The sequence below is a fragment of the Mustela lutreola genome, chromosome 3, assembly GCF_030435805.1.
Source record: "Mustela lutreola isolate mMusLut2 chromosome 3, mMusLut2.pri, whole genome shotgun sequence".
Taxonomy (NCBI): Eukaryota; Metazoa; Chordata; class Mammalia; order Carnivora; family Mustelidae; genus Mustela; species Mustela lutreola.
The window spans coordinates 79,591,768-79,735,946 of NC_081292.1; the positions used below are offsets into that span (position 1 = coordinate 79,591,768).

Below are 144,179 nucleotides of genomic sequence, written 5' to 3' on the forward strand. Positions count from 1 at the left end.
AGTGCCTGGGGTTTGGCTCTTGTGAGGGCTGGAAGTCTCGCCAGCTGGCAGAAGCACGGCCTTTTTTCAGTCTCCACACATGCGCCATGCCATCCTATCAGAGCCTGAGTTGCGCCCCACACCCTCCCCTGAGAGAGGTACACGCAGGCGCCAGCCCAGCGCTCTCGGATCCGGAAAGTCTAGGCACTCCCAGCCCAGGCCAGTGGGAAAATCTCAGTGTGCAATCGCTGCTTGGGACCTCTCTGATGGTCTGGAGCTACTCAGACAGCTGCTGCTGTAGCGGTTTTGCGTACAAGCAGGAGTTCCTGTGTCCCCAGGGACTGTGACTCAGAACATGCTCTGCAGCCACTGAGGGGGAACTTATGTGCTCTGGAGAGCCCAGAGGGGAACAGACTGAGGCTTCTCTCTGAGAGGGAGGTCTGGGTGCAGTTTGCTTTCCTCTAAACCTCCACAAACCATCAAAAACTGTCAAGGGAAGAGAAAACAAACAAACAAACATAAAAACCTCCAGAGAACAAAAGCCTGAAAAACCAGTTTCCTCAGAGCCCACCCCATTGAGGGGGACAGGAGAACTTAACTCAGGGAACACTGCCTGAAAACCCATGTGTCAGTCCCCTCCCCCAGAAAGCCAACCTGAAAAAAAAAGAAAAAGAAAAAAGATTAATATTCATATAGAGTTAAACTTCAAAGTAATCCCCTTTCCCCATTCAATGCTACCCCTATAGGTAAACCAATTTTTAATCCATCTTTATCTTAGGAAAGTTGAGTCCTTTAACAAAGATATCAAGATACATCCAGGAAGAATCAAAATAACCTTCCTCATTCACACTGAGAATTTATAACCACTCTCCCATCTTTTTCTTTTGCCAGTGATTCTGTGTATTTATGTTTGTCCTGATAGCATATAAATCTTATACTTGGGGTTCTTTTTGACGAGGCTCTTTTGTTTTGTTTTGTTTTGCTTTTATATATATATATATTTTTTTCTCATCATATACTTTTTTATCAGTCTTTTTGTTTGTCTGTTTTTGTTCGTATACCTCATAAATCTTACAATGGGTTCCATTTGGGCTGAGCCTTCTCTTTTATCTTTCTTTTTTTTTTTTTCCCCCTGTCTCTCTCTCTTTTTTCTTTTAAATCTCTCTCTCTTTTTTCTTTCTTTTGGGTGGGGACTCTTGATTGCTCAGAAGCGTTCCAGGGTGCACCTTGCCTGCACCATGGTCAATACATCCAGCTACATCTGTTCAGCCATCTCTCACCAAAATGACTAGGAAGAGGAATGACCAGCAGAAGAAAATTTCAGAGGATGGGCCTTCTGCAACAGAGCTAATGGATATTGTCCTAGACAGTACGTCAGAAAGGGAATTCAGGCTAACAATTATCCAGGCAATAGCTAGGTTGGAGAAAGCCATAGATGACAAAATGGAATTGATTAGGGCAGGACTGAAAGCCACCAGGAATGATGTTCACAATGTTAGCGCAGAACTGAAAGCCACCAGCAATGATGTTCACAATGCTTTCAATGAGTTCCAATCTAATCTAAATTCTCTAAAAGCTAGGGTAACTGAGAAGTGATCTGGAGGACAAACAGATAGAAAGGATCAGGAGGAAGCCTGGAACAAACAGCTTAGAAGCCACGAAAACAGAATTAAGGAAATAAATGATGCCATGAAATGGTCCAACATCAGAATTATTGGAATCCCTGAAGGGGAGGAGAAAGAAAAAAGTCTGGAAGATATAGTGGAACAAGTTCTCCATGAAAACTTTCCCAATCTCATGAATGGAACCAGCGTTCATGTACTAGAAGCAGAATGGTCTCCCCCCAAGATTATAGATTCTCAAAAGTCCTTGAGACACCTGATAGTAAGAATGAGCAATTATAATTGTAGACAGGCCCTCTTGAAGGCAGCTAGGACAAAGAAGCTCCTTACATACAGAGGAAAGCCCATCAGAATAATGTCACCCTGTCCACAGAAACCTGGCAAGCCAGAAAGGGCTGGTAAGATATATTCAGGGCACTAAATGAGAAGAACATGCAGCCAAGAATACTTTATCCAGCAAGACTGACATTTAATATGGATGGAGAGATAAAGAGTTTCCAAGACCGGCAAGGCTTAAATGAGTATGCAACCACCAAGCCGACACTGCAGGAAATATTAAGGGGGGTTCTATAAAAGAGGAAAAATCCTAAGAATATCATTGAACATAAATATAGAGAAAATCTACAGAAAGAAAGACTTCAAAGGTAACATGCTGTCAATAAAAACGTATCTATCAATAATCACTCTCACTGTGAATGGCCTAAATGCGCCCATCAAATGACACAGGGTTACAGATTGGTTAGAACGACAGGACCCATCCATATGTTGTATACAAGAGACCCATTTTGAATCTAAGGATACACTCAGACTGAAAGTGAAGGGATGGAGAAGCATCTTTCATTCCAATGGGCCTAAAAAGAAGGCCAGGGTAATGACTCTCATATCAGAATAATTAGATTTTGAACTAAAGACTGTAGTCAGAGATACAGAAGGACACGACATCATTCTTTTATTTTATTTTATTATTTTATTTTTTTTAAGATTTTATTTATTTGACAGAGAGAGATCACAAGTAGGCAGAGAGGCAGGCAGAGAGAGAGGAAGGGAAGCAGGCTCCCCGCTGAGCAGAGAGCCCAATGCGGGACTCTATCCCAGCACTCTGAGATCATGACCTGAGCCGAAGGCAGCGGCTTGACCCACTGAGCCACCCAGGCGCCCCACGACATCATTCTTTTTTTTTTTTTATTTATTTTTTTTTTTTTTATTTTTTATAAACATATATTTTTTATATACATATATTTTTATCCCCAGGTCTGTGAATCACCACGACATCATTCTTAAAGGGACTATCCACCAAGATGATCTAACAATTGTAAATATCTATGCCCCCAAAATGGGAGCAGCCAACTACATAAGAAACTATTAATCAAGATAAAGAGTCAGACTGATATGAATACACTAATAGTAGGAGATCTTAACACGCCTCTCTCAGAAATAGACAGATCATCGAAGCAGAAAATCAGTAAATAAACAAGAACATTGAATGACCAGATTGACCTCATAGATATATACAGAACTTTCCACCCTAAAACAACAGAATACTCATTCTTCTCAAGTGCACATGGAACCTTCTCAAGAATAGACCACATACTGGGTCACAAATCAGGACTCAACCAATACTAAAAGATTGTGATGATTCCCTGCATATTCTCAGATGACAATGCCTTGAAACTGGAGCTCAATCACAAGGAAAAGTTCCAAAGGAACTCAGATCCCTGAAAGCTAAAGAGCACCTTGCTTAAGAATGCTTGGATCAACCAGGAGATCAAAGGAGAACTTAATTCATGGAAACCAATGAAAAAGACACTTCAGTCCAAAACATATGGGATACAGCAAAGGCGGTCCTAAGGGGGAAGTACATAGTCATCCAAGCCTCCGTCAAAGAATTTCAAAGATCCAGAATACACCAGCTCTCTTCACATCTTAAGGAACTGTAGAATCAACAACAAATCAAACCAACTCCACACATAAGAAAGGAAATAATCAAGATTAGAGCTGAGATCAATGAGGTAGAAACTAGAGATACAGTAGAAATTATCAATGTAACTAGAAGCTGGTTTTTTGAAAGAATCAATAAGATTGATAAACCATTGGCCACACTAATCCAAAAGAAAATAGAGAAAGCTCAAATTAATAAAATTATGAATGAAAAGGGAGAGATCACAACGAACACTAAGGAAGTAGAAACAATCATCAGAAGTTATTATCAACAGTTATATGCCAATAAGCTAAGCAACTAGATGAAATGGATACATTCCTGGAAAACTATAAACTCCCAAACTTGAATGAGGAAGAAATTGACAACTTGAGTAGACCAATATCTAGTAACGAGATTGAAGCAGTTATCAAAAACCTCCCAAAAAACAAGAGCCCACGACCTGACAGATTCCCTGGGGAATTCTACCAAACTTTCAAAGAAGAAATAACACCTATTCTCCTGAAGCTGTTTCAAAAAATTGAAGCAGAAGGAAAACTTCCAGACTCTTTTTATGAAGCCAGCATTATCCTGATCCCCAAACCAGGAAAAGACCACACCAAAAAGAATTTCAGACCAATATCACTGATGAATATGAATGCTAAGATTCTCAGCAAGATCCTAGTAAACAGGATCCAACAGCATATTAAAAAGATTATCCACCATAACCAGGTGGGATTCATCCCTGGGCTACAAGGATGGTTCAACATTCGCAAATCAATCAATGTGATAGAACAAATCAATAAGAGAAGAGAGAAGAACCACATGGTCCTCTCAATTGATGCAGAAAAAGCATTGAACAAAATCCAGCATCCGTTCCTGATTAAAACGCTTCAAAGTATAGGGATAGAGGGAACATTCCTGAACTTCATAAAATCTATCTAGGAAAGACCCATAGCAAATATCATCCTCAATGGGAAAAAGCTCACAGCCTTCCCGTTGAGATCAGGAACACGACAAGGATGCCCACTCACCACTCTTATTCAAGATAGTATTAGAAGTCTTAGCAACAGCAGTCAGACAACAAAGAGAAATAAAAGGTATCCAAGTTGTCAATGAAGAAGTCAAACTCTCTCTCTTTACAGATGACATGATTCTTTATATGGAAAACCCAAAAGACTCCACCCCCAAACTACTAGAACTCATACAGCAATTCAGCAACGTGGCAGGATACAAAGTCAATGTACAGAAATCAGTGGCTTTCTTATACACTAACAATGAAAATAAAGAAAGGCAAGTTAGAGAATTGATTCCATTTACTATAGCACCAAGAACCATAAGATACCTGGGAATAAACCTAACACGAGGTAAAGGATCTGTACTCGAGGAACTACAGAACTCTCATGAAAGAAATTGAAGACGATAGAAAAAGATGGAAGACCATTCCATGCTCTTGGATCAGAAGAATAAACATTGTTAAAATGTCTATACTGCCTAGAGCAGTATATTTAATGCCATTCTGATCAAAATTCCACTGATATTCTTCAAAGAGCTGGAGCAAATAATCCAAAAATTTGTATGGAATCAGAAGAGACCCCAAATCACTAAGGAAATGTTGAAAAACAAAAATAAAACTGGGGGCATCACGTTACCTGATTTCAAACTTTACTACAAAGCTGTGATCACTACATGGTACCGGCATAAAAACAGACACATAGACCAGTGGAACAGAGTAGAGAGCCCAGATATGGACCCTCAACTCTAGGGGCAAATAATCTTTGACAAAACAAAAAAATATATATACAGTGGAAAAAAGTCTCTTCAATAAATGGTGCTGGGAAAACTGGACAGCTATATGTAGAAGAATGAAACTCGACCATTCTCTTACACTGTACACAAAGATAAACTCGAAATAGATAAAAGACCTCAATGTAAGACAGGAATCCTTCAGAATCCTAGAGGAGAACATAGGCAGTAACCTCTTCGATATCAGCCACAAGAACTTCTTTCAATATATGTCCCCAAAGGCAAAGGAAACAAAAGCGAAAATGAACTTTTGGGACTTCATCAAGATCAAAGGCTTCTGCACTGCAAAGGAAACAGTCAACAAAACAAAGAGGCAACCCATGGAATGGGAGAAGTTATTTGCAAATAAGAGTATAGACAAAAGCTTGATATCCAGGATCTATAAAGAATTTCTCAAACTCAACACACACAAAACAGATACTTACATCAAAAATGGGCAGAAGATATGAACAGACACTTCTCCAATGAAGACATACAAATGACTACCAGACACATGAAAAAATGTTCATCATCACTAGCGATCAGGGAGATTCAGATTTAAACCACATTGATATACCACCTTACACCAGTTAGAATGGCCAAAATTAGTAAAACAGGAAACAACATGTGTTGGAGAGGATGTGGATAAAGGGGAACCCTCTTACCCTGTTGGTGGGAATGCAATTTGGTGCAGCCACTTTCAAGAACAGTGTGGAAATTCCTTAAGAAATTAAAAATAGAGCTTCCCTATGACCCTGAAATTGTACTACTGGGTATTTACCCCAAAGATACAGATGTAGTGAAAAGAAGGGCCATCTGTACCCCAATGTTTATAGCAGCAATGGCCATGGTAACCAAACTGTGGAAAGAACCAATATACCCTTCAACGGACAAATGGTAAAGGAAGATGTGGTCCATATACACTATGGAGTATTATGCCTCCATCAGAAAGATGAATACCCAACTTTTGTATCAACATGGACGGGACTGGAAAAGATTGTGCTAAGTGAAATAAGTCAAGCAGAGATAGTCAATTATCTTATGGTTTCACTTATTTGTGGAGCATAACAAATAGCATGGAGGACAAGGGGAGTTAGGATAAGGGAGTTGAAGGAAATTGGACGGGGAGGTGAACCATGAGAACCTATGGACTCTGAAAAACAACCTGAGGGTTTTGAAGGTGCAGGGTGTGGGAGGTTGGGGGAGCCAGGTGGTGGGTATTAAGGAGGGCATGGATTGTATGGAGCACAGGGTGTGGTGCAAAAACCATGAATTCTGTTATGCTGAAAAGAAATAAAAAACTAATTTTACTTCACTTCTGATTTAGATGCATTTTATTTTAATTTTATTATTTTTATTTACAATTTATTTATTTTATTTTATTATTTTTGCCTAATTGCTTTGAGTAGATCTCCGATAAGTTGTTGACACTTGTTTGACACTTATAGGACAAGCTTTCAATTTTTCATTTTGAGTATGATATTATCTGTGGCTTTTTATATGTAAACTTTCATCTATAGATCCATTTTGTATATAGTTTGTTCTATTATTTTACCATGAAAGATGTTGAATTTTGTCAAATGCTTTTTCTGCACCGATTGGGATGATTATGTTACTCATTCTGTTAATGTGGTGTATTACATTTATAGGTTTTCATACATTGTACTATCCTTGTATCCAAAATAAATTCCACTTGCTTGTGGTATCCTATCTTTTTGATATGCTGTTGAATTCAGTTTGCTGGTATTTTGTTCAGAATTTTTGCATCAGTATCCATCAGGGGTATCAGTCTACAATATTCCTTGCAGTATCTTTGTCTGGCTTTAGTATCAGAGTAATGCTGGCCTCATAAAATGATCTCCTCTAATAAAATGATCCCTTCCCCTCTAATATTTTGAAGACTTTGAAAAAGATTGGCATTGATTCTTTAAATATTTGGCAGAATTCTCCAGTGACATCATCTAGCTCTGGTCTTTTCTGTTGTTGTTGTTGTTAATATTATTATTATTAATTCAATCTTTTTACTTGCTATAGGGCTGTTCAAATTTTCTGTTCATCGTGATTCATCCTTAGTTGATTGTATATTTCTAGAAATTTATGAATTTCTTCCAATGTTTTAATTTGTTGCCATGAAATTGTTCATAGTACTCATAATTCTTTCCTATTTCTATGGTATAAATTGTAATGTCACCTTTCATTTATTATCGCCCTCGACGCGCAAGGACGACAAGAAGCCCCAGTTCAGATGCATCTTCTCTCTCTTTATTTCCACAAGTCTACACACTTATATACGCTTACATGACCAATCAGCGAGCAGGGTACAGGAGGGAGCGAATCAGGCTGCGCACCTAAACAACAACTTTTGCTAGCAACCAATGCTGTTTACCTCCTCTTTGGGCGTTCCGCTTAGTCTCATGAGGCAACTTTTCTTGGCAACTCACCAGGTGTCATCTTTTAATGGCAGAGGCCGCCCTGGCCAGAGGCCTGCCTCCGACAATTTATTTTTGCTATTTGAGTTATCTTTTTTTTTTTTTCCCCTTAGTCTAGTAAGTGTTTATAAATTTTGCTGATCTTTTCAAAAAACATTCTTAGATTTGTCAACATTTTCTGTTGTTTTCTGATTCTCTTTCATTTAGTTTTTGCTCTAATTTTTATTATTTCTTTTCTTCTACCAATTTGGATTTGTTTTGTCTTTCTTTTTATAGTCTTTGAGGCATAGAGTGAAGCTGCTTATTTGAGATCTTTCTTCTGTTTAAAAATAAATATTTACTGCCATAAACTTTCCCCTTAGTACTGTTTTTGCTGTATCCCCAAAGTTTTCATATGTTGTGTTTCCATTTTCATTTGTCTCAAGATATTTTCCTTTTGGTTGTTCAAGTATCTTTAATTTTCAAATATTTGTGAATTTTCCAATATTCATACTCTATTAATTTCTTATTTCATTTCCTTGTGTTGTTGTTGTGTTGTTGTGGTTGGAAAAGATACTTGATATGTTTTCAATATTCTTAAATTTGTCAAGACATGTTTTGTGCCCTAACATGTCATCTTTCATGGAGAATTTTCTATTTGTGTTTAAAAATAAAATATATCCTACTGCTGTTAGATGATGTGTTCTGTATACATCTGTTAAATTTAACTGGTCTGTAGTGTTGTTCAAGTCTTCTGTTTCCTTATTGATCTTCTATCTGGTTATTCTGTCCATTACTGAAAATGAGGTATTGAAATCTATCTTGAGTTATCTCTCTCTATTTTTTCTTAGTCTAGTAAGACTCTTTTTTTTTCCTCTCTTGAATTCTGTTTGTTTGATGCATTTTGATCCTCTGATATTAGGTGTACACATGTTTATAATTGTTTTATCCTTTTGGTGAATGAGCCTTATATAATGTCCTTCATCTCCTATGACAGTTTCCCGTAAATCTATTTTTTTCTGAAATAAAAATGCCCACCCACTTTATTTTGTTTACCATTTGCATGGAATGTCTTTTTTTATTTATTCATTTGAAACTATATGTAACTTTACATCTAAGATGAGTCTTCTGTAGACAAACTATAACTGCATCTTGTCTTTTTAATCCTTTCAGATATCCCATGTCTTTCCATTAAGGGTTTAATTCATTTACATTCAAAATAATTTTTGATAGGGAAGGACTGGATATTGTCAGGCTAACTGCTTTCTGTCTCTCTTATAGCACTTTTGTCCCTCTTTTCCTCTCTTGTTGCCTTCTTTTGTGTTTATTTTGTATTGGTATGCTTTGCTTTCTTTCTCATTTTCTTTGTATATTCTATAGCCATTTCCTTTTCATAACCATGAGACTTAAATAAACCATATTATTGTTATAACAGTCTATTTTAAGCTGAAAACCACTTATCTTCCATTATATGAAAAGTTTTCATTATTTTACATTCCTTATGCCCACTTTGTGTTGATGTCACAAATCGCATCTTTATATATTGCATGTCCATTAATATACAGTTGTTATTTTTATGCTTTATCTTTTAAGTTCTATTCCAAAATTAAAAGTGTTTTGCACACCACTATTACAGTACTACAGCATTCTGTGTTAACCTATACATTTACCTTTACCAACAAGATTTAAATTTTCATATACTTTCATGTTGCTGTCTAGTATACTTTCATTTCAACTTCCAGGATTCCCTTTGCATTTTTCATAAGGTAGGTACAAATGTTCATGAAATCTCTCAGTTTTTGCTTATCTGGGAAAGTCTTTATTTCTCCTTATTTTTGAAGAACAGTTTTGTAGATACAGTATTCGTAGTTGGCAGTTTTTTTCTTTCAGTATTTTAAATATATTCTTCTTCTCATCTGTGTGGTTTCTTCTGAGAAATCCACTGATATGCCTAAAGGAACTCCCCTGTATGTGATGAGTCACGTTTCCCTATATTTTTTTGAAGATTCTGTCTTTATTTTTGTTTTTTTTATAGTTTATTTATTTATTTATTTATTAGAAATTCTTTTTTTTTAATTTTTTATTTTTTATAAACATATATTTTTATCCCCAGGGGTACAGGTCTGTGAATCACCAGGTTTACACACTTCACAGCACTCACCAAAGTTTATAGTTTATTTTTAATGTGTCTTAGTGTGGACCTCTTGGGCTTTTCCTCACTGGAGTTGCTTTGGCTCCTGAAATTTGGCTGTCCATTATCTTCTTCAGATTTGGAAAAATTGGGGTCATATTTCCCTCAGTAAGCACTTTGTTTCTTTCTCTCTCTGTCTCCCTTCCGGAATTCCTGTAATACATATATTGGTCCACTTGTTGGTTGCCTCATAAGTGCCTTAGGTTTTTCACATTTCTTTATTGTCTTTTTCCTTTTTGCTCCTCTGACTCATTTTCCTGATTTTGTTTAATTGTTTATTTATGTCCTCTTATAAATCGTTGAACTTCTTCAAGATAATTATTACCCAGCCTCTGGTAAACACCATTTTACTCTTCGGTTTTATGAGTCAGCTTTTTTAGATTCCACCTGTCAGGGATTTCATATGGTATTTGTCCTTGTATGTCTGACCTATCTCACTTAGCAAAATGTCCTCAAGGTCCATTTTGTCAAGGACAAAATATTGTTACAAGTGGCAGGATTTTCTTCTTTCTTATAGTTGAATAATAATCCACAACTTCTTTATTCATTCATCAAACATAGGTTGTTTTCACACCTTGGCTATTTTTAATAATGAGGCAATATATATAGGGCAATGAATACATCTCTTTGAAATCCTGTTTTCATATGTTTTGGATATATACACAGAGGTGGAAATGTTGGATGACATAGTAGTTTTATTTTTAACTTTTTGAGGAACCTCAATGGTGTTTTTCATAGTATCTGAACCAATATTCATTTCCACCCATACTGCACAAGGGTTTCTTTTCTTCACATTTGTTATTATGATAGCCATAATAACAAGTGTGAGGTGATATCTCCTTGTGCTTATGATTTGCATGTCCCTCATAATTAGTGATGCTGAGCATTTTTTCATGTATGATGTGTTGGTTATTTAAATGTCTTCTTTGAAAACATGTTTTCAGTTCCTTTGCCCCTTTTCTTAAGTCAGGTTGCTTGTTTCTATTGTTAGTGAGTTTTTATGAGTTCCTTATATATTTTGGATATTAACTCCTTATCAGATGTATCGTTTGCAAATATTTTCTTCCATTCTGTAGTGGACTTTTCATTTTTTTCTACCTTTTTATTTCCTTCTACAGAAGCATTTTAGTTTGATCTAATCTTATTTGCTTATTTTTGGTTTTGTTGCTTGTGCTTTCAGTATCATACTAAAAATAAATCATTACTAAGACCAATGCCAAAGAACTATTCTCTATTTTCTCTAGGAGTTTTATAGTAATGGGTCTTATGTTTAAGTATTTAATCTATGTCAAGTTAATTTTTGTAAGTGGTGTAATATAGGAATCCAATTTTGTTTTTCTACATGTGGTTATCAAGTTCTCCCAATATCATTTGTTGAAGAGACCAAGAATGGAGTTTTTATACTGTAGTAAATTATGGGTTCTTGGGATGGTCTCTAGTTGTGTGGTATCTGGCCCTATGGTGTTTTAGAGCAATCACCTTAAATAATCTTGATAAAAGAAGTGGTCTGGATTTGTTTGTTTCTATACCAAAGAACTTTTACAGGATAGTCATTTGTTATCTCTAGGAATTGGCTAATCCTGGGAGGGGCATTCCCTCCAGAGTCAACAAGATCCCAAATGCCAGAGAAGCATGAGGAATATAGAAAATAAGAAAATATAGTCAATACATGTAGTTACTGGAAAATGACACATAGGTTTTGTGGCAGTGGAGAGAGAGCAGCCATCCAGCACCTGAGGAGGGAATACTTTAGATGCAGAAGGTAAAAGAGATAATGCATTAATACTATATATTTATGAACTGCTTCTGTATCCTTTTCCATTAGAAAGTGCCATGGTGGGGCACCTGGGTGGCTCAGTGGGTTAAAGCCTCTGCCTTAGGCTCAGGTCATGATCCCAGGGTCCCGGGATTGAGCCCAGCATCAGGCTCTCTGCTCAGCAGGTTCCCTGCCTGCTCTCTCTGCCTGCCTCTCTGCCTACTTGTGATCTCTTTCAAATAAATAAATAAAATCTTTAAAAAAAAAAAAAGTAAAAGAAAGTGCCATGGTGGTGCTTTACCAAACTGTTATGAGCACTTTGATTTTAACTACACATTAGTCTGTCACCTCCCCATAGACAGGTCTGGCCACAAGGCAGCACAGAATGGCCTCAGTTCTTATATGAGCTGTGAAAAATATATGTGGATAGATGTAGCGGGTGAATTGAACCTAAGCAGTCCCTCTAAAAACAAAGCTCAAGTGTTCAGCCTGAACTAAGTACCCCAAGGATAAGGGTGGAAGCCCACTCAAGGCCCTTGACAACTGTGCATTCTATCTGTTGTATTTTTAGCAGGGGTGCAAGAGATAGTGACAACTGTAACTATAAACACTTTATTTCCACAGGTTATACATTCTACCTTCTTGTCTGAAAAGCAGGCATTAATGTCTCTCTTAGAAAAGCAGTGATATGAGCTAAGGGGGGTTACAGTTACAAGAAATTTTCAAGTATTTAAGGAAGCACCCCCAGTAAATTAAAAAGCCCTCAATTACATTATATGAGCATTTTACTTATAAGTAGAGTCATTCAATTAGGAAAAGTGGTTTGAAATTTGTCCTTGACTCCAGTTGAAGTAATCAATGACACTTCTAGGCCCTGCAAATCAAATCAACCTCAATCCATTGGCCAGATTGTTATGACAGAATTGACTGAAATTTCCTCCACTGTGAGCCAAGGAAAATCTGTGTGGAGTATGAACACATTCTGCTGAACCTGGATTATGCCTCAGGCTAGGTGGAAATTTCCATTTAGGAACTTAAGTAGAAAGCCACCTTACTTTCTAGTAAAGAACATAATAGGATTTATTTGGCTGATTAGATCCAGAATACTGAGGTGGGGGTAGGGAGTGGTTAAAAAAAAAAAAAGAGAGAGAGAGAGAGAGATTGGCCTAGATTAATACTATAGCTTGTTCTCATCCTGGTATTCTCAGTTCTACTAATAGTCTTAGTTAAAAATTGCATGATATGTTTCAGGCAAATATAGGTCCAGCCTCTGTCAGATTATTCAGAATAGCTGGTGGGATGGTATATAGACTGAAAAACTTGCCAGAAGTCATTTCCTGTGGAATCAAGCAGTAGAACTGTCAGGAAACAATGCTTCATGAATTATGTTCATACTTCTGCACAGTATAGGCTTCCGAGCAAGAGAAGTTGACACACTATAAAAATAATGTCTCCTCTTCCTCAGAGCCACTATCTGCTCCCAATTAAGGTATAATAAAACTTAGAACCTAGGCTGTAAAAACCTGGGGACAGTCCATTCCTTTCTCCAAATAAGATTTACTTATCTCCCTGTATAAAATATGAAATATCAATCTAATTATTTATCTATTTCTCTAATCTGTCTCCAGAAGAAGGGGCAACTATGCCTGTTGTACCTTGTACGTGACTGTATAAAAGTCTTGGGTGTCACAATTCCAGAGCTCCCCTCCTGTGGCATAGAACCTTTGCATAAATGGTGATACACAAGTGATATCTTATTACATAGCCTAGTGGGGAACTGGGGTGTGAGGTACAGATGCAAGAGATTCTGAGTAACTAAAAATCTCTCTCACTTGTAGGTCTTATGCAGCTAAATGGGTAATATTTCAGACCTTCAGTTTCAAAATTAACAGAAACATGAGAGAGGAGTCAAGATAGTGGAGGAGTAGCAGTCTGAAATGATATCAGGTAGTAGGGGATCAGCTAGATCCCCGGATCATTTCTAGATCAATTCTAGAAACAGAAAATCGACCACTTTCTGAAAGGTAGGACCTGCAGAGAAGTGAATCTGAAGCAATGGGAAGATAGACTGTGGGGGAGGGGCCAGCTCCCAGCAAGTGGTGGATCAATGGAGCACAAAATCTGAATTTTTAAAAGTCTGCTCCACTGAGTGACATCGCTCCAGAAGCTAAGCAGGGGTGGAGACGTCATGGGGACAGCGTGGTCTCAGGTCCCATGGGGTCACTGAAGGATCAGGGATGTCTGAGTATCTCAGAGCTTGCAGGTATTGGAGCAGGTAAGCCAGCTACAGAGACGGAGCTGAGGAGTGAGCTCTCAGCTCGTAGTTACTTTAAACTGTGATCCATGGAGCCATCAGACCACTGCTCTTTGAGCAGAGACCTTACAACTGGAGAGATCTCCCTGGAAGAGTGGCAGGGATCTGCTCAATTTGGAGACTCCAGGCAGAGCTGTGTGCCAAAGACAGAGATGCTCGGTCACAGGCCGGGTGAACTGAGGGCACAGCTGGAGGCCAGGGAGATGGGAGTGATTAAGTGCTTTTCTCTGAGGGTGCACTGAGGCGTGGGGCCCTGAGCTCCCTGCTCCTCCAGGCCAGATATTGGGAGGTTGCCATTTTCTTTCCCATCCTCCAGAGCTCTATGGAAACTGATCAGGGGACAAAAACTCCCAAGAGCAAACTGGAGTAGATTAATTAGCCCGTCCCCTGGCAAGGGTGGTGCAATTCCCTGGGCAAAGACACTTGAGAATCACTACAAGAAGCCCCTCCCCCAGAATATCAGCAAGAAATCCAGCCAAGACCAAGCTCACTTATCAAGAAGAACAGCAGAATTCCAAAGGAGGAGAAAGCAAAGCATGGAATTCATGGCTTTCTCCAGATGATTCTTTAGTCTTACAAAGCTAGTTAATTTTTTTAAATTTTATTTTTATTTTTTCCTTATTCTAAGTTTTTTAACTTTTATTCTTTCCTATTTTAATGTTTTTTAATTAGTTTAACAATACCTTTCATTAAAAAGTTTTTGAACCTTCATTATTATAGTCATATTTTATCCTTCATTGTATCTAACTTTACTTTTTACACACATAGGGTTTTTTCTTCTAAAAATTTTTGGGATAAAACTTCTTCTAATAGATCAAAATATACCCTAAATCTAGCATCAGGCTTTGTTCTCATCTCCAGCCTGAGCAAATTCTCTCCACTTTTTTTCCTTTCTTTTCTCAACCAAATTACCTATCAACTCCTTTTTAAGAGTTTTTTTTTTTTTAATTTCATCTTTACAGTTATATTCCATCCCTTCATCATGTTACCCTTATTATCCCAGGAATATGAGGATGGTTAAAGTATATATATATATACTAAGAATTATAAGTTGTTATAAAAGGACTTAACAAGATTGTTGAATACAAAAATAAAATGTTTTTGCTTATCAGTAAATATAGGAGATATGACAGGAGATATATTATCAGTAATAATAGGAGATATGACAGTAATAATAGGAGATATGACAGGAAATAATAGGAGATATCAACATGAAAGCAAATTAAACTGCAAAATGCACAGAAACAAGTCTAACAAAGATGTATGAGGACTTTAGAAAATAATATTGACATAGTGACATACCTAAAAGACCTAAATAATTGTTGAAATAAATCACAAATCTACCTATTATAAAAAAGTTAGTTTCCCCCAAATTTATCTGTAAATCTCATTCAATGCCAATCCAAATTGCAGCAGAATTTCTTGTAGAATGTGACAACTGGTGACAAAAACAATACAGAAAATCAAAGGGTAAAGAAAAGACAAAAAAGTATTGAAAAACAACTATAAGAACAAAGATATGCCTAACCAGATAGCAAGATCATACCAATGTTGTGAAGCTGTAAAGGTGCCAGGATAGTGTAGTGTCGGGGCAGATATCCTATGTCACAAATATCCTATGTCACAAACCACAGAAAGGGAAAGAGACCTGTGCATAGTAAGAACATTGAGACATGATGGAGGAGAAATTACAAGTCAATACAACACACTTAAAGAAAATAATCCTAGATGGATTAAAGTTCTAAATGTGGGGGCACCTGGTGGTTCAGTTGGTTAAGCGTCTGCCTTTGGCTCAGGTTGAGATCCCAGTGTTCTGGGATGGAGCCTCCTGTGGAGTGTCCTGCTTAGTAGGGAGCCTGCTTCTATGTCATTCTCTGCCCCTCCCCCCATGCTTGTAATCTCTCTCTCTTTCAAATAAATAAATAAAATCTTAAAAATAAAACTTCTAAATGTGAAAAGCAAAACCTCAAACTTTTAGAAGGAACTACAGAAGAATATCTTTATGAAGTTAAAGTAGGGAAGGCTTTCTTAAGCAAGACATGAAAAACTAAAAGGAAAAGATTCATTAATTTGATTTTTAATTTTTAATTTTTGATTTTAAATTTTTAATTTCTCTACAAAAGCCCTTTATAATAAAAATGAAAAGACAAGCTCCTATTGAGAATATATTGTCACAGACATAATGATCATACATAAGTCTGAAGAAATTCTGCAAATCGGTATAAAAATAATGTAACAAATGAACAGAAGAACCATCTCAAATAGTCAGTAAACCTGTGGGAGAAGTCTTCAACCTAACTAGTAACTAGGGAAATACAAATTTAAACCTCAATAAAATAACAATTGACATGCATCATATTGACAAAAAACTTAAAAGCCCAATAATATCAAATATTACAGAGTATGTAAAGGAGTGGGAACTCTCAAAACTTAGGAGAAATACTGGGCATGTTCCAGGGGTGCATATATGTCCTGAGACCCAGCTATTCCATGTGTGGGCACGTATTCAGGAGAAGCTCGGGCATGTGTATGAAAGTGTGCATGGCAGTATTATTTTTAATATTTCAAAACAACTTAAATATCCATATCAGAAGAATAAATAAATAATATATAGAATATTCACTCACTGAAATATTTTTTTAAAGATTTTATTTATTTATTTGACAGAGATCACAAGTAGGCAGAGAGGCAGGCAGAGAGAGAGGAGGAAGCAGGCTCCCCACTGAGTAGAGAGCCTGATGCAGGGCTCCATCCCAGGACACTGGGATCATGACCTGAGCCTAAGGCAGAGGCTTTAACCCACTGAGCCACCCAGGTACCCCCACTCACTGAAATATTAATCAGAAACTAAACTGGAAAAACACATGGGAACCTGGATGGTTTAGTCAGTTAAACATCTGCCTTCAGCTCAGGCCATGATCCCAGGATGCTGGGATTGGGACTTCCACATCAGGCTCTCTGCTCAGTGGAAAGCCTGCTTTTCCTACTCTTGCTCCCCCTGCTTGAGCACACACTCTCTCTGTCAGATAAATAAGTAAAATCTTAAAAAAAAAATAAATACAAAATAAAATGAACAAACATAAACTACAAACATCAGCATGGATAACTCTCCAAAATATGTTGACTAAAAAATGCAGATTGCAGGAGCCTAGGTACAAATGATACCATTTCCAGTGTTTACCTCTGGGATAGAAATGCAGGGCACACATTCCAGGACATTAATCATTTATGTAAAATAAGCTTAAATTTTACTGCTGCTTTAAAATAGACTATTCACCTCTTGAACATACTTACTCAATTAAGGAATGCTTCTAAAGTTTTATTGGATTAATTGCCTCAATTTCTTTGATACTAAAAAGCTGTGTTGCTACATTGAGCACTATTTAGGAAAAACAGAACAGCTTTGGTGATTAGATTAAAACTCTGAAAGCAAAATTCTTGACTTGCATTTTTCCATTTAAATTTAGTCTCAAAAGGGCACTACACAGCACAGGAAGGAAGAAGTGATGCTTCAGAAAATCCCAATTTCTTAATTGGCACAAAAATTGAGCTATCAGATAGATGGTTAAATAGTCTGCAATTTCTAATTTGATGTTTTCAGAAATAAATATTTTTAAATTGACAGTCACACTGTCCTAGACAGTAGCATACACGTACAATATTTGCTTGGAAATATTTTAAGATACTTCAAGAAAAATAATTCCTAATTTATAAGGGAGAAAACCTAATGATAAAAATAATTTTTTGGAATATTAGTAGTAATATTTTTCCTCTACAGCAAGGTGCTGTATATATCCAGGGTTCCATAGCATGTAAGGAGAAATAGGTAGAAATACTCTAGAGGCCTTTTTTATATGATGGTTTGTTGAGATGACTACATTTTTTTTGCTATATTTTTGCCCAAATTCTCAGCTCTTAAATTCAATTTGATCAGTTTGAAAATGTTTGAGGGACTTATATGTACAGCCTTGACACAGGCTCTGGTGGAGTCAGTGCTCAGCTGCAGGTTTTACTATTACTATATGGCATCTGAATTGAAGTGAAAGATTGCTGTATAAATAAGAGTGACTAGTATTAATGCACAGTGGTTAGATATGTATGCTCTTACCCATAATCCAAGATAGTTCCCTTTCCCTGAATAGTTGGGGAGATTAATTTATTATTTGAAAGTTGTTAGATGAACAAGAACATAGAGCAAAAATAATGGTGTTATCTTAAAGATTTGTCCATTCAGGGCATGAAAATTCTGGTGAATTATATTTATTTCATCACAGAATAATCTGTGACCAGAACACTCATGCTTCCCAAAAGTGGATACTTTGCACAGATAGTTATTTATTAAGTGGGTGATTTACAAGCATATTTGCCTTACTCCTCATAATGACCATGTGTGGTGACTATGTTCAAATGCCAACATTACAGATGAATAAAATGAGATTCTGGCCCAAGGACACATTCTTAGCAGGTGGTACAAGGAACCAAACCCTGTTGTTTTGATAACATCAGTAGTTCTCACATATTTTTGTCTCAAGATTCCTTTACACTATTAAAAATGATCAAGGATCCCAAAGAAATTCTGTTTATATGGATGATATCTATTGTTATTTATCACATTAGAAAAAGAAACAGATTGTTAAAAATATTTGTTAATTTGTTTTAAAATAACAATAATAGCGGCTCCTGGGTGGCTCAGTCAGGTAAGTGTCTGCCTATGACTCAGGTCATGATCCCAGGGTCCTGGGATTGAACCCTACGTCTGGCTCCCTGCTCAGTGGGAGTCTGCTTCTCCCTCTCCCTCTGACTGCTTCTTCCCTTGCTTGTGCTTGCTCTCTCTCTCTCTCAAATAAATAAATAAAATCTTAAAAAAATAAATCCATTATATGATAATATAAATGGTATATTTTTAGGAAAAATAGGTCTTTTCCAAAACAAACAAACAAAAATTAGTGACAACCATGGCACTCTTTTACATTTGTGCAAATATCTCTAATGCCTAGTACAACTGAAGACAGCTGTGATCTCCTATTTGTTTCTGCATTCTATCTGTTGTTGCAATATGTAGTTTTAGTTGAAATATATGAAGCAAATAATTGTAGAAAACACTGAGACATTAAGACTTTATTAGTTTTTAAACTTGCTTTCCTCTGGGATAGATTCAACTGCCAATGTCCCAGCATCTCTATGCAAAAAAAGCATGGAAATTGGAGGAAATATGTCTCAATGAAGACTGAATCTCCTGACAAATTCAGATTTTTTAGTTTTTCCCTGAGATTGCCCCCACCTCAAATGCTGTCAACATCATCATCTATTATTTATTTCTTTTTATTATCCCAGGTCTTAAGCCCCCTTATACTACAGCTAACTCTACCATAATTCATATCAATTTCTAGTGAAATTATTGTTTGCTTATTGTTATCCTAACCAAGTCCCATTAGACTATAAAGTGGACAAGAGTAGGAACTGCATTACTCAACTCCTAGCTCAGTGCCAACCACTGAAAACATATCACCAAATATTTGTCTGAACAAAGCACTGCAGGAGTAATTGTGCACCATTTCTAGGTTAAGATGGCAGAGTAGCAGGGGAACTGCAGGCTTGCTTCACCTTCAAACAGAACTAGATCAGCATTCAACCATTTTGAACAACTAGGAAGACAGTCTGTGGATTAAGAAAACAGTCTGCACAGTTGGAGGGAGAGAATGTGGCAGATGCGAGGTTCCAAGCCATGAAATGAGGGAAAGGAAAGCTGCTAGGCCACAAAGGTGAGACAACGTTTTTCAAAGAGCAAAGTCAGGGAGAGGGAGAAAGTGGAAGATAGCCCAGTGGATAAGGACTGCACAGTAAGTCACAGTGAGGAGAGCCCTTGGGTCACACAGGTTAAGATCTCTACCCTTCCAGGTGTAAATTTGGAAGAGGGTGTTTTGTCTCTCCAAGATGCAAGGCCAGCTGAGAGCCACTGAATCTTAGTAACAGGATCAGAGGTGCACACGGGGAGGGGGGGGCAGAAAACTTAATAACTTTTTGCTATGAGCCATGATAGACTTAAACCTCTGTATGCACTCTGAGTAGCTGTTTTTCTGTGGCTGAACTGAGCAGAAAGCAGAGATTGGAGCAGATTGCAGATAACCTAGCTGCTGCTTTTTGCTGTCTGCCATGATAGAATCAAGCCTCTGTGTAGGCCTTTCTGGGACAGAAGGGAGAAGGGGATGGAATTGCATACAGATGGTCAGTAACCTGGTTCCAGCTTTTTACTGAGGTCATAATGAACTCTAGCCTCTGCAGGCATACTGTGAGCTGTGAGATATCTCTTCAGGGGTGGTGCTGGCCACACCCTGAACCTCCCCCTCCCTGGTTGGGAGTGGGCCTTCACCTTACCAGTATCTTGAAAACACAGAGTTTTGAACGCTGCCACTAGCCAGAGATAAAAAATAGGGGATCTGAGACTCCATACATGCCAACAGTCTGGGCACAGACAAGTTAGAGCAGGGGACTGAGCACAGGACATAGGAGATTGTTTGCTTTTCTGAGAGGGCCTCCTAAAGAGCAGTGGTCCTCTCCCTCAGAAGACCAACACAAGACCTTGACCTACCAGGTGCACTGATTAAAGAAAGTTCCAAACATCAGCTTCAGGTGGAAATAAGACCAGGTTTGATTCTTGGTTTTTTTCTCCTCTTTTCTTAATTTTTTAAAAATTATTACTTTTTTTCCATTTCTTATTTTTTTTATTCTTTGTCCTTAATTTTATGTATATGTTTTTCTTTCTCTCTCTCTCTCTCTCTCTCTCTTTTTTTTTTTTTTTGTTTTGTTTCAGAAAATTGTGTATCAGAATAATTTTTTGTTCATTGTTGGTTGGCTTGTTTCCTTCTTTTGTTTTTCAGATCAGGCTTTTCTTTTTTTCTCTTTTTTTCTGTTCTTCCACTTCTCTTTCTTTCTTTATTTCCTTTGGAATTGGGCTAATAGTTCTTCATTTGTCTGCTTGTTTGCATTTTTGTTCCTTTCCCTTTTCTCTTGTCTTGGATCAAGCTTTTGTTTTTTATTTTGTTTTGTTGGTTTCTTTTGTTTTCCTTTTTTCTTCTTTTCTTTTCTTTTTTCTTTTCCAGGCATATCTTGACAAATAAAGCACACCTAGCTAAATGTCCAAACACTCCTGACTACAAGCAAGGAGGAACTCAATAGAGGACAGACCGGTGGGAAAAGGCAGCCAAAACACAAAAGCAGAGTGTAAACAGCATACACCAGTATCATTTCCTGAAGTTGTTGTTGTTGTCCTTGTTGTTGTATTTTTTCTTTTTGTTTCTTCCTGTCTTTTCTGGACAAAAATTACAAGAGAAATTCACCCTAAAAGAAAGAACAGAAGGTGTAGTACTCACTGCCAGGGATTTAATCAATATGCATATAAGTGAGATGTCTGAACTAGAATTTAAAACAATGATTATAAAGATACTATCTGGATTTGAAAGAAGCATAGAAGAGACCAGAAAATCCCTTACTATATAAATAAAGAACTAGAATGTAGTCAGGCTAAAATTTAAAATGCTATTACTGAGATGCAGATCCAAATGGAGGCTATAAAAACATGGACGAATGAAGCAGAAGAGCAAGTCAGTGATATAGAAGATAACATGATGGAAAATAATGAAGCTGAAAAGAAGAAACAAAGAAAACTATTAGATCACACTGGGAGATTTAACTCAGCAATTCCATCAAGTGAAATAATATAGGGATAATAGGGACCCCAGAAGATGAGGAGAAGGAAAGAGGGGCAGAAGGTTTATTTGAACAAATTATAGATAAGAACTTCCCAAACCTGGGGAAAAAACAGGCATTCAAGTCGAGGACACATAGAGAACCCCCACTCTGAAATCAATAAAAGTAGGTCAACGTCTTGTCATGGAATGTGAAAGCTTGAAATTTTCTTTTTTCTATTTTTTAAAGATTTTATTTATTTATATAAGAGAAAGAGTGGGGGAAAGCACAAACAGGGGGAGGGGCATAGAAGAGAGAGAAGCAGGCTCCCCACTGAACAAGGAGCCAATGTGGTGCTTGATCTCAGAGCCTTGGGATGGGGACCTGAGCCAAAGGTAAATGCTTAACTAACTGAACCACTTAAGCAACCCCCTAAGCTTGCAAATTTCAAAGATAAAGAGAAAATCCTGAAAGTCTCTGCAGAGAAGTAGTCCTTAACCTTCAAGGTAGACACATAAAGCTGGCAGAAAACCTGTCCACAGAGACCTGGCAGGCAAGAGAGTATTGACATGATATAGTCAATGCGTAAAATGGGAAAATTATGCAGCCAAGAATACTTTATCTAGCAAGGCTGTCATTCAGAATAGAAGGAGAAGTAGTTTCCAGGACAAAGCAAAACAAAACAAAACAAAATGAAACAAAACAAAAACTGAAGGAATCTATGAATATTAAAGCAACTCTGAAAGAAATATTAATGGGGACCCTCCGAGTGGAATGAGAGCTGAAAATAACAAAGACTGGAAAGTACAGAGACAATCTGTAAGAATAGTGACTTGACAGGTAATATAATGCACTAAATTTCCATCTTTCAAGAATTATTCTGAATGTAAATGGACTAAATGCACCAATCAAAAGACATAGGGTATCAAAATGAATTAAAAAAATACAAGACCCATTTATACAATGCTTATAAGAGACTCATTTTAGACCCAAAGATATCTCTGCATTGAAAGTGAGGGAATGAAGAATGATCTATCATGCTAATGGACATGAAAAGAAAGCTGGAGCACAATCCTTATATCAAACAAACTAGATTTTAAGCAAAGGTGGTAATAAAAGAGGAAGCACACTATATCATATAAAATGGTCTTTCCAAATATTTATGCCCCTAACTTGGGAATAGTCAAATGTATAAACCAATTAATAACAAAATTAAATAAAATTATTAAAAATAATACAATAATAGTTGGAGACATTAACACACCACTCAGAGCAATGGACAGATCCTCTAAGCACAAGATCAGCAAGGAAAGCAGGACATTGAATGACACACTAGACCAGATGGCCTTAACGGATCTATTCAGAACATTTCATCATAAAGCAGCAAAAATATACATACTTCTCAAGTGCACATGGAATAGTCTCCAGAATAGATCACATATTGCATCACAAATCAGGTTTCAACTGGTATAAAAAGACTGAGATCATGCCATGCATATTTTCAGATCACAGTGCTTTATTTATTTTATTTTTAAGATTTTATTTATTTATTTGACAGACAGAGATCACAAGTAGGCAGAGAGGCAGGCAGAGAGAGAGGAAGGGAAGCAGGCTCCCTGCAGAGAGCATGATGTGGGGCTCGATCCCAGCATCCTGGGATCATGACCTGAGCTGAAGGCAGAGGCTTTAACCCACTGAGCCACCCAGAAGCCCCAGACCACAATGCTTTAAAACTTGAAGTCAACCACAAGAAAAAATTTGGAAGACCACAGACACATGAAGGCTAAAGAGCATCATACTAAAGAATGAAGGGGTCAACCAGGAAATTAAAGAAGAAATTAAAAAATAGATGAAAGCAAATGAAAATGGAAACACAACAGTTCAGGAATGGAATGCATTCAGGTATGCAGCAAGGGCAGTCCTAAGAGGAAAGTATATAATAATACAGGTCTTTTTCAAGAAACAAGAAAATGCTCAAAGTATACAACTTAAACTTACACCAAAAGGAAATAGAAAGAAAACAGCAAAATAAAACTTAAATCCAGCAAGAGAAGAGAAATAACAAAGATTAGAGCAGAAATCAATGCTAGAGAAATAAGAAAAAAAAAAAAAAGGAGACCAAATCAATGAAATGAGGAGCTGGTTCTTTGAAAAAATTAATAAGATTGATAAACCCCTAGCCATACTTATCCAAAAGAAAAGAGAAAGGACCCAAATTAATAAGATCATGAAGAAAAGACAAGAGATCACAACCAATACCAAAGAAATACAAAGAATTATAAGAACAAATTATGAGCAGGTATATGCCAACCAATTAGGGAATCTGAAAGAAATGGATACATTCCTAGAAGCATATAAACTACCAAAACTTAACCAGGAAGAAGTAGAAAACCTGAACAGACCCATAACCAGCAAAAAAAAAAATAAAAATAAAAAAAAAAATAAAATAGTAATAAAAAAATTTCCCCAAAACAAGAACCCACAGCCAGATGGCTTCCCAGCTGAATTCTACCAAACATTTAAAGAAGTAATATTTACTCTTCTGAAATTGTTTCAAAAAATACAAATGAAAGGAAAAGTTCCAAATTCATTCTATGAGGTTAGAATTACCTTGATCCTAAAACCACATAAACACCCCACCAAAAAGAATTATAGACTAATATCCCTATGAACAGGGATGCAAAAATTCTCAGAGATACTAGCCAGTAGGATCCAATAGTACCTGAAAAGGCCTACCCACCACGACCAAATGAGATTTATTCCTGGGCTGTAAGTGTGACTCAACATCTGCAAATCAATCAATTTTCATAATACCACATTAATAAAAGACAAGAACCACATGATGCTCTTAACAGATGCAGAAAAAGCATTTGACAAAGTACAGCATCCTTTCTTGATAAAGACTCTGCCATGTAAGGACAGAGGGGACATACCTCAATACCATAAAAGCCATCTATAAAAATCCCACAGCAAATATCATTCTCAATGGGGTAAAACTGAGAGCTTTTCCCTTAAGGTCAGACAGAGCAGGGATGTCCACTATCACCAGTGCTACTCAACATAGTACTAGAAGCCCTAGCCTCAGCAGGCAGACAACAAAAAGAAACAAAGGGCATCTGAATAGGCAAAAAAGTCAAACTCTCACTCTTTGCAGATGATGTAATACTCCATGTGTAAAACCCAAAACCTTGCTAGAACTCATACAAGACTTCAGTGACGTGTCAGGATATAAAATCAATGCAAAGAAATCAGTTACACTTCTATACACCAACAATAAGACAGAAGCATTTCTATACACTAACAATAAGACAGAGAAATTAAGTAGTTTAAGCAATTTACAATTGCTCCCCAAACCATAAGATACCTAGGAATAAATCTAACCAAAGAGGCAAAGATTCTGTACTCAGAAAACTATAGAATACTCATGAAAGAAATTAAGGAAGACACAAAAAAATGGGGAAAAGTTTCATGCTCATGGATTGGAAGAACAAACACTGTGAAAATGTCTATGCTACCTAGACCAATCTACACATTTAATACAATCCCTATCAAAATACCATCAACTTTTTTCAAAGAAATGGAACAAATCATCCTAAAATTTGTATGGAACCAGAAAAGACCCTGAATAGCCAGAGGAATGTTGGAAAAGAAAACCAAAGCAGATGACATCACAATTCTGGACTTCAAGTTGTATTACAATGCTATGATCATTACAACAGTATGGTACTAGCACAAAAACAGACACATAGCTCAATAGAACAGAATAGAGAGCCCAGAAATGGACCCTCAACTCTGGCCAACTAATCTTTGACAAATCAGGAAAGAACGTCCAATGGGAAAAAGACAGTCTCTTCAACAAATGGTGTTGGGAAAATTGGACAGCCACATACAGAAGAATGAAATTTCCTTATACCACACATGAAATTAGACTCAAAATGGATGGAAAACCTCAATGTGAGACAGGAATCCATCAAAATTCTTGAGGAGAACACAGGCAGCAACCTCTTCGACCTCAGCCACAGCAACTTCTTCCTAGGAACATCGCCAAAGGCAAGGGAAGCAAGGACAAAAATGAACTATCGGGACTTCATCAAGATCCTTTTGCACAGCAAAAGAAACAGTCAAAAAAGCCAAAAGACAACTAACAGAATGGGAGAAGATATTTGCAAATGACATATCAGATAAAGTACGAGTATCCAGAATGTATAAAGAACTTTTAATACTCAACACCTAAAGTAATCCAGTCAAGAAATGGACAGAAGACAGAAACAGACATTTCTGCAAAGAAGACATCCAAATGGCCAATAGACACATGATAAAGTGCTCCACATCACTCGGCATCAAGGAAATACATATCAAAACCACAGTGAGATACAACCTCACACCAGTCAGAATGGCTAAAATTAACCAGTCAGGAAACAACAAATGTTGGCGAGGATGCAGAGAAAGGGGAACCCTCCCACAGTGTTGGTGGGAATGCAAGCTGTTGCAGCCACTCTGGAAAACAGTATGGAGTTTCCTCAAAAAGTTGAAAATAGAGCTACCCTACAACCCAGGATTTGCTCTATTGGGTATTTACCCTGAAGATACAAATGTAGGGATTTAAAGGGGCATGTGCACCTGAATGTTTATAGCAGCAATGTCCACAATAGCTAAACCATGGAAAGAGCCTAGTGTCCAACATATGAATGGATAAAGAAAGATGAAACCAGAGAGGAGACAAACCATAAGAGACTCTTAATCTCAGGAATCAAACTGAGGGTTACTGGAGTGAAGGGGTGGTGGGAAGGATGGAGTGGCTGGGTGATAGACATTCGGGAGGGTATTGCTAAGGTGAGCGCTGTGAATTGTGTAAGACTGATGAATCACAGACCTGCATCCCTGAAGCAAATAATACATTATATGTAATAAATAAATAAATAATAAAATAAAATAAAATAGGATTGCCTTAAAATAATTCTATTTGATGTTGGATATTCAATGAGTCAGGGGCCTGTTTCATCTCTAGGGTAACTCGGGCCATCGAGTCTGGAGAGCTATTCACTGACATTCCCATCAGCCCCACTTCTACCTAAATTCTTTCCAGGACACCTTCAAATGTCCTGGATGCTAGCAGAAGACAGTCAGCTTTTCCAAGATTCTTTGTATGTGAATCATAGATACACAAAATATAAATACGTTCACAATGAGTTTTTAAAAGAGCTACTCTAAAAAAATCAAAATTACTTATGCAGATAAAATTATAATATAAAATAAAACAAAAGCACTTTCATTGAAACTACTTGATACTTTAAAGATACTTTAAAGAAAACTTGGGTTTCTTCTTTTGTTTTTGTCTTTTTCTGTGAATATCTGCCCTCTAGTTCTGCAATCAGTGTCTAGTCACTAAGATAAATAAAAAGTGGAAGAGAGAATTGACAATGTGCTAGGAGTCCTGTGTGAAATACACGCCCATTTGAAGAAGTCCAACCAGTTATAGCTTTGCTTAGAATTTTTCATCCTGATTATTCATCCTCTTAAGAGAGGAGTGGTAGAAATAATTGAAGGTATTTCTATCTAGTAGTGAGAGTTCAAGATAATTTTTACTCACTTCTGAGAACAAGGAATATATAAACCTTGTAAGATTAAAAGGGTGAATATTCATTTCTTCACTCAATCCCATCAGTCAAAGTTGGTTTTGAAGTTTGTCTTCATTCAATTGTCTGGAATCCTGCTGTGGGAACTCAGACTCCGGCCTTGGCCTCCTCCAGCTTTGGAAGGGTGTTTTTCTCCTTATGTCAGCCAGATAAAGACTTCAATTTTCTGCCTCCACTTTCCAGTAGAAAGCTGGTCCTCTCTCATTAAGACAGCAGCCTGCAGTCTGCTTTATGAAGGCTCTGAACGAATCTTGACTGCAGAGTGTACGGCATAGCTATTACACAGATTTAGCAGATTTCAGTGTGCCAGATCAAAGGGCAGAAGAGGCTGGTTCCTCCGCTCAGTTTGTTAACGTGATTTGGACTCCGAAAGCTAGAGAGGGAAGTAGCATTTTGTGAAATGATCATAAGTAATATAAATAATAACAAAAATAACTTTTGGAAACCAACAAACCACGTTAACCTCAGGATTATTATTGTGCAAAACAGAAACATCAGAAATGAGATTACTGTAAAGTACTTTAGTGTTCTTTGTTAAATGAGGTTACTAAGTAAAAAAAAAAAAAAATCATTGATTTTTTTTTTTTTGGCTACTACTTCTATATTGCTGAGTAAATTACATGGTAGGGCTCTGGAAGGCTGTGTCTTTTTACTCATTATTCAGGTGAACTATAGTGATGTTGTGTGAGGAAAAAAAAAACAGATAGTTAAGAAGGAGGTTTTTCTTCACAGGGCTCTGTATAAAGTAGTGTAATCAGAGTGATGCTGCAGAGAGCACACTCTGGGAACTCCTGCAAGGTCTCACATAGGGTTCAAGAATGGTGCCTTTTGGACAAGAAAAAGTGAAAGTCACCATTCAGGGCAAGAATTCATCAAGCCATGACAACATGTGTTCAAAGAAAGCTGGTTATTTTGTTCACACACTATGCCAAGATAAGAGCATCTTAAGTCACTCAGTGAATAACCAATGAGTAGTAAGATCAGATGAAGTACTTTGCCATTGGCTGAGTTCCATTTTTCTCCTGCTGCTAATTATCCTTTAGGTTTCAACTAAATATCCTTTCTTCAGTGAGTTCCTTTCTGATGCCTGATAATCTTTCCCCAAATTCTTTCTCTTATAAAACATATTTATTTTTCATTATATACTAAATACTGGATTTAATTACCTACTGTCTCTCTCCTCTGATCATCTGCAAACTACATGAGAGCATGGGAATCAATACATATTTATTGGTTGTAAGAAATGATGAATTAATAAGTAGTGAGTAAATGCTTTACTTATGATTTGAAAAAAGTATCCACTCTCATACACTGTAGAGATTCTCCTTCCCTCAGTATTCAATGTGAGTGAACATAAGAGTGTACTGGGAATTCCCAGAAAAGTAACTCCCCCCCAAAACTGTCACATGTTTTATAATGAACACTGGACTATGCAGAAACATGACTCTAATTCCCACTCTGCCAATAATGATTACCTCCTTGAGCTTGAACAGCCTCTCTGGGTCTTTGTGATCTTATCTATGACTCTGTGGTCAATAATTTTCCCAAAAGAGGCTTAACTAAATAACTTACATCAATAACTTGTACAGTTTTCTCGTACTAACTTACTCTCCTTTCTGTGTCCCTATTACTGTGAATGGATGGGTTTCTTGTCAAGATTCAGCTATTTGTTTCCTAAAAGCTGCCTGTATATTTAATTCTTTTAATTTGAATTATATCTCCTGCACAATATTACTTTATGATTCAGAGAAACTGTACACAATTATATTGATCTTTAATTGGCAGGAATTGCTGATGCTCAAGTTTTAGATTTTAGGGGCCAATATCCCCTGACATTGCATGTCAAGCAATTCATAATCAACTACAGATTAAAAAGGAAAGAAATAAGAAATAAAAAGAAAAGAGAAGCTTAAGAGAAGTTGCATTTAAAGGAATCCTGCATTGAGATGTGAAATTTTTACAGTGTAAATTTTGTAATAGGCATAATGCTTAATCACTGTTTTGAAAGCTTTGGGCTTTTTAGAATTTTAGAAAACCTATCCCACATATAGTATTTATTATATATTATCTCTATTACCTACATATTATACTCCATGGATATATGTTTTTCTTCTTGTGCTTGCTTTCTCATTTGATTGCAAATTCTGTACCTCCTATAAATACTAAGAGCATGTTAAGTAATCAATAATTAACAATAATTTTATAGATATTTATGAAATTATGGTTTAAAAGTTTTCAGTTAATGCTATTTTCTATACATAGCCAATACACTCTAAAATTCATTGGTTTGAAGAGGATAACACATGGTTACCCAAAATTTTCTGGTTTTTCCATGTCTCTTTTTTTCTTATATTCCTGTTTTTATTGCTCACTTATTTTATTTTAACATTAAAGAAAATTCCATGTAACTGAAAAATCCTCTGATATTCAAAAAATAATTCTTACAGTTACTTTAAAATTTAATTAGTTTGGGTAGCATCCATAAAATAATGGAATAAAAGCCTCTGAAAATTATGTTTTCCATGAAAGCAATTAGAAAGCTGCTAAAAATGATCAGAATCAACTTTTTCAGAACTCTAGAAATTAAGCAAATGCTTCCAGCAATCTGGGGAGAAATTATTCAAGAAAGTGGATGAATCTGGGTAAGAATGTGAATTTTGTGGCATTTAAATTTACCCAATTCAAATCCTTCTTTCTCCACATCCACAGTAATCTTGAAGACCAATAGTCATAACACAATGAAAATGGCAGTAATCAGAGAACACAACACAAGATTTAAAACTTTTCAAATCCTCATTCTCCCCCAAATGGTCAATGGTCATATTTTGACCTGTCTGATGGTTCCCTAGAGAATTCTACTTGCAAGGTTATCTTTAATCTAACTCAGAATTTGCCCAGTGTAGCCTTTTTCCCTGGAAACATTTGTTGGGGGACAGGAGGGTGGAGCATGGAGCAAGAGGAAATTGTTAAATGAATCAATGCTGCAGGAATGACAAATGAGGCAGACAACAGACTAATCACAAAGCTTAAAAAGAAAACAGACAGGATGTCCATAGTGGCTTTGAAGAACTCTGACATATTCCTAGGAATCTAAAAGGCCATTCACATGTATAGGACTGTGCACATACTCAGGACTGTGAATATGGAAGTAAAGGCTAAGGCAGAGAGGTCAATTGTCTGGCTGAGTACTGAAGCTGTGTCTCAAAAAACACACAAAGGTACTGAGAAAAGTCTATGAGACTGGGTGGTCTTGGCAGCTAAAAGAAATCTCTGCCCAGTCATTTACCAAATGTTAGATTATTAAGAGACTTCAGTCAATGATAGCATATGACCGGTGATCCCACTTCTGGGTATATATCCAAAGGAAACTAAAGCGGTATATCTAAAAGATATCTGCATTCCCATTTTTATCACAGCATTACTCCCACAATAGCTAAGATATGCAAACAATCTAGCAGACACATGAAAAAATGTTCATCATCATGACTAATGATGAACAATGATTGATGAATAATGATTTGATTTTGATTCATCTCAAAACCATATTGAGATACCACCTTACACCAGTTAGAGTGGTCAAAATTAACAAGACAGTAAACAACATGTGTTGGAGTGGATGTGGAGGAGGGGGAACCCTCTTACACTGTTGGTGGGAATGCAAGTTGGTGCAGCCTCTTTGGAGAACAGTCTGGAGAATCCTTAAGAAATTAAAAATAGAGTTTCCCTATGACCCTGCAGTTGCACTACTGGGTATTTACCCCGAATATACTGATATAGTGAAAAGAAAGGCCATCTGTACCCCAATGTTCACAGCAGCAATGGCCACAGTCACCAAACTGTGGAAAGAGCCAAGATGCCCTTCACCAGACGAATGGATAAAGAAGATATGGTCCCTATATACAATGGAGTATTATGCCTCCATTAAAAAGGATGAATACCCAACTTCTGTAGCAACATGGATGGGACTGGAGGAGATTATACTGTGTGAAATAAGTCAAGCAGAGACAGTCAAGTCTCATACGGTTTCACTGACTTATGGAGCACAAGGAAGAACATGGAGGACATTGGGAGATGGAGCGGAGAAGTGAGTTGGGGGAAATTGGAGGGGAAGACAAACCATGAGAGACTGTGGACTCTGAGAAACAAACTGAGGGTTTTGGAAGGAAGGGTGTGGGGAGTTGGGTGAGCCTGGTGGTGGGTATTATGGAAGGCACGTATTGCATAGAACACTGGGTGTGGTGCATTAAATAATGAATGCTGGGCCACTGAAAAGAAATAAAATAAAATGGAAAAAAAAAAGAAAACAATCTAAATGTCATCAACAGATGAGTAAATTAAAAAAATGTGATACTTGTACACAATGAAATATTATTCAGCCATGAATAAGAAGAAAATCTTGTCATTTGTGACTACATGGATGGATTTTGAGGGTATTATGCTAAATGAAGTAAGTTAGGTAAAGACAAACACTATATGATATCACATACATGTGGAATCAGAAGAACCTGAACTCATAGAAATACTAGAATGGTCATCACCAGGAGCTAGGGGATTGGAGAATTGAGGAAGTGTTTATTAAAAGGTACAAACTTCCAGCTGTAAGATGGATAACCCCTGGGGATCCAATGCACAACATTGTGATTATAGTTAACGGCACTATATTGTACTATATACTATATAGTATATATATTTGAAAATTGCTAAAAAAGTTCTTAAATATTCTCACCACAAGAAAGAGGTAATTATGTCATGTAATGAAAGTGTTAGCTAATACTAAGGTGGTAATCATATCGCAATATATAAGTACAGTCGACCTTTGAACAACATAAAGTTTAAGGACACTAATCCCCTGCACAGTTGTAAATCCTTGTATAAGTTTTGACTCCCAAAAAACTTGACTACTAATGGTAGGCACAAAATTAGGCATGGGTGACAGGAGGATGGACTTTAGATGTGTTGAGGGAGAGCCCCAAGTCAAGACCACCCAGGAACCACCCCATTCCACCCATCTAACAGTCAGTTTGTGGTTACAACATCCCTGCAGAACAAGTCTAGGTTTTGTGCTTGTTGCACTTGTACAGAAAGCAGGCACTTGTCAACTGTACTTATATATTGCAATATGATTACCACCTTAGTATTAGCTAACACCTTTATCTGACCTATGTCTCTATAATAGAAATAATGTGATTTCCTACCCCTTGCAGGTATTTTATTTTAGTTTAGTTTAGTTATGTTATCTTATCTTTTATCTCAAATTTTTAAAAGATTTATTCATTTGAGAGAGGGGGAGTATGTGTGAGTGTGAGGAAGGGCAGAGGGAGAGATTCCTCGCTGAGCACAGAGCCTGACATGACTTGATCCAACAACCCGTAAGATCATGACCTGAGCCAAAACCAAAAGTCAGATGCTCACTGACTGAGCCACCCAGGTGCCTGCCCTCACCCATGCAGATATTTTAAATATATCTTGGGAAAGGACATGCGTGGTTGGCTAAATATTATATAATCTAGAAGGTCACTAAAATGTTGTGACTGTAGGTTCCACCCCCCACTCCCCGCAAAAAATTGATATAAGCCCACACCTGGAGTTTCCTGGGCCTTTATCTATCTTTACTGGCCTGCTCCTCCTTTGGAGTGTACTTTAATAAAACTTGACTCCGCTTCACTTTCATTTCAATGTAAATATATCTTTTGTAATATATCTTGTAAATATATCTTTTTAAGATTTCATGTATTCATTTGAGAGAGAATGACAAGAGAGAGGACAAGCATGGAGAGAGGTAGAGGCAGAGGGAGAAGTAGACTCCCACTAGGCAGGGAGCCTGACACCAGGACTTGATTTCAGGACCTGGAATCATGACCAGAACCAAGGGCAGATGCTTAACTATCTGAGCTACCCAGGTGCCCCTGTTCTGTAATTTTTTTACTCTGGCATAAAAAAAGAACCAAGACTTCATTCCTTTTCCATCTCACTCTAGGTAACACTGATAGCCTACTGCTGACTGGAATCTTTACCAGTAACATTGTCAACACATATTTTGTAGGTTATATGTATTGTATATGCTATTTTATAATAAACTAGAAAAAATAAATGTTATAAAGAAAATCATAAGAAAGAAAAAATACAGTACTGTACTATACTGAAAAAAATCCACTTAAGACTGGATCCCTGCCGACCAAACCTGTGTTGTTCAAGGGTCAGCTATGTGTCAGTCAATACACTGTTCACAAACTTCTACAATGCTATATGTCAATTTTATCTCAATTTAAAAATTATGCTAAATGAAAGAAACCAAACACAAAAGGCCATATATTGTGTGGTTCCACTTGTATGAAATCTCCACAGGAATCAAATTTATAGACAAAAAGGAGATTAGTGGTTAACAGGGGCTGGAAGAAGATAAGAATTGGTGTGACTGGTAATTGAAGTGATGACATGTTTTGGAATTAGATACTGGTGATGGCTACACAACCCCGTAGATATATTAAAAACTACTGAATTGTACCTATGAAAGGTGAACTTCAGGTACTGGAATCATATCAGAATTTTAAAAAGGAAAATATCAAAATACAAATGCTGAAGGGGAAAATCCTTAAAATATATATTATATAAATACTCAAAATGATTAAATAATACTCTAGGATAAAAAAGAAATGTGCTTAAAATCAATAGAATATAAAAATCATTGTATAAAAAGGAGTATAAAATTTAAAGAGAAAGTAAAAAAATAAACACAACTGTTAATAAACATATGAAAAATTATCAAACTCATTAGTGATTCAAAAATATAAATGTGAAGATAATAAAGTATTCTGGTGATATATGTATCAAAAATTCTTTAAAAGTGCCAATTTTGTGTTGACAAACCGTGAAGCAGAACTTCTGAGGTTCCTAATGGAACTTTATTGATTATAATTGGGCAATCCCTATCAAAATTTTTTATTGAGATAAAATTTACATAGAACGTAAAATGAAAAAATTAGCATGTATTAATTTTTAAAAAGCATACAACACAATGATTCAATGTTTGTGTATATTACAAAATAATCACCACAATAAATCTAGTTAGCATCTTTCACTATACATATAATTTTTCTCATGATGAGGACGTTTAAGATCTCTCTTAGCAATTTTTGAATATGCAATACAATATTATTAACTATAGTCACCATGCTGTACATTACATCTCCAGGACTTACTTATTTTATAACTGGAAGTTTGTATTTTGGGGCCCCCTTTACTCACTCCCAATGCCCCACCTCTGGCAACTGCCTATCTATTCTTTATATCTATGGGCTCAGGGTTTTGTTTTTGATTTTTCAAATTCCACCTGTAAGTCAGATCACACAGTATTTATCTTTCTGTCTCTGACCTATTTCACTTAACATAGTGCTCTTAGGGTACATCCATGTCTATGCAATGACAAGATTTCATTCTTTTTCTATATTCCATATACATACATATTTCATTTACACACATATAGACCATAATTTCTTTATCCATTTCTTCATTGGTGAACACTCATGTTGCTTCCATGTCTTGGCTATTATAAACAATGCTGCAGTGAACATGAGGATGCATACATCTTTCAAGTTAGAGTTTTCATTTCCTTCATATATATAGCCAGAAGTGGGATTGCTGGATTATGTGGTAGTTTTGTTTTTAATTTTTTGAGGAAATTCCACAGTTTTCCATTATGGCTGCACCAATTTATCTCTTATGTTTTTGATAATAGCTATCTGACAGGTATCAGGAGATTTCTCTGCATGTTTTTAATTTGTATTTCCCTGAGGATGTGTGATGTTGAGCACCTTTCCATCTGTATATCCTTCAGAAAAAAAAGTCTATCAAGTTTAAAAATAATGATCAGGTCCAATAGTTCCCTTTCTAGAAATTAACTGAAGAAATAATTAGCTGTGTTCACCTTCATAACAGAAGAATATGTATCCCAGTATTAGTTGACAGCCTCATATTGGAAATGATGTAAATTTCCAAGTATAGAAAATACTAAATTATGATACATGTGTACAATGGCTCATTTTAAATAATGTATGTGAGGAATACTTACTGGCATGGGAAAGTGCTCAAAATATATTATTCAATTATAAAGTAGAATACAGGGGACTTGGGTGGCTCAGTTGGTTGAGTGTCTGCCTTCCACTCAGGTCATGATCCTAGAGAACATGGGATGGAGCCCCACATCTGGCTCCCTGCTCAGCAGAAAGTCTGCTTCTCCTTCTGCTCTTCAGCCCACTTTCATGTTCTCTCAATCTCTCTCTCTCTCTCAAATAAAATCTTTAAAAATTATTTAGTTAATTAAAAAATAAAAAATAGGACACAAAGAATAAACTCAATGTGAAGGGTATACAGATGCTTTAAAAATGACTGGAAGAAAATAGATGTTCATGATAGTTAACTATAAGGTGGGATTATGGGTCACATTTTCCTATACAATTCTACAGATGTCCTTCAACACAGACATACGAATTTATTCAGAAATCTGCTACTAAAATACCAAAATTACTTTTCTTCCTATGCTGAATGCCAGTAAATTCTCGAGTAGCCCCTACATACTGTGAAAGCTTTCTCTGAACTAGAGAAAGCTTTCTCCTAAACAACAATTGGATGAGTTTTGGTCCATCTCTTAGACTTTTTCTTTTATTGACCAAGCTGTCCTCTAAGGTAGCCTTATTCAGGTTTGTTTTAGGCATATCTAAGGCTGGCATATGTGCTACACATACGATAGGCTTCAGCCTAACTCACCTTATATCACTAGCACCTCCCATTCTTATGCTACGGTCCTGCTGCATGAGGTACTCGTTAGAAGTTAGAACTGCGATAGGTTTTCTTGAATCTCTTACCCTTGAAGAAGAAATGAAGAAGTTGTTTGAAAGAGTTATTTTACTATAATCATTGGCTTTTCTGCCCATATGTTCACATGTTATATTCCCACATTTTAAAAATGTATGGATGCAAATAATTAAGTATTTCAATGGATTGAATCAAACTATATATGAGTTCTAGGGCAGAGAGGAAGGCTTATGCTAACATCAACTGTAATGCTTAGAAGTTTTAAGGAGGTTGCCTTTCATAATGTTGCAATGAACTATGAAGTGGCAATTAAATGGAATAAATTGAACTCATATTCCTAATCTAATATTGGGTACATTATTTTCTTGCTGGTATGAAAAGCCTTTCCTGCTGTGGTTATTGTTTGCTTTTCTCAAGTCAGTAAATATCAGTGATCTTCCACACAATGCCTCAGGGCTTTGTTTTTCCCTTGAGTGGGTGTCAGCCTTCAGTTTTAGTATATACCTGCATGGTTGTTTAAAAAACAAATTTGAGTGATAATCCTATAAATTAAAAGAGGCAGATAATACAGCAAACCTGCCTTACTTGCTAAATTCATCATCTATATAAATTCTACTATTTTCTAGTAAAAGGGAGTAGAGAGTTCTGTATAATTTGGCTACTGCCTCCTCTCAAGCCTTCCTCCCCACATCTCAATTCCCTAATGTCCTCCATTAGCCTTTGGAAGTTGTTACAGGAGCCCCCGCTCCAGAAGCTCATCCTGATTTCAACCATGTACTGGATTGAGTCCCTCTGTCACATTTCCAATCACTTGGTACCATGGGTCGATCAGGTTTTATGGGGCCTGAAGTTTATGAATCATGGGGGACTTATTTTAAAAGAATAATTGAATTAATACAAAATAGGGTACAAGAACAAATACTTATTTAGAATGAGAAAATAAACCTCATGTATCACAAACATAACCAAATAGAGAAAAAGAGCATAACAATTTCACAAATTAACTGCCTGATACTCCACCAAAATACTTTAGCTTACATTTTTTTTTTTTTACTGCAGTCTCTTTACTTGCCTTTTTAATACATAGAATGATTATCATAATGTTCTCTAAGGAAAAAAAAAAAGATAATGCAATCCTTCCACTAGGTTTTTTGATCCACTAGTTTTTTTTTTATCAAAAACTGGCTTTTATGTTGGTAGCTGGGATGCATAAAATATGAAACTTCCCTTAGGTTAATGCGTAAAACAGGAAACTTCACGAGCAGTGACTGTATTGCTATTGATTTATACTCTCAAGCACAAATATTCTGATTAATTTGATTACATATAATTCAGAAAAGAAAAAAATGAATGTATTTTTGGATCATTTGTTTTCTAATTGTAATTTTGCAATCTGATTATGGGAAGAATTTTCCAGAGAATAGCTACTGGCTTCTTAAATTTCAAACTTTTAGTGTTGGATACTGTAAGACACCTTCTTACTTATCTGTAGCCTTAACCTCCTTTCTAACACTCAATGTGTCATTTATTAGACAGTAGGAATATTCCTGGAATATTCTGTCCTGTATTAGTTTCCAATGGCTGCTATAACAAATGATCACAAATGATCGGTTGCTTAAAACATAAACATTCTTACATTTCTGGAGGTAAGAAAATTGAAATCAGTATTAATGAACCCAAATCAAGGTGTCAGCAGGGTCGCACTCCCTCTAGGAGAGAATCCGTGCCTTGCCTTGCATTCCATCTTTGCATCTCCTGGTGCGTGGACTCTCCCTTCATTTTCAAGTCCAGTAGTGTAGTATTTTGTTTAGAGGTCAACATTGCCATCTTCTTCCTTCTCAGATCTCCTTGGGATTGCATTTAGGGCCCCCCTAGATAATCCAGATTAATCTCCCCATCTCCCCATCTCAAGATTCTTATTTACTCTGTTTTGCTATGTCAGGTCACATTCACAGGTACCAGGAATTAGGATCTGATTATTCATCCTTTCACACACTCCCTCCTTTAAAATCTCATAAATGACTTTACGTAGAAATAACTACAAATTACATAAATAGATTTCACTAAATCCAAGCTAACATAGTCCCACCCTAAACTTTTCTTTGCTGGACCCCCAAAATGCCTGCAATTATTTCAACATTAGCTGGCAAAGGGGGAAATGTGACAAAAGTCAGAAGATAAGAGACAGCTCTCTTCATCAATTGGAATTAATATATCTAATTTTTGCAAGTTGAACAACAAAAACAAAGCAATCACATAAACATCTTACTAGAACCCTTCCAACACTTTGTAAATCTCAATTTTTTAAATCATTTTCAAGATGAAATGCACCTCTGTTTGATCTATACCTCTACCTCAATCATTACATTTAATGCTTTATGTTATAATTGTCTCATTTTTGGTCTATCTCCACCAAAAACTCTAAGTTCCTACAGATTGGGACATCATTCATGAACACCTGGTACATACTAAAAAACAGTAAAACAAAACAAAACAAACAAACCAAACAAACAAACAAAAAAACACTTAGTAAGCAAGTAAACCAAATTAGTGGAGACGGCAGCATTTTGGATTTGAACCTGAATGGGAAACTCAGATCTACTATAGGACTTTGAAAAAGTTACTTCCACTTCCAAGCTTCATTTTTCAACTGATAAAAACACCTGCTAGATACGATTGCTACAGGATTAAAATGAGATCATACCAAAAAGAAAGTTTCTTACACACACACACACACACACACACACACACGTACTCACATCAAGTACCACAGTTCTGTGGAGGTATTTCTTTTTAGGAGATGATTTGAATTGTCTCAAATATACAGGAGTTTGGAGCATCAAAGAACTTTTGAAATATCTTAAGTCTCAGTTTACTTTGCTTATAAAATGGGAATGATAGTTCATACCTGCCTAAACATTTTCTGTGAAGATAAATTTGTAAAATCTCATAAAACTCTTAGGAGAGTATTTAGCACACATTTGATATACACACAAACCTGGTATGTGTTGTATACAAATACAGCTGTATTTGTATACAACTAGTTGTATGGTAAAGTGAAGATTAGAATTAGGGTGTTCTGGTCCAGAGTTCCATGCTGCCTGTACAGCCATGTTAGGTTGTACGCATAAAAAGGAGCTATTCAGGGTAAGTGAAGAGAGAATATTCTCCCTGCTTTTACATGAAAGATCAGTAAAAGCCAGGGAATATTAATATCAGTTGAAAATAACATGGAGGTGGAAGGATCTCACATGGAAACAGAAGTATGATGTGGTTATTGTCTACCTCCAATGTCACCTTCTTGGAGATACCTGTGCTGCCTGACCTCCTCCTTACCCCTCAATTCCCAGGTCTCACCCACACAGGAGTCTTCTTACTGTGGTCTCTATTTTCACTTAGCATTTATCACTTTCTTACATGCTAGATACTTTAAAAAATTTTTTTTAAATAAAAATGGTATTTATTCAGCTTTTTGGAAATATAAATAACACAATAGATGACAAAGAGCAAAATGAAACAAAACAAACCCCTGACATGTTTTATGGTTGATCATTTCCAGGCACAACAGTGTTTATTAATGAATATTATAAAATAAATTTGATTTTAATCTGCTTTCCTCCCAGCTTTACCTACATGGGTGCTTTTGGAAGCTTGCGTTTCTAAGTAAATTCCACAGCTATATACCAGCTATACCAACGTGACTGAATGAGGTTATGGTCCCACTCCCATAGGGAAATAAATGCCTATCATTGGGAATACTGAACCTCTAGACCTCCAGGAACTTAAAAAATAGGTGTTTTTGTTAGGATCCTTCTAACACGGGAAAATACAGCCATTATCTATTAAAACACAATCCGATATGGGTACAGGTTTTCCAAGTTCTCCGCAGGACCACCAAGTGGGCCACCGAGCTTTTCTGGCAGCCTCGCCATCAGCCTGCAGCCTCTCAAGATGCACCAAAACTGGGAGTCACAAACCAAAGATAAGGCATTTCTGACCTTTCCTCCTAGAAGCTAGAGAGTTCTCTGAGTAGGGAGGTTGTTGAGGTTTTGCATCAAGCCGCCTTCACACTCAGTAGCGGGGAAGGGCTACTAAGTCTACCCAGTGCACACCTGTGTTGAGTGTATGGAGTGTGCTTACCCATCACACACAAGGCAGTTGAGAGTAAATGAACAAGTCACTTTGGATCAGGCCCCTTCAAAACAGAGGCAAATTTAGTGAATCAAGGCCACTGCCTGTGGTAATAACCCCAGTTCACCTTAGTCCTTTCCTGAAGAACCATATTAATCTCCTGATTCAAGAGGCATCTCTGGGCAGGACAGAGCATGCAAGGAGAACGTGACTTCTGGGTAGGGCAATGCCACACGGACTTTAGAGGTTGTGGTTTAGTCAACAGCACAAGAAGATGGTGGCATCACTAGTTTTTAGAGCTGGAAAGAGCCATGGCTAGACCATACTCCTGGAGCATCTTTACTAATGGAGCTTAACGGCTGTTTCCCAGATGTTGTTGTTGGGCAATAGGGGAAGGACCCATCCTTGGGGAGTGAAGTTGCTTTTGGATGATCAGATGGCAACCAACCATGCCTTATCTGGATCAGGGTTGGCAGGGGTGCTGGGTTTGGAGGTAATACTGGCAGAAGGGCAGTAAAAGGTGAGCGAGTGTGAACTCATCTGGATCCCCAAAACACTTGTACTCCATTTCACGCTTCTGAAGTAAAATCTTTTCGTTTTCTTTCCTGTTTCTTTTCTAATTCTCTTTTCCTCTTTTCCTCTTGTTCTCCTTCCAGCATGACTCTGAAGACTCTCTCTTCAGCTTCATACAATTCAGAGTGTTTTTTAATTTGTTTTCTTAGTCACTGAAAATGATGCCCGAAAGTCTCAACTGCTGAGGTCGGAGGACAGACGCCCTTCCTCGCTGCTGCCTCTTCCCAAGTTTCCTCAATTTCTGAGTTATCTCAATTTCTCCAAGGCCCGAAGAATGTCCACCATTCTGCTTGCTTTTTCCTCACAAGCAGACACCATCTACTTGCTTTTTCCTCACTTCAGATAAGACACCATCAGCCGCAGCTCTAAGTTCCTGCTCCCACTTCTTCTCCTCCATCTCCTGCATGCGCTTGACCCTTCAAAGGTCAATCTCCAGTGGGCACTCTGCTGCTCAGGTGGCGGCCTTAGCCTCCCACTCTGCTTCGCAATCCTGGGCCTTCTCGTGAAGCCCCAAACTGCGACAACAGACTCTCTCCAACCTCCGCCACGCTTCACGCACATAGGCGGCCTAGGCCAGCAGCTATAGTCTCTCGGGGAGTTGGGAGCAAAGCAGAATGGCCTGGGCATGAAGAAGCACCCAGGTGCAGCCTGGGGCCTCAGCCTCGCACAGGGCCTGGTCCAGGTTGTGCAGCCAGTGCACCAGATGCAGAGCCGTGCGCAACCACGCACACACTTCGCCCAGGTTGAGCCAAGTGGTTGCGCATTGAGGCACCAGCGGCCATTCCCCCAGAGTGTTCCGAACTGCCAGGGATTCTGAACACCACCACCTCTCTCCACTGAGGGTGGCACAGGGATTGCAGGGCAACTTCATGATCACTTCCGTCCGCAGGGGCACCTCAGGCCAGTGCGGGCTCCAGGATTTTTTAAAATTTTATTTTTTCTAAGATTCATTGTTTATGCACCACACCAGTGCTCCATGAAATACATGCCTTCCTTAATACCCACCACCAGGCTCACCCAACTCCACATGCCCCTCCCCTCCAAAACCCTCAGTTTGTTTCTCAGAGTCCACAGTCTCTCTTGGTTCATCTCCCCCTCCAGTTTCCCCCAATTCACTTCTACTCTCCTTCACCCAATGTCCTCTGTGTTATTCTTTATGCTCCAGAAGTAAGTGAAACCATATGATAATTTACTTTTTCTGCTTTACTTATTTAACTCAGCAAACCTCCTCCAGTCCCGTCCATGTTGATACAAAAGTTGGGTATTCATCCTTTCTAATGGAAGCATAATACTCCATTGTATATATATGGACTGTATCTTCTTTATCCATTTGTCTGGTGAAGAGCATCTTGGCTCTTACCACAGTTTGGTGACTGTAGTCATTGCTGCTATGAACATTGGGGTACAGATGGCCCTTCTTTTCATGACATCTATATCTTTGGGGTAAATACCTAGGAGTGCAACTGCAGGGTCATAGGGAATCTCTATTTTTAATTTCTTAAGGAATCTCCACACTGATTTCCAAAGCGGCTGCACCAACCTGCATTTCCAACAACAATGTAAGAGGGTTCCCCTTTCTCCACATCCTAACACTTGTTTGAATTTTGGCTATTCTAACTGGTGTAAGGTGGTATCTCAATGTGGTTTTGATTTGAATCTCCCTATGACTAATGATGATGAACATTTTTTCAAGTGTCTGTTAGCCATTTGTATGTCTTCTTTGGAGAAGTGTCTGTTCATGTTTTCTGCCCATTTTTAGACATGATTATCTGTTTTGTGTGTGTTGATTTTGAGGAGTTCCTTATCAACCTTGGATATCAGACCTTTGTCTGTAGTGTCATTTGTGAATATCTTCTCCCATTCCATGGGTTGCCTCTTTATTTTGTTGACTGTTTCATTTGCTGTACAGAAGCTTTTGATCCTGATGAAGTCCCAAAGTTTATTTTCACTTTTGTTTCCTTTGCCTTTGGAGACATGTCTTGAAAGAAGTTACTGCCTATGTTCTTCTCTAGGATTTTGATTGATTCCTGTTTCACGTTGAGGTCTTTTATCCACTTCAAGTTTATCTTTGTATATAGTTTAAAGAATGGTCAAGTTTCATTCTTCTGTACATAGCTGTCCAATTTTCCCAGCACCATTTATTGAAGAGACTGTCTTTTTTCCACTGTATATTTTTCCCTGCTTTGTCAAAGATAAGTTGACCAAAGAGTTGACCATATCTGGGCTCTCTACTCTGTTCCACTGGTCTGTGTGTCTGTTTTTGTGCCAGTACCATCTGTCTTGGTGATCACAGCTTTGTAATAAAGCTTGAAATTAGGCAACATGATGTCCCTAATTTTGTTTTTCTTTTTCAACATTTCCTTAGCAATTTGGGTCTCTTCTGGTTCCATCCAAATTTTTGGATTGTTTGTTCCAGCTCTTTGAGAAATTCTGGTGAAATTTTGTTCATGCCCTAGAGGCAGAAAGAACACCCACAAAGATCAATGAAATGAGAAAGTCTTCAAGGCACTTAATTATGAAACTCATGAATCATAATTTTAGACAAGAGCTTCTGAAGGCAGCTAGGAGGAAGAGATTCCTTAGGTACAGAGAAACGTCCATCAGAATAATGTCAGACCTGTCCACAGAAACCTGGCAAGCCAGAAAAGCCTGGCAAGACATATTCAGGGCACTAAATGAAAAGAACATGCAGCCAAGAATATTTTATCCGACAAGGCTGACATTCAAAATGGATGGAGATATAAAGAGCTTCCAAGACCAGAAAGGTTTAAAAGAATATGTGACCACCAAGCCAGCAGTACAAGAAATATTAAGGGGGGGGGGGGTCTATAAAAGAAGAAAGAACCCAAAATTTACAGGGACAATCCATAGAAACAAAGACTTCATAGGCAACATGATGTCAATAAAACCTGTCTTTCACTAATCACTCTCAATGTGAACTGCCTAAATGCTTGCATAAAATGGCACAGGATTTCAGATTGGATAAAATGACCAAACCCCTCCATATGCTGTCTATAAGAGACACATTTTGAACCTAAAGATACATCCAAACTGAAAGTAAAGGGATGGAGAACAATCTTTTATACCAATGGACCTCAAATGAAGATGGAATGGTGGTTCTCATATCAGATAAATTAGATTTTAAGCCAAATACAATAGTCAGAGATACAGAAGGACACTACATCATTCTTAAAGGGTCTATCCACCAAGAAGATCTAACAATTGTAAATATTTATGCCCCCAGTATGGGAGCAGCCAACTACACAAGCCACATAACATAAGTTAATCAAGATAAAGAGTCATATTGGTAAGAATACTTTAATAGTAGGGAATCTTAACATGCCATGCTCAGTAATAGACAGATTTTCCAAGCAGAAAATCCGTAAAGAAACATGAGCTTTGAATGACTCATTGGGCCAGATGGACCTCATAGATATATACAGAACATTCCACCTTAAAACAACAGAATACTCCTTCTTCTCAAGTACACATGGAACTTTCTCCAGAATAAACCACATGTTGGTGTGGCTCAATTGATACCAAAACATAGAGATTATTTCCTGTGTATTCTCAGACCACAGTGCTTTGAAACTGGAGCTCAACCACAAGAAAAGGTTTGGAAGGAATTCAAACACTTGGAAGCTAAAGACCACTCTGCTTAAGAATGTTTGGATCAACCAGGAAATCAAAGAAGAACTTAAACAATTCATAGAAACCAATCAGAATGAAGATACATTGATCGAAAACCTATGGGATATAGCAAAGGCAGTCCTAAGGGGGAAATATATAACCATCCAAACTTCACTCAAAAGAATTGAAAAATCCCGAGGGTTGCCGGGGGGAGGGGGTTGGGGAGAAGGGGGTGGGATTATGGACATTGGGGAGGGTATGTGATTTGGTGAGTGCTGTGAAGTGTGTAAACCTGGTGATTCACAGACCTGGGGATAAAAATATATGTTTATAAAAAATATATGTTTATAAAAAATAAAAAATTAAAAAAAAAAAAAAGAATTGAAAAATCCAAAATACACCAGATCTCTTGACATCTTGAAGAACTGGAGAATCCACAACAAATTAAGCCTAACCCATACCTAAGAAGGGAAATAAAATTAAAGCAGAGGTCAGTGATATAGAAGCTAGAGATACAAAATAATACATCAACAAAACTAGAAGCTGTTTTTTTTTTTTTTTGAAGAAGAATCGGTAAGGTTAATAATCCAAAGAAAATCCAAAAGAAAAGAGAGAGGACCCAAATTAACAAAATTATGAATGAAAGGTGAGAAATCACAAACAATGCCAAGGATATAGAAACAACCATCAGAAATTATTACCAACAATTATATGCCATTAAGTTAAGCAAACTAGAAGAAATGGATGCATTCCTGGAAACTATAAACTTCCAAGACTGGATCAGGAAGAAATTGCCAACCTATATAGACCAATATCTAATAATGAAATTGAAGCAGTGCTCAAAAACCTCCCAAAAAACAAGAGCCCAGGACCTGATGGATTCCTTGGGGAATTCTACCAAACATTCAAAGAAGAGATACTTTATTTATGATGTTAATTTTCTTTATTTATCTACTAGATTCTCCCCAACGGGTATTATTTATTGTTTTTATTTAAATTTTTGTTTCATCATACATTTTCAGTTTCTATAAAAATGCCTGGCACATTGTAGATATGTGATAAATATTTGTTTAATGAATGAATAAATGTTGCTTTCTCAAAGATACGTGTTCTTTTCTGGTATGTAGCCATTTTTGGGGGGGGGAAAGTATAAGAAGTTTATAAGCTTCCAGTTATGAAAAAAAATTACACTGAGGTTTGCCTCATTTTAATAAATTGCTCAATTAATCAGTAAGCCTTGACTGAATCCACTTTGGAATAATCACTGTGTCAAGCTTTCTATACGGGGCACAGAAGAATTTATAAATAAGCTACTTATAGTCTAGAGGAGGACACAAAAGGAGCAAATTTGGGATGATTAGTGCACATTGCCAACTCTTATGTAATTGGCTCCAATAAAGTGTATTGATTGAACTCAGAGAAGAGGACAATAATTAAGGACAAGAGTAACACATTTAACAACTGGGTGTAAAACTGTCCTCTAGATAACAATATTGTCATCTATACGATTTATTTCAGTGTTGAAATGGAGACATCTCCATTACATCAACATTAATGTTCTTCTACCTGAATAATTTCATGCCTTTCTTTCTTTTTTTTAAAAGATTGTATTTATTTATTTGACACATAGAGAGAGATCACAAGTAGGTAGAGAGTCAGGCGGGGGGGGGCGGGGAAAGCAGGCTCCCTGCTGAGCAGAGAGCCCAATGTGGGACTCAATCCCAGGACCCTGAGATCATGACCTGAGCTGAAGGCAGAGGCTTTAACCCACTGAGCCACCCAGGCACCCCTCATGCCTTTCATTTCATATTCATTCCCACCCCCATTGCTGCCTTAGCTTGTAATTCTTTCTTAATAAAATATAATTGAGATATAATGTTATATGAGTTTCAGGTATATAGTATATTGACTGAATAATTCTATACATTCCTCAAGTGCTCACCATAATAAGTGTAGTTACCATACAAAGTTAATAAACAGCATTGACTCTATTGACTATGCTGTGCTTTTCATCTCTGTGAACGAGGACTTTGAACTACCTTCAGAGTAAATTGTCACCACGTTCTAACCATCCTCATTTTCACCGTCATCATCAACACCAATCTGGAAACGCTTGGTTGCAGGGATGCCACCTAGTTAACAATGCAGTGTGCTGTGTTCACAAAAAGAGTATAAAGGAATTAAAGATTGCAACATTTTTGGAGACATGGTAACAAAATAATTGTTCTCACTATATTTAGGAACATCCAGATAGAAGTAAACAGGAAAATTAGTAGGTGTTGCTAGGCTGCCTTTGAGGAGACTGGACAATGAAATCACTTCAAATGTAGTTGGGGCTGTCCAAGCCACGTGTCCCTCAGAAACCTTTTCTATTGTAGAGAGCAATCTGGGAGCTCACCCACCCTGTTGAGCTTCTCCAGGTCCCTAGCTTATGAAACTTCTCTATCCCCAGGAGATTCACATTTTTCCAGAAGGAAACTTTAAAATGTAAGCAAAGGAAAATGAATATAATGGATATAATATTATAAGTGGAAATACACAGAGTGTTTGCAGAGCACGAGCTAGAGCCAAGCTAAGCTGGAGCAGCAATGCTCATGGGGGAAGAGTTCCTAGTTTCTTTTCTTGTCTGAATTTCTTAAAGTTTTTATTTATTTATTTGACAGAGAGAGAGTGAGTGTGCATGCACGGCGGGGAAAGCAGGGAGGGAGAGGGAGCAGAAGAGTCCCTGAGAGGGTCCCTGAGAGAGCTCCACATAGTTCTTGATCCCATGACCCTTGGTATCATGATGTGAGGTAAAGGCAGACTCATAACTGGTTGAGCCACCCAGGTGTCCCTTGTCTGGATTTTTTGTGCAAGATTCACTACCTTAAGCATTTCAGGTATGAACTCCATCACAGACTTTATATAATAAAGGAAATAATAAATAATAAATGAAATCATTTCAAATAGAAATGATTTCTTTTTCTTGTGTTAGTTGGTTCACTGTGTGATTAGATTTTACTGCAGTTATTTTTCTAATAACAAGACATAAGCTGTCTAATCATGGAGGCATAAACACACAATTGCAGCTGTATCCGTTTATTTTACTAGCCTCGTATAAAACAAAAACAAAAACCTCTATGAATCTACAGCCTTTTGATTAACTGCCAATTATTCAAATCAATCAAATCAAATCAATCAAAGTAAAATTGAGTTAAGTTTAAAGTACTGTAGTCATTACATCTAATCAGTGAAGAGCATTTGGAACAAAGTTAAGAACTAGAGTTTGGAAGTAAAGCAGGATCAGTCATTTTGGGAATATGTTGCTGGATAGAAAATTCATCTTTCTGGTTGTAGTTACAGTAGTACAATAGCTTGGAGGTGCAGCTCCCTTGAGTAGAAGTCTAAATCCAACTCTGGTTTAATGATACCTTTTTTTTTTTTTTCCAGCGGGGGTGGGGAGCAAAGTTAGCTAGCTATTATACAATTTGAGTCTCAATACAATTCTCTGTGGTTGGGAACTGTTACAGTTCTTTTTTTTTTTTTTTTTTTTTTTTTAGTATTTATTTATTTAAGAGCATGAGTGTAGCAGGGGAGGGGCACAGGCAGAGGGAGAGGGAAAGGGAGAAGCAGACTGCCCAATGAATGCAGAGCAATAAGAGGGGGCATAAAAGACCCCAGGCAGGGAGAGGCCTTCAAGGGTGTACAGTAGGCAGGTCATAGAAGCTGCAGGTGGAGGTGAGATTTCCAACATAAAGATAATTTTTCTTGGAATCTGGAAAGAGAGTAGTCGTAGTGGTAAAAATGAGATGGCCAGCTTAATTAAAGAAGCTGATTTATACAAATCAAAACCACAATGAGATATCACCTCACACCAGTCAGAATGGCTAAAATCAACAAGTCAGGAAATGACAGATGCTGGCGAGGATGCGGAGAAAGGGGAACCCTCCTACACAGTTGGTGGGAATGCAAGCTGGTGCAGCCACTCTGGAAAACAGCATGGAGGTTCCTCAAAATGTTGAAAATAGAACTGCCCTAGGACCCAGCAATTGCACTATTGGGTATTTACCCTAAAGATACAAACGTAGTGATCCGAAGGGGCACGTGCACCCGAATGTTTATAGCAGCAATGTCCACAATAGCCAAACTATGGAAAGAACCTAGATGTCCATCAACAGATGAATGGATCAAGAAGATGTGGTATATATACACAATGGAATACTATGCAGCCATCAAAAGAAATGAAATCTTGCCATTTGCGACAACATGGATGGAGCTAGAGCATATCATGCTTAGCGAAATAAGTCAAGCGGAGAAAGACAACTATCATATGATCTCCCTGATATGAGGAAGTGGTGATGCAACATAGGGGCTTAAGTGGGTAGGAGAAGAATCAATGAAACAAGATGGAATTGGGAGGGAGACAAACCATAAGTGACTCTTAATCTCACAAAACAAACTGAGGGTTGCTGGGGGGAGGGCGGTTGGGAGAAGGGGGTGGGATTATGGACATTGGGGAGGGTATGTGCTTTGGTGAGTGCTGTGAAGTGTGTAAACCTGGTGATTCACAGACCTGTACTCCTGGGGATAAAAATATATGTTTATAAAAAATAAAAAATTTAAAAAAATAAAATAAAATAAAAAGAAGCTGATTTAGATTTCAATACAAAATTTTAGGATCCTAAACTAATCCCAGCCTTAAATTCCTGGACAATTTAAGCAAATTGTTTTGTTCTATGCTATGTAAACAGTGTCACTACCTAATGATAAGGTTTAATAAGCCTTTCTCTTGATAATAAGTAACAATTGACTTAAAACTAAATGTTGCCAGCATTATTTCTTTTGCATGGAATGCATAGTAGAAAAAAAAAACAGGATATTTGTCAACAGGGCATTATAATAATATACACTGAAATGTCATAACTTATTTCTAATATACATAAATTACCTATTTTTTAAAAATTCAGAAGTGAATTTTGTGCTTTAAAATATCTTCTGTATGTTGCCACAGTACTTCTTCAAGACATCATGGCAAATGGTTGATTTATATCAAACTTTAATAATTGTTTTAAATAACTGAAAACCTCCCATGATTAACTTTGAGGATCCCAAGGACTTCAAGGTTGGTCCCCACTCATCTAAATGGAATGATTGTGTTACTTTTTTTTTATGTTCTATACTTACTTGCATAATTGCACTCTTGAAACCTGCATTGATTTTTATATGACTCCATGACACATGCAGAAGAACCAAACATGGAAACTTCAGATGGGAAACTGATCACATCTTGTTGATAGGAGTTTGAAATTTTTATGCAAAGTTCACAAATGTTTCTCTTACTGAAAATCTAGTTTTTAATTTTTTTTCTTTCATATTGGAAAAAGCCCATTTGGAGACCATTAAGAAGGACTTATTCTGGGCACTTGGGTGGCTCAGTTGGTTAATCATCTGCCTTTGAGCTCAGGTCATGATCCCAGGGTCCTAGGATCCAGTCCTGAATTGGGCTCCCTGCTCAGCCGTGAGTCTGCTTCTGCCTCTCCATCTGCCTTTCCCCCAACTCATGCTCTTTCTTGCTCTCTCAAATAAATAAATAAAACCTTAAGAAAATAAATAAAATAGACTTATTTTACTTTTGAATGTTGCTTTCTCACAAAAGGGAATCTATAGAAATGGGAATTATTTAGCTGGAAATTAATAGCAGATCCCCAGGATGAGGACTGTCCCTAGAGGTGTGGGTGGGCTTGAGGAAAGCAACTAAAAACCTGAAGCAGTCAGAGTGGGGTTCAGTGGGATGCCTTTATCTGAGGGATGGGGCATACAGTGGATGAGGAGAGGCTGTAGCTGTATCAGTGGCCCCTCTGACAGGAAGGAACTCAGGCCTTCTGGAGAGGAGGAAGCCACTGTCAAACCCCAGGGCTACCAGAAGGAGCCAGGGAGCAACCACCTTGACATTTTCCTACTTCTGACCTCTACAGTGCTAATGCCTCTCACTCTCTGTCTCTGTCTCTGTCTCTGTCTCTCTCTCTCTCTCTCTCTCACACACACACACACACACACACACACACACACACCACAGGCACATTCATGCCTGTGTGAACAGTAAAAGCATTTGTTGAATTACAAGATAAATGTCATTTGTTGCCTTCTGTGATGGCAAATGGGCTTTTGGAGATCATTACCTTTGGCCTCCAACATGGCTTTTCTGAAAATTATGTGGAGCTTCTGTCTGTCTAAAAATGAAACTTGCTTTTCCCCAAAATTGTACTTTGGAATAATCAGAGTCTAAAATGTGATGTCTCAGACTAGTGATTTGAAATGCACATGGGAAAATGTTTATTTTAGGCGGCACTCATTCCTTTGACAGCTTGTCTCATGGGGATGCAGCAGCAGCAACATATTTTAAAATTCTGGGGCCATTTATACTTGTTTCAGAAGCTTTTAATTGAATAATAAATAATTGTGAGCTATTGGGCTTGGGCTACAGAGGTGATTGACTTTCTACAAAATGATTTAAAGAAAATTTAAAAAATCTATTCTGGGTTAACATAATTACAACACAAAAGAATGATTTCAGAAGATGGTTTAAAGGGTATAATGAAACAGTGGCAAATGAGCTGAAGTTTTGGAGAGATTGCCAAAATTAGGAAAAAATATAAACCTTTACATTTTAAGTCAATACTTTGAGCACTATTCATAGAAAGCAAATGTAAATGAAGTGGTTGTGAAGTTGCTGAGCAAAACATTCTCTTTTATTTTATTTTTCTTCAGAGCTCAGAGGTTCTAAGGTTCTAATCCAATAATGTCGTTAGGAGTTTATAAACATATTCAAATAAACAGCTACCAGAAAACTATAAATCGTGCCTATTGTGATATTGCTTAGAATATCGAGGTAACTAAAGGGCATTCAGGACATTACAAAATACGCAGAAATGTATAATATTGTAGAAAGCTTTGTTCTATGCGAGTCTAAACAAGGAGTGCCTCCCTCTGGGGGATACTGAGAACTGCACACAAGCAATCCTCCAAACCTCCAGGCTGAGACCAGGCCAGCTTCTAATTATCTTAAGGCTGCATTCTTGGGACCACCAGCCCACATTTGAGTACCTGTGTGGAAAAGCTTAGGGTTGTCAAAGAATTAATTGTTTGCTCTTTCCAACTCCTGAGCATGGCCCTTGACTTCCCTTTGGTAGAGCACTTAGGGCTGACAATCATGAACCCTTCCTCTGTTTCTTTGAGATAGATATGCATTTCCTCGAACTCAGTGGTATCTTTCTCACAGACCTGAAAACCATGTCTTTGAGATGCAGTCATCAGGAAGGATAGGGCCTCTAACTTTCATAACTAACTGCCAACTAGCCAACTGATAGACCTAATTGCATCTACGCCAACCACACCTTTGTAACTTCTCACCTCCCTGACTCTACTGAGGTCCTGCTTGCCAACCCGCCTCCTCATCCCTATTCATTTTCTCTCTAAAATGCCAAGTCACCCCAATGATCATTAGAATGAGGTTTAGCTCTTTCTCCCATTGTCAATAGTCACTGAATAAAATGTTTTCACCACTTTACCTGAAGTCCAGCTTTGTTTCTCTTGATGAAACTACCTCTGGGCTCCCGTGGAGAGGTCCCTCTGTAGCCAGAAGTCACAAAGCCTCCCTCTTCAAGAGTTTTATCAAGAAGTTTTCTTGTGCTGGCTACTTCCAGTTTATCAAACTTCAGAAATTAAATATAAAATAAGTCTAAAAGCAACCCTGAAAGAGATGCAAGTTTGGTTTGTAATCTTTTGCACAGAAGGATTCTGCTGTCAGTTTTCAAAGCAAATGGCATTTGTAAACAATCATCTAGTTGATTTAGAGGGTGAAAGAGAGAACCTGTAAAGGACCTTTGAACAGACAAAAACAAACTGATTAGAAAAAGCTTGGGAATGAAATCCTCATAACATCTTGACCTTAACACTTTCAAGGAAATAGTGTTCTAGTGTTCCCAAAAGATTTTAAGCCAAGTTTTCAGTCCCAAGAAAATGTAGAAAGTCATCTCTCTTATTAGGAATGAAGTAAGGTATTACAAAAATAGAAAAGGGGTGATTAAAAAAATCTAGATTTAAATTAGCATTTAAAGTTTCTAAGAAGTTTGTAAAATACGACCAAACATTTTGAAACTTCTTTCATTCCCACCTGCTAAATGTGTAAGAGATCTACAATATGGGACTAATAAATTACTGTTCCCAATAGTACATTTTCACTTCTCCACAAAAACTTCAAAGTCAACACAAGCAAGTATTTATTGGCAGTGGTATATATTGATAAAAGATATTCAGAATGCCAACTCACATTCACTTGGAAAAGAAAAACTATGTTATATAATTACAGTGTAATACAGATGTAGTAAAAAAAAATCTAGTTATTGAGACATGTGATTAAAATATTTAATTCCTAATTTCCCAGCCATCATGGAAAAATGGGAGTTTAATGTATTTACTTTTCTATACCTGCCTTACAGAACAGTCATTGTAGAGTGGAAAATGGCTATATTAGTCAACCAATAAACCAAGAAATCAATAACTATTATTATTAAAAACACATCAAGAGGATTAACACATTAATCTGGGAGGAGCTGTAGTGATATAGAAAAGTAGCAGAGATATTATAGGAAATAAAAAAAAAATAATATCATACCAGCAATAGGAATAAGCCGTAAGAGAAGAAAAATACTTTTCCCTCTACACTTCTGAGTTTCTCTGAGATCCCTCCAGTAAAAGATTAACAAGAGTATAACAAACAGAAGTTCGTTAACATGTATGTCTCATGAATATATAGGAGATAACCCAAGGAAAAATGAGTAATTGTCCAAGGTGGCTTAGAATTCCAGCTTCTATAAATCTTCAACAAAGAACTATAAATCTGTGAAGAAAGACTGCAATAAGGAGAACAGGTTTGGGCTTCCAAGGCCAGAGTCCACCGTCTCTCATGGTTTGTTTCCTCCTCCAATTTCCTCCAATTCACTTTTCCTTTCTTTCTCCTAATGTCCTCCATGTTATCCCTTATGCTCCACAAGTAAGTGAAACCATATGATAATTGCCTCTCTCTGACTTATTTCATTCAGCATAATCTCCTCCAGTCCAGTCCAGAGATAAAGGCTGCTTAGTAAATTGGTCATGCAGATTCTTCTGTTGCTTTCTCCAGGCTGATAGGGTCTAAAGTTGTCTCCAGGGATTAACCTGTGTCCTTCCTGGTAGAGAGGGGAAAAGGGACACCTTTATAAATCTATGGCCTGCTCTTCAGACAAATAAGAGGAGGTAAGGGAGCTTTTCGAGTATCTGCTTCTTCTCAATTGCCTTCAGCTCAAAGTAATTATGCCAAAGTAGCACATTTTAGGATGGCCTACTGTGCTACCCTTCAAAAGTGAGTATGATGAGTGCTGTGAAGTGTGTAAACCTGGCGATTCACAGACCTGTACCGCTGGGGATAAAAATACATGTTTATAAAAAAAATAAAAAATTTAAAACATAAAAAAAAAAGTGAGTATGAAATATTAGGCGATTATGTCATCAAAATAGCAACACAGAGGTGCACCTGGGTGGCTCAGTAGGTTAAGCCTCTGCCTTCAGCTCAGGTCATGATCTCAGGGTCCTGGGATCGAGCCCCACATCCGGCCCTCTACTCTGTGCAGAGCCTGCTTCCCTCTCTCCCTCTGCCTGCCTCTCTGCCTACTTGTGATCTCTGTATGTCAAATAAATAAGTAAAATCTTAAAAAAAAATGCAACACAGAATTTCTAGTCCTTGCCTCCCTCCTCAGAAACATCAATTTGAAAAATTAATCTGCATGCAAAAATACCTGCACAAGAGCCAAAGATTCCAGGTGATGGATTACAGCACCTGAAAGACATAAGAAAAGACAGAATAAGATGTGTAGGAGAAGATTCACACTACCCCATAACCCCTCTCCAAAACCAGGCAGTCCAACAAGGAAAGAGACACCTCATCGAAGGAAAATGAGCACCCAACTTCACCCTGGACCCTAGTAATGACCTGCCACAGCACCACTCTACTGCTGTGGCTGCTCAAGGTTGCTCCTTGAGGACTGCTGTGAAGTCAGACCCCTGGTTACCTTTGCACCTGCCAGCTCAGGCGACCCCAAGTGGATCTTACAGCCACAGGAGTTTCCTGCAACAAAAAGTGGCTCTTGCAGACCCAGGTGAGTTCCCCAGCACCAGTCTCCCAGCTGGCTCCTATGAAACCACAATCTCCCTGGCACTGGCTGGCTCTAGCAGCCCTGGGTGGTTCTCATAACTCCAAGAAATTTCCTTGGCTCCAGACGGACATAAGGCTCCCACAAAACCAGAGCCCCAGGCCATCTGGTCTCTAGCTGGCTCCAGCAGTAGCAGTTGGTCCTATAGCTCCAGGTAGCTCCTATGGCATGAGGCTACCAACGGGCCCTCATGAACCCAAGCTCCCAGACCAACTCAGCGCCAACTGATTTCCATGGTGCAAGGCTCCAGATGAGCCCCTACAAACCCAGGATTCTGGATGGGTCCTGGCCTGGCCAAGTACCACAGAGGTAGACTTCCAACTAACACAGCACCAGGCCTCTGGTCCAACCCAGAACCAGCCCGGCCCCCATAGACCTAATGGTAGTAATCAAAATGTATGAATTGGTATGGATATGGTATTGGCATAAAAACAGACACAAAGACCAGTGAAATAGAACCAAGATCTTACTTTACACCACTCACAAAAGTTTAACTCAAAATGGATTAAAGACTTAAATGCTAAGACCCAAAGCTATAAAACTCCTAGAAGAAGACACATTAAAAAAATCTCCTTGACATTGGTCTTGGTAACAGTTTTTTGGATATGATACCAAAAGCACAACAACAAAAACAAAAAAAGATAAATAAGTGGGACTATATCAAACTAAAAACCTTCTGCACAGCAAAAGAAATGTTCAACAAAATGAAAAGGCAACCATCTGTATAAGGGGTTAATAACCAAAATACATACAACTCAATAGCAAAAAAAAAAAAAAAAAAAAAAAAAAAGTCTGATTAACAAATGGGCAAAGATAAAACCAATAGGTACCTATTTTTTTTAAATGTTCATCACTAATAATCAAGGAATTTCAAATCAAAACCATAATGAAATATCACCTTGTACCTGTTAGAGTGGCTAACTATCAAACAGACAAGAGATAACAAATGCTGTCAATGGTATGGAGAAGAGGGAACTCTTCCTCACTATTGGCAGGAATCTAAATTGGCATGGACATTATGGAAAACAGTCTGGTGTTCTTTTTTTAAATTAAAGATGAATTGCTATATAGTCTGGCAATACTATTTCTGAATAGATATCCAAAAGAAACGAAATCACTATCTTCCAAAAATACCTTCATCATCATGTCCAATGCAGCATTGCTTTTACAAGCCAAAACATAGAAATAACCGAAGTGTCCACTGACAGATAAATTGATAAAAATGTTCATTATGTATATTGTATGCATGTGTTATATGTCTATATTACCTGCAGGTAATGAAACTATCACAGACAAGAAGAACTTATCCACATAATGATTAATTGTGATGTGGTATCTTGAATAGGATTCTGGAACAGAAAAGGGGTATTAGGTACAAACAGAAGAAATCTGAATAAATTATGAACTTTAATTAATATTGACTTATTGATTCATTAATTGTAACAAAGGTGTCATACTAATATAATAATTTGGTGTGGGGCAATGGGACTTTCTATAATATTCTCAATTTTCTATAAGAAACCCACTTCAGATACACGGAGGCTAAAAGACTATAATTGCCATATTTTTGTTCTCTAGGTTTTGCTAATTTGATTGAATAATTTGATGTATCTTTATAGAAATAAATGAGAAATACAAGTAATCTAGTTAAAATTGAATTCCAGATAAATAATTTTTTCAGTAAAGGTATGCTCCATGCAATATTTGGGACATTTTTATATTAAAGATTGTTTGCTTTTAATTTTATTATATTTTAAAGATTTTACTTATTTATTTGAGAGGGGGAGAGAGCACAAGTGAGTAGAGGGACAGAGAAAGAGGGAAAAACAGACTCCCCACTGAGCCAGGAGCCCGATTCTGGGCTTGATTCCAGGACCTCAGGATCATGACCCGAGCCGACGGCAGACTCTTAAAAGAGTGAGCCCCCCAGATGTCCCTGCTTTTTATCCAAAATTTAAATTTAATTGGTATACCATATTTTGGCATAAATCCTAGACTTTGAGCCTAGGTTCCCACCCTGATTCTGCTGTTCCATTCTTGGTACACATCTTTCATTCTCAAAGTCACATTTAAGTCAAAAGACACTGCTGCCACTCAAACATCCATGATTGAGGTGAGCAAGAGGATGGAATGAAAGGGTAAAAGGCCCAAAAGAGCCACTGGATCCCTCTCTAAAGAGTTTTCTGGGAAGATTTCCATGGTGATTTCAGTTTATGATAGAGTCTGGGGAATGAATACTTTTTAGCTGGGCACATTGCCCACCTCAATAAATAAAGTTGAATGAACCTGGGGATCTATAAAGAAGAAAATAAGAACTCATATTGGATAAATGACGAGAAGTTTTTGTCATGCTCCATAAAATATTTACACCTGCCTTTGTATAAAAAAAAATGCCTTCCATCATTTATAATTGATGTGCTAAAAGATGCACCACATTTACCTTCTAATTTCCAGTTTGAGAAGCACAGGCTAATGTACACTTATAATTAGGCTCTGAAATCAAACAGTCTGTCATGTCTTACTGTGATTATTTAAAAACTTAACAAGGGCTCTCACCCTTTAATCTAAGCTTTATCCTTCCCAACCCTTATCCTGGGCTTTTTGTCCCAAATAATGGAGAGCCCAGAAAAGGTCTGAGAAAAGGCAGATTTTTTTTTACTGAAGTGGAAAATAAAAATGAGTGGGGAAAAAACAAGAAACAAAGAAAGAAAACAAGTAGGCTTCAGAAAAATTCAGACAATTTCTTAAATGTTACTTATTTTATTTTTATTTAATTGTTTTAGAAGCTTCACAAAAATTAACAAGAATGGGGTGAGGGAGGAAAGATATTTGGAGAACTGTTGCCATAAACTCTAAGTTAGAAACTCTGTCATGTCATATCATTAAAATTTCCCAAAGGATGGAATTCCTCTCAGCTCGTTTGAGTGCTGTCCTCTGCATGTGCAAGTTAACAAAGCAAGTGCTGTGTGGTCATAATATGAAAATAAAGAAACTGAGGCTTGCAAGATTTTTGGAAACATGGTGTGACAAAATCCTTTTTTCTTCGGTGTATTTGAAAACGCCTATGGAGGTATCAGTGCTAAAACAGATACTTAGGGCTTTCATAAGAAGATTAGACTCTGCAATTGTGCAGGCCCAACACAACCCAGGCCACGAGTCTCTTGGCAATTCTTTCTCTCAGCTTTAGAGAGTAGAGCTGAAGTGAAAACAAACAAAAACAAAAACAAACAAACAAAAAACACTTTTGCCCCTTCGGAAGGCCACTTCTAATTAGCTCTTCCAGGTTCCGAGTTCTGAAACTTCTCTAGCCCACCAGTTCTCAGGAGATGAGCATTTTCCAGGAGGAATCCTTGTAATACAAGCAAAAGAGAATGAGTAAAATTCCGTGCGTGCAAATGCGTGGGCATGTCTGTGGAGCACAGACAGTTGGAATGCAGAGCAAGCAGGACAGGAAGCCCCTGGTGCCCTATCTCTTCCTCAATACTTTGTAGCTGCTGGACTGAGCCATCATCTTGAGGTTTAAATTGATCTGGGCTATGGGGTACCTGTGTATCTCCATTGGTTGACTGTCCAACTCTTGATTGATTTCAGCTCAGGTCATGATCTCAGGGTCCTGGAATCAAACACTGCATCAGGCTTAGCGCACTCCACCAACAAATAAATAAATAGATCTTTAAACTGAGTTGGGCTTTGAGTCTGTGTTGATAGCAACTTAAACCAAGTGGGAGCCTTGAGCTTTCCTGAATCTGCTGATCTGTAGTTGTGGATAGACTAGTTAAGTCATTGAGTACCTAGCCTCTTGAAGGTTCTCTCCTGGAACCTACTCCTTCTCTTCAGTTAAGCTCCTGCCATTCCAAGTAATAATAGTAATGCAAAAATAATACCACCAATATTTGTGCTAACTTTGTGCCAGGTATCATCCATTTTGAGATGAAGAAAGAAGGAGTTAACTTGCTTCAGGTCCAAATTTACGCAGCAGTAGAATGAGAGTCAACCTTGATCTCTCTGACAACAAAGTGTATGCATTTACCTGACTATAACAATCCAAATTCCTTGGCTTTAAGACTCCTGTGGTCTGAATTTTCAATCCCTTCCCCTCCTAGCAGTCTCCCTTTCACCCCACCACTTGCCCTGCACTGCTGAGTTAGCAGGTGTGAAGCCTGTGTCTAACTATGGAGGTGCTCAGCTATGTCCCTGGTGCCAGCTAGCCACCTTGCCCTTGCTGCTTGAGGAATGAGCAGTGTTAAAAACAAACCCAGAAGGATTGCCACTTGGAGCTCTTCAAGTATACTCTGGCCAACCTAACAAAGAGCCTTCTTCCTATTTCTAAATCACCCCTATTTGCTGGAATGTTCCCAGCTCTTGCTCATTTTCAGTGTGGAATAACCAGACATGTCTTTCCCTGGCTTCCCACTGATAGCTCATCTCACTCTCATCCTTTCCTTCCTCCATAGGCACTAATAGCATCTTTTAATGTTATTCTTACCACACATAAAATTTTAAATACATCTTGGTAACATGGTATGCATCCTCAAGCCCCTCAAATTTTCCTCTTCTTTTGTGAAATGAAAGTTATTTCAACCACAATATGCAATATTTTTTTAAAGATTTTGTTTATTTATTTGACAGAGAGAGATCACAAGTAGGCAGAGAAGCAGGAGAGGGAAGCAAGCTCCCCGCAGAGCAGAGAGCCCGACGTGGGGCTTGATCCCAGAATCCTGAGATCCTGACCAGAGCCGAAGGCAGAGGCTTAACACACTGAGCCACCCAGGCACCCTCAACAATATGCAATATTTAAGCCACGTTTGATAGATACCAGGCATTGCATGCTAAGTGTCAGAGATATAATAATGAACAAGAAATAAACCTACCCTCGAGGAATTGATAGTCCAATGCTGAGGTAGGACTCCAAATGATTTGATTTGACTTAAGACAGAATGAGAGAAATGCTATAATAAAAATGAAATGTCATTTTTATTTTATTTATTTATATTTTTTATTTAAATTTACTTATCTTCATATATAAAAATAAAGGTCATTTTGCACCCAGAAATGGATAACTTATTTCTATTAAATGCAATGCTGAACAAAAAGACAGTAAATTTCAGGTCAATTATTTTGAAAACTAGTTGAGCTCATGTAGCTGGCGACATCCAGCACAAAGGAAATGCACTGACTAGTGTAGATGGTGGGTACATTTAACAGAGTGACTGGTCATGCGTGGGCCAACATTATGACCAAAGACCATCAAAAGCCACTGAAAATTGGGATTCAAGAAAAGGCAGTTCTATTGATCCATGTAACAGCATTGCTTTAAAATATTCTAGAAAATGTGGGCCAGAGTTCTGAAATGTCAATCTTCAAATAAATAGCTAAGAGAAAAACTATGATTACTGTCTCAGACTTGTCAAATCACCTCTTGAGAGGTAAATGTTGTGTTCTCAAAAAAGAATGAGTTCATTTTGCAAACAGTATTCATAGGAAAGTGGAAAGCTGCCTACTGGGACGTAATTTTAGCAGTCCCCCAGAGTTCTATCTGCCTAATATGATATCTCCTGGCCTGGCATACCCCTTCCACCTTTTGAAATCCCACTGAAATTAAAGGTAGGGTTATAATGGAATTTTTAAAAAAGCATGTTGGTGGAGAGGATTCAAGATGGCGGAGAAGTAGCAGGCTGAGACTACTTCAGCTAGCCGGAGATCAGCTAGGTAGCTTATCTAAAGATAGCAAACACCTGCAAATGCATAGGCAGATCGAAGAGAAGAAGAACAGCAATTCGGAAAACAGAAAAACAACCACTTTCTGAAAGGTAGGACCGGTGGAGACGTGAATCCAAAGCGACGGGAAGATGGACCCTGGTGGGGGGAGGGGCCGGCTCCCGGCAAGCGGCGGAGCAACGGAGCACAAAATCAGGACTTTTAAAAGTCTGTTCCGCTGAGGGACATCGCTCCAGAGGCTAAACCATGGCGAAGCCCACGCAGGGTCAGCGTGGCCTCAGGTCCCGCAGGGTCACAGAAGGATCGGGGTGTCTGAGTGTCACAGAGCTTGCGGGTATTGGAACGGGAAAGCCGGCTACAGAGACAGACCCGACAGTAAGCTCACAGCTCGGTGTTACCTTGAACCAGCCACAGGCTCGGTGAGCTCGGAGCGTGGCCGGAGGTCAGGCAGACGGGAGTAACTGGGCGCTGTTCTCTGAGGGCGCACTGAGGAATGGGGCACTGGGCTCTCGGCTCCTCTGGGCCGGAGACCAGGAAGCTGCCATTTTCATTCCCATCCTCCAGAATTCTACGGAAAGCGCTCAGGGAACAAAAGTTCCTGAAAGCAAACCCCAGCGGATTACTCAGCCCGCCACTGGAAAGGGTGGTGCAATTCCGCCTGGGGCAAAGACACTTGAGAATCACTACACCAGGCCCTCCCCTAGAAGATCAACGAGAAATCCAGCCTAGACCAAGTTCACCTACCAATGAGTGCGGTTTCAATACCAAGGAAAGCAGCAGAATTCCAGAGGAGGAGAAAGCAAAGCACAGAACTCATGGCTTTTTCCCTGTGATTTTTTTTTTTAGTCTTGCAATTAATTTAATTTCTTTCTTTTTCATTTTTTGTTTTTTTTCTCGCCTTCTGGTAAATATTTTTTTAACTTTTACCTCTTTCTTTTTTAACGTTTTTTAACTAGTTTATCTAATATATATGAGAATTCGAGAGATAAGTGACACCATAAGACGAAACAACATTAGAATAATTGGGATTCCAGAAGAAGAAGAAAGAGAGAGGGGAGCAGAAGGTATACTGGAGAGAATTATTGGGGAGAATTTCCCCAATATGGCAAAGGGAACAAGCATCAAAATTCAGGAGGTTCAGAGAACGCCCCTCAAAATCAATAAGAATAGGCCCACACCCCATCACCTAATAGTAAAATTTACAAGTCTCAGTGACAAAGAGAAAATCCTGAAAGCAGCCTGGGAAAAGAAGTCTGTAACATACAATGGTAAAAATATTAGATTGGCAGCTAACTTATCCACAGAGAGCTGGCAGGCCAGAAAGAGCTGGCATGATATTTTCAGAGCACTAAACGAGAAAAACATGCAGCCAAGAATACTATACCCAGCTAGGCTACCATTTAAAATAGAAGGAGAGAATAAAAGCTTCCAGGACAAACAAAAACTGAAAGAATTTGCAAACACCAAACCAGCTCTACAGGAAATCTTGAAAGGGGTCCTCTAAGCAAAGAGAGAGCCTACAAGTGGTAGATCACAAAGGAACAGAGACCATATACAGTAACAGTCACCTTATAGGCAATACAATGGCACTAAATTCATATCTCTCAATAGTTACCCTGAATGTTAATGGGCTAAATGCCCCTGTCAAAAGACACAGGGTATCAGAATGGATAAAAAAACAAAACTCATGTATATGTTGCCTCCAAGAAACTCATTTTAAGCCCGAAGACACCTCCAGATTTAAAGTGAGGGGGTGGAAAAGAATTTACCATGCTAATGGACATCAGAAGAAAGCAGGAGTGGCAATCCTTATATCAGATCAATTAGATTTTAAGCCAAAGACTATAATAAGAGATGAGGAAGAACACTATATCATACTCAAAGGGTCTGTCCAAAAAGAAGATTTAACAATTTTAAATATCTATGCCCCCAACGTGGGAGCAGCCAACTATATAAACCAATTAATAACAAAATCAAAGAAACACATCAACAATAATACAATAATAGTAGGGGACTTTAACACTCCCCTCACTGAAATGGACAGATCATCCAAGCAAAAGATCAACAGGGAAATAAAGGCCTTAAACGACACACTGGACCAGATGGACATCACAGATATATTCAGAACATTTCATCCCAAAGCAACAGAATACACATTCTTCTCTAGTGCACATGGAACATTCTCCAGAATAGATCACATCCTCCGTCCTAAATCAGGACTCAACCGGTATCAAAAGATTGGGATCATTCCCTGCATATTTTCAGACCACAATGCTCTAAAGCTAGAACTCAACCACAAGAGGAAGTTTGGAAAGAACCCAAATACATGGAGACTAAACAGCATCCTTCTAAAGAATGAATGGGTCAACTGGGAAATTAAAGAAAAATTGAAAAAAATCATGGAAACAAATGATAATGAAAATACAACGGTTCAAAATCTGTGGGACACAACAAAGGCAGTCCTGAGAGGAAAATATATAGCGGTACAAGCCTTTCTCAAGAAACAAGAAAGGTCTCAGGTACACAACCTAACCCTACACCTAAAGGAGCTGGAGAAAGAAAAAGAAAGAAACCCTAAGCCCAGCAGGAGAAGAGAAATCATAAAGATCAGAGCAGAAATCAATGAAATAGATACCAAAAAGACAATAGAGCAAATCAATGAAACTAGGAGCTGGTTCTTTGAAAGAATTAATAAAATTGATAAACCCCTGGCCCAACTTATCAAAAAGAAAAGAGAAAGGACCCAAATAAATAAAATCATGAATGAAAGAGGAGAGATCACAACTAACACCAAAGAAATACAAACTATCATAAGAACATAGTATGAGCAACTCTATGCCAACAAATTTGACAATCTGGAAGAAATGGATACATTCCTAGAAACATATAAACTACCACAACTGAACCAGGAAGAAATAGAAAGCCTGAACAGACCCATAACCAGTAAGGAGATTGAAACAGTCATTAAAAATCTCCAAACAAACAAAAGCCCAGGGCCAGACGGCTTCCCGGGTGAATTCTACCAAACATTTAAAGAAGAACTAATTCCTATTCTCCTGAAACTGTTCCAAAAAATAGAAATGGAAGGAAAACTTCCAAACTCATTTTATGAGGCCAGCATCACCTTGATCCCAAAACCAGATCCCATCAAAAAAGAGAGCTATAGACTCATATCCTTGATGAACACAGATGCGAATATACTCAACAAAATACTATCCACTAGGATTCAACAGTACATTAAAAGGATTATTCACCACGACCAAGTGGGATTTATTCCAGGGCTGCAAGGTTGGTTCAACATCCACAAATCAGTCAATATGATACAACACATCAATAAAAGAAAGAACAAGAACCATATAATACTCTCCATAGATGCTGAAAAAGCATTTGACAAAGTACAGCATCCCTTCCTGATCAAAACTCTTCAAAGTGTAGGGATAGAGGGCACATACCTCAATATCATCAAAGCCATCTATGAAAAACCCACCACAAATATCATTCTCAATGGAGAAAAACTGAAAGCTTTTCCGCTAAGGTCAGGAACATGGCAAGGATGTCCATTATCACCACTGCTATTCAACATAGTACTAGAGGTTCTCGCCTCAGCAATCAGACAACAAAAGGAAATTAAAGGCATCCAAATCGGCAAAGAAGAAGTCAAATTATCACTCTTCACAGATGATATGATACTATATGTGGAAAACCCAAAAGACTCCACTCCAAAACTGCTAGAACTTGTACAGAAATTCAGTAAAGTGTCAGGATATAAAATCAATGCACAGAAATCAGTTGCATTTCTCTACACCAACAGCAAGACTGAAGAAAGAGAAATTAAGGAGTCAATCCCATTTACAATTGCACCCAAAACCACAATATACCTAGGAATAAACCTAAACAAAGAGGCACAGAATCTATACTCAGAAAACTATAAAGTACTCATGAAAGAAATTGAGGAAGACACAAAGAAATGGAAAAATGTTCCATGCTTCTGGATTGGAAGAATGAATATTGTGAAAATGTCTATGCTACCTAAAGCAATCTACACATTTAATGCAATTCCTCTCAAAGTACCATCCATCTTTTTCAAAGAAATGGAACAAGTAATTCTAAAATTTATATGGAACCTGAAAAGACCTCGAGTAGCCAAAGGGATATTGAAAAAGAAAGCCAACGTTGGTGGCATCACAATTCCGGACTTCAAGCTCTATTACAAAGCTGTCATCATCAAGACAGCATGGTACTGGCACAAAAACAGACACATAGATCAATGGAACAGAATAGAGAGCCCAGAGATAGACCCTCAACTCTACGGTCAACTAATCTTCGACAAAGCAGGAAAGAATGTCCAATGGAAAAAAGACAGCCTCTTCAATAAATGGTGCTGGGAAAACTGGACAGCCACATGCTGAAAAATGAAATTGGACCATTTCTTTACACCACACACAAAAATAGACTCAAAATGGATGAAGGACCTCAATGTGTGAAAGGAATCCATCAAAATCCTTGAGGAGAACACAGGCAGCAACCTCTTCGACCTCAGCCGCAGCAACATCTTCCTAGGAACATCACCAAAGGCAAGAGAAGCAAGGGCAAAAATGAACTATTGGGATTTCATCAAGATCAAAAGCTTTTGCACAGCAAAGGAAACAGTTAACAAAATCAAAAGACAACTAACAGAATGGGAGAAGATATTTGCAAACGCCATATCAGATAAAGGACTAGTGTCCAGAATCTATAAAGAACTTAGCAAACTCAACACCCAAAGAACAAATAATCAATCAAGAAATGGGCAGAGGACATGAACAGACATTTCTGCAAAGAAGACATCCAGATGGCCAACAGACACATGAAAAAGTCCTCCATATCACTCGGCATCAGGGAAATACAAAACCACAATGAGATATCACCTCCCACCAGTCAGAATGGCTAAAATCAACAAGTCAGGAAATGACAGATGCTGGCGAGGATGCGGAGAAAGGGGAACCCTCCTACACTGTTGGTGGGAATGCAAGCTGGTGCAGCCACTCTGGAAAACAGCCTGGAGGTTCCTCAAAATGTTGAAAATAGAACTGCCCTATGACCCAGCAATTGCACTACTGGGTATCTACCCTAAAGATACAAACGTAGTGATCCGAAGGGGCACGTGCACCCGAATTTTTATAGCAGCAATGTCCACAATAGCCAAACTATGGAAAGAACCTAGATGTCCATCAACAGATGAATAGATCAAGAAGATGTGGTATATATACACAATGGAATACTATGCAGCCATCAAAAGAAATGAAATCTTACCATTTGCGACAACATGGATGGAACTAGAGCATATCATGCTTAGCGAAATAAGTCAAGCAGTGAAAGACAACTATCATATGATCTCCCTGATATGAGGAAGTGGTGATGCAACATGGGGGCTTAAGTGGGTAGGAGAAGAATCAATGAAACAAGATGGAATTGGGAGGGAGACAAACCATAAGTGACTCTTAATCTCACAAAACAAACTAAGGGTTGCTGGGGCCAGGGGGTTTCGGAGAAGGGGGTGGGATTATGGACATTGGGGAAGGTATGTGCTTTGGTGAGTGCTGTGAAGTGTGTAAACCTGGTGATTCACAGACCTTTACCCCTGGGGATAAAAATATATGTTTATAAAAAATAAAAAATTTAAAAAAAAAAAGCATGTTTATGCCTGAGGAGGCAGGTCAGTTAGAGGGACACTTGTTAAGAGAAAAACTTTTTGGAGCATTATTAAAAATCTCAACTTCCCTCCAAAGTCTGCCCCCTCTATCAGAGTGCCAAAACTCCTTCCAATGAATGTATATTTGACTACAAGAGTGGTTGCAACACTGTGCAGAAATGCCAAGAGATTCTGTAAATACTACACAACATTATTAGAGCAGATCTATTTTTAAGGTCTTTTGATTGGATAAATACACTTCACCAGGCTGGGAAAATTTCCTACCATTTCTAATTTTCTGAGTACTGGTTTAAATTTCAAATGCATTTTTGCTGCATTTTTTAAAACAAAATCTACTTATTGAGTGAATTATATTCATTGAATTTTTAATGTTAAACCAAACTTTTATTCCTAGGATAAACCCTACACAGCCATGATTATTCTTTTTGTATATTGTGGAATTCAATTTGCTGGTATTTCTTAAGGATTTTTGCAGTTTCTGTTAACAAGAGATATTGGTCTATAATTTTCTTCATTTCCAATGTCTTTGCTGGATTTTGGTTTCAGAAACCTGGAAAGAAACTTGGAAAACATTCACTCATTTTAAGTTTTCTGAGAAGTATGCATATAATCAGTGTTATTTCTCCCTTCCATATTTAGAAGAATTCATCATGGGAATCATTATGGTCTGGAGTTTTTTGCAGAAAGATTTGAAACTATTAATTCATTTCTTTTCAATAGATGGAAAGGTATTTGAATCTATTTACTTTAGTGAGCATTATTTTATCTTTTAAGAATTTTTTCCATTTTTTAAGTTATTAAATTTATTGGCATAAAATTTTTTTATAATATTCTTATGGAGAAGTCATCTTTTTCAGCCCTGGTGTCAGGAATTTTTCTTTTCTCTTTTTTTTTCTTGATTAGTCTAGCTAAATGTATTACATTTTTTAATAGTTTCAAAAAATTCACATTTTCTTTAATTAATTCCCTGTTACTTGTTCATATTCTATTTTGTGGTTTTCCACTTTTATCTTTACCATTTATTTTCTTCTGCTTGTTTTAAATGTAATTCGCTCTATTTTTCTTGTTTAATGAAAGCTGATACTTTGATTTAAAACCTTTCATTGTTTTTAACATGAGCATTTATGCTATAAATTTTTTTCTGAGCATTGCTTCAGCTGTAGCCCACAGAATATGATATTTTGTAAAGTTCTCACTTTCATTATATTTAAAATGTTTTCTAATTCCCCTTGAGATTGCTTTTTTGACCCATTGTTCATTTAGTTTTGTGATGTTTAGTTTTTAGATGTTTGGGGGTTTTAATTTATTAAGACTTGCTTTTGGCCCATAGTATATGGTCTAATTTAGTGTAGGTTCCTCGTGCATTTGAAAAGATGAGTATAGCATATGAGCTGTAGTGAAGGGAGTGACACATAAAGATAAAATAGGTCAGGATGGTGGACAGTGCTGTTCAATGTTCTGCCTTTACTGATTTTCTTTCTACTTGTTTGATGACTTATTGAGGAAGGAGAACTTAAGTCCCCTATTTTAACTGTGTATTTGTCTATTTCTTCTTTAGGGTCTGTGAATCTTCACTGCATGTATTGTAAGACTCCAGGCTTGAGTCATACACATTAGGATAATTATATCTTCTTGATTAATTAGCCCCTTTATCATGATGAAATATCCATCTACATCCTTGTTTTGAAATCTACTTCGTCTTGTATGCCTTCAAAAATATACATTTTGAATTTATGTGTACTATAAGCACTTTGCAGCATTTTGCTTCCATTTTCCCCTCCTGGCTTTAATGTTATTTGTTTTGCTTGTTTGTTTTAAGATTTCATTTACTTGACACAGAGAGAGACAGTGAGAGAAGGAAAACAAGCAGGGGGAGTGGGAGGAGGAGGAGCAAGCTTCCCGCTGAGCAGGGAGCCTGATGTGGGGCTCAATCCCAGGACCCCAATCATGACCTGATGGAAGGCAGAGGCTTCATGACTGAGCGATCCAGGTGCCCCAGTGTTATTTTTTCATACATGATGTTTCATATAGGAATCAAAACCCAGACAGTACAGTGTTATTAATTTGTTCAAAATAGTTGATTATACTTTAAAGATACTTAAAAGGAGGGGATTTTTTTTTATATTTATCCATATATTTACCATTCTGGTACTCTTCATTCCCTCATGTAAATACAAATTTTCATCCTGTGTTATTCTCCTATTGCCTCAGCAACTTCTTAACATTTCTTGTATTTTTAGGTCTGCTAATAATGATGTCTTTCAGCTTTTATTTGTCTGAAATATCTTTATTTCACTTCATTTTGAAAGTAGATAAGTTAACTTGACAACTTTTGTTTGTCAGTACATTAAAAATTTTGTTCCATTGTATTCTGGCTTGAATTGCTTCTGATAAGAAATGCGTTGTTATTCTTCTCCTTCTTCTGCTATGCATAATGTGTCCTTTTTTCCTTGTGACCACTGCTAATATTTTTTCTCCAACACATTTTCAGCAGTTTGATTATGAGGTACCTTGGTGATTTTATTTGTGTTTATTCTGCTTGGTGTTAACTGAGCTTCTTGAATCTGTGGATCTATTTTATATATTCTACTTGGAAAATTTTTAGTAATTACTTTCCCCTTCAAATTCTAGCTACCTCAGCTTCCTTGAACTCTGGTTTCTTTCTTCTTATCTTTGCTCAGCTACCTGGGTTTCCAGTCCATGCCCGGAGGCCTGGAAGATGCCTCAGGCAGTAATTTGGGGTCATTATAGGGCTAACCGTGCAGATTCCCTTTTCTCAGTCCTGCACTGCCTCTTGTCTGAATAAAAGTACTTCTTTCATAATTGTTAATGGTTTTCTATTTGTTTGTGGAAGAAGGCAAGTTCCATAGTAACTCATTTTTTTGTGGGTAAACTGAATTTTAAAATTTTCTCCATAAAAGTTGGGAGCATTTTTAGTTAATTAATGATTTTTGTTGTTAGCATCAATAGCACCCTACATGTTATTGTACGGAATAGTTACTTACTAATATATGGATTTCAATCTTTCATGGTTTTCAATCTTTACCAAGAATCAAGAGCTTAACTTGTGACAGTCTGTGAGGTTGACTCTGGAATAGAGGAAAGACAAATAATGGAATTAAAACAGTGAAACCTTTCAATAATTTTCTAAATATTGAGAAATTAAAAAAAAAATTGTTAATGTTCAAAGTCTAAAGGGATCAAGTTTGCCAGAACAGTTGTTATAAAATGGAATGCTTATCTATGATTATGTAGAAAAATACTGGGATAAAAAAATCTAGAGTTTGTTGTTCATAACCCTCAGAATTTTGTCTATTAGTAATGATTTTACTGATTAAACAATATTAAAGTTAAATATATAACACTATTTTTATGAAAAGTATGAACTAACTTTTAAAAATCTTAGTTTATACGATGTGTAGATTGATTCTATTATAAGAACTTCCTGAATCCTCAGTAAGGACTTCCTGAATCCTCAGCTACATAATCTTAAACTCCACCATTGAATGGAAGCCTGTCTCTCATGTAGAACTACGAATAACTCCATTACTTGCCAGTTGGCTCAACAGACCAGTCAGCTGCAGAAAGAAACCAATCGTCTTTCCCCTGGTGATAGAATATTCCACTGGCCTTGCTCAAAGCAGGAGCAGATGGTCACCCAAATGCCATTTACCTTTTTTTAGAAGTTCCTATAACATCCTGCCATCAGATTCACAATAAAGCTTATTTTAAAACAACTGTACATTTCAGATGGTACCTTGTAGGAATATTGTCAAAACTTTCTTAACTTAATCATAGATTAAACACATGTTTAGCCTGGCCAGTTGTATAGTAGGAGATGTCCTTTCAGTTTCTAGTAGTTCAAGGGTTTACCAACTAAGTCCTGATAAATGAGAGCATGACTTAAGTATGCACTGGAAAGGAACTGATTAGTGCACACACTTGGTTACTTAAAACTGGTACCTGTTTTTGCCTTATTTTTTTTAAAAAGATTTTATTTATTTATTAGAGAGAGAGAGAGAGAACTCAAGCAGGGAGAGTGCCACGGGGAGAGGGAGAAGGCTCCCCTCTGACCAGGGAACCCAACGCGGGGCCCCATCCCAGGACCCTAAGATCACAACCTGGGCCAAAGGCAGACCCTTAGCCAATGGAGTTACCCAGGTACTCCCTGTTTCCCCTGTTTTTGTTTTAAAATAAATCCGTAGGACCACTCTCAGTCTATATGGACAAGTATTCTAGTCCACTAGAATATTTGTCAATAAAGTTAAAAATACAGACTTCAGTAGTTATGCTGCTTTTTAAAAATGCTTTTGTCTTTCGTCTTACATTATTTTCTGCAGCTATCAGATGGTGATGAATTTGCACGACATGATTATTTTTCATTGATACATAAGATCTTAAAGGGTAACGTTCATAATTTTTATTCCCTACCACCATCTTGTAGTTTTATTTATTACAAAAACAAAGATTTTGTTAATTATGAAATATATAAAATATGCTGAACACTCATAAAATAGTATTTCTGAGACCTATGATAGTAGTGTTGTGCTACATTCATGAACTCTTTCTCTGTTTCAGCAACAAAATATTAAACAAATCTAATGACCCCACCCATCCCCGAACCCATCTCTTCCTTTTCTCTTTAACTCCCTTACAATTATTACTAGACTTAGGTTGGCCCTTATGGTTTCCATACATGATTTTGTAATTTTATTACATATGCATATATCTATAAACATATCTCTTTTATGAACTTGGCTTCAGAGTGAATGTTTCAGTAGGATAAAAGGAATATGCAAGATGCTGGTGACAAATGATAACTACTTCTCTCTCTTCTCCCAAACATAGCGATCTTTGGTTTCCACGGAAATCACAGGCAAACTTACCTTAAGTGGTCATAGCCAAATCCGTATCAGTACTGTGGCCTCTACCCTCTGGTTATGAAGTACAATCTGAACTACCATGCTCCCTAGCAGGCATCTTCTGGGCAAAAAGCGAGCTTCTTTTGTAGAGAGATGCAGCTGGTTTTTTGACATGGCAAATTATTCATCAAAAATTAGGTACATTTGTGGGAATTTCATTAAGAAATTTGTGCAATAAGAAGTAGAAAAACAAATTAAATAGTATAAATTGGCCCTGCTACGCATCTAAGGGTTGAACACAGTTCATGCTGGCTTATAATCAGAGCAACTCAGAGATCAGTTAAAACAATATTTAGGAAGAGAAACCTCCGAAAGAAAATACACCTGAAGTTGTTCCTGGTAAGTTGCATGTGTATGTGAGTGGCATTAAATAACAAAAATTCAATAAGTAAATTTTAAAGATCTAGTTAGCTTTCCTCATTGATTCATGAATCAGACAGTGTGCTGTCCAACAAGTAGAGGGGAGCTCCAAAAGGGTACAGAAAATGTTAAGTTTTTTTAAAGGTAGAGAGGGAGCAGAAAAAAGGAAATTATTATCAAAGAATCTATTTTTTTAGGCAAGGTTACCCTCCTAAATGGAATGGAAGGGATTGATCGGTAATTTCTTAGTGCTGACCAGGAAATTCCCACATTGACTGGCTAAAATTTACCTTTTGGGGAGGTTATAACTGCAGTTAGGTTATGCATTAAAGTCTTGGTTTACTGACCTGGACCTTAGCCTAAGTGATGCCATTTTCGCTATGTTTTTTTTTTTTTTTAAGTGTCCGCACACATTCTGACTCTCCATCTCATCTTTCACTACACCACTCCCTTGTCCCCTACATTGTTCCTCAACACACTGTGTTCTACTCCCCCATCCACCCCTCACCCCAACCACTTCACATTCCAGCCTCACTTAGCAAAATCTCAGAGAACCAGAGGAAGGGAAGCCACCTGCCCTCACTCAGCATTACTGGAGAATCACTCAATGTCACATGACTCAGTATTTACATAGGTGGAGTGTTCCATTTGGGCTACTGCAATCTCCATTTCTACTTGTTTAAAGAGAAGTTTCTGCTTCATATTTACCATCAGTGAGTTCCTTCCCCTGTGCTCTGAAAGCATTTGTCATATCTGGGCATGGTTTTTGGTTCATAATTGTCTACTCTCCAAGGCTATGAATTCTTCAGAGGCAGTGTCTCTTGTCCCTAAGAGTATTGTATCTAATGATAGAAAAGGGGAAGCACAAACAGTTTGCATCCCTGACAAACGATTAGTATCTTCATCCAGGGTTGTGCATACTTCTAGCACGCTCATGTGCATACAGTTTCCCCAAGGAAATAAGCTGCTCCTTTAGCACTTCCATATTTTTTTTAAAAACTTTTTTAAAAATTTTTATTTATTTATGTGAGATAGAGAGAGTGAGAGCACACAGGAGCAGGGGGGAAGGGTAGAAGAAGAAGAAGACTCCCCACTGAGCAGGTAGCCCATTATGGGACTTGATCCTGGGGTTCCAGGACCATGACCTGAGCTGAAGGCAGATGGTTAAAAGACTGACCCACCCATGTGCCCAAGACTTCCACATTTAAAAACAAAACAAAACAAAACAAAACAAAATCTCCACAATTATATTAAACCTTAATATTTTTACCACTTATAAATATTCAAGGAATATTTTTATTTACCTATTATATATGAGATATTGCTTGGACTCTAGAGATGCCACAGCGAACAATTTAAAGTTGTCAGCTGGTTTCTATTCTAGCACTGTTTCATTTTCCTTGGTATTATGTGCCTTGATTGTTGATCTGAAATGATTTCATTCACTACAATTATAATTGTTAGAGATTCCTTTTCTGTGAAAATATTAAGAACTGTTTTTTAATAATTTATATCAGAAACAGCACTTATAATGAAGAAAGTATCAGTTTCATCTAGTCTTTATATTTTGTAGCCCTAATTGACTTTATTGTACATTTAGCAAAGTGGAGAAGCACATATCAAAAACTTATTTGGACATTCTTAATTTATATACAACTTTTCATGGTCTAGCAAAGAACGTAAGCAGGAATAGTAAATAGATATAACACAGAGGGGCATTTGAGTGGCTCTGTCGGTTAAGCATCTGTCTTCGATCCTGGTCATGATCCCAGGATTCTGGGATGGAGCCCTGAATCAGGCTCCCTGCTTAGCAGGGAGTCTGCTTCATTCTCTGCCCCTCCCCCACCATTGATCATGCACTCTCTCTCTCTCTCAAATAAATAAATTAAATCTTAAAAAAGACGTAGCACTTTCCTTTGGTAGCCATTGATTGTGAATTGTAGATTTTGCCCCACTCTTACATACAGGCTTTCAGATATGGAATGAATAAGTCACTGGGATGAAAGATAAAGCACAGGGAATATTGTCAATGGTACCACACTAGCATTATATGGTGGTAGATGGCAGCTACCCTTGTGGTGAGCACAGCATAAGAAGAGAAGTTGAATCGTTCTGTTATACACCTGAAACTCATGTAACATTGTGTGTTAGCTATAGTTAGATGAAAAAATTAAAAATAGATAAAATATTTTGTTTTTACTATTATAAAAAGCAACTTGCCCACTCCCACTTCAGAGAAATGTTGCAAGACTCAGCAAGTGATGATTGGAAACATTTTAAGTATCTATTCAAAATGAGTGAATGGAAAAATAATAACAGTAATCTGAGGTCACACATGCTAATATCTCCTGGTCTGCCTGCTGCCACCTCCTCACACCTCAGCTCACAAATCCATATGAATTACACTACCCTTTGGAGGGAGAGCTTATTTGCTTATAGCTATAATACTAGTATATTTTTTCTCAGGTAATGAGAACTAAGACAGCTTTTTTGCTTCCAAATCAGCCAACTTAAATTGTGTCAATTACCTATTTTATAATACTAAAATATTTTAATTTTAGCTTTATACCTGGTACAACTTAGTGATGGATCATTGCAATGAAACTAGCACCTACAGTAGGTATTTATAAAATTTATTGTACAGTATAGATTGTACTTATTCAATTAGGAAAAAAAAACTCATCTGATACAGAAGTTTAATAGCTTTCTAATATCTAAATTAAAATCTTTACCTGAAGTTGAATAAACATTTATAAATTGACAATGTTTGATATTCAGGTTGTCAAGCAGATTTCTGAACTCCTCCTGAAGGAAATAGCATAAAGAAAGATACTCAGAGGCAAGCTCTTTACAAGGCATCCAAAGGACAGTCTGAGCAATAATCTAAACAATGCAAACAAAAAATAAATGACTTTGTTTTATTTTGTTTTGCTTTGGTTTCAGGTCTTTCCATAGAGTGAGAAGAATAAGTAAGTTAAAATGACTCAAGGAAGGATGCCTAGGTGGCTCAGTCATCTAAGTCATTCAAGTGTCTGAATTTGGCTCAGATCATGATCTCAGGGTTCTGGGATCCAATCCCCCATTGGGCTCCCTGCTCAGAGGGGAGTCTGCATCTCCCTCTGCCCCTCCCCCTCTCCCTGCTGGTGCTGGAGTGCTCTCACTCTCTCTCACACACACACAAAAAATAAATAAATAATCTGCAGAAAGGGGGGGAAAAAAAAAACACAACTTTAACTTTAAAAAAATTTCTCCTGGGCGCCTGGGTGGCTCAGTGGGTTAGGCCGCTGCCTTCGGCTCAGGTCATGATCTCAGGTTCCTGGGATCGAGTCCCGCATGGGGCTCTCTGCTCAGCAGGGAGTCTGCTTCCTCCTCTCTCTCTCTCTCTGCCTGCCTCTCTGCCTACTTGTGATCTCTCTCTGTCAAATAAATAAATAAAATCTTTAAAAAAAAATTTCTCCCACTAGAAAATATCCTACAGTTGGGACTCTATACTTTTTCTTTTTGCCTGGAGATCAGCACGATGGAGGGTGTGAGGAAAGAAAGATCGTGCAGAGAGAGAAGTGAGGTGCGGTGTGAAGCAGTTGGAACAGAGCACTCAGGCACCTTTGGGGAGTGGGGGAGGGGCAAGGCTCTTACACCAGGTCTTAACACTTCACTGAGAATATCTGTCCTCTTTTCTGATTGGCTTAGTTCTGGCTGATCCTCATTTCCTCTTCTGTAAAACGGACTGGACAGGATTAGAAGTTCTCAAATGATTTACCCTTTGGAATCATCTGAGGATGCTTATTAAGGACCAGACCTCTTGAGTGACAAGTAGAGATTCTGACATGATGAATCTGAAGAGGAGGGGGTGGCAAAGGAAGGGGCAAGGGCCAGGAACAGTTATTTTTAACAAATACCTTGGGTAAATCTGATACATTCTCCAAGCTAATATCCTAACCTTCTCTGACTCCTGACACACATAAAGCATCTCAGACATATAAGAAAATAGAGACAAGCATGTAAGAAACTAGGAACTATTAATCAAATACCACTGGGTGGGTTGTATTTGAAGTTTCAACTTCCACTTGCTCAACATATCACACAGGCATGGGTGAGAAATAAAAAAATCACCTTTCTCCAATGAAGACATACAAATGGCTATCAGACACATGAAAAAATGTTCATCATCACTAGCCATCAGAGAGATTCAAATTAAAACCACATTGAGATATCACCTTACACCAGTTAGAATGGCCAAAATTAGCAAGACAGGAAACAACATGTGTTGGAGGGGATGTGGAGAAAGGGGAACCCTCTTGCACTGTTGGTGGGAATGCAAGGTGGTGCAGCCTCTTTGGAGAACAGTGTGGAGATTCCTCAAGAAATTAAAAATAGAACTTCCCTATGACCCTGCCATTGCACTGCTGGGTATTTACCCCAAAGATACAGATGGAGTGAAAAGAAGGGCCATCTGTACCCCAATGTTTATAGTAGCAATGGCCACGGTTGCCAAACTGTGGAAAGAACCAAGATGCCCTTCAACGGACGAATGGATAAGGAAGATGTGGTCCATATACACTATGAAGTATTATGCCTCCATCAGAAAGGATGAATACCCAACTTTTGTAGCAACATGGATGGAACTGGAAGAGATTATGCTGAGTGAAATCAGTCAAGCAGAGAGAGTCAATTATCATATGGTTTCACTTATTTGTGGAGCATAACAAATAGCATGGAGGACATGGGGAGTCAGAGAGAAGAGAGTTGGGGGAAATTGGAATGGGAGGTGAACCATGAGAGACTATGGACTTTGAAAAACAATCTGAGGGGTTTGAATTGGCGGGTGGGTAGGAGGTTGGGGTACCAGGTGGTGGGTATTATAGAGGGCACAGATTGCATGGAGCACTGGGTGCGGTGAAAAAATAATGAATACTGTTATGCCGAAAATAAGTAAAAAATAAATTTAAAAAAAAAGAGTAGTGGTTAAAAAAAATCACCTTTCTGTTATACACAATACACAAACATAGATGGCGCCTATGACAGCCATTTAGAAGTAATAAAATGAGCTTTTATTTCTGTGAAAGTTAAATGATAATTCTAACATCTAAGTATTTTCACACCCACTGAGAAACAATCAATAATTTCTGTCTAATTTGGGAACCCAAGCAATTCTTGTTATATTTCATCTATTTCATATCCCAATGGAAAGTTGTCAGAATCACAGCACTTTATTTCTGAACTTGCAAAATAATTCAAACAAAAAGAGTAGCACGTTTCTATAGTCTCAGTTGCTGTGATTTTCAATTACCTACCAGTTTCTGGAGATGATTTGTCAAGAAAATGAAAAAATATTAGGCTTTTTTCATTTTATGAAGGGTAATAGATGAAACCATTTCCCATTCAAAACAATCACTTTCATCAGCTGAACTTCTGAAAAGTAATTCTGAAAATAGTTACATTTTAAGTTGAGCTACATTATAAAGACAGGCTAAAAAATAAGAAAAAATAACCTTAATATTGACCCATTTGGAGAATGCTCTAAGAGTTTGCCATATGTACAAACTAACTTAACTGGGGTATGTGATTCTTTAAGTGGGCAAGCCGATCGACCCAGGAAAACAACTGAGGCTTCTTCTTTCTTGTCAACTTTTGTTCCTCCTTGCTAAGGAAGAAGTTTGTAGCTGCTAAGATTTGTTACTAGATCCTATTAATCATTTCCTACCAAAGTTTTCATCCACAAAGACTCTTATTCTCTGCCCCCAGCTGCATGGTCCTAGACTGCTGTCTTCTGTGTTGACTTAGGGACCATATCTTCTTGATACCATTCAGTGGGTACTCAGCTGCTATCTATGCCTGGAAGACTGGCCAAAGTATGCCCAGGAGGGATGGCCTGAGGCTGCTTGGAAAGTTTTGCCTCCCACAGAGATAGTGTTAGAGATTATCTGGACCTGCTTCCTTCTCACATGGAATCCAGAGACTTTTCTCATTAATTCCTATCAACACTGAAGCTGAACTTTCTCTTGCCGTGTTCTTCCTCTCTCAGGTTTGACACTTCTGTGTTGATCATGTCCACATACAGCCCTGGCCCTGCCAAGGCTCTGCTTTTATTTCTTAAACTAGTTGGAGTGGTGATACATTGGGCCAGTCCAGTGTTATATCTTGCTGATTGGCTTCTGGTTTCTAGTTGCTCAATTTTCAAATTAGCTGAAAAATTTTTTCCTTATCTACAAGCTTATTTTCTCATTCTAAATTATTCATTAGGAAGAGCCACTATTGGCAGGGGGTGGGAGGTTGGGGTACCAGGTGGTGGGTATTATAGAGGGCACTGATTGCATAGAGCACTGGGTGTGGTGAAAAAATAATGAATACTGTTTTTCTGAAAATAAATCAATTTAATTTAAAAAAAAAAAGCTGTGTTTAAAAACCAAAAAAAAAAAAAAAGAAAAAGAAAAAAAAGAAAAGAAAAGAAAAAGGAAGAGCCACTATTAAGTTAGGGTTATGATGGAGACAATGGCAAGCAGCTTCGTCAGAGCAGGGTGAATTTACCATCCCTCCACAATCACTGAGTTTGGCATCCTTACTGCAGCTTCCAGTATTTGACCCCCACAGGCCAGTTCTGGTTCCTTTTTCTTCTCCTGCCCTGGAGTGAACAGATCTGAGCCTCTAGGCTACCACTGCTCTACTGCCTGATGTTATTACTCATACCAATTTCATGATTCAATATCCTTCCCTAGCACTTCATAGATTTTGAGTGAGAAGCAGACTATAGTAAATTTAAGGAGTCAGGATCATCTTCTAGCCATTAATATGAACTTTAAGTGGTAAAGTTTACATAAACACAGTGACTTCTTATTCATTCTCCTTAGGGTTTTAAGGCTATGCTCAACATAAGAAGAATGGAAGGGAACTCCCTCAACCTGTTAAAGGGCAACCATGAAAAACCCAGAGTTATCATCATACTTAATGATGAAAGAATATATTCTTTTCCCTGAATATCAAGAATAAGACAGAGATGTTTGCTCTAGCTACTTCTTCTTTTTTTAAAATTTTATTTATTTATTTATTTATTTTTAAATTTTTATTTTCAGCATAACAGTGTTCCTTGTTTTTGTACCACACCCAGTGCTGCATGCAATCCATGCCCTCTCTAATACCCACCACCTACTTCCCCCAACCTCCCACCCCCCACCACTTCAAACCCCTCAAATTGTTTTTCAGAGTCCATAGTCTCTCATAGTTCACCTCCCATTCCAATTTCCCACAACTCTCTTCTCCTCTCTGACTCCCCATGTCCTCCATGCTATTTGTTATGTGCCACAAAAAAGTGAAACCATATGATAATTGACTCTCTCTGCTTGACTGATTTCACTCAGCATAATATCTTCCAGTCTCATCCATGTTGCTACAAAAGTTGGGTATTCAACCTTTCTGATGGAGGCATAATACTCCATAGTGTATATGGACCACATCTTCCTTATCCATTCGTCCGTTGAAGGGCATCTTGGTTCTTTCCACAGTTTGGCACCCATGGCAATTGCTGCTATAAACATTGGGGTACAGATGGCCCTTCTTTTCACTCCATCTGTATTTTTGGGGTATATACCCAGTAGTGCAATTACAGCATGGTACTGGCATAAAAACAGACACAAAGACCAGTGGAACAGAGTAGAGAGCCCAGATATGGACCCTCAACTCTATGGTCAAATAATCTTCGACAAAACAGGAAAAAATATACAGTGGAAAAAAGACAGTCTCTTCAATAAATGATGCTGGGAAAAATGGACAGCTATATGTAGAAGAATGAAACTCAACCATTCTCTTACACTGTACACAAAGATAAACTCAAAATGGATAAAAGACCTCAACGTGAAACAGGAATCCATCAGAATCCTAGAGGAGAACATAGGCAGTAACCTCTTCGATATCAGCCATAGAAACTTCTTTCAAGATATGTCTCCAAAGGCAAATGAAACAAAAGTGAAAATAATCTTTTGGGACTTCATCAAAATGAAAAGCTTCTGCTCTGGCCACTTCTATTCTACATTGTACTAGTTCTAGCCAGGACAATTGGAAAAAAAGAAAAAGAAAGAAAAAAAAGAAAGAAAAATAAAAACAAGAAAGAGAAGGCATCCAGGTTAGAAAAAAGGAAATTTAAAAATCTCTACTTGCAGATGAATAATTTTGCATGTAGAAAATCCTAACATATACACTAAAAAACTATTCGAACTAATAAAGAAGTTCAGCAGAGTTGTAGGATACATGATGAATATATAAAAACTCAGTTGTATTTCCATGAAGTAGCAAAGTACAAACCAAAAATAAACCAAGAGAAAAATTTTCATTTAAAATAGCATCATTATGTTGAACACCTAAAACAAACCTAGCACCATAAGTTAAGGAAAAAAAATCTACAGCAAAATAATTGAGAACAAAAATTTTAGGGACACCTGGTGATTGAGTGTCCAACTCTTGATTTCAGTTCTGATCATGATCTCAAGGTTGTAAGATGGAGCCCTGCCTCAGGTTCTGCACTCAGCAGGGAGTCTGCCTGAGATTTTCTTCCTCTGCCCCTCCCCCGCTTGAGTGTGTGCATGCACTCATGGGTTCTCTCTCTTATAAGTAAATTTTTTTTTAAGATTTTATTTATTTATTTGAGAGAGAGCATGAGAGGGAAGAGGGGAGAAGGTCAGAGGGAGAAGTAGACTCCCTGTGGAGTTTGGAGCCCAATGTGGAACTTGATCCCAGGACTGAGGGATCATGACCCGAGGCAGTTGCTTAACCAACTAAGCCACCCAGGTACCCTCAAATAAACAAAGCTTTAAAAATAAAAAAATAACAAAAGGTTAAAAAGTAGGGCAAAACTTAACTCTGAATACTACAAAATATTATTGAAAGAAACATAAGCTTCATTCTTCTGCATGTGGCTGTCCAATTTTCCCAACATCATTTGTTAAAGAGACTGTCTTTTTTCGACTGGACATTCTTTCCAGATTTATTGAAAGTTAGTTGGCCAGAGAGTTGAGGGTCCATTTCTGGGCTCTCTATTCTGTTCCATTGATATGTCATATGATCTCTCTGATATAAGAAATTTGAGAGGCAGGGAGAGGTATCATGGGAGGAAGGAAGAAAAAATGAAACAACATAGGATAGGGGAGGGAAACAAACCTTAAGAAACTCTTAATCTTGGAAACAAACTGAGGGTTGCAGGAGGGATGGGGTGGATGAGTGATGGACATTGGGGATGGCATGTGCTATGGTGAGTGCTGTGAATTGTGTAAGACTAATGATTCACAGGCCTCTACTCCTGAAACAAAGAATACATTATATGTTAGTTAAAAAGAAAAGAAAAGAGATAGAGGAGTCAAGATGGCGGAGAAGTAGCAGGCTGAGACTACTTAGGCTAGCCGGAGATCAGCTAGATAGCTTATCTAAAGATTGCAAACACCTGAAAATCCATTGGCAGATCGAAGAGAAGAAGAACAGCAATTCTAGAAACAGAAAAACAACCACTTTCTGAAAGGTAGAACCAGCGGAGACGTGAATCCAAAGCGACGGGAAGATAGACCCCGGGAGGAGGGGCCGCTCCTGGCAAGCGGCGGAGCAACGGCGCACAAAATCAGGACTTTTAAAAGTTTGTTCTGCTAAGGGACATCGCTCCAGAGGCTCAACCGGGGCGAAGCCCACGTGGGGTCAGCGTGGCCTCAGGTCCCGCAGGGTCACAGAAGGACCAGGGGTGTCTGAGTGTTGCAGAGCTTGCAGGTATTGAAACGGGAAAGCCAGCTACAGAGACAGAGCCGACAGTAAGCTCACAGCTCGGGGTTACCTTGAACCAGTCGCAGGCTCGGTGAGCTCAGAGCGTAGCCAGAGGTCAGGCAGACGGGAGTAACTGGGCGCTGTTTTTTTAAGGCGCACTAAGGAGTGGGGCCCTGGGCTCTCGGCAACTCCGGGCCAGGGACCAGGAGGCCACCATATGTATTCCCGTCCTCCGGAACTCTACGGAAAGCGCTCAGGGAACAAAAGCTCCTGAAAGCAAACCCGAGCGGATTACTCACCCTGGCCCCTGATAAGGACGGTGCAATTCTGCCTGGGGCAAAGACACTTGAGAATCACTACAACAGGCCCCTCCCCCAGAAGATCAACAAGAAATCCAGCCGAGACCAAGTTCACCTACCAAGGAGTGTGGTTTCAATACCAAGGAGAGCAGCAGAATTCCAGAGGAGGAGAAAGCAAAGCACTGAACTCATGGCTTTTTCCCTGAATTTTTTTTTTAGTCTTGCAGTTAATTTAATTTTTTTCTTTTTCATTTTTTGTTTTTTTCTCGCCTTCTGGTTAAATTTTTTTTAACTTTTACATTTTTTTAACGTTTTTTAACTAGTTTATCTAATATATATATTTTTGCTTTTTTATATTTTTCTTATTTGTTTTCTTTTATTTATTCTTTTCTTTTCTTTCTTTTTTCTTTTTTCTTTCTTCCTTTTTGAACCTCTTTTTATCCCCTTTCTCCCCCTCACGATTTGGGATCTCTTCTAATTTGGTTAAAGCTTATTTTCCTGGGGTTGTTGCCACCCTTTTAGTATTTTACTTGCTCCTTCATATACTCTTATCTGGACAAGATGACAAGACGGAAAAATTCAACACAAAAAAAAAAGAACAAGAGGCAGTACCAAAGGCTAGGGACCTAATCAGTACAGACATTGGTAATATGTCAGATCTAGAGTTCAGAATGATGATTATCCAGGTTCTAGCCGGGCTCGAAAAAGGCATGGAAGATATTAGAGAAACCCTCTCGAGAGATATAAAAGCCCTTTCTGGAGAAAAAAGAACTAAAATCTAACCAAGTTGAAATCAAAAAAGCTATTAATGAGGTGTAATCAAAAATGGAGGCTCTCACTGCTAGGATAAATGAGGCAGAAGAAAGAATTAGTGATATAGAAGACCAAATTACAGAGAATAAAGAAGCTGAGCAAAAGAGGGACAAAAGCTACTGGACCACGAGGGGAGAATTCGAGAGATAAGTGACACAATAAGACGAAACAACATCAGAATAATTGGGATTCCAGAAGAAGAAGAAAGAGAGAGGGGAGCAGAAGGTATACTGGAGAGAATTATTGGGGAGAATTTCCCCAATATGGCAAAGGGAACAAGCATCAAAATTCAGGAGGTTCAGAGAACGCCCCTCAAATTCAATAAGAATAAGCCCACACCCCGTCACCTAATAGTAAAATTTACAAGTCTCAGTGACAAAGAGAAAATCCTGAAAGCAGCCTGGGAAAAGAAGTCTGTAACATACAATGGTAAAAATATTAGATTGGCAGCTAACTTATCCACAGAGAGCTGGCAGGCCAGAAAGAGCTGGCATGATATTTTCAGAGCACTAAACGAGAAAAACATGCAGCCAAGAATACTATACCCAGCTAGGCTACCATTTAAAATAGAAGGAGAGAATAAAAGCTTCCAGGACAAACAAAAACTGAAAGAATTTGCAAACACCAAACCAGCTCTACAGGAAATCTTGAAAGGGGTCCTCTAAGCAAAGAGAGAGCCTACAAGTGGTAGATCACAAAGGAACAGAGACCATATACAGTAACAGTCACCTTATAGGCAATACAATGGCACTAAATTCATATCTCTCAATAGTTACCCTGAATGTTAATGGGCTAAATGCCCCTGTCAAAAGACACAGGGTATCAGAATGGATAAAAAAACAAAACTCATGTATATGTTGCCTCCAAGAAACTCATTTTAAGCCCGAAGACACCTCCAGATTTAAAGTGAGGGGGTGGAAAAGAATTTACCATGCTAATGGACATCAGAAGAAAGCAGGAGTGGCAATCCTTATATCAGATCAATTAGATTTTAAGCCAAAGACTATAATAAGAGATGAGGAAGAACACTATATCATACTCAAAGGGTCTGTCCAAAAAGAAGATTTAATAATTTTAAATATCTATGCCCCCAACGTGGGAGCAGCCAACTATATAAACCAATTAATAACAAAATCAAAGAAACACATCAACAATAATACAATAATAGTAGGGGACTTTAACACTCCCCTCACTGAAATGGACAGATCATCCAAGCAAAAGATCAGCAAGGAAATAAAGGCCTTAAACGACACACTGGACCAGATGGACATCACAGATATATTCAGAACATTTCATCCCAAAGCAACAGAATACACATTCTTCTCTAGTGCATATGGAACATTCTCCAGAATAGATCACATCCTCGGTCCTAAATCAGGACTCAACCGGGATCAAAAGATTCGGATCATTCCCTGCATATTTTCAGACCACAGTGCTCTAAAGCTAGAACTCAACCACAAAAGGAAGTTTGGAAAGAACCCAAATACATGAAGACTAAACAGCATCCTTCTAAAGAATGAATGGGTCAACTGGGAAATTAAAGAAAAATTGAAAAAAATCATGGAAACAAATGATAATGAAAATACAACGGTTCAAAATCTGTGGGACACAACAAAGGCAATCCTGAGAGGGAAATATATAGGGGTACAAGCCTTTCTCAAGAAACAAGAAAGGTCTCAGGTACACTATCTAACCCTACACCTAAAGGAGCTGGAGAAAGAACAAGAAAGAAACCCTAAGCCCAGTAGGAGAAGAGAAATCATAAAGATCAGAGCAGAAATCAATGAAATAGATACCAAAAAGACAATAGAGCAAATCAATGAAACTAGGTCCTGGTTCTTTGAAAGAATTAATAAAATTGATAAACCCCTGGCCAGACTTATCAAAAAGAAAAGAGAAAGGACCCAAATAAATAAAATCAAGAATGACAGAGGAGAGATCACAACTATCACCAAAGAAATACAAACTATTATAAGAACATACTATGAGCAACTCTACGCCCATAAATTTGACAATCTGGAAGAAATGGATGCATTCCTAGAAATATATAAACTACCACAACTGAACCAGGAAGGAATAGAAAGCCTGAACAGACCCATAACCAGTAAGGAGATTGAAACAGTCATTAAAAATCTCCAAACAAACAAAAGCCCAGGGCCAGACGGCTTCCCGGGGGAATTCTACCAAACATTTAAAGAAGAACTAATTCCTATTCTCCTGAAACTGTTCCAAGAAATAGAAATGGAAGGAAAACTTCCAAACTCATTTTATGAGGCCAGCATCACCTTGATCCCCAAACCAGACAAGGATCCCATCAAAAAAGAGAGCTATAGACCGATATCCTTGATGAACACAGATGCGAAAATACTCAACAAAATACTAGCCAATAGGATTCAACAGTACATTAAAAAGATTATTCACCACGACCAAGTGGGATTTATTCCAGGGCTGCAAGGTTGGTTCAACATCTGCAAATCAGTCAATGTAATACAACACATCAATAAAAGAAAGAACAAGAACCATATGATACTCTCCATAGATGCTGAAAAAGCATTTGACAAAGTACAGCATCCCTTCCTGATCAAAACTCTTCAAAGTGTAAGGATAGAGGGCACATACCTCAATATCATCAAAGCCATCTATGAAAAACCCACTGCAAATATTATTCTCAATGTAGAAAAACTGAAAGCTTTTTCGCTAAGGTCAGGAACACAGCAGGGATGTCCATTATCACCACTGCTATTCCACATAGTACTAGAGTCCTAGCCTCAGCAATCAGACAACAAAAGGAAATTAAAGGCATCCTAATCGGCATAGAAGTAGTCAAATTATCACTCTTCGCAGATGATATGATACTATATGTGGAAAACCCAAAAGACTCCACTCCAAAACTCTAGAACTTATACAGAAATTAAGTAAAGTGTCAGGATATAAAATCAATGCACAGAAATCAGTTGCATTTCTCTACACCAACAGCAAGACAGAAGAAAGAGAAATTAAGGAGTCAATCTCATTTACAATTGCACCCAAAACCATAAGATACCTAGGAATAAACCTAAACAAAGAGGCACAGAATCTATACTCAGAAAACTATAAAGTACTCATGAAAGAAATTGAGGAAGACAGAAAGAAATGGAAAAATGTTCCATGCTTCTGGATTGGAAGAATAAATATTGTGAAAATGTCTATGCTACCTAAAGCAATCTACACATTTAATGCAATTCCTCTCAAAGTACCACCCATCTTTATCAAAGAAATGGAACAAATCATTCTAAAATTTATATGGAACCTGAAAAGACCTTGGATAGCCAAAGGGATATTGAAAAAGGAAGCCAACGTTGGTGGCATCACAATTCCGGACTTCAAGCACTATTACAAAGCTGTCATCATCAAGACAGCATGGTACTGGCACAAAAACAGACACATAGATCAATGGAACAGAATAGAGAGCCCAGAGATATACCCTCAACTCTACAGTCAACTAATCTTTGACAAAGCAGGAAAGAATGTCCAATGGAAAAAAGACAGCCTCTTCAATAAATGGTGCTGGGAAAATTGGACAGCCACATGCAGAAAAATGAAATTGGACCATTTCCTTACACCACACATAAAAATAGACTCAAAATGGATGAAGGACCTCAATGTGTGAAAGGAATCCATCAAATTCCTTGAGGAGAACACAGGCAGCAACCTCTTCGACCTCAGCCGCAGCAACATCTTCCTAGGAACAATGCCAAAGGCAAGGGAAGCAAGGGCAAAAATGAACTATTGGGATTTCATCAAGATCAAAAGCTTTTGCACAGCAAAGGAAACAGTTAACAAAATCAAAAGACAACTGACAGAATGGGAGAAGATATTTGCAAACGCCATATCAGATAAAGGACTAATGTCCAGAATCTATAAAGAACTTAGCAAACTCAACACCCAAAGAACAAATAATCCAATCAAGAAATGGGCAGAGGACATGAACAGACATTTCTTCAAAGAAGACATCCAGATGGCCAACAGACACATGAAAAAGTGCTCCATATCACTGGGCATCAGGGAAATACAAATCAAAACCACAATGAGATATCACCTCCCACCAGTCAGAATGGCTAAAATCAACAAGTCAGGAAATGACAGATGCTGGCGAGGATGCGGAGAAAGGGAACCCTCCTACACTGTTGGTGGAAATGCAAGCTGGTGCAGCCACTCTGGAAAACAGCCTGGAGGTTCCTCAAAATGTTGAAAATAGAACTGCCCTATGACCCAGCAATTGCACTATTGGGTATCTACCCTAAAGATACAAATGTAGTGATCCAAAGGGGCACGTGCACCCGAATGTTTATAGCAGCAATGTCCACAATAGCCAAACTATGGAAAGAACCTAGATATCCATCAACAGATGAATGGATCAAGAAGATGTGGTATATATACACAATGGAATACTATGCAGCCATCAAAAGAAATGAAATCTTGCCGTTTGCGACAAAATGGATGGAACTAGAGCGTATCATGCGTAGCGAAATAAGTCAAGCAGAGAAAGACAGCTGTCATATGATCTCCCTGATATGAGGAAGTGGTGATGCAACATGGGGGCTTAAGTGGGTTGGAGAAGAATCAATGAAACAAGATGGAATTGGAAAGGAGACAAACCATAAGTGACTCTTAATCTCACAAAACAAACTGAGGGTTGCTGGGGGGAGGGCGGTTGGGAGAAGGGGGTGGTATTATGGACATTGGGGAAGGTATGTGCTTTGGTGAGTGCTGTGAAGTGTGTAAACCTGGTGATTCACAGACCTGTATCCCTGGGGATAAAAATATATGTTTATAAAAAATAAAAAATTAAAAACAAAACTTGTATGAAAATGTTAAAAGCAATATGATACACAGTAGTCAAAAATTGAAAACCTAAACATCAATGAAGAGATGAATGAGTGAGTAAAATTTGTACATCCATATAATGAATTTTATTCAGCAATAAAAAAGGTACTTCTACTAAAACCTGGTTAAGTCTTGAAAACATTACACCAGATAAATAAAACCAGTCACAAAAGATCAACTATCATGATTCTCTTTACATGAAATGCTCAGAATAGGCAAATCACTTGAGATAGAATGTAGACTAGCTGTCACCTATGGCTTGTAGAGATAAGGAGACTGGACTGGAGAGTAAAGGAGTAGTAAAGCGTATGGGGTTTCTTGGGGCACCTAGGTGGCTCAGTTGGTTAAGTATATGACAATTTTGGCTCAGGTCATGATCTCAGGGTCATTAGATCAAACCCCATGTGGAGGTAAAAGCTGGGTGTGAAGCCTGCTAAAGATTGTCTCTGTCCCTCTCCCTCCACCCCTCCCCACTTGTATGTACTCTTTCTCTAGAACGTATATATGTGTATATATATATATATATACACACATATATACATACACACACACACACACACACACACACACACATATATGTGGCTTCTTCTGGGGTGATAAAAGTGTTCTAAAATTTATTGTGGTGCTGGATGCACAACTCTGTGAATATACTAAAAATTATTGAATTGTATGGTGTGTGAATCATATCTCAATAAAACTGCTATTTAAAAAGTTTAAAGGACACCTGGGTGACTCAGTCAGTTAAGCATCTGCCATCAGCTCAGGTCATGCATCCTGAGTGCTGGGATTGAGTCCTCCATGGACTCAGCAGGGAGCCTGCTTCTCCCTCTGTCTGCTGTTTCTTATCCTGCTTGTGTGTGCACTCTCTCTCTCGACAAATAAGTAAAATCTTTTGAAAAAATAAAAATAATAAAAAATAAAAATTTTAAGTGTGGGTGGGTGGTTCAGTTGATTGAGTGTCTAACTCTTGATTTCACCTTAGGTCATGATCTCAGCATCATGGGATCAAGGCCCACATCAGGCTCCACACTCAGCTCAGAGTCTGCTTTTTCCTCTCCCTCTGCTCCTCCCCCTGCTGTCTCTCTCTTTCTCAAATAAATAAATAAATAAATAAAATATTTTTTAAAAAGTTTTTAAGGGTAGTGACAGGATAAGACAGTTACTTAAGTGATAAATAAAATGTTAAACTCCTGAATCTTGTAACACAGTAAGGTAGATTCTCCTCTCTCTTTATGAATTTCAAAGACTGTACTGAAAATCATTAAAGATGCTGAAGAGAGGAAAAGGTTTGCAAGAGGTAAATTAGGCCCGTTTTTCCCAGTTACAACAAGAAATCAATAATATCAAAAGAAAAGGATATTTGTTCTCTACATGAAAAAATTTTACTAATGGTTTTTTCATGGTTAACTTCTAAATGCTAGCAATATTCTCTGGTCAAAATATACAGTTTATGTAAAAATTATGTCAGTGTTTTAGAGGAGAATATGACTGAAATTTTTATAAATTCAATAAGCTTCTAAAATAAATTCCTGAAATGAGGTTTAAAAAAAGCAGAGCTTATTAAAAATCTACACAGGAGTCCAATCGCCGGAAGAAGAATACACAACAATCTGTTTCCTTCTAACTGTTTCCGATTCTGCAATGCAACTGCAAATCTCATGTTGTCATGTCTGCTCCTCTGCAAACAGCTAATGGTGGTCTTCTATTGATATTAAACGGAGTCCTGGTGCTCTGGGTAGGTATGTAACCTTGGAAATTGTCCCTCTCTGGATTGTGTCATTAGGAAAAAGATTGAATAAGAGTAGAGACTGCTAACACTCTTTTTGCTAGTGATTAGAACACACTGATTAACTATATTTAATTAATCCATATAATGTTCTAACATTCATCCACAGCACTCAACAAAATGAATGAGTTATATGCAAGACTAGACCTGTCAATTAACATCTCCAATTCAATACACTCAGCAAAGATGTGATGAGATCAGTTGTGTAGGAAGGACTCCTCCTTAGTGAACATTTCAGCAACTTTTCCTCTGACTGAGTTTTCTTCTGCTTTTTTTGCCTTGTAAATATATTTGGCTAACATCCACCACCTACATGTGCCGTCCTGAGTAAACCCTTACAGGAAGGGACAGGAAGCTTTACCCACTGATCCCCCACTAACACAGCCCAAATACTATTTCCTGACGACCAGACCTAACGTACACTTAACCTTAAAGGCAGAGTCAATCCATGAGCCATTCTCCCCATCTCCTGCCCATTCCCAATGCTGGCTTAGACTAGAGATGAATTTCTGCTTGAGTTTCCCTGCACTGCTTCCAGGTACCAGTTCAGCTGCCCCTATCTGGTCCTTCCTTGAGGAGGAAGTCTGACAACCCGCATAGCTCCTCCACATCTCTTCCCCTAGCACTGGATCCTGGCCTCTGTGCTCATAGCTCACAGAAGAACAGGGAGCCATCTTGCCTGAGTTCAAAATTAGAAGGGAATGTGGCCATATCCTTTTCATACCTGGCTTTGCTTAGCTTAATAGATTTCCTGCCATTTCCTATAAAGGGCAAATGACAAGTTTCACTCTTGTCCAAGCACCTATAATACCGAAGTGGGAACATTTAGCTCCAAATCATTAGCTCTCTGAACTTAACCAACCTTCATGGAAGACTATTCATGTATTTTTAACTTATTATTTTAAAATAATTTTAGACTTACAGAACAGTTGCAAAAAATAAAGGAAATAGGTCCCATGGTTATGTCACACTGCAGAAGGGATTTTACAGATTAAATTAAGGTCCTGAACAGTTTACTTGGGTTGTCCAAAAGCAAGATTATCCTGCCTGGGCCTGAACTGGGAAGTGGAAAAGACTCTGCAGGTTGAGGATAAAGCCCTGTGGCTGTGAATAGAAGCCACATCTAGTAGTTGAGAAGGGCCCCAGTTGACAGCCATCAAAAACACAGTCTTCAGTTCCAGATCACAGGGAACTGAATTCTGACAACACCCTGGATGATCTTGAAAGACAAGCCTGAGCCCCCAAAGAGAATACTACCTCCTCGCACCTTGATTTTAACCTGCAGGACTGAGCAGAAGACCCTCCCTGGACTCTTGACCCATAGAAACTGTGACAATGCTTAGATGTTATTTGAAGCCACAAAGTTTGTGGCAATTTGATATGCTTCCAGAAAAAAACAAATACATACACTATCTTTCCCTTTGTAATTAATGAATATTTGGGGAGAGATACTTGGAGACTATTCAGATATCCTGTTTCTTCATAAACTTTTGCCCAAGAATGTTAGCACCCATCACTGGGTCTCAACTGCTACAGTGGTTACGATGCTGTTCTAATGCCAGTTTTCTATTTCCTTCACTCTCTTTATGCTTACTATTCAGAATTCTTTGATAATAAAATCCTGTCCTTCTCCTTGTTTATTTATTTATTTATTCATTCATTCATTTGAGACCACTGGTTTTTGACATCCAAAGAATAAAGTAGCAATGGAAAAGGAAGCAAGCTGAGTTAGAACTTAATTTTTGGGAGAACAGTTTGTCAGTCATGGAGATAAATATAAACAATTCATGTTTAGCTATCTGAAACAGCCATATATGTTTCTTATAAATGTAATTCTTAATCAGTTCTCAAGATAAATACCCCAAGACATATTGAAAAATGTTGTCCTGCTCTGTCTTTGCAGCACTGTGTAAAGGACTAGAGTCTTAAGACAGATTAGCTAAGTTATAGTTAGCTTTCCAAAAACAAAGTTAAGATCAAGGAGTCCAATTTATACTTCCTAAAATAAACATACTTCCCCCCCCATATCATCTAGTTATCATTTTTAAGATGGTAACAGTATTCCTTGGCTTTACACACTGGAAGCCAGGAGCACCACTCAGCTATAACAACCAAAACTGTTTGCAAACTTTTCCAAATGTCGTCGAGGTGGGATGGGGATAGGGCCAAAATGTCCCATGATTGAGAACCACTGACACAGATATATAGATGGTAGATAGGTAAGTAGATGTGTGTGGGGGGGAGGTTTGCTTACTTCTCCAGTTTGTCAAATTATGGAATACTCTGAATTGCCCATCATTTTTTATAGGTGTGCCAAGGCAGGTCCCCTAACAAGGGCACAGGTGTTCTGCACTCATGAGACAGTATGTAACCTGACTTCTGTAAAGCGTAATGAGCTGTAATTGAAACTGTAAAGAAAGATACAAAATTAAGAGCTGCTGAAGAGCAATTAAGTAAATAAAAGCAACTGACTAATTCAGCTAAATAAAATCCAATAGCTACAAAGGCAAAACAGAAGAGCACTCTGTAAACAAGTAAGCACTAATGTTAAATACAAAATGACATAGCTACCTCAGTAATTCCGTTGCAAATTGGAATCCTGATACAGAATTAAGAAAAATGTAAACGGCGGACAACATTATGACTCACTTGCCACAGTGATGCATGGCCAGCGCTTCCTGAGGGAGGGAGCACAGGAACAAGACCAGGGTCTGGCTTGGAGCCCTGGATGCACCATTTGTTGGCAGACCTGAACAAGCTCTTGTTCAATATTTTCAGAAATACTGAGGAGGGTGGCCTAGATAATTTTTTATTTTCTCATTCTCTAAAATTCTATGACTCCAGGTTCGAAGAAAAGTGGCTAGACCTGAAACTGTAGAAGTACTAGATAATTTTCTACCTTAATGCCAACAGAGAACCAAGTTTAGATAGTTGTTGAACAAAGGTATGTTTTAAAAACAAACAGGTATGATGATGAGACAAAGACTATACAAGCTGCACCATTTCAGTTGACTATTTGAACAAAAGAAGCTCTGCTGTTTCTAAACTATGCGAATCATCGAGAAAAATGAACAAACAAACATTTTCTGCCAAACTCTCTGCTAACTCAGCTCTATGTAGCTCTGGTCTGAGAGACTGTAATGTAAGATGATGAGCTAGTCTTCTAGCTACCAACAGTTATAGAATGTTGACCTAGATAGTGGCAGACACATGTCATGCTACGCCCATTTCCATAAGCACTTCGCACCACTGCTATCTATGCAGGTATCCACATATCTGCTTTCCCTGCTAACACCTGGTAGACTTTGAGCTTAGGGAATCCCTAACTCACCTCTCTGTCCCCCCACAGAAAGTCTGACAGTGGTTGGTATATGTTAGATGCTCTGCAGATGCTTGTCAAATAAGTGAATAAATGGATGAATGGATGAATGGCTAGAAAAACGACTCTGCGTTCAGTCTCCTCCATGTGAATTACCATGATAACATTTGTAGATCACAGAATTTCATCTTCTCTCAAGAAAGGGCACCCCAAGAATGTATATTCCAGCCAAGCTCACAGCTTAAAGGGCCCTTGTGAAATCTATACAGGCTAAGGTATACCTAATAAGGTAATGGATCTGCATAGCTCCCTTCATCTGAAAAGTATTCTCTTCCTTTTTAAACAAAGTCTTTTAAGTCCCAGGCCTATTCTGACTTCAGTGACTTTGATACAGTTCTAAGATACTCTGTATCAATGTTTGGGGTTGACCAGAGAACTAAATGTTCCATGGTAGTAATATTTTTAAGAAGCTGCATTCAACCAGCTGCCCTATTAAAAATGGCACACCAGTTAATTAGTGTTTCATTTGTAGGGGAATGGATTTATCACAAAATAGCACTTTTTTCTCATGTGAGATTGGGAGGGAACATTTTATAAATCATATCAGCTATTGTGCTGGTTTAAAAACCCTTGTTGAAAAAATATACAAAGACCAACTAATGACAAAAACAAAGGCTATTTATTCTGAGCTTGTTATAGCAAGTAGTCAGTCATCATCACTTAGAGTTTGGCAGAGACTCTAAAGCAGACAGAGGAGTGGGGTGGCTGTATACAGAAAAAAAAAATAGAAAAAAGAGGGGGAAGTCTTCAGATATATCCCAATTGGAGGCTGTTAACTTAGGAAAACTGCAGGTGAGCCAAGGAGCAGGGTACACTATGTGACTGGTCAGAAGTGCATATTTGACTTCTCTCTCTCTCTGTTATTGTTCAGTTATTGTTTATTTTTCCCATAAGTATTTTATTAAATGTCTTTAAGATAAGACATGTCTTTTAAGATACCTGTAGCCACATACCGTTACCACACCCAACAAAATAAACTGTAATTCTTCAATATCATCTAATACTTGGTCTATTTTCTAATTTCTCCAATTACCCCAAATGTCTTTCCAAGGGTACTTTAAATCAAGATGCAAACAAGGTCTACAGACTGCCTTGGGTTGATGTGTCTCCAGTCCCCCGTGATCTATAATAGTACCATTTTCCTTCTCTAGAATCAATTGTCATGTAGTACATTGTCCTGTAGACTTTGTGGATTTGGTTGATGACATCACAGAATATCCTTTGTATGTTTCTCTTTGTCATATTTCCTGTAAGCTGGGAGTTAAATTTAGAGATTTGATTAGACTGTGGCTTAATTCTTTTGGTGCAAATTCTCCATAGAGAGTGCCACATGCTGTTAATTGCATCAGATAAGGAAGCACAAAAGGTCTGGCTATCCCACTCTCAGTGATGTTGTGATAGATTAGTGAGGCTGTCAGCCTCCCATCCATCATGAAGTTCCCCATTGACACTTCATCTTTTCATTTATAATATTTTTAGGATGTGCAGGCATCCTATTTCAAGCATATTGTCTTGCATTTCATTTAAATCTATATTTGTGTCTTTGAGGAGTGTTTTATAGTTTTAATCATAAAGGTTTTATACATTTTTAGTGAAACCATTCTCAGAAATTTCGTATATAGTTTTCGCTATTTTGATGGTATTTCCCTTCATTATATCATTTTTTCCAGCCTTTCTAAGATATTATTAACATATAACACATGTAATTTTAAGGTGTACAATGTAATGATTTGATACATGTATATACTATGAAATGATAATCACATAATGTGAGGTAACACTTCAAGCTCCTCACATAATGATTGTCTTTTGTGGGAATAATATTTAATATCTACTCTCTTAAAAAATTTTTAAAGTATAAAAGAATTTTAAAGTATATAATACGATACTGCTAATTGTAGTCAACATGTTGTTTGTTAGAACCCTAGAGCTTTCTGATCTTGTTTTAAAGATTTATTTGAGAGAGAGCACATGAGTGGGCAGTGGGAGGGACAGAGGGAGCGGGAGAGGAGAATCATAAGAATACTCTGCACTAACCACAGAGCCTGATGCAGGGCTCCAGAGCTGAACTGAAACCTAGAGTCAGTTGCTTAACTGTCTGAGCCACCCAGGCACCCCTAGAGCTTATTAATCTTATAGCTGGAATTTTCTACCATTTGACCAACATTTTCTCATTTCTCCAGCCCCCATGTTTACTAATAGACTCAAATATCTTTTTAATCTTCTTGTAAAAATAAGAACACAAAAGTAGATAAATTTAAACTTATGTCTCACAATTAGTGTTTCAGTATTTTATCTTATTTGTAATCGAGATTAATTAATATCCATCTTTCAAATAATTATAATTTCAAGGTTTAAAGTCACTGAAAGTGTTTTGGAAACTATTTTTAAGCAGAAAAGTTCATTTACAAAATTTATTTCATTTATATCCACCTAAAGCATGGGTTCTTATCAATTATGCTTGGACTGTTTATGAAGTTTCATGAGACTTTGGACAAAACTAGCCATTACCATAAGTTATTTTCTTGTTCACAAATTTTGTAACATAGTCATGTTAGGCAAGCAATAAATATTGCAGAATTAAAGAACCTAAAAATTAAACATGTGATTCTCCCCACCAACTTGTTTTTGACATACATCAAGTTATTTATTTTTATTGAACATTTTGTTCTTAGAATTATTTCCTAATTTTACAGTTTCTAAAATCTAAAAGAGATAATATAATCTTATTTGACTAGTAAGCCCAAGTGGAATAACTATGTACTTAACCAAAGTGACAATAAAATATTTGAAGGTAAGGTAAAGCATCATGGTTTAGATTTTTTTTTTAATTAGCTCTTTCAATATTAAGGAGAAATTATTTTATTATTTTATTGTTTTCAAATATTTTATTTATTTACTCATGAGAGAGAGGGTCAGAGGGAGAAGAAGCCTCCCTGCAGCCTCTTAACTGAGCCACCCCAGTACCTGAGAAATGATTTTAAATATAAGGCAGACAGTTCTGAAGAAATGCATGTTTTAACTAACCCAACAATATTAAATAAGCTTTATTTTCCAAAGATCATCCCTTAAGAACACATAGGTTAGATTTGATAGTTCTGAGAGTTTTATGAATACTTAATTTATATATGTACTGATTTTTTTATTTATTCATTTGAGAGAGAGCACACAAGAAGAGGGAGAGGCAAAGAGGGAGGGAGAAGCCGACTCCCTACTAAGTTGGGAGCCTGACATGGGTCTTGATCCCCGGTCTTGGAGATCATGACCTGAGCTGAAAGCAAATGCTTAACCATCTGAGCCATCCAGGTGCCCCTGTGGTTATTGTTTTTTGTAAGTAAAAAACTTACTTAACTTTTAAGTAAATAACCCCTGTGGTTATTGTTTTTTGTAAGTAAACTAAGACAGAACTCTTTTAGAAGTCAATTTTGATAACAACATCCAGAAGCAGAGAAATGCCATTATAGATAAATATGTATATACATACATAGACATATATAACATACAGAGAGATGTAAATAGATATCTTATAGTAAAGTTAAGCTTTACCAAAATAAATAAAAATAAGTATACAAAAATAAATAAAAACCTTTTGCACAGTGAAGGAAACTCTCAGTAAGACAAAAAGGCAACCTGTTCAATGGAGAAGATAGTTGCAAATGATATATCTGATAAGGGGTTAATGTCCAAGATATATAAAGAGTTTATACAACTCAACAAGAAAAAAATAATAATGCAACTAAAAATGGGTAGAGGACATGAACAGACATTTTTCTAAAAAAGATAAATAGGTCACCAATAGACACACGAAAAGATGTTCAATGTCACACCATCAAGGACATGCAAATTAAAACCACAATGAGATATCACGCTATACCTGTCAGAAGGGTTAAAATCAAAAACAAAAGAAATAGTAAATGTTCGTGAGGATGTGGAGAAAAAGGAATTCTCATGCATTGTTAGTGGGAATGCAAACTGGTGGAAAACAGTATGGAACTTCCTTGAAGAATTAAAATTAGAATTACAATATGATCCAGCAATTCCACTATCAGGTATTTACCTGAAGAAAATAAAAACACTAATTGGAAGAGATCTATCTACCTCTATGTTTATTGTACCATTATTTCAATGGCCAAGATACGGAAGCAGCTCGATTCTCCACTGATAGAAGAATGGATAAAGAAGATGTAGTATATATTTTAAAGACTGTAATTCAGCCATAAAAAGGAATGAAGTCTTGCCATTTGCAACAACATGGGTGGATCTAAAGGGTATAACGCTAAGTGAAATAAGTCAGTCAGAGAAAGACAAATGCCATATGGTTTCACCCATATGTGGAATTTAAGAAACAAAACAAATGAGCACAACGAAAAAGAGACAAACCAAAAAACCAGACTCCTAACTATACAGAACAAACTAGTGGTTGCTAGAAAGGAAGTGGGTGGGGGGAGGGGGAAAATGAGTAAAGGAGATTTAGGGTACACTTCTCTTGAACACTGAGTAATGTATAGAGTTGTTGAGTCGCTGTATTATACACCTGAAATTAGTATAACACTGTATGCCAATTATACCTGAATGAAAAGAATGTTAGCCATGACTTCAGTAAAATAGTAATATAAACTCATTGGTCCATATGAAATAGATCCTATATGTTTCTGGCAGATGGAACAAGTTAAAGTTATCCACTCAATGACAACTAAAACTTTTTGCCAGTATTTGAGGAGATTACTTTTAAAATTTCCCCTAATATGTGACCTAATAGAGACTGTGGGCTAAATTTTGGTCAAGGAAATTTTTAGAAATACCAAGTGACTGTCTGGATGTTTTTAAAGGTCGTATGAATGGATAATATATTCAATTTGTTTCCAAATAGCACTTGAGAATTTTTTTCCAAATGTGTGTCTATCCCAAATGTGACTCAAAACTAAAACTAATAAGCTTTTATATATATATATATATATATATATATATATGTATATATATACATATATATATATATATATATATAGCTTAACCATGAACATAAGAAGGTGTAAAAGATGCAGTCCCCCCATGATTTCAAGTCACTTCCAAAGATAACTACAAGAAAAACCTAGCTGGGCACTCTGAGAGCTGACAATGATCAGCAGGACATCAGCTACAATTGGGGTGCAGCCCACATATGCAGCACAGACCACCACAAATTCTCAGTGTCCCCCAACCTCACAGCAGGTGCAGATCCAACAAGCAGACCCTTGACAGGTAAAAGCTAGAGGGAACCAAGCCATGCCCTCAGGACATAAAGCGAAGGCAGAAGGAAAATCTCATCCTGCAATTCTCCTCTTTATGACAAATTACACATAATACATAAAAAGGAAAACAATGCTGTCACTGGAAGGAAAAGAATCAGTAACCAATAAGGACCCCAAACCAAGAGTTACGTAAGAGTATTATTCAGAGAACTAGTTTTGAGTGATTTCTCCTGCCAATGTAAACTTAGACAAGAATAAATTCCTAATGCTCTCATGCGATCAGACTCTAAGCAGAAATCAGAGAGGGTGCCTTGGTAAGAATTTTTGCCTTTTCTGCTTTGTCAGATGTTCCGAGACTCAGCTACAGCCTCCCAGGGGAGTGGCATCCCATCTGGATCTCTAAAACTGTACAGGAGGGCAAAAATCTTTTTCCTCTTTCCTCTTAATATCAGCAGCTGGGGTATGAAAATTAAACTGAAAAAAGGCAGATTAACAAGGAGAAAATGTTTATTTCACATGTGTAGGGAGGCTTCATAGAAAAGAAGTAAAGACTCAGTGAAGGCTAGACCTGGGAACTTAAAACCATTTTCGTAAAGCACAGTAAATTTTGGAGAAGTGTCCAGACAGAGAAAACGGGTGTTGGGCTTCGGGGTGGTCAACCAGGAAAGTAAATACATGGGAAAACTAAATGGAAGACAAGGGCTATTTCAGTGAAGTTAGTTTACACAGATTCAAGCCATGCTATCTCCAGTGACAAGAATAGTCTCCGAGGACTAAGAGTCCTTCTCTTCCTATCACAGAAGAGGGGAGAGGGATCACTTCACAAAGGGAATTTTATGCTTTAGGCAGATTGGAGAGCATGGAGAGCTCTTTTTGAGCTTGCTGTTTGTGAATTGCCATCAGCTCAAAAAAAAAAATCCTCATGCCAAACTGGCGTATTTTTGGGTGGCAGCTTCTGTTCCCCTTCATGACTTATAGCTGCCTGACCTACAGTGTGGTTTGTTGTAGATAAGGGGTTGGTTTCCTGGCAGGGTGGCACAGGGTATGCATCAAAGTTCTGTTCTTTTATATATGATCTGGCCATTGTTTGTATATTTGGTGTCTCACTCTCTTCTGTTTTGTGATAACTGAGGACTTGACAAAGACCTAAAGAAGCACTAGAAGCCTTTAAAACTGTTGTTTGATGTGGTCTTTCCCTACAAAATAAAATATTAAAAATATTAAGGTAATTGTAAAATGAAGAATTTAGTAAGTAGTCATATAATGAAAGAAAAATTAAATTCAAACTCTACTCAATATTTTTACTGAAGCCTGTTTTGGCTGAATTATTGGGACAATCACAAGTCTGGAGATCCCAAACAACTCATCTTCCCCAGCATGTCAAGCACAGAGATCAAAAGACGAAGTAATATCATTGTTGCTTCACTTGAACCATAAAATACTGTGGTATTCAGTTTCTTAATGAGTGCTGCATAGTTGTGTTGTGATGAGTGATAATAAGATGGTGTCTAGAAGTTACTTTGAATTCAACAAAATAGTAAGATATTACTTCAAAATAAAGGCTGGTTATGATTCTATCCTACAATTTTCTTTTTCTTACATATATTTTTTATTGTTATGTTATTCACCATAAAATACATCACTAGTTTTCGATGCAGTGTTCCAAGATTCATTGTTTATGCACAACACCCATGCTCCATGCAATATGTGCCCTCCTTAATACCTACCATCAGGCTTACCAATTCCCCAATCCCCCTCCCCTCTAAAACCCTCAGACTGTTTCTCAGAGTCCACGCCTCTCATGTTTGTCACCCCTCCTACTTCCCTCCCTTCACTTTTCCTTTCCTTCTCCTAAGTCCTCTACATTATTCCTTATGCTCCACAAGTAAGTGAAACCATATGATACTTGACTTTCTCTGCTTGACTTATTTCACTCAGCATAATCTCCTCCAGTCCCATCCATGCTGATGCAAAAGTTAGGTATTCGTCCTTTCTGATGGCTGAGTAATATTCCATTATGTATATGAACCAACTCTTCTTTATCCATTCATCTGTTGAAGGGCATCTCAGCTATTTCCACAGTTCTCAGCTATTTCCAATGCTATGAACATTGGGTACATATGGCCTTTTCTTTTCACTACATCTTTATCTTTGTGATAAATACTCAGTAGTGCAATTGCTTCATTTACTCTATTTTTAATTTCTTGAGGCATCTCTACACTGGTTTCCAAAGTGGCTGCTCCATTTGCATTCCCACCAACCATGTAAGAGGTTCCCCTTTCTCCACATCCTCTCCACAATTTTCTTTATCACCTTTTGGAGTAAATCTATCATTTGTAAGGATAATGGAATTGGTCAAGCACAGATCTCTGTGTAACAAAATATAGTTAGCAGTACAATGCTAAGCTAAAAATCTGTGTTATGTACGATTATACATTTTAAAAGCTAAGATTTAAAAAGCTGGGTTAAAGATAATATTGTATATCCTACATTCTGGTTGCTTAGGCATTAACATGAGATGTGGTCCAGTGTTTACATAATTTTATAGTGAACAATTAACTAGTAGCTCTACTAACCCATTTAGGGAACAGTAAATGCGTTCAGTTAGAAACTATCACTTGGAGATCTTGCAAAATGAAGAATTTCTCTCCCTTGCTTTAGTTTGTGCTTGCAAGGAAGGCCCTAGACCTCTGAGAGAAATTCTGGGTTCTCTTGGCACTTGGCGTTCCTCCAGAGACACAAAAAGCAATGAAGAAATGGAGTAGCCAGTCCCTCTGCAAGATTCAGGAAACTCCTCTTGCAAGCCTGTATGAAAGTCACTAATTAGAGGGAAAATGGGCTGCCCAATCCGGCAAAGATTTTAATAAAAGAAGTCCTAGTTAGAGAGGGAACATTCTTTGTTTTGGATAATTTCGATTGTTTTTACACATAAAGAAATCCTGAACCATCTACCATTATCTGCATTCCTTAGACTGGGAGAAAGGCTGTTTTCTTTGAGAGGACATAATACATAGTCCCTATAAATGCTGAGGTGGGCTGCTGGAAGGAGGTGGGAGGCTCTGGAGACAGTGCACGGGTACACAATGCCCTTAATAAATGCAGTGGCTCTGCTCCTCAACATGTATCTTTGGACATTGGTGTATGTAGCCTGTAACAGTGTCATGTTGATAAGTTAGTAAGTTGGGTGCCTTCTGATCTCATTAGTCTGGTACAATACAGGCTCTGTGTGTTTCCCAGGACAAAGGGAAATGTCTGGCCATTGAGATACTCTAGACCAGCAACCAAAACAGGGAAAAGAGGTGACATTTATCCAAGGGAAGCAAAGGTACTCTGGCATCTGTTACTCTGAACGAGGACAAGAAACACATTTAAAATACTTCCAGGCTACTTTGAGTTGCTAAATATGAATATAAGCTAATAGTAAAATTAAGTTCCACTGATGTTAGACTTCTCTTGCAAAATTATTTCATATGCATTGTCTTGCTATATCTGTAACTAAGTCCTATGAGTTACATTAGGTTCTCCTTATCCAACTGAGTCCAAACTAGGATGTTTTTCAATAGCCATAAAACCTCAGTTTCTTTGGGCTCCTGGGTGACTCAGTTGGTTGAGCATCTAATTCTTGATCTCAGCTCAGGTCATGATCTCAGGGTTGTGATATTCAGCCCCACATCTGGCTCTGTGCTCAGCATGGAATCTGCTGGAGATTCTCTTTCTCCTCTCCCTCTGCCCCTTCCCTTGCTCACTCTCTCAAATAAATAAATAAAATCTTTTTAAAAACTCAGCTTCTTTTTAATTTCTAAATCTCATGTTGAAAAATATTATAATGAAGTTTAAATAATTTAGATAAAATTTTAAAAAAAACGAGTATTTTTTTAAGGATTTTATTTACTTAACAGGCAGAGATCACAAGTAGTCAGAGAGGCAGGCAAAGAGAGAGGAGGAAGCAGGCTCCCTGCCTAACAGAGAGCCTGATGTAGGGATCCAACCCAGGACCCTGAGATTATGACCTGAGCTGAAGGCAGAGGCCTTAACCCACTGAGTCACCCAGGTGGCCCTCCTAACAAAACCATATTTTTAAATATATGAACCTTTTAACCATTAAACACTTTGACTATAATATTTACAGAATTTTTATCATAGAAATGCTGCCAAATATGTTTTTTTTAAATCCACTATCATGATAAGAAAAATTTTTGAACAAATTATTTAGACAAAGCCAAATTCAACTTTTATTAGCACAAAATAAATAGACCATTACTGTTCTGGTTATTTCTGTACAAATAACTAGATTAGGGCAGCTGCTTGGCCAGATAATTGATTGTTTGGTCTCAGCTGTTTCATAGCAGAAAAGAGTCAATTTAACATAATTGTTCTTTGATGCATATAAATGCCTTGACAATGAATATTAAGTTTAAATATTTTTTAACTAAGACAGTTCAGGGAAGCCAAAAATACAGTGTTTTATGAATATTATGGTATTCTCTGTAGAAGGAACTATATCAACATTTCTTCAGATAATCTCCATACTGGAGTGGTCATTTTTCTATTGTCTACAGACATGATGGGGAGTGTGGAAATAAACCAAGACCAGTCAAATGAGAACAAGTCGATAATCTATTCATTCAGAGCTTGCTATCAGCAAGCTACCATTTTGTCATTTGTCAGAGACTGGAAGTTAGACAGAAGAGGGGAGAAGTTTTATAGAAGAAAGAGAAGGATTTGGGTGTACTTTGATTGGAGGCTGTTGACCTGGGTTTGGTGGGGGGCTGTAGCTGGCTAATTAGAATTTGGGATCCTATTGATGGCTTAGGGGTGTGTTGGACTTCCTCTGGTTTGTTCTAAGTTGGAAGTGGGGACAAAAATTAGGAAAGCTATCAATTATTAATCAAGTCCTGGCCATTTGGGGCTGATGTCACAGGAGTTATTGTTTGGCTTCCTGGATTGTTACTAGAGATAGTGGGCTGACTTCCTACAAGCTGACACAAAGATAGCAGACTGGCTTCCTAGTTTGGTTGCTGCAGATTAAGGATCAGAGCTTTATTTTTAGATATGGTCTGACCATTCTTTGTCTATTTTTTTTTTTCCACTCTCAGGGACTTGAAAAACTACTTTTATAACAAAACCTTGGTTAATAAAACCACTTTGGCAAAACTCACTTTTTCTCTCAGTAACTACATGCTAACGACTCACAATTTCACATCACCATGAGGCCTTTCTCCTCCACTCCAACTCATGGTCAACTGCCTGACATATATTTCCATTCAGATATTTTAATTATTACATGTGCCAAATGGAACCCCTAAGATTCCCACACAATCTAGTTTCTTTTGGAATTTTCTTTAAATTGGCCAAGGGCATATTCATTAAACTTGAAGTCATTCTTGACTTTCCTTTTCTTATACTCCATCTGGAGTCTATCGGCAAATGCCGTGAACTTTACTTTCAAAATATATCAGGGGCTGGACGTTTCTCACACCCTAACCCCCATTCCCCTACACTGGGGCAAGCACCATAACCTGTTAGAACTCTGGACCATTCCAAAAATGATCTCTCTGTTTTTCTCCTTAACTCCTGCCTCTGTTCTCAATATACTATCAGAAGGATACAGTTAAAACCTAGGTCACATCTTGTCATGCCTTTGCTCAAACCCTGCAGTAGTTCCCTTTAAACTAAGGGTAAAAGCCAAAGTACTCACTTTATCCCCAAAACTCTACATAATCTGACTTCCCATCTATCTGCTCTAGCACCCTGGTTTTCATATATTCCTCAAATACTCCCAGGGTGCTCTTGCTTTGGGACCCTTGTACTTCCTGTTTTCTCTTCCCAGAACTTTTCCTCCCACATAACTGCATACTAAGCTCCTCATTTTTTCCCAGTCTGTCAGAGTGAGCTCCTGCCCTTGCACCTTATCTAAAACCTCATGCTCCTTTTCCAGCATTTTATATCCACACTCTTGCCTCTATTTTTCCTCCTTACTGATTCCTACAAACTCTGTCTGCAATTTACCTACTTAAATAGTATTTCTTTTCTATTCTCCCCAAGAGTATGGGCACCTGCCAATTTTGTTTGTTTTATTCCACTACCACACCCCCAGAATCTAGAACAGTGTGTATGGCAGCTTAGAATTTTCAAAGTATTCTCATAAAACTTCTAAGATATTATTTCTACTTTACAGATCAAGAACTTGATCTCAGCAACTGAAGAGACTAGCTCAGTCACATGCCTTAAAAGTGACAGAACTTAGGTCTCCCATGTCGGTGCCCAAAGCTCCTTTGACCAACCATTAATATCTTTCTGAAGGTTATGCTTGTTTCCATTGTTAGTCTCATGGTTTTTTCCCACATAACTTCTAACCCAGACTATTGACAATGATGGTCTTCTTAGTAGTCTTCTACTTCCAGCCTCTCTCTTTTCTATTCTCTCTTTCTCTGTTCAAAAACCTTTATTGGAAGTTCTATCTGGCATTCAAAGTCCACCAAAGCCCAGATGTAATCTGTCTTTCCAGTGATTCTTTATACTTCAGGTAACTATACATCCAACCAAACCCAGTTTTTGCAATTCCATAGCTAAGAGAGGCACTTTCATGGCTCCTTGCCTTTCTTTAGCCCCTTTGTCTAGAATCACTTTCTCTCATCTCTCATAATCCACCAATTAACTTTCTGGAAGTTTTCTGCCAACCTTTCATTAGAATTAACATCTGATTGTATGAGGGAACTTTGTACCTTCTTTGTTGTAGAGTGGGTCTGGTGTTTATTCTTTAGTGGATGTCTATGCCCTTGAGCACAGAGATCATCTCACTCCACCTGTCACACCTCATTGCAAATAAAAGGTGCTCAACAAATATTCATTTATTTAAAGTGAATAATGTTCCACTGTTGGTGGGAATGCAAGTTGGTGCAGCCACTTTGGAAAACAGTGTGAAGATTCCTTAAGAAATTAAAAACTGAATTACCCTATGAGCCTGCAATTGTAGTACTGGGTATTTACCCTAAAGATACAGATGTAGTGAAAAGGAAGGCCCTATGTCCCCAATGTTCATAGAAGCAATGGCCACAATCTCCAAACTGTGGAAAGAGCTAAGACGCCTTCCAGATGAATGGATAAAGAAGATATGGTCCATATATACAATGAAGTATTATGCCTCCATCAGAAAGAAATACCCAACTTTTGTATCAACATGGACAGGACAGGAGGAGATTATGCTGAGTGAAATAAGTCAAGCAGAGAGAGTCAATTATCGTATGGTTTCACTTACTTGTGGAGCATAAGGAATAACATGGAGGACATTGGGAGAAGGAGAGAAGTGAGTTGGGGGAAATCAGAGGGGGAAATGCACCATGAGAAACAGTGGACTCTGAAAAACAAACTTATGGTTTTGGAAGGAAGGTGGTTGGGGGCTTAGGTGAGCCTAGTGGTGGGTATTAAGGAGCACCGGGTGTGGTGCATAAACAATGTATCTTGGAATACTGAAAAAATAAAATTAAATTTAAAAAAATAAAGTGAATAATGTTCCATAATAGCAAAAGTAGATTCACAAATTTCTCATCAGCAGGCAAGAGAAGCCAAGGCATATCAGGGAAAGCAAATCTGAGAGACCTGTAATCCTTCTGGAAGTCTCTGTACAGAAGTGCTTTGTATTTTTCCCCTTTCATTTAAAATAAGAACCATTATGCCCAGTACAATCTGTCCCGTTGTTGGCTTGTGACAATGATGTATTGTCAGGTAATATAAGATTCTTAAAGGGAAGAGCTAATTATACCCCAGAGGGGGGATGTTGTATTCCTGAAGTTTCTCTATCTCTGCTCTTCTCTCCTCCCTGAAATAACAAAGGGCAGAATGCATAGCACAACACCTGCCTAAGAGGGAGCACTCAACCAACAGCCATTCCCTTCTCTTTTTCTATTTATTCTTTCTCCTTCCTACATTTTTTTTCTTCAAGATAATTTTTCTCCTTACTTCTTAAGAGAAAACTCAATATAATTAACAAGATGTATATTTTTCTTAAGTGTTGACCTTATTTTCCACACTTAGAAAAGCTAAGGTCTATGTTAGTCATGCGAAATAGTAACCTCATATCTATACAAGAAGAAATGTTTACAATAACTTACCTACACCTTGATATTTTAATGATGCATTTCTATGCCAACCAAATTCAAGTTTTGACAAACTATGTGGTTTTTTCCTTTCAAGGTGACATTTTTCTTATCTTTTTCATATCAAACCATGGGAAACTGATTATTCACAAAGTGGAAGGATTCAAACTGATGTTGTCAGTCAAGTGTTAGATTGTGTGTTAGATTGTGTGAGTCTGACTAAGGACTAAATTTCTAGGTCCAGAGGTAAGCTCTACATGAGTTATTTTTGCTCTGGGCAAGTGAGGCTTTGCATTGAGATAGAGTATGATCAAATATTAACAAGCTTTAATACTACCTCTTGTCCTATTCCTGGAGGAGTTAAGGGTTACGAATCCTCATTATTCCACCATTCCAAACAGGCAGACACTTGTGGTAGGGAACGGAAATGATTGTTCTGGAAGTCTGTGGGTCTCCAAAGAAACCCAGCTTCTATCAGCTATTCAAAAGGAAGTTCTCTCCAAAAAAAAGCAGCATGAGCACTGGCCTGAGTGTACTTCACTCCCTCAGGCATGACCACGGGGCTTTCCGGATCTCAGGGGTACCAACACCCCTCCAACCTTTTATGAATAGATAGCTAAAACCAATCACATTTCTTATTTTCAAACATTTCAAATTTAGGTGCCTACATTCAAACTGTGTGTTAAAAGCAAGAAGAATCAAGCTGCTTTATATTTAAGGCTCTTTGAGTTTGAAACAATTTAAGGGACATCCTGGTGATGGAAAAATAGTTCTCATTACCAGATAAAATGCACTCTGAGAGCCCGTGGTCCTAGAGACACTGTTCTTGTACTCCTATGCAGCAAGGCCTCTGAGTAATAGAACACAATAGGGAGAGGCTTTGTGGAACCCAAGGCCTCACACCCTATGCGTAGAAATGAGCAACTACAACAGAAAAGTAGAATTTGAAGGAGGTCAGAAAGTGCTACTCAGTACGTCACTTTAGCAAAAGAACTATTTTGAGCTGAAGGCAATTAAAAAATGGAAGACACAGGAGTGACTCCTGGCCCTCTTCCTTTCTGCCTAAAAACAGGGCATAATCTCCCTTTGTGAAGGTGTATCCCTCCCCTCTCCCATCCGCAGAGGAAGAGAACAATCCTTATCACGAGAAATAGAAAGTCAGCACCAGCTTGAATCTGCATAACCAAAACCTACTGCAATAATCTTTACCTTCCATTAGTTTCTCCCAATATATTTACCTCCCCACAAAGTCCAAAACCCCTTTCCTTTGTCTTGACACTTCTCCACAATTTATCAGCTTCTGGTAAAATGCTAAGTTGACCCTTCTTTTGGTTTGCATTTCTTTTATGTGAAGCTCTTGTGTGCATATGAAATAAACTTTTTCTTCTGTCAGTCTGCTTTTTTTCAGTTTAATTTTTAGAGCTCTGACTACTAAACTGAAGAAGGTAGAGGAGAAATTTTTTCCTCCTCTGTGAGAGGAGGGGAAGGAGAGAGACAGAGAAGAAAGAAGGAAGGGAGGAAAAGTTTCCAATGAAATAAATTTTCACTTTCCCCTAATAATAATTAAAAAAAGGAAATAACTCTCTATATAGAGACAGACAAACAGGAGAAAATGCTTTAAACAAAATGAGTTGAAAATGATCTTTACATGAAAGAACCTCATGTAGAGTAGACTATAGCTGCACAGGTATCCCCAGTTTCCAAGCAGCTCCTTTTTCTAGAGGTTGTTTTTGCCCAGATTACTTGGAATTCTAAATATGCTTCATCAAGAGAAGCAATATTATAAATGGAACTTGGATCTGCAGGCTGGCTGTAGAAAAGGTAGCTTCCTCTAAGAATTAGAATAGTTCAGTTCTCTGTGTCAACACTGGTAGGTTACTTGTCTGGGAACTCTCTATATTTTCTGAATAGAGAACAAAGGGCAGCACCACCCCAAATCCCCAAGAAGGAGGGTAAAAATCTCAGGCTCAGATTCACCTGCTACTCAAGAATAATTCAAGGGTAGTGTCGCCAGTTAGGAATTGCCTGGTCTTCACATGAAAAGAAGAGAAAGCCTAGATAGTGAAGAAAGAGAGCTTACCATAAAGTAACCATACACTGTCCAAATTGTGCATGCAGGTGAGGAACACAGCTCAGCACCACCTCTCCTGATCACATGCTTACATCCACTTTCCCAGCTATTACTTTTTCCCCCATGAAATTCCATTAAGAATGGTAGCAGGACCGTAAGAAAGTATTAAAAGTTGCATTAGGAAATTTTTGGTGGCAGTAGGTTTGTTCATTATCTTTATTGTGGTGATAATTTCAGGTTTATATGATTATAAGAAAATGGGAAATAGTTTACACATGTGTCAAAGATGACCACATTGAACACTTTAAATATGTGCAGTTGATTGTACAACATACATCAACTAAGCTTTAAAAAATATATTAATCTGGGGCTCCTGAATGGGTCAGGCAGCTTACATTGGACTCATGATTTCAGCTGGGGTCATGATCTAAGGGGGTGAGATCAAGTCCCATGTGGTGCTTTACACTTGGTGCAAAGTCTGCTTGAGATTTCACTTGAGATTCTCTCTGCCCTACCTGCTGCTCCCACATTCTCTCTCTCTCTCAAGTAAATAAATAAAATTTTTTGAAGAAAAATGTATTGACCAACATACCTTAATTAAACTTTAAAAAAAATGTATTGACCACCTACCAAAAAAATCCCATTGAGATAGATAAAAGTCCTTTTCTACTCTACACAGTGCCATTGCCACTGTGGGCTACAATACTGCAAAGCATGAGCCTCAATCCCTGGGTTTTCTTGTTTAATTCTCAGTGATGGCTCACAACAGTAATAAAAACTCTGACCCATAAGCATAAATATTTTTTTAAAACAGTCAACAAATAAAACTTTATAAGTGAAATTAAAATATTAATCATTATAAAGGCAAAAGAAATCAGAACAACTCATGAGATAAATATCCTTGACTAGAAAGGCAGTTTAACCTATTAAATCAATGAATTCACATTGAAACTTCATAGAACTTGACGAACAGATTCTAAAACTTTATGGGAAATTACTTTTTAAAGGATATTTAACATAATCGAAAGGAAGAAAAGCAAAAATTTGAAAATATCTACTTGATATCAAGATTTTAAAAAAATCATTGAATCACTACATTGTACACCTGAAACTAATATAACTACTGTGTTAACTACACAGGAACTGATTTTTTTTAAAAATAATAAAACAGCACAATAAAAGCAAAGGTAGAGACAAAAAAATCAATAAAATAAAATGAAAAATTCACCATATGTACTGCTGATAGTACATGGATAAAAGAAAAACAAACTAAAAGATTAGAAGGATTCACATCAAATTCATGTAAATGAACTGGAATGGCTTCGGAAGCATAAAGTTAATTTTAAGTTTATTAATAATTTTATTTTTCTTTAAAAAGTTAAAGAATTTGGCAAAATGTTGATATGTATTAATTTTCTGTGTTGAGCAAATTGATGTTTTTAGAATAGATTTAGTGAATTTAAAAATACTTTTCAACAACAGCAACAACAACAACAACAACAAAGGCAAAACACATAGTGAAAAAAGGATTGTACCAAATAAATTTTAGGTAACTTTAATAGCCTCAAAAAAAGGAGAAATTGAGTTTCTTTCTTAAAGTACCATGAATGAAAGAAAACTCTCAAGAATTAGGAAAGTTAGGGGTAAATAAATCAAAAATAGAAAATCTTAAAATAAATCAGCAATATACTGGCAAGATATCCAGATAGAAGAATGGTTAACTAGAAGAGAAGAAGTACCTCTAGGAAAATGATAAACTGCAATCCATATTACTCAGACTGTTTTTGATGTCAAGCAGACAAATGATCCTTGTCAACTAGGGCTACAATTGGTGTTTTTAATGGTCATCACACCATCCACTAATCTGCCTTTACATCATAAGGATTGACAGCCCCCACACTCCAAATAATCCCTGCTATGCTGAGATTCAGGATATGTGCCTCAATGAGACAAAGGCTTGAAGGGCTCTTTCGGAAGAAAAATATTTAGCCCTGATAAGGAGAGGAACTGGCTGACTTTGCAATGAATTTCTATCCCCTTCTCAAAATTCACATGCATAAGAATTCATAAAATAGTCCCACTCTGACACACACTGGGAATGGATTAATCAATAAACCACCTCAGTCAACCTCTGTTACTTGTATCTACTTTTTTTTTCAATTTACTTTGTTGCTAAAAGGTAATGTTATTGAACCCTTAAAATATTAATTTGAATGATTGAAAGGTTTTTCTAAATTTAAAGTGAACTTTAAGAAATGTGCTCTATTACAAAAGAGTCAGATGACCTTAGGAAATAATTTAAGTAGGAAAATAAGTATAACACATAAATGTTTCAAACGTCACAAGTCCTAACATTAAATAAACAAAAAAGTAGAACAAGAGTGTTTTGGTGAGAGCTGATACTTGTTTTTCCAGATTGAGATGTTGACCATGTGAGACTCAGATAGGGAAAAGTGATAAAGTGGAGATAATTGCAATCACCAGTGAGAGGGGATGATGGTTTTGATCAGGATGGTAGCAGTGGAGGCAGTAGAGTATGACAGATCTTTGGTATATTTTGAGGTTAGAAGTGACAAACTGGACGTGAGATACTAGAGAAAAATAAACCCAGGAAGTCGAGGATGACACCAAGTTTTTTGGCCTGAGAAGTTGGAAGATGAGGTCACCATTTACCAAGATGAGAAAGACTGAAAAAGGAATATGTTTGAAGGAAATCACACCAAAGCTGAGAGGTATACAAGACCTCTGATGTCAGAAATCTGAAGTAAGCAGGTGTGTATATAAGTCTGGAATTCTAAGGGGGAGTTAGAGGTGGAAATACACATTTGGAAATTTTAAGCATATTTAAATATAAACAGCATTTAATACCATAAAACTGATGAGTAGCTGAGTGGTTCAGTTAGTTGAGCATCTGACTCTTGGTTTTAGCTCAGGTCATGATCTCTGGGTCATGGATGGCGCCCCACATAGGACTCTGTGCTCATTGGGAATCTGCTCCAAGAATCTCTCTCTCTCCCTCTGCCTCTCCCCCACCAAATAAATAAATAAATAAATAAATTTTAAAAACAAACAAACAAAACAATGAGACTGATTGAGGTTATCTAAGAGTAAGTGTAACCTGAGAAAACTTGGGATCTGAGAGCAGAATTCTGGAGCACTCCAGTGTTTTCTAATTGTTGGGGGTCAGTATGGCAGGAGGATGATAACGAGAAAGTAAAATCCTGGAGTTGATGACAAGTGTTTCAAAAAGGAATGACCAACTATGCCAAATGCTGCTGATAGGCCATGTAAGATGGGAATGGAGAATTAGTCACTGGGTTTAGCCACATGGAGTTATTACTGACTTTAGCAGAAGTTATTTTGTTACAGATCTAGAGGGAAAATCTTTGTTTGTGTTGGTCAAAAAGGAAATAGGAGATTTCTTTTTCTGGCAAAGACTCTATTCTTACATGTTCCTCCCTCTCATAACTAAAACACCCTGGATATGATTTAAAAAAAAAAAAAAAAAAAAAAACAAGCATAGGAATACTGAAAGGTAGAAAGAAGGGAAGCCTGAAGACCTTGAAACTTGGGGAGCAACACAGCAGGATTGGCCCCTGTTTTTTTCTTACAGTTTCACATGCATCCCAGACGAGTTGATCCAGAGCCTCCTACCCAGAATTGCCAATGGCATACATAAGTAGGGTTCTGAGAAAAGCCTGTTTCCCTAGCCAAAGGACTGCATGGCTTAACAACAGAAAATCTTGTTGGCAATCCTCACACTATTTTGGCTAACACCACAGAAAAATCGCACCCCTTTTTTACTCCTTCACCCCTGTGGTTTTAACAGGACTAGGCAAGGGGCTGATCGTTCACCCACCACTCCTGCCCAATGGGAGCGGATGGCAATACTCTGATCCCTTCCATGGTGGTGTCCATGGAGCCAAGAAGGTAGTTAAACTTTCATCCTCTGCCTGTCAGAAATGGCAGCACCCAGATTCCTCCTCAGTGGGGCTGAGGAGCATAGGCAATAAGGGGATAATATCAGCAGGTACAGCTGTGAGCAAAACCTCCAACCACAGCGAGACTCTACAGAGCTGGTTAGGAGGTGGGACTAGTCCCCACTGGGCTCTATCCTTTCCATGATGTCAGCAGGGTTCAGTTGGGAGCTGAGCCTTTAACTGGTGTCAGTGACACGGAACAATGTGGTCCTAAGCAGGGCTTATGGGTACTCTGCTTCCCCTATTCTTCCCTTCTAAGATTGGAGGACAGTGGGGAGCTGAGCCTCCAACCCATCCAGCATCAATTAGACTGAGCAGAATGATAGAAGGCAGGGTTATTCAGTACTCAGATCCCCCTCTGCTATGATGAAGCAGGGCAGCTGAGCCTCCACCTCCACCTGTGATCAACCAGGCTGGATAATGTGGTGGAAGACATTACCATCCCTCCTCACTTCTCTCCAGGTGTCCCCTGGTGCATCTCCACTCCCACTCTGTGTAACGAAGTCGTAGGATTTAACTCTTCCTTGCCCCATTTCTGGTAGCAGGAGGGCACAGGGTGGGGAAAAACTTACACCCCCATTCCAAGGCAATGAGCTGGTGAGTTTGGTGCCCTGCTTTCAGCAGGACCAAAGGAGAAGTGAAATTTTACCCCAGCTATCTTCAACAAGTATTTCACTTTTGCCAGAGTAATGTCAGCAAGGCCAACAGGAAACTAAAGATATACACCCACTGGCCCCTTGTGGTACACATTAACTGGAATGCCTGCTTAAAGAAATAAAAAGATTAAACAGGATTCAGAGTCCCATAATGTAATATTCAAGATGTCCAGGATATAATAGAAAATTAGTTATCTGCCAAGAACCAGGAAAATCATGACTTAAGCAGAAAAAGATGATCAACAAATGGCAAAACCAAGATGAATTGTATGTTGGAATCATTTACCAAAGAACAGATACTAAAGAGCAATCATAAAACTGTATCAACAAGCAGTTACAAATTCTCCTAAAAGAAATTTTTAAAAATGCAAAATCCCAGCAAAACAATAGAAGTGATAAAGGAAAAAAGGAAATAAAGAAAGAAAGAAAACTACAGAACTGAAAAATATAATCACTGAGATGGAAAAAAAAATACTCAGTGGATGGGCTAAATGGCAAAATGGAGGTGACAGTGGATAGTCACTGCACTTAATTGATAAAACTCACTTGGTCTGAACAGCAGACATAATTCAGCCAGTCTGAACAAGAGAGAACTAGATTTTTTTTTCTTTCAGTGGATGGAGCCTCAGGGGTTTGGGGACAATAACAAAAGAGCTAACATTCATTTCAGCAGAGTCCCAGAGAACAAGGGAATGAAAAACTATTTTAAAAAGGAATGACTAAAACCTTCCCAAATTTGGCAAAATACACAAACCTCCAGATTCAAGAAACTGAATAAACACACATAAAATGGGATAAAATCAAAGAAATCTATACCAATACAGATAGTAATGAAACTTCTTAAAAGTAAAAACAAAGGGGCGCCTGGGTGGCTCAGTGGGTTAAAGCCTCTGCCTTCGGCTCAGGTCATGATCCCAGGGTCCTGGGATCAAGCCCCATGTCCGTTCTCTGCTCAGTGGGGAGCCTGCTTCCTCCTCTCTCTGCCTACTTCTCTGCCTACTTATGATCTCCGTCTGCCAAATAAATAAATAAAATCTTAAAAAAAAAAAAGTAAAAACAAAAATAAAATCTTGAAAGCAGCTGGAGAGAAATAACCTATTGCATATTGGGAAACACCAATTCAAAGAACATCCTAGTTCTTACCTGAAACCACAGATACCAGAAGGAAAGGACACAATATTTTTCAAGTACTGAAAGAAAAAGAAAAATCAACCTCAAATTCTATAGCCATTGAAATAATCCTTTGGGAATGACAAGAAATAAAAACCATTTCAGATAGAGGAGAACTAAGAGGATCTGTGTCATAAAACCATCCTTAAAGAATTGCTAAAGGAAGTTCACTAAACAAGATCTTTAAGTCATTCAATACACTCCTGATTGTAGCAGCAATAGGCTAAATGCTAGGGATGTGAGAAGGCAGATAATGCCATAGGGTAGACCAGGGAAAAAAAGAATACGCAGTTAAAAAAAAAAAAAAAAGAGATAGAGAGAGAGAGAGAGAGAGAGAGAGGGAGGGAGGCAGGCTAAGGATTAGGAAAGCTATTCAAGCCTTATACTTCAGCCTAAGAGCATTGGGAACCCACCTCAAGGTTATCATAGATAGGGGAAAGTTATGATCAGATTCATTTTTTCAAAAGGATGGTTTTTGCTATCCATGGTCTTAGGTTTTCAAATCTTTTTTAAAGCATTTGTGATCTGATGAAATTGCATAGCTCCTATTATGCTTATCAACTACAAATTAAATAAGATAAGATGACTTTTATAATAATAAAAATAATATAACCCCCCTAAACCTTACTAGAGTGTCATAATAATGGGAATAATGTGGATAATACAGTGAATTTCTGAGGTGTTAGAGGATTAAATAAGTAATCCATGACAAGGATCTCTGGCGTACTTTAGACTTGGAGATACTGAAAAAAATGTTGGGTCTTTCACAAGACCCTTTTCTAATATATACTTGTTGGAATTTGGATTTTGTAATTTGGTATGGGAAAACATCCACATATTCTCTAAGAAAAGACACAAAATGCAGTCTTCTAGAAAACCACCCTTTGATCATACAGATAGCAATCTGCACCATATTCTTTAGGATAGATTCCTGTGTCTTGAAATAGAAACACTATTTCAAATGAGTGCCAAGTTCTCAGGAAAAAAAATTACAATTTATAAACATAAAAGTCTCTATAATTTGTTCTCTATACCAGTAGACATAACAAAGAGAAAATAAAGTTATCCAGAACTCATCATTCCTGTTCCCTAGTAGTGTTTGTGTGTGTGTGTGTGTGTGTGTGTGTGTGCATATACATATTTTTTTTTAATTTTTAATTAATTTTTTATTTTTTATAAACATATATTTTTTATCCCCCGGGGTACAAGTCTGTGAATCACCAGGTTTACACACTTCACAGCACTCACCAAAGCACATACCCTCCCCAATGTCCATAATCCCACCCCCTTCTCCCAAACCCCCTCCACCCAGCAACCCTCAGTTTGTTTTGTGAGATTAAGAGTCACTTATGGTTTGTCTCCCTCCCAATCCCATCTTGTTTCATTGATTCTTCTCCTACCCACTTAAGCCCCCATGTTGCATCACCACTTCCTCATATCAGAGAACACAGGCAGCAACCTCTTCGACCTCTGCCGCAGCAACATCTTCCTAGGAACAACGCAAAAGGCAAAGGAAGCAAGGGAAAAAATGAACTATTGGGATTTCATCAAGATCAAAAGCTTTTGCACAGCAAAGGAAACAGTTAACAAAATCAAAAGACAACTGACAGAATGGGAGAAGATATTTGCAAACGACTAGTGTCCAGAATCTATAAAGAACTTAGCAAAACCTAGTAGTGTTTTAAAGGCTGTCAAATAGCCCTGAGCCAAAGAGATGCTTTTCTACCTCTTCATCTTTTGATTTAAAAGTAAAAATCAAACACTAAAAGTATAAGCAACAAAAGAAAAAAATAGATAAATTGGACTGCAACAAAATTTAAAACTTCTGTGCATTAAGGAACATTATTGGGGCACTTAGGTGGCTCAGTCAGTTAAGCGTCTGCCTTCAGCTCAAGTCATGATCCCAGGGGCCTGGGATGGAGCCCTGCATTGGGATCCTGGCTCAGCGGGGAGTCTCTTTCTCCTTTTCTCTCTCCATCTTCCTCTTCCCCTGCTTGTACTCTCACTCTCTCTCAAATAAATAAAATCTTTTTTAAAAAAATCATTAAGAAAAGAACATTATCAAGAAAGTGAAAAGACAATCTGCAGAATGGGAGAAAATATTTGCAAATCATGTATCGCATAAAGTTCTAAGAACCAGAATATATAAAGAATTCTTATAACTCAACAATAAAAAAAAAAAAAAAAGCAAAATACCCAAATTGAAAGTGGGCAAAGGAGCTGAATAGACCTTTCCTCAAAGAAGGCATACAAATGGCCAATAGACACTGGGAAAGATGCTCAACATCATTAGTCGTTAAGGAAATGTGAATCAAAACCACAATGAGATACTAGTTTATAACCCCCAGTCGGGCTGTAACTTTTTAAAAAAGAGATAATAACAAGTTGGTAAGACTGAGAAGGAATTGGAACTCACACATTGCTGGTGGGAATGTAAAATGGCTGAAAAACAGTCTGACAGTTTCCTTAAAAGGTTAAACATGGAGTCAACTTATGACCTAGTAATTCCATTCACTTTCACCACAGAGAAATGAAAACATAACCACATAAAAATTTGTACATGAATGTTCACAGTAACATTTTTCATAGCAGCCAGATGTAAAAGGTGTAGATAAGACAACAAATATCCATCAACCAGTGAATGGGTAAATATGGCACAATGGAATACTTTTCAGCCATGGAAAGGGGTGAAGCACGGAAACATGTCATAATGTGGATAGATCCCAAAACCATTATGCTACGTGAAAGAAGCCAGATCCCTAAGGACACACATTGTATGGTTTCATTTCTATGAAGTATGCAGAATAGTTAAGGACTTAGAGACAGAAAGCAGATAGGTGGTTGCCAGGGACTGGGAGAAGAGGAGATGCAGGGTGACTGCTTAATGGATACAAAGTTTATTTTGAGGTGATGAATTTATGGAGGTAGACAGAAGACACTAAATGACACTGAATAGTTCATGTTGTTAAATTTATGTTATAAAAATTTCACCTCAGATTAAAAAAATAATTAAAAATTTAACCAGTCAAATTATGGTGAACTTCAAATGACAAGATAAAAGTTCTAGATAGTAGGGCATGTGATGTGATGAGAACTGGGTGTTATATGCAACTGAAACTACTGAATACCACATCAGAAACTAATGCTGTACTAAAACGGCTAAGTTAAATAAGGAAAAAAAAGAAAAAAAAAACTCCAAGAAAAAAAAGTACTAGATTGTATCCTGTAATTAATAAAGAATATTTCTTAAAGTATTTTTAAATTCCTTATGTCTGTACTATTTATCAAGACCAAAACAGCCAGGAGCACCTTAAATCAGTTCAACACCCTACTCTTGGTCTTCAGCTCAGGTCATGATCTCAGAGATTTGAGATCAAGCCCTGCAGCTGGCTCCATGCTGAGCTTGGAGTTGGCTGAAGAGGTCTCCACCTCCTCCTGGCCCTCTTTCTCTCTTTTTCTAAAATGAATATATAAATCTTAAAGCAAAACAAAACAAAGCACCCAATTATAAGTAGAACATTCTATCAATTTGCTGTTTTGTTTAAAGAAAGCTTTCCAATTGTCAAGACTGTGGGGTTTTTTTTTTTCATTTTTAATGTATTTTATATATTTATTTTTTTATTTTTTTATTTTTTATTGTGTTTTCGTTTTTGTTTTTTATTTTCCACGTCCTCCCTCATTTATGAAATTAGATGCATATGGAGGCTAGTTCTGTATTCAGTTCTGTGTAACCACACAGGCTCTTTCAGCCTTCAAACAAGAATCAGTTTATGGGCACCTGGGATAATAATGGGGTTTTGAAAATGCCAGTGTGAACATGGAGAAATATATGCAATTATTGCAAACTGTAAGACTCAGTCAAATCAGTCCACAGAGAAGTGTGAGAAAAAAGAGGGGAGACATAAAGAATGAGTGGGAGGACCCCATGGCTCAACCTGTAATGCAGATGATCCGGCCCTACGTGAAATTTGAACATGGGGTCTGCCCCTTTAACATCCAACTGTAAGATCTTGTTTTCTTAAGACTCAGGCAATCTTAGAGTTCGATTTTAAGAAAAACTAAAGGTGAAAGCAGAGTTCTGGATATTCAGTCACGAGAGGGCCCTAGACCTGTTGGGTTTTACCGCGTTTATATAATTGTCTGTCCTACAGTTGTGCAGTTTATGTCCAAGATGATGCATGTTTTTGACCTCAAATTGACCAAGGCTGCTGTTGAGGAGAGAAAGAAGAAAGGAATGTAAAGACAAGGCCCCAGAAGCAGCCAGCCAGTGCGTGCACCACAATGGGACCCTTTCCAGCCACATGTAGTCCAGGGAAGTGAACAGTTCAAATGCAGAGAACCTGGGGCACCTGGGTGGTTTACTCAGGTTATGATTTCAGGGTCCTGGGATCAACCCCATGTGAGACTCTCTGCTCAGCGGGGATTCTGCTTCTCCATCTGCCTGACGCCTCATGTGCTCACAAACTCTTTCTCACTCACAAATAAATAAATAAATAAACTTTTAAAATGCAGGGAAGCTGGTTTTGTTTGTTTTACCTCAAACTCTTGTTTATAAAATGTATCCAAACGTCGTGATATCTAATCATTTCCTTTTGCATCTTCTCTCTTCACTTTCTTTAACTGTTTCATTAATAAGAGGCCTTATAGGATCTCAGTGATACACTCTCATCTCTAAGACAAATGGTTGATGTGTGCTGTAAGCCAACAGACGAATAAAACATTCTCAACTTCATGCTTGAGTAAAGTGCTTCTTTCCGCTTGGAGGAAACACTGTTTCAGCTGCTTATTAAAATAAATATTGTGGGGCACTGGGTGGCTCAGTGGGTTAAGCCTCTGTCTTCGGCTCAGGTCATGATCTCAGGGTTCTGGGATCAAGGCCCGCATCGGGCTCTCTGCTCAGCAGGGAGCCTGCTTCCCTCTCTTTCTGCCTGCCTCTCTGCCTACTCGTGATGGCTCTCTCTCTGTCAAATAAATAAAATAAAATAAAATAAAATGTAAAACATTTTTACAGATGTATTTCCTAAGGCATCCCCAGAGCTTTTTACACTTGCCTCAGCAGTAGGACATTTGGCCTGTTTTGGATGTATCCATCTCCACCATGAAACCAAAAGCCTGGATATAGGAAACTTTTCTTACATTTCTGTGACCCTAGTGGCCCGCACAATACAAAGAAGCAGAATAGAAATGTTCATGATTTATGAAGACAGAGAGACCTCACATCCCTTGCTCACTGCCATAGCTTCAATAGGTAGTTCAGATCAAGCACATAGCAAGACCTCGGCTATGTATTTGCTGAATGAATGAATGAATAAATGAAAGAAAAATGTATTTTAAAGATGCATATATTCAGCCATTTTCATTCTTTTGAGCTCTTCGCCAATATTAAAATATCCAAATAGAAGTTTAAAAAAATAGATGGCCATTTGGATATTTTGTCAAACATCTGCATGTTGGATGGATCAAGATATTTAATATTATGAATCTGAATGATTGAATACGAGACTTCTCTAGATATTTCAATGTGGTTAGGTACAGTCATTTTCCTTGTGAGTACAATTTGTCAACCCTCTTTTATATAAAACTAAAAAAGAGGATTTCTAATCTAATTCTTTTTGAGATAAGAACCAGTCTATGCCAAGTAAATCAGCAGGCTGAGTCCACATAATCTTCCTGCTTTCCCTTCTCAGCTGAACTGTCCTTCTGCTCCGGGGAATGACCTGGAATTTCTGCCTCTCAGAACTTTGTGTCATCAGGGATGACTGTGGCCTGTTTTCTTGTCTCCAAAGTAATTTTCTTTTGATCAGAAATGCTCACGTACTGTACTGTATCACACAAAGTAATGTCCTCTCAGCTTTGGGAAACAATAACAGAAGGAAGCAGGGACACAGTGGAGTCTTCTAAACTGTTTAAAACATCCTTTTTTACATTCACACATATTAAAAAACCTATCAGATATTTTAGGAAACATACTTTATTAATTGGTAAGTTAATGTAAGCATAACAAAATAGTGATATTCAAACTTGTAACACTGTCTAGAGACATTATAAAATTAAAATTCCCCTCGAATCATAAAAAATGTGTTATCATAAAAATGTTTTAGTATTGGGCATATACTACTTTAGCCGAACTCTCAACTTTTTCAAATAGGTATACTATAAATTTTTGTGTATATGAATAAACATACACACATATAATCAAAATCTCAATTTTTTTCAAATACTTATGATACACACCATTTCACATGATAAGTTTCTGAGATATTTGTTTCTATTTGTAGAGATTGGTACGCATTATCATTTGTATCTTTGGAAGTAAATATTTGGTGGTTACCATGGCAAATCCAAACCTATGACCAAGTCACAGAGTATAAAAAATAACTGTTAGATATGGTTCATATGGTTCATACACGCACACAGTCACACACACACACACACACACACACACACAATTTTTAAAGAATAACAATTATTATTAAGAAACCTGTTTCCTGGCCTGCCAGAAAGTTCTGATGATAAAGTAGATAATGTTAATATATACAGATAATCAAAATTATTTTTTTATCTGTAATAAATGTTGAAATGTTAGGTTCTAGGGAAATGTTAAGTTCTGGGAAAAAAAAAAAAATCCCACATTCATCTTGCCAAGTTCTTTCCAGTAAGGAATGTTTTAGGAAAATCTAAAGATCACATTTCTTTTATTTTTTTCTTCTTTTTTTTTTGCATTTACTAACTGTGTTCTTTGACTCTTGATTCTCAACTTCCTTAATGGACCCTCTCCAAAACTGTGCTTTTTGGAAGAGAAATTTTCCTTTGGCAACATTAAACCAAATCTAGATTTCAGTTTGGTTACCATCTTATATACTTGAACAGAAGATTTAAAATTAGGGCTAGAAGTAAAGGTGTCTACAGATACTGTTTCCAAATACACTGTTTTTGTCTTCAGTACCATAAGCTAAATTAAGCAAAAGAAGGAATAGTTAAGAACAAAAAAGAAAGATGCTGCTCCCTTACAAGACAAAGGCATCTTTTTTTTCCATTTGTATAAAATTTATTTATTTATTTTTAAATTTAATTGTATTTTTTCAGTGTTCCAAGATTCATTGTTTATATGCCACGCCTAGAGCTCCATGCAATACATGGTCGGTATTGAGGAGCCACCTATTGCATGGAAGACAAAGGCATCCTAAAAAGCCTTGTGAGTTGTTATATTGTTGCTTGTTTTTTTTCCTCTGTAACTCCTTCTATGAGAATTAAACTAAAAACCTGTATGCCATCAGTGTTGTTAGAATGTCAACAAATGTTGTGTTTGTCATAACTCCACATTTAACTTCCAGTTGTTGAGTATAAGCCGTCAAAAGAAATCAAACATCTATATAGATGTTGTAGAGTAGCACCCTATATATGCAGCCTTGCTCAGATTACTGGGGAAAGTTCTCAATCATTGTCAGAGTTGAGATTCACAACTTCCTAAAATATCATCAAACTGCACTGTGTTACAGTTTAATTTTCAAAAATGTAAAATCATGCAGATACAGAATGAATATGTGTAAAAGATTATTTTTAATTTAGTAATCACTGAAGGAGATAGTGAGGTGTTAAGCCAAGTCCTAAAGCACTAAGAATTGATGTCTACAGGCTATTGGACAACAAAAACATTAGAATAAAACTGCCACATATACATATAATACTGGCTTACATCCACCAGGCCATTGACCACAATCTTTGAGGTGCTAGGGAGCTGATGAAGTTGTATCTCTGTAAGGCAAAAATCCACAATTTAACCTTTGCTTCTACAGAGGTAACTTGCTTAGACAACAACAATCAAGCCCAGCACCACACTGAAAGAATGGATAGTGATTTTTGTCTAATTCCAAGTTTCAAATAGAAATAATGTGTCTGAGTGGTTCAATCTGTTAAGCATCTTTGATTCAGGTTATGATCCTAAGTCCTGGATGGCGTCAGGCTTCCTGCTCAGTAGAAAGTCTGCTTTACCTTCTCCATCTCGCCCTGTTTATGGGCTCTCTCTCTATCTCTCAAACAAATAAAAATCTGAAAAAGAAAATAAAAGGGGGAAAAATTGTTTGTTTGGGTTTCCTCCATATTTAACCATCTTATTTCACCATGTTCCTAATTCTGTACATCCAAGTATGAGAAATGTCCATATGACAGCAATATCAATAATGCAAGAGAAATACTGTTTCAGAGAATTTAATTGAGATCCATGCATTCAACAAATTTTTAAAAAATTATAATAATAATAAGCAAAATTTATTGAGTTTTTCCTGTGTTCCAGAAACTGTGCTTTACATTTATTATGCTATTTAATACACGTAAAACTCTATGGAACAGCTATTATTGTTATTTTTACTTAATTTTATTAACCTCCATCTTTTAGAGTTTAAATAACTTGCCCACAATTTTACCTGATAAGTGGTAGAACTGACATATAGGGCAATGTTTTTGGAATAACAGAACCTACACCCCTAACTTGTAGAAGTGTCTGTATCCTTAGTTCTATCCACAATGCTTGATTGCTGAGAGCATAGTTGTTGATAAGACATTGCTCTTGCCTTCAAGGAGCTTAAAGTCAAGTGCCAGAAGTGAACCAGCAACTGTTAACTATAAGATATAAATGTTATGATGTTATAAGTACAGATATAAGGGTACCAGGACATGTGGGAAAGGCACTGAGCCCAGTTTGGGGGGTCCTGCAAGGCTTTTTAACGGGATGTCTATAGGTGCACCTGGGCGGCTCAATTGGCTAAGTGACTGCCTTTGCCATAGATCATGATACCAGGGTCCTGGGATGGACCCACTTGTTGGGGCTCAGGAGGGAGTCTGCTTCTCCCTCTCCTCCTGTCTGCTACACCACCTGTTTGTGCTCTCTCTCTCCCAATCAAATAAATAAATAATTTTTTTTAAAAAAGGGGAGTGTCTATAAATGCAATATTATTTAGTTTGGTAATGTGAATTGATCATATTGTTGTTCATTTTCTACATTTATTAAGCCCACCATAATTAAACACAAAATTGCAACCCTTTACCAGCCTATTCTCTTTATTCATTCCTTACCTAGAAAAGAAGACAGGAAATGTGAATAAGTCTGGGGTGCCTGGGTGGCTCAGTTGGTTAAGCAATGACTCTTGATTTGGGGGTCCTGAGATCTAGCCCCACATGGGGCTCCACACTCAGCCAGGATTCTACTCAAGATTCTCTCTCTCCCTCTGTCCCACACCCTCTCCCTGCTCTACTATCTTTCTCTCATATAAATAGATAAATAAATATTTTTAAAATGTAAACAAATTCTTGGGTCTTACAAATTATTTTTGTGGTATTATATTTAAAAAATTGTTTTTCAAATAAAAAATCAATCATTATAATACTTTGATTTTTTAATAAATCAGATTTTAACCTCTAACAATATTTTTGCAAATTGATTATTAGACATTCCATTTATATGTTAATATCAACTTAATTTTTACAATATGGATGAATATATTTTAGCTATTTTTAAAAAGGAGATGTCAATAGAGAAATTACATCTAGTCCATATGTGCAATTAAGATATACCTATAATACCTTCTAATCTTTGTAGACCCAGTACTTTCAATTCAGAATTTTTCTTGAGATTCTTTTAGAGGAACCTTGATGATAACACGTAAACCTTCCCAGCAAGTGTTAAAGTACATGATTTTTCCTGGTTTCTCTGTATCACTGGCTTCTTTGTGCCATCTAGTGAGCTTGTACAAAGTATTAATAGAGGGAAAAAAATCTAGGGAAGTTTTGCTGGAGATATGCAATTTAATGATATTGAAGGCATATAATCTTTTTTATGAATCCATTTGTCTTTGCTATTACTGAATAAATATTAATGCCCTTTCCATAACATTCATAATCTCAAAATAAAGGTTTTATGAAACATACATAGAAAATTAATTTTGAAGCATCACAAAGGGATTTACTTTTATGAAAGAGAATTTCTATTATGTTTTACCTTTTTCTTAAAGGTTTCTTCAATATTTACACTTGACATTTTTGTCTGTTATGCCCTTAACTGAATAGAAATTTCAAATAAAACAATTTTCATTTCTTTGCTTGACTGGGAAGAATTTTTCATTTATATTTTCTTACTTAATTCATTTGAATTTATTTATTCTACAACATACAAAAAATATTGCTTAACTTCTAAATATTATTGAGTTTTGGTTCCATGTTTAGAATCATGTTAGTGGCATGGCATGAGAAAGCAAATCTCACTTTTTTTTATGCATTCCTTTTCTTCATTACCTCTCTTATTCTCCATACCACAGGTTCAAAAAGCTCCTCTTGACATAATTTAGATTCATGTTATCAAAGAAAAAGCCTTCTGAAAGGTATAACATAACATATTCAACAAAGTATAACTTGTTATAGAAAAGCAAACTTCTAATACAGTCTTTGTAATGTCTTCTACACTTGCCTAGATCATCATTTTCATGACACCAGGGGTGGGAATGCCTGTTTAAAAGTATTCATCTCAACAAACATGGGAGAACTTCCTTAACTTGATAAAGAACATCTACATAAAGCCTGCACTAACATACTTAATGTTGAGAAGTTAGAGGCTTTCCCACCAAGATCAGAAACAAAACAAAGATGTCCCTTCTCACCACTCCTTTTCAACATGTTATGAGAAGTCCTAGTTAATGCAATAAAACAAGAAAAGGAACTAAAAGGCATAGAAAGGAAAGAAGGAAGGACGGGAGGAAGGAAGGATGGTAAAAGGGGGGTCGGGAGGGAAGGAAGAATAAAAGTCTTTGCTTGCAGATGACATGATTATTTACATAGAAATAGAAAGTCGAATGGTGGTTACCTAGGACAGTAGCTATTAGAATGGCTAAAATCCCTGTGACAGGGAACTGGAGAATGTTGTTTAAGGCTACAAACTTATAACTAGTAGATAACTAAGTCCTAAAGATCTAGTGCACAGCATAGTGATTATAGTCAACGATCCTATTTTATAAACCCCAAAGTTGCTAAAACACTACATTTTAATTATTCTCAAGAAAAAGAAGTGATAACTATGTGACATGATAGTGGTGTTAGCTAATGCAATGGTAGTAATGATATTATAATATACAACAAATATACCAAATAAACATGTCATTCACCTTAAACTTACATATTATATGCCAATTATATCTTAATTAAAAACATTGTCTTAAAATGGATCACAGGCCTAAATGTAAAATTGTAAAACTCTTAGAAGAGGGGCGCCTAGCAGGCTCAGTGGGTTAAGCCTCTGCCTTCAGCTCAGGTCATGAGCATGCAACTCTTGATCTCAGGATCATGAGCTCAAACCCCACATTGTGTTTAGAGATTACTTACAAATGACTCAACAATAGAAAAATGAAAACCCAATTTAAAAACTGTGCCAAAGAGATCTTTCCAAAGATGATACATAGATGTCAAATAAGCATATAAGGAATTGCAAATTAAAACAATGAGTTACTACTACATAGCTATTAGAATGGCTAAAATCCAAAACACTGACAACACCAAATGCTGGAGAGCATGTGGAGCATCAAGAACTCTCATTTGGGAGCCTGGGTGGTTCAAATGGTTAAGTGTTTGCTTTCAGCTCAGGTCATGATCCCAGGGTCCTGGGATTGAGTCTTGCATGGGGCTCCCCACTCAGCGGCAAGTCTGCTTCCCTCTCTCCCCCTGCCTCTCCCCCTACTTGTGCTCTCTCTCTCTCTGTCTCTCTGTCTCTCTCAAATGAATAAATAAAATCTTAAAAAAAAAAAAAAAGCTCTCATTCATCACTGGTGGGAATGCAAAGCATATAGCCACCTTAGAAGATGCTTTGGCAATTTCTTATTAGTTTTGTGGGTTTAATTTTGATCCAGCAATTACAGTCTTTAATATTTACCCAAATGAGTTGAAAACTCACATTCACACAAAAACCTGCACTCAGTTATTTATTGCAACTTTATTCATAGTGGCCAAATCTTGGAAGCAACCAAAATATCATTCAAGAGGTGAATAAGTAAACAAACTGTGGTACCTCCCTACAATGTAATATCATCAATGCTAAAAAAAAAAAAAAGAGCAATCAAGACATGGAGGAAACTTTAAAGTTTATTACTTACTCACTGGGAGAAAGCAGCATTAAAAAGTTACATACTGAGTGATTCCAATTATGACATTTTGATAGGGGAAAACTATGATGCTAGTAGAAAAACCAGTAGTTGCCATGCATTTGGGGGAAGGGAGGAATGGACAGGTGGAACACTGAGGATTTGGGAGACAATGAAGCTACTCTATACTATTCAGTAACAGTGGATACATATTATGCATTTGTGCAACACCATAGAACAGACAACACCAAGAATGACCTCTACTGTAAACTCTGGACTTTGAGTGAAGATGTGTCAATGTCGGTTCATCCCTTGTAACAAATGTACCACTTTGGCACAGGATGTTGATCTTGGGAGAGGCTGTGCATGCAGGTGCAGTGTTGCTGTGAATCTAAACCCCTCTCCGAATATGTCATCTATCGATAATATTATATGTATGTTTGTATCTACATCTGCTTAGGATGAAGATACTCATAGGAGAATTTTTTTTTTCTCCACCCAGCATTAAAGAAAAACCAGATAAGCTACAAAATCAAAATTTATTTAAAACCATCAGAGAAAGAAAGGACATTCAATCTATTTCATCTTTGGAAGAACATAGAGAAAAACAAGTCAATCATAAAAATACATGAGAAGGAAACAATTGAAATTTTAACAAATTCTTCATAGCTGAATGTGGGGTAACCTGACAGTCTTAAATCCTTTTGAGCCTGGACATAAGATGAGGAGGCACTGTGTAGAATAAGTACCTGATATCAAACTTTTTTTTTTTTTTTTGGTACTATGATACAAATGTCTGACATTAAGCTTGTGATTGCTGGGTCAACTATTTCAAAGACTGCCATCTTAAATAAACATATTGCCCAGCTGTATGACACAGTTCCTACCAAGCTGCCCACCCATGAAGTTCTCCTTTTACAAAGTTATCTAGATAACTGGCTGCTTAAATGAACCTGCCTTTCCCCTTCCTGTGCCCTCATTCACACTCTTGTGCTTTAGGTGTTGCTACTGAAGAGTGAAGCTTTGAAGTGCTCGGCAACATACCCTTGACACAAGAAAGGCAGAGCCCCTGGACTGCTGTCCCTCACTCTTTCTACCTGTGACTGCGTTGTATGCCCCAAGGCATGCTATGTACCTTCTAGGACTAGGGAGTAATAAATCTTCTTTTCCAAAACCCCCTGGTGGTTGTTGGTGACATGCATCCTGCAATTATAATAAAACCACAAGGGCCAATCCAGCCACAATGTTGGCTCTGGTCAGGGAAATGTCTGTGGGGCCTCACCACAAATATTAATGGGCCCAGGCAAGTGCCTTCAGCATCTCTGGCTGACAGCGTCACTGTCAATAAGCTGAGACCAACACAACAGTCATCCTGATCCCTTTTCCACCAATACCCACCAGGGGTCCACCAGAGAGTGTGGGATCCATTGAGGCAGGCCTGAGAGAGCCACCCTTGTTAGAGCACAGGCGTGGGACGTCTCCCTCATTATAGACTCTTTCCACATGGGAAGAACGCTGTCTTCCAGTGAGAAAGGTCAGGAAAACCCGCTTCTAAATTGCAGTTTTAAGAACATGGCCCCTGGGAGAAGGGTGGAAGCAAACGCCAACCAGTGTGCTTTCCAGTGAAGAAACAGTCCCGATACCTGGTCGAGAGTGAAGACCCACTGGGTATAGTAGAATAAAGTGCTGCCTGCAGCTGCAGAAGGGTGCAGTGTCCTGCACTGCATAAAACAGGAGTGCACTGCTGCTGTGGAGGGGCTGGAGACTGGCTCCTGCCCAAGATGCCCCTCCAGTAGAAGGCAGAGTGTGGCTGCCACAGGAGGCAAAGCAGGAAGGCTAGAAAGACAGCCCTGAGACCCACCCAGGTGCATGGACCTGCCTAAGTATGAGGTGGAAGGAGAGGCCCAGGAAAATCCACCATTACCCTAAGCACTGGACTGAGCACACGCCTCAGTAGTCTATCACAAGGAGATACGAGTGTTCAGTACCAGGGAGCTGGCCTGGCTAATGCTGAGATCCTGAGATCCTGCGGGAGCCAAGAAAAATCTTCTGGCACTCAGGCAACACACTTAGCACTGTATACAGCAGCCTGTGGCTGGAGAAATTAGAAATCTGTGGCCCCCCCGAAGGTGATAAATCACCAACCGATCCCAAACGCAGCTGTTACAGACCAGGTTGACTCAAACCCTCACATTAATGACTGACAGAGAAGACACAGGCCTATTTCTAAGTGCAATAGTACTTAACCATAGTTTCTGCTTTTTTGTAAAACACAATTATCTGATATTTGTTTACAAATTACAATTTGCACACTAAAAGAGCAAGAAAAAAAAAAGACTCACCAAAAAGAGATAAAGCAATCAACAGCCCAGATGCTGGATCTACCAGACAGGAATTTTACAATCATTTTTATTAATAAGTTAAATGACCTAGAGGAAAGACAGGTAATGTGCATGAAAATGTGGGGAATTTCAGCAGAACATGGAAATTAACCAGAAGGGACAGTCTCCAGCAGGATAACATGGAGTCCCACGAGGCATCCCTGACTCTGACAGAAGATGGCATCTGTCAGGAATGGCTGAAAGAGCTCATCAACTTTTTTTTAACACAGCTTCCCAGGGCAGTCTCCGGCCAGCAGCCCTTTTCTGGTTTGCTCAGGGCACAAGCGGTGATATGGGAAAAACTACCTCATCACAATGTCCCCAGGAATAAAAGTGGAACTGGGCAGGACATCCATATATAGGTTGGAAAAAAAAAAAAGACAGACATCCCAGGAATTAGACAGAAGTTGCCAAGAGAACGAAAAGCTTCCTTTTTCCCTTCAGTAAAACTCCGGAGAGACTGTAACTCTCCATAAAAAGATCCTGCAGGTATTCAGACGGAAACAGGAACCATGACTCACAGGGAAAAAGAGGACATGACTAATAAAGAGAGATGACGAATGGCAAAGATACACAGCCTGACAGGGACCTAAATGGAGACAACTGGATTACAGTTGGTGACAGTTTAGGGATTTAGAATCCGACAGTGCAAACACTGAGGATATATACTAATCTCACACAGCATTTGCTAAGGAGGAAATGTAGGGCAGGGTACAGTGGCCACCACGGTTCTGCTGCTGGCCACCACCAGGTCCACAGGATTCTCATTTTGACCAAACAGAATCGAAAGTTTGATTTTTATAAGCATGAGGCATTGAGAGACGGCTGAGGAGGCAAACAAGCCAGGACATTACCAGGAATCACACACGTTAACCTGACTTCTGAGGATGCATTTCTGAGGGAGCAGCGCCTCTCCCAACTTGTCAGAGATCCAGGTCCTTCTCTGCCCAGGCCAGAGAAACCCACTTCCTAATTTTCAGATTCTCTTTCCTCCCAGCTAAGGAATGTGTCTAGGGCACTCAGCCTTTAGGAGGAAAATGTAGTTAGAAGTCCAATCAGAAGCACAAATCAAACAAATGAAAAATTCACAAATGATCAATCCTAGAGTAACAAGTACAAAATACATACATACACATAAATACACAGTCACAAACTCAGACACACATATACCAACATACACACTGTAGGCATACATGTTCACAAAAATCACATCATCTGGTTATATTTTCTTTGTAATAGTTACCAAGATTTAACATTATCTTATTGTTGATTTCATCTTTACTTGTTTTCTATATGTCTCTCTCATGTAGAATGTAAGTTCCCTGTGCATTGGGTCCATAACTCTCTGGTCCATGAGTATATTCCCAGTACTCAGAGTGGAATCCACATCACACTATATTTTCCATAATATTTATGGAATGAACCACTGAGTCAACACCCACAAGTGTCTCCCACTATGTTCCAGCTCAAAATGAGTGAAAAGTTGAATGAGCTTCTACTGAGAAGAGAAAGAACCAACAGAAGAGAAAGAAGAGATGGGAGTGAGGACAACTGACCAGAGTGTTTCATGATGGACATGGGACCACAACACCAGCACAAGTGTCAGCTCAGGGAAAGGAAATGACATCTACAACTGCACCAAAGCTGAACCTGAGAAGCACTGGGGAAGAGTGAGGCATTGAAAGAATCCCCAATTAACTGTCATAATTTAATGAAAATTAGAGGAAAAACCACTAGTTACAAGTAGAAAGGGGTGAGATGTTGGATCAGGATTTGTTTGTTTGTTGGGAGTAGAACTATATTTTTAAATTTTTTAAACCTTTTCAGATTGTAATTATCAATTAAAAAATGTGACTATCGGCTATACTCTGCATGTGATCCAAGGTAGCAGGAATGATGTCAACCTGTTACTGCTGCATCCCAGCACAGTGCACAGTGCCAGCACATAGTAAGGACTTAATAGATACTTACTGAATAAAATAAAAATAAAGGTGTAGAAAATTTCCTGAAGCCAATTGGAGAGGAATGACTGTGATCATACAAACGGATTTCTGGGTGGGACTGAAGACTTACTTGGGGGAGTCCATGGATAACAATTGTGCTAATCTAAAAGCAAATGGTCTTCAGGTCTTACCTCTTATGTTACCTTGGTTATGGAATTCTAACATTTTAAACAATTTTATCCTTTCTAAAACAAGTCTAGTAAAACTGTCTCCAAAGGGATGTTATATTAAAAGAAGAAGAAGAAGAAGAAGAAGAAGAAGAAGAAGAAGAAGAAGAAGAAGAAGAAGAAGAAGAAGAGGAGGAGGAGGAAGAAAAGAAATATGCATGTAAAACTCTTAGATCAGGAAATAATACACACTAATTATTATTTTGCATAATGTAGCTGCTGAATTGTGATTATTTGTATACTCCATGAGAGCATACCGGAAATAAAGAGCTAGTCTTAACCATCTCTGTGCCCCCTAATGTCTAGTATGGCACTCAGTCATACAAGAACATGGCAGAGGCTGTTGGCCCCACATGTCAATTCCCTCTTCTTTTCTCATGGCACTGATTTTATTCCAGGTAAAGATGTGTATAACTAAAGCATGCACCTTCCCAGGTTCCCTTGCATCTAAGGATACCATGAGAAATGGTCCCAAGATATATGTGCACTGGAGATCTCCAGGAAAATTGTTTTGTTTTTGTTTTTGATTTGTTTTGTTTTGTTTTTTCCTGTAAGAGTATGATCTCATCCTTGTTTTCTTTTTTGCCTGAAGGGAAGATAGAAAACAGGCTGGATTTGGGATAGCCATCTTGAGATGATGACATGGCAGGACAAATGGCATGTGATAGGGATGGGGGAGGAAAGAGTTTAAAGAACCTGGAACATTCACAACATCACAGAGCCACTGCATAAACTCTGCACTGCTGGCCTCCAGACTTATAAGAAAAATTCTCATCCATAAAAGGAGTTCTGTGGATAATAATGTTATTCACTTGGCTTATAATTTATCAGTTAATGACTGGCTAATCCATCTTGTAGTTAATCACCCAGGTTTATCAACAGTTACATAACATAATTAACAGGAGGTTATGTTTAAATTGATTCTATTTGCGTAAGTACAAATGTTTGAGGTAATGTAAAATTAACATCCAAGTAAAGCTGGTAATAAATTAAAATCTTGACGTTTTAATCATTTAGACACAAGTACAGAAGTAACATTTAAGTTTCCTAACAATTGTATCCAAACATCTCTCAAATTTGAAACAATACAGAATATTAACATAATTACTAGAATTGTTACAAGCCAAATTTGTCTTAATTACAGATATCTAGGTTAAGAGTCAATCCATGAAGATCAGCTTTTTTATTTTGGTGGGGTTAACTTTGTGATTTTGGCTTTAATAAATCAGACATAGCATATAATCATGAGAAAATTTTCTGTTCTGAAGGAAACCTGGTATAAAAGAGCCAACTGACTTGAATAATTAATAATGTAGTATTTTTTTTCCCTCTTAGAAAAATTGTCTCCGTACTCCCTCTGCTGGTTGCTCTCAAAAACAGACTTTTACCTGCTCTCTGAATTTAAATCATTTTCAGAAAATTTCAAAGAAAATTTACCAAAACTTTAAATTCTTGGTATTAATGATAATGCATGCAGTGAAGCTGCCTTAACCCTTAATGTCTGGACTTTAAGATATTCAGTCCTTTCCCCATTCAAAAGCAGTCACGGGGTACCTTTTGTTGAAAGATAAACTGGGGTATGCTAAAATGTTTAAGAATTTATGTGAAAAACAAATCTACTTTGATCAGGAGCACCAGCCTGGAAGTGGTCAAGAGCACTCCACCAAGAGGAAGTAAGGAGGAAACTCTTATGGAGAAGATGTGGAAGCAAAGCAAGGAAATCATTTGACTGGGTATAGTTTAAGCAATTACTCTATTTGGGAAAGCCTATTTGGCTGTCTGTGATAGTCTCGAATTTGTGTGTGTGTGTGTGTGTGTGTGTGAGAGAGAGAGAGAGAGAGAGAGAGAGAAAGAGAGAGAGAGAGAGACATTATATTTAGATGTAGCCAGCTGGACTCAGTTTAGATGATCCCCATTCTGTTGGCAACATCCAAAGCACCATAGTCAGGAGCGAGTGGAACATACGCCTTCTTCTCTCCGTCAAGCCTGATCAAGGTGTTGACCTCAGTCACAGCAATGTCGTAGAGCTTCTTCACAGCCTGTTCCGTCTGGTGCTTGTTGGCCTTGACATCCACAGTGAACACAGGTGTGTTGTCTTCTATTTTCTTCACGGCTGATTCAGTAGGAAGGGGAACCTGATAGTGGCATAGTGATCAAGCTCGTTTCTTCTGGGGGCGCTCTTTCAAGGGTATTTGGGCTGCCTTCAGAGATGCAGAGTCTTGGGTCCTCTGAATGTAGGTGACGTGCGGATCTTCTTTTTTTGTGACTGTGGACGCCTTTCAACACCACTTTCTTGGCCTTCAAAGCCTTGGCTTTGGCTTAAGCTTTGGGAGGGGCAGAGGCTTCCTTCTTAACTTTTGGCGCCATCTTCGTAAAAGGGACTTCCAAGGCTCATTGCTGGGGCTTGCAGAGCAGAGTCTCACCGAAAACTGGAGATGCTTTTTGTTCCATTGTTTTGACTTCTTACCCATGGGGCCTTTGGTTTGCTCGCATGAGCAGATGAGGCATTAAAACCACCTCAGACTAATGGCCTGTTTAGTTAATTGAATACCACTATGTCTCAGATTCTCTTTTAGACTAGGTCGGGATTCAGTGGTGATCCAGAAAGTTCATAGGCCAGTGGGAACGACAGACAAAAGTTGAGTAAGTAAGGAAACAAAATAACTAGAAATTGTAATAGAAATGATCAAGGGGTCAAAATAGAGAATAAGAACATCCAGTAAGGCAAAACTTTTTTTTCTAAGGAATGAAATTTTAAGTTGACTTCAAGGATGAGAAAAAGATTGGCCAAAGCCAAAAAAGTCAGAAGGACTATGAAGCCTCGATTTCAGTTTATGTTTGTACTGAAAATTAAAATCAAGTGAGCTTTGCCCTTCTGCTCTTTGGAAGGTTTTTAACTGACGACGTGAGAGCTGAGGAGTCTTCTCTGGCAGAGCAAAGAGCAGGTGCAGACACCGCAGCCGGGAGGGAGGTACTGGGCGTGGCCCTGGTGAAGGCCAGGGCAGCTGGAGTGTGCTATGGTGAAAGCGGCCAGCTCATGAAGTAGAGTGGAATCCTGCAGCTACCTCTTGAACATAGTAAAGAATTTAGATGTCGCTCCAACTGTGACTTAAGAGACAGAGCCAGGGCAGCTAAAACAATTTCTGTTTTAATAGGATCCCTCTTGCAGCTACATGAAAAGTGGATGGGATAGAAGGAAGACCGGAAGTCAGGATCTCAGTTCCAAGATTGTTTCTGTAGTACTGGCAAGACATGACAGTAGGTTGGGCCCTGGTGACGTCTGTCAAGAGGGAGATGGAGAGGAGAAAGAGAGAGGGACACTGAAAGAGAGAAGAGTGCTGAGCACGCATTCAAGATTTAGTTTAAAGAGAATCAAAAACCCTGCTGATAAGCTGGATATAAGTGCAGAAAAAGGGCAAGAAACTGAAACCAAATTTCCAGATGGAGCTACATATAGATGAGGGGAGAGCAGAAACATACGAGTTTAGGATGGCGTTGAAGTGGGGACAATTGTTCTGTTAGGGGGTTTGTTACACAGAAGATTGCTTTGAGATATCTGAGTAAAATGTTATGTAGACGTCAGACATACAAGTCTAAAGATGAGAAGAAATGTTTGCTAGACAGGAAATCGGAGCAGAATCAGTGAATCTGAGGTATTTGACAGATCCATTCAGATCACTGGCAGAGAGGATGCAAAGAGGGAGAAGCCAGAACAGAGGAATGCCAATACTCTGGTGTCAAACGAGATAGAGAGACCGAGTAATCTACACTAAAAAGGAAGGGTGAGCAAACTAGGAGGAGATTGTTAGGGTGACATCTGGGTAGACATACAGAGCTCCTTTGAGTGGATTGGCAGAATAGGTAGATAAGCTTAGAGGGACCTGCAGAGCGGGTGAGAGGGGGAAGCACAGGCAAGGTAGGCTGCAACTCTTTCAAGATTGGGTGTAGAGGGCGCCTGGGTGGCTCAGTGGGTTAAGCCGCTGCCTTCAGCTCAGGTCATGATCTCAGGGTCCTGGGATTGAGTCCCGCATCGGGCTCTCTGCTCAGCAGAGAGCCTGCTTCCTCCTCTCTCTCTCTCTGCCTGCCTCTCTGCCTATTAGTGATCTCTCTCTGTCAAATAAATAAATAAAATCTTTAAAAAAAAAAAAAGATTGGGTGTAGAGGGATGCATATAAAGGTTCAATAGATTTAGATGAAACATGGTCAGAGACTATTTCGTGTTTGTAAGTTTGTATTCCTTCCCAAAACAAAAACAAAAACAAAAAACAGGTGTTTAAACATGCAAATTATGAGTAGAAATATACAAAGGTTTATGAAAGTGTGAATTTATGGAAAAGCTGAAAGAAGAGTACTAGTACCTGTTTTACCTCTAACAGTAAATATTTTGATATATTTGCTTTGTTTGTATAGACATATGTACATATACATAGATATTGTACCAAATAATTTGCAAGTAAATGAAATGTTACCTTCTTCATAACCTAAGGATAGACAAATTCTCCTCTAAAACCACAAAATCATCACCACAACAAAAGAAATTACTCAAAAATCCCTGATAAGGGGCGCCTGGGTGGCTCAGTGGGTTAAAGCCTCTGCTTTCGGCTCAGGTCATGATCCCAGGGTCCTGGGATCGAGCCCTGCATCGGGCTCTCTGCTCAGCAGGAAGCCTGTTTCCTCCTCTCTCTCTGCCTGCCTCTCTGCCTACTTGTGATCTCTGTCTGTCAAATAAATAAATAAAATATTTAAAAAATCCCTGATAATTTCTAAAATCCAATCCATATTTAAACTTTCCCATTTGTTTCTGAATGCTTCTTTAGAGCTGGTATTCCAAATCATGAGCTGGTTGAGGTGCATGCATTGCCTTTGTTTATTTTTCTTTATTTTGTTTTGACCTGGACTATTCCCTCATTTCTTTTGGGTGTGTGTTACATTGACTTTTTTAGAGAATTCAGCCAGACTTACAGAAGTTCCCCACATTCTATATTGTGTGATTATTTCTTCATTATATTCTTTTTCTTATTCCCCTATCCCTAGCTTTTCTCTGTTAACCAGGAGTTAATCAACCGCTTAAGTTATATGGTATACATAGTACCTGGAATATGTATATGTGTATGTGTCTGTATATGTACAGACACATATGTATGTGTCTGTATATGTCCATGGTATCAGACAATATTTAATATTAGGTTGTCATGTCATTAGTCATGCTAATTCGGGTACTTGATAATCCAACCAGATATTTCCTTTAGAATGACACACATTTTACCCTCACAGTTAGCAAGTAAGCTTTGGAGTGCTATCTTGGCACTATGCTAAAACCCTTGTTCATGGTAAATATTTTACCCAGTGGTTTTGGTATTTATTGATAAGCCTTGCCTGAATAAATTATTAAAAAGTGGTTGATAGTTTAACTGCAAAATGGCAATTTTTCTAATTCTGTCACTCCTTCTACATCTATTAACTGGCATTCATCTACAAAGAAAATTTTAAGGAAAAAAATTTTAAGTGTTGATGTTACTAAAACCTTTAGATGTTGATAAGCATTATGTAGTAGAAGTTGGATGTAGGTAATTTAGAAGAGACTCTAGACTGCCAAAAATAACAAGCTAAGAAGGTGAGAAAGAAAGGATTCAAGAATATATACAATGCAGGTGGTGTTTGGTAGGGGAGACACCCCCCTTCATGTGGCAGGAAGGAAAAGAAAAAGAGGTAGGGGTGTACAGCTTACATGTGAAAAAGGGAGTAATTCTACTTCTAGCCTACTGTAAGGAAATAATTGTTTAATAACAATTAATAACATGCATGAAGTTGATACCCATTGTAATTATAAGAAAAAATTATTTTAAATAAGAATAGTAAGGGCACCTGGGTGACTCAGTAGGTAAAGCGGTCGACTCTTGATTTCCATTTAGGATATGATCTCAAAATGTTGGGATCCTGCCCCCCATCAGAATGGGGAGTCAGCTTGAGGAGTTCTCTCTCCCTCTCCCTCTGCCTCTCTCCCTCATCATGGTCTCTCTTTCCTCTCTCTAAAATAAATAATCTTTTAAAAATAAGAATACTAAAGGAAAAACAATAAAGAAATGGTAGAAGCTCTTATATTTTCACTGTCTATGGAATATTATGCCATTAAAAATAATGATTAAAAAATCTGTTAGAAAGATAGGAACAAAGCAACCAAAAAAATCAATGTTTTTAAGTTTTCTGATGAGTGCCTTCTCATTTTAAAAAAATGAGCTACGATTTTTTTAACATTGTGATTTTTTTTCTGCATAAATCATCCTGAAGATGGCAGGCAGGCAGGTACACTTTGCAAAAACATCTTAAACAACTAGAGAGGAAAACCTAAACTCTTGTAGGTTTATTTTATCAGTGTGGCTCCTCCTATTGAGAATAACAAAGAAATTAATAGAACCACTTTAATTTTTCACTCACTGAGCATAAATCATTATTCCAGAGAAAGAGAATTTTTTAAAATTAATTTTTACTTTTATTTTTTTAAAAAAATATTTATTTATTTTCAGAAAAACAGTATTCATTATTTTTTCACCACACCCAGTGCTCCATGCAATCCGTGCCCTCTATAATACCCACCACCTGGTTCCCCCAACCTCCCAACCCCCACCCCTTCAAAACCCTCAGATTGTTTTTCAGAGTCCATAGTCTCTCATGGTTCACCTCCCATTCCAATTTCTCCCAACTCCCTTCTCTTCTCTGAATCCCCATATCCTCCATGCTATTTGTTATGCTCCACAAATAAGTGAAACCATATGATAATTGACTCTCTCTGCTTGACTGATTTCACTCAACATAATCTATTCCAGTCTCGTCCATGTTGCTACAAAAGTTGGGTATTCATCCTTTCTGATGGAGGCATAATACTCCATAGTGTATATTGACCACATCTTCCTAATCCATTCATCCGTTGAAGGGCATCTTGGTTCTTTCCACAGTTTGGTGACTGTGGCCATTGCTGCTATAAACATTGTGGTACAGATGGCCCTTCTTTTCATGACATCTGTATCTTTGGGGTAAATACCCAGCAGTGCAATGGCAGGGTCATAGGGAAGTTCTATTTTTAATTTCTTGAGGAATCTCCACACTGTTCTCCAAAGAGGCTGCACCAACTTGCATTCCCACCAACAGTGGAAGAGGGTTCCCCTAACTCCACATCCCCTCCAACACATGTTGTTTCCAGTCTTGCTAATTTTGGCCATTCTAACTGGTATAAGGTGATATCTCAATGTGGTTGTTTTGTTTTGTTTTGTTTTAAATTTTATTTATTATTGGACAGAGAGAGAGATCACAAGGAGGCAGAGAGGCAGGCAGAGAGAGAGAGGAGGAAGCAGGCTCCCCGCTGAGCAGAGAGCCCGATGCGGGGCTCGATCCCAGCACCCTGGGATCATGACCTGAGCCGAAGGCAGAGGCTTAACCCACTGAGCCACCCAGGCGCCCCACTCAATGTGGTTTTAATTTGAATCTCCCAAAAGGTTGATATCCAGGATCTATAAAGAACTTCTCAAACTCAACACACACAAAACAGACAATCATATCAAAAAATGGGCAGAAGATATGAACAGACACTTCTCCAATGAAGACATACAAATGGCTATCAGACACATGAAAAAATGTTCATCATCACTAGCCATCAGAGAATGTTATTTTTAAAATTATTTCTATTTCAATATATTAATACTGGGGAAATATAGACCTTTGAAGTATGCAAGCAGGCCAAAGAAATAATTCTCAAATGACTTTTTTAATCCCTACAATCAAGAGCTGCCTCTTCCCTGGAAGCCTAAATAATCAATATTTTGATATTTTAGACACTATTCTTAGTTATTCAAGTGATCCCTACTGTATTATTACAAAACAGAACTCAAAAAATTATCAGTCAAGAAAAATGAAAGCTTCTAGCAAAGATCAGTTAAAGGCAGGCCCCAAATAATTTACATAATGATATGTAAGAAAAGAAACTCTTGTCCAGTCATCTCAGTTTAATGCTAATGCCACACAGCTCAGTGGCACACATGACAAGCATTCGTTCTCAACAGAGAGGTCACCTGAGTAGCTCTGCTCCACATGTCTCATTATGAAAACCACTCAGGGAGCTTTAGAGATGCTGCCACTGGCAGCACCCAGAGAACCTGGTTGGCAGGTCTCAAAGGCAGCCTGCGAGTGCCTGAATAAAGCTGTGTAGGTCAGCCATGCCTGGGCATGTGGAAAGAACTGAATTATTTTAGAGATGCAGTTCTGCTTCAAGTAGGTTTGTATTTTTTGACTAGACTGGATGTAGATATCTCCAAATAGCCAGATGCTTGTTGTCAGAGATACCTAATATTTTATATTACTTGAATTTATCATAGCTTTCCCAGATATTTTATGACATTTTAGATGACATATCTACTTTTATACACTAAGCTTTTCCTAAGTTACTGATTTCTTTTTTTTTTTTTAATTTTTTATTTTTTATAAACATATATTTTTATCCCCAGGGGTACAGGTCTGTGAATCACCAGGTTTACACACTTCACAGCACTCACCAAATCACATACCCTCCCCAATGTCCATAATCCCACCCCCTTCTCCCAAACCCCCTCCCCCCGGCAACCCTCAGTTTGTTTTGCGAGATTAAGAGTCACTTATGGTTTGTCTCCCTCCCAATCCCATCTTGTTTCATTTATTCTTCTACCCACTTAAGCCTCCATGTTGTATCACCACTTCCTCATATCAGGGAGATCATATAATAGTTGTCTTTCTCTGCTTGACTTATTTCGCTAAGCATGATACGCTCTAGTTCCATCCATGTTGTTGCAAATGGCAAGATTTCATTTCTTTTGATGGCTGCATAGTATTCCATTGTGTATATATACCACATCTTCTTGATCCATTCATCTGTTGATGGACATCTAGGTTCTTTCCATAGTTTGGCTATTGTGGACATTGCTGCTATAAACATTCGGGTGCATGTGCCCCTTTGGATCACTACATTTGTATCTTTAGGGTAAATACCCAATAGTGCAATTTCTGGGTCATAGGGCAGTTCTATTTTCAACATTTTGAGGAACCTCCAGGCTGTTTTCCAGAGTGGCTGCACCAGCTTGCATTCCCACCAACAGTGTAGGAGGGTTCCCCTTTCTCCGCATCCTCGCCAGCATCTGTCATTTCCTGACTTGTTGATTTTAGCCATTCTGACTGGTGGGAGGTGATATCTCATTGTGGTTTTGATTTGTATTTCCCTGATGCCGAGTGATATGGAGCACTTTTTCATGTGTCTGTTGGCCATCTGGATGTCTTCTTTGCAGAAATGTCTGTTCCTGTCCTATGCCCATTTCTTGATTGGATTATTTGTTCTTTGGGTGTTGAGTTTGCTAAGTTCTTTATAGATTCTGGACACTAGTCCTTTATCTGATATGTCGTTTGCAAATATCTTCTCCCATTCTGTCAGTTGTCTTTTGATTTTGTTAACTGTTTCCTTTGCTGTGCAAAAGCTTTTGATCTTGATGAAATCCCAGTAGTTCATTTTTGCCCTTGCTTCCCTTGCCTTTGGTGTTGTTCCTAGGAAGATGTTGCTGCGGCAGAGGTCGAAGAGGTTGCTGCCCGTGTTCTCCTCAAGGATTTTGATGGATTCCTTTCGTACATTGAGGTCCTTCATCCATTTTGAGTCTATTTTTGTGTGTGGTGTAAGGGAATGGTCCAATTTCATTTTTCTGCATGTGGCTGTCCAATTTTCCCAGGACCATTTATGGAAAAGGCTGACTTTTTTCCATTGGACATTCTTTCCTGCTTTGTCGATTAGTTGACCATAGATTTGAGGGTCTATTTCTGGGCTCTCTATTCTGTTCCATTGATCTATGTGTCTGTTTTTGTGCCAGTACCATGCTGTCTTGATGATGACAGCTTTGTAATAGAGCCTGAAGTCCGGAATTGTGATGCCACCAACGTTGGCTTTCTTTTTCAATATCCCTTTGGCTATTCGAGGTCTTTTCTGGTTCCATATAAATTTTAGCATTATTTGTTCCATTTCTTTGAAAAAGATGGATGGTACTTTCAAAGGAATTGCATTAAATGTGTAGATTGCTTTAGGTAGCATAGACATTTTCACAATATTTATTCTTCCAATCCAGGAGCATGGAACATTTTTCCATTTCTTTGTGTCTTCCTCAATTTCTTTCATGAGTACTTTATAGTTTTCTGAGTATAGATTCTGTGTCTCTTTGGTTAGGTTTATTCCTAGGTATCTTATGGTTTTGGATGCAATTGTAAATGGGATTGACTCCTTAATTTCCCTTTCTTCTGTCTTGCTGTTGGTGTAGAGAAATGCAACTGATTTCTGTGCATTGATTTTATATACAGACACTTTACTGAATTCCTGTATAAGTTCTAGCAGTTTTGGAGTGGAGTCTTTTGGGTTTTCCACATATAGTATCATATCATCTGTGAAGAGTGATAATTTGACTTCTTCTTTGCCGATTTGGATGCCTTTAATTTCCTTTTGTTGTCTGATTGCTGAGGCTAGGACCTCTAGTACTATGTTGAATAGCAGTGGTGATAGTGGACATCCCTGCCGTGTTCCTGACCTTAGCGGAAAAGCTTTCAGTTTTTCTCCATTGAGAATGATATTTGCGGTGGGTTTTTCATAGATGGCTTTGATGATATTGAGGTATGTGCCCTCTATCCCTACACTTTGAAGAGTTTTGATCAGGAAGGGATGTTGTACTTTGTCAAATGCTTTTTCAGCATCTATTGAGAGTATCATATGGTTCTTGTTCTTTCTTTTATTGATGTGTTGTATCACATTGACTGATTTGCGGATGTTGAACCAAACTTGCAGCCCTGAAATAAACCCCACTTGGTCGTGGTGAATAATCCTTTTAATGTACTGTTGAATCCTATTGGCTAGTATTTTGTTGAGTATTTTCGCATCTGTGTTCATCATGGATATTGGTCTATAGCTCTCTTTTTTGGTGGGATCCTTGTCTGGTTTTGGGATCAAGGTGATGCTGGCCTCATAAAATGAGTTTGGATGTTTTCCTTCCATTTCTATTTTTTGGAACAGTTTCAGGAGAATAGGAATTAGTTCTTCTTTAAATGTTTGGTAGAATTCCCCCGGGAAGCCGTCTGGCCCTGGGCTTTTGTTTGTTTGGAGATTTTTAATGACTGTTTCAATCTCCTTACTGGTTATGGGTCTGTTCAGGCTTTCTATTCCTTCCTGGCTCAGTTGTGGTAGTTTATATGTTTCTAGGAATGCATCCATTTCTTCCAGATTGTCAAATTTATTGCCGTAGAGTTGCTCATAGTATGTTCTTATAATAGTTTGTATTTCTTTGGTGTTAGTTGTGATCTCTCCTCTTTCATTCATGATTTTATTTATTTGGGTCCTTTCTCTTTTCTTTTTGATAAGTCGGGCCAGGGGTTTATCAATTTTATTAATTCTTTCAAAGAACCAGCTCCTAGTTTCGTTGATTTGTTCTATTGTTTTTTTTTGGTTTCTATTTCATTGATTTCTGCTCTGATCTTTATGATTTCTCTTCTCCTGCTGGGCTTAGGGTTTCTTTCTTGTTCTTTCTCCAGCTCCTTTAGGTGTAGGGTTAGATAGTGTACCTGAGACCTTTCTTGTTTCTTGAGAAAGGCTTGTACCGCTATATATTTTCCTCTCAGGACTGCCTTTGCTGTGTCCCACAGATTTTGAACCGTTGTATTTTCATTATCATTTGTTTCCATGATTTTTTTCAATTCTTCTTTAATTTCCTGGTTGACCCATTCATTCTTTAGAAGGATACTGTTTAGTCTCCATGTATTTGGGTTCTTTCCAAACTTCCTTTTGTGGTTGAGTTCTAGCTTTAGAGCATTGTGGTCTGAAAATATGCAGGGAATGATCCCAATCTTTTGATACCGGTTGAGTCCTGATTTAGGACCGAGGATGTGATCTATTCTGGAGAATGTTCCATGTGCACTAGAGAAGAATGTGTATTCTGTTGCTTTGGGATGAAATATTCTGAATATATCTGTGATGTCCATCTGGTCCAGTGTGTCGTTTAAGGCCTTTATTTCCTTGCTGATCTTTTGTTTGGATGACCTGTCCATTTCAGTGAGGGGAGTGTTAAAGTCCCCTACTATTATTGTATTATTGTTGATGTGTTTCTTTGATTTTGTTATTAATTGGTTTATATAGTTGGCTGCTCCCACATTGGGGGCATAGATATTCAAAATTGTTAAATCTTCTTGTAGGACAGACCCTTTGAGTATGATATAGTGTCCTTCCTCATCTCTTATTATAGTCTTTGGCTTAAAATCTAATTGATCTGATATAAGGATTGCCACTCCTGCTTTCTTCTGATGTCCATTAGCATGGTAAATTCTTTTCCACCCCCTCACTTTAAATCTGGTGGTGTCTTCGGGCTTAAAATGTGTTTCTTGGAGGCAACATATAGATGGGTTTTGTTTTTTTATCCATTCTGATACCCTGTGTCTTTTGACAGGGGCATTTAGCCCATTAACATTCAGGGTAACTACTGAGAGATATGAATTTAGTGCCATTGTGTTGCCTGTAAGGTGACTGTTACTGTATATGGTCTCTGTTCCTTTCTGATCTACCACTTGTAGGCTCTCTCTTTGCTTAGAGGACCCCTTTCAAGATTTCCTGTAGAGCTGGTTTGGTATTTGCAAATTCTTTCAGTTGTTGTTTGTCCTGGAAGCTTTTAATCTCTCCTTCTATTTTCAATGAGAGCCTAGCTGGATATAGTATTCTTGGCTGCATGTTTTTCTCATTTAGTGCTCTGAAAATATCATGCCAGCTCTTTCTGGCCTGCCAGGTCTCTGTGGATAAGTCAGCTGCCAATCTAATATTTTTACCATTGTATGTTACAGACTTCTTTTCCCGGGCTGCTTTCAGGATTTTCTCTTTGCATTGAGACTTGTAAATTTTACTATTAGGTGACGGGGTGTGGGCCTATTCTTATTGATTTTGAGGGGCGTTCTCTGAACCTCCTGAATTTTGATGCTCGTTCCCTTTGCCATATTGGGGAAATTCTCCCCAATAATTCTCTCCAGTATACCTTCTGCTCCCCTCTCACTTTCTTCTTCTTCTGGAATCCCAATTATTCTGATGTTGTTTCGTCTTATGGTGTCACTTATCTCTCGAATTCTCCCCTCGTGGTCCAGTAGCTGTTTGTCCCTCTTTTGCTCAGCTTCTTTATTCTCTGTCATTTGGTCTTCTATATCACTAATTCTTTCTTCTGCCTCATTTATCCTAGCAGTTAGAGCCTCCATTTTTGATTGCACCTCATTAATAGCTTTTTTGATTTCAACTTGGTTAGATTTTATTTCTTTTATTTCTCCAGAAAGGGCTTTTATATCTCTCGAGAGGGTTTCTCTAATATCTTCCATGCCTTTTTCAAGCCCGGCTAGAACCTTGAGAATTGTCATTCTGAACTCTAGATCTGACATATTACCGATGTCTGTACTGATTAGGTCCCTAGCCTTTGGTACTGCCTCTTGTTCTTTTTTTTGTGTTGAATTTTTACGTCTTGTCATTTTGTCCAGATAAGAGTAAATGAAGGGGCAAGTAAAATACTAAAAGGGTGGCAACAACCCCAGGAAAATATGCTTTAACCAAATTAGAAGAGATCCAAAATCGTGAGTGGGGAGAAAGGGGATAAAAAGAGGTTCAAAAAGGAAGAAAGAAAAAAAAAAACAAAAAGAAAAGAAAAAAAAAAGAAAAGAAAAGAAAAGAATTTTTTAAAAAAGAAAATACCTCAGAAAAATGTAAAAAAGAAGAAATATATATATTAGATAAACTAGTAAAAAATCGTTAAAAAAGAAAAAGGTAACAGTTAAAAAAAAAATTTTACCCGAAGGCGAGAAAAAAAAAAAATGAAAAAGAAAAAATTAAATTAACTGCAAGACTAAAAAAAATCACAGGAAAAAAGCCATGAGTTCCGTGCTTGGCTTTCTCCTCCTCTGGACTTCTGCTGCTCTCCTTGGTATTGAAACCGCACTCCTTGGTAGGTGAATTTGGTCTTGGCTGGATTTCTTGTTGATATTCTGGGGGAGGGGCCTGTTGTAGTGATTCT

At 37.9% G+C, this 144,179-nt stretch overlaps 1 pseudogene; it reads right to left on the bottom strand.

Annotated features, from left to right (window-relative positions):
* Positions 1-40,576: 40,576 nt before the first annotated feature.
* LOC131827862 (programmed cell death protein 7-like) lies at positions 40,577-112,141 on the bottom strand (annotated as a pseudogene).
* Between the last annotated feature and the right edge of the window lie 32,038 nt (positions 112,142-144,179).